This window comes from Excalfactoria chinensis, chromosome 1 (genome assembly GCF_039878825.1).
Source record: "Excalfactoria chinensis isolate bCotChi1 chromosome 1, bCotChi1.hap2, whole genome shotgun sequence".
NCBI lineage: Eukaryota > Metazoa > Chordata > Aves > Galliformes > Phasianidae > Excalfactoria > Excalfactoria chinensis.
Genome location: NC_092825.1, coordinates 64,019,572 through 64,162,747, shown reverse-complemented (window position 1 = coordinate 64,162,747; position 143,176 = coordinate 64,019,572). Strand labels below are relative to the sequence as shown.

Genomic DNA, 143,176 nt, shown 5'->3' with positions numbered 1-143,176 from the left:
CCATCCAGCTGGAGAGCCCTTGCACAGGCTGATGGCTACCGCCCAGGTTGAATTCATTTCCTCAGCACTGAACAGCAGGGAAGGGACAAAGCAACCACCAAACGGGGGGTTGCAACCAGTCAGTGAAGGGCACTAGTGCTGTGAAAAGGAGGAGTCCCTGCTGCCTGTTTGGCCAGATGGAAGGATGACTACCCTAGGACACTGCAGGGTTTTTGCCCTACCCGGGCAGCTGCAATCTCAGGGAATGCCTTGTGAGTGACGGAGGATACTGAACTCCATCATGGACTTTGGGAGAAGCCCTCATCATGCCAGGGATATGCCTGGATTATTACACGTGCACTGTTATTCTCTCTGAACTGCTCTGTGTGTGCTGGCTGAAGAACCTCTTGATCCTTTACCAAAACACATGCAAAGGTCCTCAAAGAGGCAGGTTGTATTCCAGGTGCCCACAGGAATTATGGTCCAAAGCCACACTGTGTGATCAGGAGGGAAGGAAAAGCATCCTGGGGTTCATGAAAGCTGTTCTGCTAGGAAGTACCATGTCCTGCAGGCAAACACTGTTTGTGCACTGCAGATGTGGCAGGGGAAGCTGTAAGAGTAAGAGTCACCCTGGAGTCCTGCTCTGAGGAAGGGAAGCCTTAGAGAAATCCAGTCCAGCACAAAAGGACTTTACGAGGCCTCCTCAACAGATGGCTTGAATTATTCAGGCTTAAACTAATGCAAGCTTTCCATGTCAGACACTGTGCGTTTCACTTAATGAGAACTAAAATGTTTTGGGCAGTGTCTCTTTAATGTGCTGCTGAAGTTTACATAGAGAGATATGTATTTTGGGCTGCTAAAATAATTCTGTGTAAGAGGGAAACTATGAGCAACCGAGGGAGGAAATAACACTTCTGAAAACTAAAATCTGTTTCAGAAACCGATGTATGCTTTAAAGAAGAAAACACGTTATCACCGAGGATTCCTGGCTTTCCACTGTGTGCCAATCTGAATCTAGTTTTGCAATTTCCACTCAGCCCTATCAGCTCTTGCTCTTGGTGGAATTTCTGTCTGAGTGAAAACAGGAGCAGTGGGCCTTCTGACAGCAGGGCCGTTCCTCCCCCAGGGAGTGCTGGGATGGTGGGGTATGGCAGTGGTTTTCCTGAGAACGTGACACCACAAATGTACGGCATCTATTTAGCCGCTCGGCTCACCCTGGCAATGTTTATTTCTGGCCCTGGTTTCTTCCAGACAAGCTCAAAAGCAGCCTCCTTGAAACAAAGCTGAGTACGTGCTTGCGTATGTTGCAGGACAACGTTTTCATAGCCTGAAGCCCAAATAACAGAGTGGGGTTTTTTTTGTTTGTTTTTTGCTTCGTGAGACACCAAGCTGTTCAAAGCGCACGCTCTCAAGCTAAACACTATCAGTTCAGCGGATGGAGTTAACAACAAAAATGTAGAAGGAAACAGAGCCGATGAAATAGCTTGTGATTATTATCTGAGGGCTGGGTGGAGTACCTATTGGAGAGGCAGCAGCACTCCAAGCAAGCACATCCAGATTAGAGAAGCTGATGTTACAGAACTTCTTTCCTTGTTAAATGTTTTGCTTCTCTCTGAACTCCCCTCACTGGGAGTGGCAGCTCTGTGACCTGCATGCAACAGGGAGAGATCGGTCCTGGCTTCCCATCAGGGAACATCAGGTCACGCTGAGGAGACAGAAAAAGAACTGCCTTTCTTTTTAAGGAATACACTCTGAATTATTCATGTGCTCCTGAAGTCTATTTGGTTCCTCACTACACGAGCTATGAAGCCCTTTCAATTACAAGTATTTAAGACTCACGTAGATTACCTTGCTAGCTAAGACAAATGCTGCTTTAAAGGCCACAGGTATTACTCTTGCAACTGCAGCCAAGAAACTCTGATAGACTACATGAGAGGTGAGACACACAACAACTGCCAGCATCTTAGAAACTATCTACATCTCACTGAAAAGAGATGAGGGTCCCTCAGTGCCCTGGAAACCCCCAGGCACCTCACACCAGCTCCTCAGCTGTGAACCTTTTGAAGGTCCGGGAGGACCGTGATCTGGCTCTGAAAGCAATCTGCCCAAAGCATTGCTGTTCACGTGGCACAGGAGAACGGCAGCCGGCTTTTCCTGGCTCCCCACCCCTTTTTGGTTTCTAGCCAGCCTCGGGAAGGCGTTTTGTGAAATCCTCACCAATATTCAGTGGTTGTGCTGGGGAAAAAATGACAACATAGAACATGAGCACTGACATGCAGAGGCTCCGTGGGTGATGGTGACATTGACAGAGGCAGACTTCTGAGAACGCATGGCAGACTTCAGATGCCAGGCTGCTTTCAGAGCTCTAAATAACTGCTTAGTCTGCTGCAAATCTAACTCCTTGCATACACAGCCTGTGATCTTTCACTATGTTCAGAGTCATGTGTTTGTGTCTCAGACACTCTGCCCAAAAACCTTAAAAATGGCCCAAAGCAAAGGTCCGTGTCAGCTGGCAAAATGCACAGTTGTGAGGGGATGCAATGAAATCATGTTCCTGCTGCGGTCAGATGCAGGGTGCTGCACTCCGGCTGCAGACAGATGCTCTCTGGCAGTGAGCAGCTGGGGGCAGCAAGCACCGCTCAGATGGAGCCGGAGCCACACGCCCTACCTCCAAAGGTGGCTGTCTGTGTGAGGAAGGTTCTCAGCCCTCAGAAATTCACATCTGGGCCTGTGTAATGCTCTGGCCATCAAAGCAGGACTTCCAGGGGACAAAAGCAGAGCCTTAACATGTGAGATATAGGAACTAGATATGCTTAGCCCACACACTGTGCCAAGCAATGATCACCCTTCATCTGGGTAACTCGCTCTCAGAGTTACCAACGTAGTGTGAGGAAAACTTTGGAAGCATGTACTGAAGCATCTGTACCAAGTGTCTACCAGTGCAAAGGTAGATTAAGGTTGCCTGTTTTCTCTGCAGAAAGCCTCCAAACTGAGTGACAGCCTTGAAATCACTTCAGTGTCCAAAACAATGGCACCAGAGCATTTGCACTTACACCCTCTGCAGCAGAATACTCCGACCAGTTGTTAATGGTGCTTAATACCTGTATCAGCAAATGCATTGCCAGGGGCCTTCTCTCTGGGCCTGAGGCCTGCACTTGCACAGCCCACCTCACATCCTTTAGACCAACCTTCTTTCTTTGCAGGGTGGGGCTAATACATTTCCTTGTGCTGTTAGGACCAGGCCCAGGCTGGGCTGCTATGAGGGAGAACCCAGGGTACCACAGGCCAAAGCTTCCCTTTGCTGAAGGCCCTGTGGCCTCTTCTCCCTGTCCCCTCGCCACCTCTCCCTGCCCTCTCAACCATATGGGACATGAGCTTTGGGCACAACAAGGCTCTGCTCTGGAAGCCCTGGGAACACAGCAGGTTTATAGCTTTATGCCATTAATGGAGCAGCTTGTTCCATACTGGGGCTTTTCTACATGGATCTGGCTGCAGCCTTCTGTCACTCTGCACAGAACAGCTTCACTTGGATGGCAAAAATGTGTTGAGTCATATCCAAGCTTGGTGTAACCTGCTTGTTTATAAGGACTGTATACAAAGATGGTTCTTTTCTCCTCCTTGGCTCCCACAGATACTTAGAGCACAGAGCAGCCTCTGCTCTGAACTCACAGAGTTCCTCTAGCATTGGAGGAACCTCACCTCTCCATCCTTTCTCTGCAGGATCTTCTCAGACTATCTGCAGTTCCCGGAGCTTGCAGCAATCGACAAAAGCCCAATACACTTATTTGCACTTTCACCCTGCAGCAAGCATCCAGGGCAGAGTACTAGCTGTGGCAGTCAGGTTGCAGGCAAGGCCTGCAAATGCATGTAGCTACCTGAGGCTTGACCAAAGAGAACCAAAATGCTAAAGTGCGTAGCTGTGACACCCTCCCCATCCAAACAAACCAAGACCCTTTCAGTTTCCACCTGACTGCAGAGGCAGCACCATTCATGTTTGACCTTATTTTTTTCTAAGCACTGCCTCTGAGTCCAGCCATCCTACTTCCTGCCATGAGCCAGGTACTGAGATGACATAGCAGGGCAGGGCTTCAGATATGCCAAGGCCTCCTTCATTTGCCTACATGTAGTCATCTTGTGCTATTTTAAGTGCATTAGTTTCCCGTGCACAGCCTCCAACCAGCTGCTTTACCCGTCCCAGAACATCCAAAACACTCACATGAGACTGGTGTGTCTGACACACAGCCCAGCAGGGACGAGCAAAGCGGGATGCATTGCATACACATGCCTGAAATAGCATCAGGCAGCTCCAGCTGGGCAGCCCCTCTGTCCATCAGGCTCAGACCACGCTGTGGGTGCGAGTGCATGCAGCTTGCAACAACAGCAACCGCTCAGCAACTGCATGGCATTGCACGCAGCAAGGTGCTAAGACTACTGCCCCAAAAGCAAGGAAAAGCAGATGTGCAGGAAGGGATAGAGGCACAGCAGTACTCCCTGCAAACAGTAAGTAGTCCTGGGAATAGCAAGGGAGCTTAAATAAGGGTGTTTAAATAAAGGGAGATTTAATTAGAGCTGCTCAGAAATTAACTGCAGAGACAGAGTGTATTTACATGTGCACTCAAAAATCCTCAGGCAGATCTGGGTCAGCACAGCTCCAATAGGATCAGTGGTAAGTGCAGCATACAGGAGGTACCGCATGCCCTGCATGCCAGCTCTCAGGGCTGCACTGCCTGCATTCACAGGTCCCATTTACAGAGCAAATCCCGGACCTGCTCCACCTTCAGTTTTCATTTAGCCCATCTTCTGCACATCACGAGATCCAGGAGTGTTTTAACTTTCTTTAATAAAGCCGAGATTCTCTCAAAGTCATATGATTTGGTGCCATTAGGTCTGAGGAAAACACGGAGCCTTGGAACAGACTCCCACGTATGATGACCCCGAGCCGCATTGCTAAGCTGCCATGTCCTAAAAAGACACAAATAAAGGGAGTTTTTGTTCTCCAACCAGCACGTGGGGTTGGGGTGCTGCTCCCCAGCCTGAGCACGGAGCACTGAGCACACAGCACTGAGCGCACAGCAGAGTGCTCTGCTGCAGGGCAGCTGAGGGAGGACCCGAAGGAATCAGGGCAGCGGTGGAAATTCCACGAGTTGTCAGAATTCCAGACTTTTTTGTGCCAAGAAATCTCGGCATTGTCTAATATGATTTCAGGCTGATTCAGCACAAAGCGAGCAGCTTCGGCTGGGACAGCAGCGCCAAGCGCGCTCCTCAGCCCATCGCTGAGTCCTCCGGCACGGCCTGCAGCACTCCAACACGTATCCGCGACTTGCCGCTCTCATGGCACAGCACGGAGCACGGGCAGTGCGGTGCAGAGGGCGGCAGCAACACAGCGTGCAGGCGGCACGCAGCAGCGCACCGAGGCACCGCCTGTCCGCAGCCGGGCGCTGCAACCCCACGGGGCCGCGGCAGCCCGCGCGCTTGCACAACCCTAGCCCCACCCCCACGTGACCCGCAGGCCCCGCCCCCTCATGCAAATCAGCCGGGAGGCGGCGGCCAATAGGGAGGCGAGCTCCGCTGTTGTATTTATAGACGCTATTTAAAGAGCCCCTGGGAGTCTCCGCGCGGCGCTGGGCGGCGGCGGTGGCTGGGGAGAGCGCGGGGAGGGGCGGCACGTGCGCCTGAGGTGGGGGAAGGGGGGCGCGTGACCCGGCGGATCTGCGCGCGCCCAACCGCCGCTACGGGCTGGCGCGGGCCGAGCGGAAGGAGCGGGCAGGGCAGAGCAGGGCGGCCTGGGCTGTGCCGTCCCCACGTTGGGCCTGGAGGCGCTCGGTGAAGTGCGACCCGCTCCGCCGCTCGCGATTCTCGAAGCGGTCTGAGCCGTTCTTAGTTTGAAAAGCGACGTGACCCAGAAGAGCTCGGATGGATTGCCGTTCTGCACCGCCTCTCTTCGGCCGCGGGCTTGTGGCAAACTCATCCGCTGCTCCCTTTTCGCTCTTAAAGAACGGGCGTGCCTCTTTTTCTTTTCTTAATCTTTTATTTTCTTTTCTGAGACTGCAGTGGAGATGCAGCGCGTCTCACGCTGCTCGTGTCATTTCCAGGAGGCGATGAAAGGCAGCGCTTTGTCATCGCTGCCGAGCCGGTAGGAGCGATGAGGTGCTGCTCTCAGTCATCGCTGAGGAGTGGCCACCTGAGCGCTGCCCTGTCCGAACACACAGACAGAACCGGAGCTCTGGGACTTGGTGTCTCTATCAGCAATAACTGCGTTTCCTTGTGCAGTCTGAGTCACGGTGTGAAGTCCTGTTGAAACACACAGCTCTCCCCCCTCCGCACACACATACACATACACACACCTGGAGACAAAGCTCTCTGTTTGTAGGTGTGTTTTTGTACAAATCCTCTCCCCCAGCTGAAGGCTGCCCGCAGCACCGCAGAGCACTGGCTCTGTAGGAAACTGCAAATGTCTTCTGCTGTGTTTTAAACGAAAAAGCTCCAGAATGTGCCTGGTAGCAAGGCAACCTGCAGGCTGCTGACTGGGTGGGGAGGTGAGGGATGGGGGCAGGAACTGCTCCTAATGCTTGGCGTGCTCCCACCTAAAGGTAGGCTGAAAGGCTCCCCCCTGGCTTTTATTTGGGTTTCCTCAAGCAACCAAGAAAGGGGGAAGGAAAACAAAACCAAAACACTGGGGGGGTGGAAGGGGAAACCAACACAACCACACAAAAATGCACCCCACAGCCCACCGATGTGTAGAGAACTGACTGACCTCAGGCTTCCAGGAGCCTCAAATATGCACTGCTAGTTCCTGGCCAAACATTTGCTTTGATGGTGCTGAGAGTGAGCAGATTGACTTGACCCCTGTTTTGTTTGTGCCTGACAGTTGTTTCCAGGATGAAGCGTAAGTGGAGCTGGGGAAGGGAGAGGCACTGTGAGTAAATCAGTAAAAAGCAGCGAATTTCTCATGCTTGCACTCTTAACCTTACATCTGATGCCCGTGCAATCAGTTCAGAGATTTTAGTTGTGTTTTGGTCAGGCCTTCCATGAACCTTTATGCTAAAATGCTGTAACGGGTAAAGTACATCTTATGAGAGTTTTTTGAGACACTTAGGCTGCCAATTTCCTTTCCTGTTAAGGATCTCATTGCTGCCACAGTGGGAGAGAGGATGAAACATATTTCACAGATGGAATGTTCTTCAAGCGAGCTGTTTCAGTTTGGTTGTAGCTTTTCCCCTCTGTTTACTCTAACCCTATTACTTGCACTTCTGTTGGCATCTACTGCAAAAGTGACTGCAATGTCTACATTTGGTTTTAAAGTTCTGTGTTTTAAGACACCCTGCAGTTTAAGTGAATATAGGAGAATCTGTCTCATTTTAGTGCATGACATTGCCCAGGTCAGCAATTCTGCAGCTTCTTTGTGCTCTGAATTGTACATCATAATCGATGAAAGCACAACCCAACCAGATCCGAGAAGTGTGGGGTTACCCTTGTTGTGAAGTGTCATTGGCAAATGCCATCTGCCCAGTAGTTGTAATACAAAGGATGCTCAGTCTCCACCCTGTTCCTCAGTATGCACGAAGATGTGAACAGCTTTCAGTTTTAAAATGAGCAGATATTGGGGGCCGAGTGCATGTCCAAATGTGTTGGAGCAGGAGAGCAGAGACAGATGCTCATAGCAGACCCCTGTGGCTGATGAGCAGAAGGCTTGTCCTGCAGGGCAAGGTCAGGTGGAGAGGAAGGTCTTGTGCTGACAGAAGGGAGGAAAACAAGCTCCATCTGTGACTGTGCAGTAGGCTTGTTGGAAGGCTACGACTGAAATCCAGGAACCCCATATGTGTGCTGGTGGAGACTGGTGCTTGCTGGTGAGCAGGCTGAGATTCTCTCTGTTTCTCTTTCAGACTCTCACCTGTGTTTGTTAGCCTACTCAGGACTCATTCTACTTATCAACCCTGAAGCAATTTTTGTATGTTTGTTTTGTTGGTTGGTTTATTGCCACCCCTGGGAACTGAACTGCAGGTATATTGCAGGCTGTGCATCCTGTTATCAGACTTGCAGCCCCATTGGTATCAAATCCCCCATAGCACATGTCTGATTACCGTAGCTATATACTGTGTCCACTCCAAGACTTGTGCCAGTGTGTCTCTGTAGTAGAGATGCTGAATATTAATCAAGTAATTGTAGCAATATACATATATAAAGGGAGAAATATGGTTTTACTTTCTTGCAAATGTTTCTCAAAGGTATAAGTTAGGGATTCTCTCAACGTAAAGGTGATCTGGCTTAAACTGCACTGGCAGAATTAAAGCAAAGTGGGGCCTGTGGCAGGGTTATTGTTACAGTGGTGTTTCCTATTCATAGTTATAGACCAGCATGAAATATACAGGACTCTTGGATTAGTAGCCTCGTAGCAGGGCCTGTGTGGATGTAATGGTGTTATGGCACTTCATCTTTAGTCTTAACAGTGAGTGATCCCACTCTGTCTGTGACCCACTGACCGTCTGGCTTGTCTTCCCATGAGTAAAGCCAGTTTAGTTCACTCATGCCACAGAAGACCACAAGTACTGGTGGTACTGATTGAGAAAAGTGAGCAGTTCTCTTAGGTGAATGAGCTGAATTATTTCCCATATGTTCTGATCAGCAATAGGGACAGTGCAGGGAGCCCAGCAGGGCAGCCTAAAGAGGGAGAAGTGGAAGCATTACCTGTTTGGGTGACAGCAAGCCACCAGGTAGTTGCAGGATAACGCCAGGTGGTACATCTAAGGCATTATTGTACCAGAATTGCCACACTTGCTTTCCTAGTGCAGTTATTTCAGTAGGGTTGTAGGAAGATGTCGTTTCTCATATATAGCTTTTTGGCTGCTTGTCAGTCTGAAGACTGTTGTTCTCATCAGGCTGCCAATCTGTGGAAGCACATCCTGAAACCTTGTCAGGCAGAAATCAAGCAGGATGGTTTGAATGGTAGGTCTGAGTTTGAATACTTGGTCTGGTCTCTTTAGAAGTGAAAGGAGTGCTTGCTGGAACTGCTCCATAGGCACTTGGATGAGGCTGGTGGCCAGCAGAAGGCTTCGGATGGCAACAGATTTTACCAGCACAGCCAGATTCAGGAGATGCAATGTGCTTATAGTAAAAAAATAGAAAAAAATAAAAATTAAAACTAAAAAAACAATAAAATAAGATCAGCTCTAAATCCAAAATATGTCACACTTTTGCATAAAGGAGTATTCAAGCCTTCTTTGGAGTAGTGTTCAGACTACTTTAGTGTACATTTTTCAGCCCTCAAGTTGCACTGGTCTTTCATTCCTCATACCAGCTTGAGTTGTGTCTATCAGCCTTGGCTCTGAGGGCATTTGAGCATGTGAAAAGGAGTCAGAGTTCAAGAAATGGACTTTGAGTTGTGAGTTTGGCTTGCCATCTGCTCAATGGGCTCAAGGAACTGGAGGAGTACAGATATGCAGAGTCATATCCCAAAGGAAAGGTCAACTCAGTGGAGCTGTTGTGGGAGGTGATTGTATTTTTCACTTACAATGGAAATCCAAATGCTGGGGCTTTTTTTAAGCTGAATAAAGTATACTCCAGAGGAACATTCCAATAAAGCATTTGGGCCTCCTGGAGGTAGCTCTAAATTTGACTGTCAGTACAGGCTTTTCTTCCTCCTGTTCGCCTTGTTAATTATTAATCCAGCGCATTGGGAGCTACATTCTTCTAGGTGACTCCTCCCATATTTCCAACCTGGGCAACTTGTCTTGCGTTATTAGCCTGCAGACCAAAATTGCTCCTTCATGAAGTACTGCACTCGGGAAAGAAGCGGGCAGCAAAGTGTACAGAAGGTGTGTCATCCAGGCCTTGTGACACGTTATAATACAAGAACTGTCTTGCTTATTCAGTATGCTGCATTCTTAAATGACCTTTACAGCATTCAGTAAAATGACTTCAGGTTATTGTGGACTTTGTGGTCTTTTCAGCACATGCAATTAATAAGGAGGGAAAAGTAAATTTAACATCAAAATGGGTATTTTACTGGAACTGAATCCTGTGCATAATTTAACACTTTGGGGAGGGAACATTCTCTGCTTTCTTGAAATAATTTAGAGGCAGTTTTGAAATAGAACGCATTTGTATAAGCATGTCTTGGAATTAAAGATCTTGTATTTAGTTTCCTCCTACATTACTGTCTATAGGATGTGCCATGCAGTAATCTTTAAACTGCGATATGCAAAGTGTTTCTCTTGTAAGTAGACACAAAATAGTCTTCCTGGAATGATTTACCCCCCTTCCCCTAAATAAGGGACTGCGGGATAATGATCCAGTGCAGTATAATACTGTGTCTGTATTATAGATGGGAAAACAGAGGAGAAGCTTGGCTGACCGTGTCCTCAATCTAGTGGTTCACATTTTTCAGTACTTAGCAAGGAAAGCAACTGTTACAACACATGGCTTTCTTCAAAAATGTACCTTTCTGAGTTACAGATGGCTTTTGAAAGCTGTCCTGAAGTTACCCAGTCTATCTGCAGCAGAACCAAGTGCATTGTTCAAAGGCACTCCATCTTTGTCCTTTCCTACCTTAGTGGGACAGCTGGCTTTATAGATCTATAGTGAGAGATCTCACGCTGATAAAATCAATAGTACTGGCATGACATTTGCATGAAATTGAGTATGAAATTTGCAAATGTATTCATGCCCATTAAATAAATTGTGTTGTTTACAAAAAGCTTTGTTTCTCTTAATTCCTTCTAAGACTAGCTTATTCAGGATCTCATATTGTTTATGTGACTCTTGGAAAAGCCTACACATTCTGCTGAAGGGCTGAAGGAGCTCTCAGCATGCACTGGAGCAGCAGAATCTGAATGTCACGCAGCAGACTCAGGTGATGGCATTTAGAGAGAGCTTTTTGCTGTAACTGTTGCAGTGTTTACTCAGCTAAGGATAAGTGTTATAGGTTTTTCATATGTGCTTTCAGTACCAGTAAACAAAAGTAAACGAACACCAATGTTATTGTTGAATATGTTTTTAAAGCTGGGGCTCATTTATTTTAAAGTTAAAATGAAACCCGTTGGGTAAGTTAGGGTGTCAGTTACCACACTTCAAACTACAGTAATTTACTCTCTTGCTGGTGACCTCAGCATTTACCTACATGTGTTGTCTGCCAGAGAACAGAAGTTTTGGATTTCTCCAGGATGAGGAATCCTGTAGATTGGTATAGAAATGCATTTTCAAATGCCTTGGTCAAAGCTATTTTTCCAGAGTCAAGGGACACCGTGCTTATACCTCCAGTATGAAAGAGGTTGTAGAGTTACCCTGCTGTGCTTTGGGGCTGTAGGCTTGGAGCTACGCACAGAGCTGAAAGCCAGAACCAGCAAATTCATTTCCTGGATGGGACTGAGGGTTATTTCCCATGTAAGCTTCAGAGGGCAAGTTAGAACTCAAATGGAGCAGGAAGTACACCAGGCTAAGATGTCATCAAAATATCCCTTGGACACTTGCACGGTTGCCCCAGTCTGATCTGCTCAGGGAACAAGCCCCTGAAGACGAGGTATCAGAACTTTCATTTGATCCACATCTGTGCATTTTCACTTGGCATCTTGGAGGTGCATTGCTGTTGCTGAGAGGAAGCCTGCAGCTCCAAAGCCTGAACCTGATAGCTTGCTTTGTGAAGTTACGCACTCAGGTTCCTGGTTCATCAGATACGGCTGACATCATTTTCCTATTGATCCAGTAAGCAAGAATTTTCAGTCTGCTGTTTTCAGGGTACAGAATATTCAGGACTTCAGCAAGGAATGTTCCTTTCTGGAGTACAAAAGCAATGCAGCCTCCCTTCCTAGGACCACTGGAGCAGCCTGCAAGGTCTCCCACTGATCCCCTGAAATTCATGGGGATCTGCTGTGTTTTGTTCTTGTCAGTGGTTTACAGGCTGGTTCAGCCTGGTTCCATGACTAGTGAGGAAGAGGGATCCACAGCCTGGAAAAGGGAAACAGGGAAAGGGGTTGAGAGATGGGCCCAAAAACAAAACAGTGGCAATGATCTGAGGAGAAACAAACTATTTTACTAAATAAGATATTGGGATGCAAGATAGCATGCTGTGATACAGTATAATTAGAACTGAAGCTAATAAATCAAATATAATGAGAGTGTCTGAAAGCTGAAGGGCTTACTCTAATGCTGAGGCAAAATGACCTAGGGAGTACACACACTGTTGAGGTCAAAAAGGAAGGGTGGAAAATGTTTTGTGGATGGTATTTATCTTCTCCCTTTGAGCGGAAATGGTAACAAAACAGCGAACAGTCCTCTGGGGGAGGCAGTCCTCTTGTGGGACAGGCACCCAGACCTGGAACGTTAACTCTTTAACTCCTAGTGCACTATGTGATGTTATGATGTGGAATGTGGAATACCATGACAGTTCTCCATCTTGTGCCTTTGTTCGCCCAGAGCCGTCTGTGTTTCTGCTCCATTCTTGGTACAGCTCTGAATGTATTAGTGGCCTGTGGTACCTGGAGAAACCCAAAATAGCACCACGTGCTTGGTTTTGGCTATTAAGTGATCAAAACTGGGATTTTTTATTCTGGTATCACAACTGCTACTAGTGATAGGGATTTTATTGTTCGTTTGTTTGGGTTTTCTGTCCTTTCCTCTTCTTTTCTTTTTGGGTGTAATTGCTTGATTGTAAAACAAGTTAGAATTTTATCAGGAATTAATTTGGCCAAGTGTTCTCAAAACTGCAGAGCACTACCAGTGAAAACCATAGACTAGTCTGGAGAAATGTTGTTAGTGGTCAGGGCAAAGATACTTCGCAAAGAAGATGAAAGGTGCATCCAACTACCTGCGTGGAATATCCCACTGAGAAAGAAAAGCACCTATTGCAGAGTAGAGAACTGGCTGATTTGTGTGACCAGCTACCTTGGGTACTCTTCTCTTGACTGGCTCACAGTCAAATGTGAAATTCATTTGCTGCAGATGTTCACACGTACAGCCAAGGAAGTGCCCAGGCACCTCTAGTGCTTGCAGAAGCTCACAACAAAAACAAAACAAACAAACAAAAAAGCTGTAAGGACTGATAGAGAGATTAACTGAACAATTTATATTTCCCTTTCAACCCATACCATAGCAAACAATACCTTTACTAGGTATTGTTGGAAGAAAAATGCTGGCACTTGGAAAAAAAATGCATAGACAAAAATACAGAAGTGAAACCACAAGGTTGTAAGTGAAGTCCGTTAACTGCTTCAGTAAACAGTTCGCACACACAGAAAGTTAAGGCTGACAATTTCACATGGACAGCTGTGGTTCTGTAATGTGTTATCCCACATCAAACTGTGAAGTAATGAGAAAACGATATGCTGACAATTCCTATCATTATCTCATGACTCTCTTGGGCTTTATTGCTGCGCTGTTGCAGATTTACTTTTTCATCTTGGGCAAGTGATTAGAACCTGTGATGCCTTGGTTTCCACTACTGCAAAATGAAGGCAATGCATAAAGGTGCATAGGGATGATCTGGCCTTTGAAAGAAGCTTGCAAAATCAAATTGAGAGTTGTTGAAACAGTCCACCTGTAAGATGGCACGATGCTGTTCTGTGGATTGTGTGTGAAAGACTGTAATAAAAAAATAGCTTCATTTCTTAATGTCAGGACATGAACCTGTGGTCTTGGCCAACATCCGTTTTCTCTGTAAAATGCATGACACTATATGCAAGTTGTTGCTGAAAATGTCTGCTGTCACATTGTCAGGTTAACTTACTAGCATGCAGGCTCTCACATCTGCAGTGTAAAACAGTGTACTTTTAGTGTGTCTTCTACTTGGTTCACTTTGTATCACAGGCTGAGTAGAGCTGACTTTCCCTCCCTTCTTCCCTCCTTCTTTCCCTCCCTCCTTTCCTCCTTCTTTCCCTCCCTCCTTCCCTCCTTCTCTCCCTCCCTTCTTCCCTCCCACCCTCCCTCCCATTCATCCATCCATCCATCCATCCATCCATCCATCCATCCATCCATCCATCCATCCATCCATCCATCCATCCATCCATTCCTCCCTCCCTCCCTCCCTCCCTCCCTCCCTCCCTCCCTCTGTCCATCCGTCCATCCGTCCATCATCCTTTGAATGTAGTTTTGGTGAGGGAAGGACCTGCTTCTGAATTTAGTGGATATGCCCATTCAAATGTAGGAAAAGTGCTGGAAGAGTTAAATGTTTCAATTAAATTCAAGGTTAACTGAAGAATAAACAATAAATTGGTTTTTGTTTTGGGAATTACCAAAATAACAGAATAGAAAAGCTTAGGAAGGAAAAAACTGCCTGAGGGGTTGAGTTTTTGTTTTTTTGTTTTTCTTCTATTTTCTTTTTAATTAAAAGGAAAGAAAATGTTTGATCTAAATTGAAAGGATTGTTTTTGTTTGTTTTGTTTTTCTTTCCATATCCATACAGACAGCAAATGAAAGGGCAGGCTAATCATCGTGGGGCATTATAAAGTAAAATTGTACTTATCCTTATGATAAAGGAAAACAGAGTCTCAAAATAAGAGTTAATTCAAATCAGAACCTAGGATCTGAATACTGAGTGCTTTTGAGGACTTCTGAAATCCAAACACTGATGCTCCAGGGTTAAAGAATAAAGCAGAACCGTGGCAAAAACTGAGATTATTCTTTAATGTTTGTTTTCCTATTCCTCAGTCTTTCATCTTTTGGTGTCTAACTCTTTTTCAGTAGCTGTAATGGTCATTTTTAGATGGTCTCTTCCTTCCAAAGCAATTCTACAGCAGTCACAAACTGGTGGACCTATTCTTTCTGTCAAGAGATTTCCACTGAATCTCTGTCACTTGGTGTCAACGCTATTTCACTCATCAGGGGTGACTTTTGCTGCATCACTGGCAGTGAGACTCAGCTTGGAGTGGACATGCTACGACGTGGTCTGCAACTGGATGCATTACCACCTGAGAAAATATCAACAGAAGGAGCTTTTGATTAATTGTTATTATTTATACAGTCGTTATTTCTGAGCATTTTGCTAGAACACTGAAAACATCACTGTTTTAATTTAGTTGGGCAAAATGTACAGAATTATTGAGGTTTTGAAGCATTGTAGGGATGAATCTCTTATTAAATGCTCTTATTCGTCATGTTGACTTGAGAGCCTAGTCCATATGTTTGTTTATTGCTGATCTGATCTTCAGTTTTTCATGTGTTTCAGTTTTAAATGGAAACAGTAGCAAATGAAAGGTATGGCCTATCTTTCATTGTCTTTTTAAAAGGATAGTTTAGACACGATAAGGGAGAGAACATCACAGAAAAGTTCTCTCACAGGGACTTCAATGTCCTTCTGGCACCCGGAGGCGTTATTTAACATGGTTGATTTGGAGGTGGACACTGGGAAAATGCCTTTGAAGTGTTTCTTACAGTTTTGGCCACTAAGAAATGAGTGGATATTTTTGATTCCAGGGTGGAAATGAGAAACAAAGAGAACGGTTCACCCCTCCCCAACACTGTCCCTCCCTAATCCCCCAATGTCTTTGAAGCTGTTCACATAGTAGAAATGGTTTTCTTTGGAGTCCTGTGTAGTGAGAGGGAACTAAAGCAGTCACTTGCTGCTTACCATTCTTCTGCCTTGCTGCCAACATTGGTATGTGCCAAATATGGAGCAGATGAACAGGGCAGAGATTACATGGAGAGTATTTGCCTACTCCTTGGGATATAGTCCTCCAGCTCTTCTAATGTGTGCTGAACTCTGGGCCAGTCCTGTGAAGAGACAAACATCAGAGGGCACTATGGTGGCCTAGAGTAAGGAAAGTGCCTTGATGTACAGTCTGATATGAGCCTGAAACAAAGCATGTAAATTCCTTTCATCACTTTGAACTTAATGTGAAGGTATTAAGGGTGAAACTTACGGCATTAAAATGCTTTCTGCTTTCTTAGTTACAGAGCAGACTGTTTGCAGCAAAGATTATAGACCACAGACAATTGATTTGGGAACGCTGATGTTGAATCACACTGCGTTACTCCACTGAAGTCATCATAGGATCATTAGAACTGATCACTGTATGTGTTTCCAGCACCACACAGGACACAAAGGTAATTTGCTTATCTAAAGAGAATTGTCAGGATACACTGTAGAGCTATGTAGAACCGATCCGAGGTCACACAAAAAAAATATTTTTGACAGCACACTTAATGTAATTTGGAAGAACTGATGAACTTTCCTTTTCCTGATGGTGCAAAAAGTAGCTTTTTAAAGGAAAGCTGTACTGGAAGGAAGTGGGAGATTTATTCCCACATATCTAGACGTACAATATTGTTTTCCTTCAACTATACCAGCTTTATTTTTAATTTCAGACCTGAACAATGACTTAGTACCTTCACAATTAGCAGTTATACATGGACATGATGTAAGGACTAACTTTTACTCAAAGTTCTATTTTATGTCCGATTTAGATGGGTAATTTCATGTGTAGGGTAAGACAGTAATTGAACACGTGCTTTTTGAAAAGCATGCCATGTAGCAAATTTTCTTCCTTTTCCTTTTGGAATGGAAGTCTTAGCCTCTTCACCGAGACTTCAATAGAATGTGCCGGAGTCCTTAGCAGTTAGCACCTGAAGCTGCTAATGCTTCCAAGATAGCCTGATGCAGCTGGAGTGGGTGCTCTATTCAGTGTTGACAATCCTGCCCTAGAAAGGAGCCTCTAAAGCTGTAGAACTTTGGCCATCATTGATGGTGAAGTAGCTAAGCTCTGTAGCCTTGCCCTTAGGAAAACTCTTGCCAGTTCTTTGGACGCTGGCAATGTTGAATATGTCTGTTAAGCTCATTTTAAGTTGTTGTCTATTAGGGACAAACCCAACTATGGTTCTAGATTTAAACTTCCCAGTTTTTTGTTGTTTTTTTTTTTTTTTAAACTATGGATGCCCATCCCGTGACCATGATAGGTGGGAGAGCAGAGAACAACATGGAACAATGTGTTTAAACCTAGGAGATAAAATGCTGGATTCTTTCTCCATGGAATATTTTATGATAGGAGAAATTATTCTGTTATTTGTTGCAGTATTAATTAAAGTGAAGATGATGCTGTAGGTCAGGAGGCTGATGTGGTCTTCAGATAGCCTTCAAATAGGAAACATAAGTAAAGGCAGCATCCTACTGTATGCAAGCTAGAAATTAGGAATTTCAGTGAGACAGATGAATGCACAGAACACTGCAAAGTAAAGAAAAATGAGAGAGTAATTCTCAAGGGAGACGTTATAAGGAGAAGCAATAAAGCTGTCTTCTATGCTGTCAAGAGCCGGCCTGTTTCCAGACAAGATTAGGTGGGGCTGCATGGCTTCTGGAATACCTGTAAATGTGAATACTGCTGTGTGGCCTGTTTCCTTACAAACTTGCTTCTGGGTAAGGTCTTCAGCTCCAGTGTAACAGCTGAGAACACACGCGCAAGAACTGTAGTCAGTACAAAATTTCACTGAGATCACTGGTGGCTTATAGGTGTAGGAGCTTGCTTGCCCACTTTTGATTGCAGGATCCTGGGCCTTAGTTGCCAAAAAATCTTATGAATTGCTACTCTTGGAATCTGTTATTTCTCAATCTTTCAAACATGCCAGAACTTGGCTGGCAATGTACTATTCTTGCTGGACAGGACCATATAAAATGTTAATATAAACCTCTTGGAGTGAACTGATCATTTGATTAGATTGTCTCCTAGGGAACTGATTTGGGATAATAATGATAGTGCATGGAAGTGGCTCTTGCTTCACTGGAACGAGACTGTTCTGCTGCAGATCTGCTCATAGGTGGGTTCTTTGATCAGTGTTCAAGGGTTAAGCTAATGGAAGCTATCTGGTATGCAGTGGAGGGTTGAGTAGATATTATACTGCTAACTATGCCTTTGGAGAGGGAATGATGAAATGAGGGTGGTGTGTGAATCTATATTTTTGCTCTTGTCTTTTGAGAAATCAGAGCTCTCTCCTGCAACTTTTACAGAACTGAAATTCTGGCATGTCTGAGGCAATGCATGCAGAAGAGATAAGCAAGGAGTACAGAGGCAGCAGGAGCTCAGAGCAGGCAACCTGTGTTTTGTCGGTTTTGTTTGTTTGTTTGCAGTTTGGTTACTATTTTTATGTCTGTCTAAGGTATTTACGTACATCTTCCTGTGCCTTATGTTTCCATACAATGGGAATAGTAGTATTTCCTTTATTTAATAACAGTGATCTGTAGTGCTTGGACAGTGTGCTGCTACGATTAAAAGCGTGAGCTCCTTGTGATGGAAGGTATACTCTTCAGAGTGCTTTGGGTAGGGCAAGTCATCTGGTACACATTCACCGAGTTGCAGTCAGACCTCCCTAGCCCAGGTTTTTCGAGGTCTCTGTGGTGTAGGAAGCGAGACCAGCAGGGGTTAATGTGGTGATGACCTTTGCAGCTGGACTCCAGCTGCTGGTCCCAGCTGCCAGCTGCACAAAAAAGGGAAGGGGGTGGGGAGAAATGCTGCTTGTCCAAAGGTAGGGAAAGCTTTGCACTGAATAAATTAAAAGGCTCTATGCTCATTTGCCTCCTGAGAAGCCCATTGTATTTCATTTTCCTCCCTGTTCCCTAGTGAATGAAGAGCCCTTTCTAAACGTGAAGGTATCCTGGAAAAGACAGAGACCATCTTCTGTAATGAGAGCAAACAGAGCAGACTGTAGAAGAACCAGAATGTGAGCTAGCCTTCCATACTGAAGACCCGCATATACCTGACATAGCCTTGGATCAGCTGTTTTCAGTCTAAGCTTATATGGTTTGTCTTTGTTCCGCATTAACTTTCTATTGCTTAAATGGAAGCTCTTATTTTTCTGGGGATGGCTGTAAAACAGGTCTCTAAAAACCTGTATTTTTTTTTCAGCTGTATTTCTATAGGGTGTGCAGAGAGAAGCTTAACTAATTAATGTAAAGTCTAGGAGTAATAAACTCTAAAAAAAAAATGTTCTAGAAATAATACCATTACCTATTTTTACTGTCAAACCCTACTTCCCTTCCTCTCTCTAATGTGACATTTGCTTTTACACCTCTGCGGAAAGACCTGAAAACAGGCTGTGTGTTCACTGTAATTATGAGTCAGCCTTTACCAAAGATGACTCAAATATGTGACTCTGGCACCTGCTTCATGTCTGTCTGGCTTTTGGATAGCACTGATGGTGGCACGTAAAGCAAAGGTAAACACGAGCGTGTTCCTTTCCCAGAAGCTATTTGTTCAGTGTGTTGGATGATAAAGAACAAAAGCTGTTATAAGAAAAAAAAAAAAAAAAAAAAAAGGTGTTTACAAAACTGCAGCTGCAATAATAGGACTTTGTGGGGGGTGTCGTATATTGCTTGTATTAGAGAGGGAGCAGCATTCAGGCTGGGTGCCACTGACTCTACCACTTCCTTTGGAGTGTCATTTTGTCTGTTTTAGGCAATTCTGGTTTTAGGCAATTCTGGGGAAAGGAGGAATGAGAATAATGTTAGCTAATCATATTAGTGCTGGCAAGGCATATTGTGAATGAAGAATGATACTGAAGTGTTCACTATTGCTATTATTCTCAAGGGAAAAAAAATAAAAATCTCAAGTGAGTAAAATGTTCTACATCTTACCCAGCTATGCCACTGCAGATATGTGAAGGGGGGGAGAAGTGAGGCAACATTCTACTCTTGTCAACAGAGAGGTACCAAGCTTTAAATATAGGTACTTAATGCTGGCTCTGGTTTATCCTGGTAAACCTATGGTGTACATCTACAAGAAAAAGATTTGGTAGCTCAGCTTTCCCATGTATATCATTGCTTCAAGTAACCAATTGCTGTTGTGTGCAATCTCAATCAGAGTCAGCACTGCACAAAGTAGACCTGGATATCCATCTGAAGAGTGGTTGCTGATGTACAAATTCACAGGAAAAGTAAGTTGAAGTGTAGGAAAATGCTCCTTGCTGAGTGTTCCATTTGGTGCTGGCAGGTAAAAAGGGCTTTTTACACATTCTCAAGGACATCTGTGACTCAACAAATGGCAAATCAGTATTTCAAAAAAAAGCTACAATTTCAGTTAATGAAGTTTGAAACCAGTTCTTGAATAGGAATCCATCATTAATGAAAGCAGGGTCAAGAGAGGAGAAGTACAAGACATGAATCTGAGCCAGGCTCCAACCGAAACCTAAACAAAGGTAAAGTTAAAGAGCCCGTGTGGTTATTCTGCCTGCAAATACTGTCCAAGGGCAGGAGTGTGCAGAGGGGATAGAGTCCTGATCAAGTAGGTTAAGAATGGATCTGCAGCTTATCAGCTTATGAAGGCAGGGGAGGAGGACTTAAGGATTCCGTCCTGGGACAAATGGTTTTCTTTCTGTCTTTGTCACTTCTACCTTTGTAAACCTTTACAACACATAGCAGATTTTGGATTTTGCACGTAAATGCTCTTAATTGCTTTTACCTGATTATGTTAAAGGCAACTGTAAGGTAAGGGCCTTACATCAACGTATATGCTACTGGCATGAGTGAGTCTTAAAATCAGGATCCTGGAATACTACCACTGTGCCAACAGCTCAGAAAAAACATTCCACAGCATTTCCAAGAGTTCTCCAGTGATCCCTATTGGCCTGTTTATGTCTCATTGTTCAGGAGTCTATGTACAAGTGTTTTCTGGTGGTTGGAATCAATCATAATAGTCAGAAGCCCAGAGCTGTGGAAGAAATCTTTATGGTTGTGGTAGAATTAACTAGGACATGTGTTTTTTTGCCAGTTAGCATGAATCACAGTCTATTCCTGATAAATGCAGTGATAGCTGAGCTGTAGTGCTTCACTGACAGAGAGGGAACATTATAGGTCTTCATTTTTCCTGTGTTTTTTTAGTGTGCACATTTGCTAACATAGAACACGATTCCAAGAAGCAGCATTCTTCCAGGGAGCTGGGGCACAGTCACAGAGGAAACACTGGGGAAATTCTCCCAAAGGAGAAAGTATGCTTCTGTTTACTCTAAGATATGTTTGGTTTGTTTTCTCAAGGAATAGAAGATCCCATCTTGTACCTCATATGTGTCATGCAGAATATTTTAACTGGGGAAGAACAGCACAGTGCACCAACATAGTCTAGGGTCTCATCAGATGGAAGTAGCTTTGCCAAAAAGGACCTGTGACCGGTGGGCAAGTTATCTCTCAGCCAGCAATGTGTCTTGTGTTAAGGAAGGTAAGAGCCTCCTCCATCGTTGCATTAGGAAAATTGTTCCAAGCAGATTAAAGGGGGTTATCCATCCTTTCCTGCCCAGCTCTAGAGTCCTCAGCATGAGCAAGATGTGGAAAAATGGAAGTGAGCCCTTCAAAAGGTTACTAAGATGATTAAGGGATTGGAGCATCTGTCATATAAGGAGAAGCTGAGAGCTGGGTTGAGGAGGCTCCACAGGTTTTTGTCAGTGTGTATAAATATCTGACAGAAGGGTATAAAGCAATCCACAGGGCTGCCCAGAACAACTACCATGGCCCAACCCCTGCAGCCATGCCATCTTGGAAGTGGCTCTTCCCCACCAAGCAGCCCAGCCTAACCATGGATACACATCCATCATTCAGCAACAACCAAAACGCCAGCCCAGACAATTCCTATTCTATCAGTGCAGCCCAGGCAAGCCAAAACATTGGTCACCCAGGATATAAAGCAAATGAAGACAGGCCTTTTCAAGTAGTATCTGGTGACAGGACAAGAGAAAATGGGTACAGACTTTCTACTTTAACCAGGAAAAAAGCTTTTTTTACTGTGTGGGTGATCAAACATGAGAACAGATTGCACTAGAGATAGTATCTCTATCCTTGGAGCTATTCAGCACTCAGTTGTGCATGGTCCTGAGCACCCTGAGTCTGGGTGACCCTGCTTTGAGCAGAGGGTTGGACAAGTCATGAGTCCAACCGTTTGGCTTACCTGGGCTGTACTGAGTGAAGAGGAGTTGTCTTGGGCCACATATTATATGTTTTATATAGTTAATCATATAAGTAACACTGATTTTATTTTTTTTAATATATTTTTTTATTAATGCAACAAAAAGGGGGGCAACAATAAAACATAAAGCTAGTGGGTTGGATTTGTATGGACTAGATGATTTTCAGATATGCTTTCCAGACATAACCATTCTGATTTTGTGCAGGAAATGTTGGTTCAGGACAATGAAATGAGAAGTGATTTGCTTCCTTTAATACTGTCCTGACAAATCTTGATTTAACATGCTGGAATGTGCAAGAAGTCAATGAACGAGGCTCTGAAAATTTTAGGGAGTTATTCAGACATAAAGGCATTGTTGGTGTGAGGAAAAGCCACAGTTAACTTCGTGTGTTGCTAGTTGCACGTGACCATATAGAAGCTATTGGGTCAGGTTTGTTCCTTGCTGATCAGCCATGATCCATGATTTGGGATAGACAAAAACAACTTTAGCTTTCTTGGCTGGTTGTGTGGTTGAAGAGACTGGAATCAAAGCAGGCATCATGGGAGGCTTAAGCTATTCTAAGCCAGGGGTGAGGAAAGCAGGTGCTCACTGGGAAGCCTCAGAAATGAGGTTTGGTGAGGTGAGTGGAACTGTGGGAACAGAGGCAAAGATCCAGACAGAGTAGGAGATGTTGCAACAGAGGCAAATTGGCATCCAGCAGCACAGCAGCAGCAGCTCGCCTGTTGCATCATCTGTCCATGGGGGACTGCATTACAAGGGAAGCTCCTATTGGCATGATATCTTGCATCTCTCAAAAGGCTATATGACATAATGCCACATTACCTGCATTACTCTCCCAGGGAGAAAAAGCAGCTCTGGCCATTATCAGCCCTCCAAGTCCTTAATGAGTGTTTCTTAAAGAAGCTCCTTTTGCCAAAGTTTTGCATTGGTTGAAGTACACTACCCCAGAAAATATAGAGCTTCAGGAAGCAAAAAGATGCAGGTATTGTGGAAGAACATGTTAAAATTTGTATTTATGCAAAAAAATCATCTAGTAACAGTAAGAAACAGCGTGTTGTTTAATTTTCTTCTTTTTTTTCCTTGAATAGGAGACAGAAAGGAAAGAAAAGGTTTTCTGCTTTATTTAGGAACACATCCAGGGAACAAATGCCCCTTGCTCTGTCCCTCTTCCCTGCATCTAGCTGACAAGCTATCAAAAATTCGGACATTCACTCTTAGTGACTGAAGACATCCTATGTCTCTAGGTTATGTATGATAGTCTAACTTTGAGAAGGCATCTAGTTTTACGTACCCCAGTTTACATCTAATTTATGTTTGGAGTCAGACTGGATTGAGGTTTTTCATTTCCATTCCATATCCTTCCCATCCCCACTAAGTATTGATCTTTCATTTTTTCCAGAGAGTGATTTAATCATTTCCCATAGATTACCCAGGCTCAGCCACCTTCTGCCCTTTATCCTTGATAGACTGATAACCTGAGAAGATTCAGAACATTCTTTGCCTTGCTCAGTGATGTGATGACCTCAGTCTGAAGTGTGTCCTTCCTGAATGTATAGATGTGTGAACTGAGGGCCATACTTCACGTGTACACACATCTGGGATCCAAGGACCTGGTTCTTGATAGACACTACATCCTGTGGCAGTCAGCTGCTCTGGCTGACAAAGGGTGTGGAGTGAAGCAGCCCATTTTCCTATTAGAGAGAGACTTCTGCAAATAAACAGTTGATGTCTATGCGACATGGGTGGGCTGTTGGAGTGTTTGAAAAAGCTTTCCAGAGGACTGAAGCATTTCAGAAGCAGTGGCGTGCTTTGCCCAGAAGCAGAAACGAGGGGACGGAAAGTTCTTCATGTTGTGGAGACCCCAACAGCTAATTAACAAGAACAAAGTGCTCTAGTTTGCCTTGACCACACCTTAGCCCTCTAGGCGAAGCCTCAGAAATCCAGGGGGACACAAGGCAGTTCACGGAGTTGCAGTATGCATACGTGTAAAATTGCCACTGAAGTCATCATTTTCTTTGCTAAGATCATTTTAACTGGCTGAGACAAACTTATTTTTTCCCACAAACAAATAACTTGCTCCCACCCATGGACATGCGAACAAACGTATAAGTTACACCAAGTATTTCTCCTCCTGGCTGCCAAATAAGAAAGGGAGATCGTTACTGTAACTTCTATTTTTAAATACTTGGGAGGTGCTCTAACACTGCAGCTAGAGGGACGATATAATACCTAGGCTCAGTCTCTGAAAACTCCAGAGGTACAGCAAAGGCTCACAGAAATAGCTGAGTGGTGAAAGTCTCCGCCTAAATGATGTTAGCAGAATAATACCCTCTGCTTTAAGTTGAATGCACGTATCAACCTCCTTAAGGGTAGCTACCTTGCTAACTGCTCGCAGGCTGCAAATATCCTAATGCTTTCCACAGCTTTGCTGTGAGTGAAACCCAGCCTATTAAAACACATCCCAAACCTGGCCCAGCCATCCCCCTCCTTACTCTATTTTGGGCTGTGGCTAGGTGTATAGACGAAGATGTTTCACTGGACAGAAGCTGGAAGAAAGGGCCCGTTGTTCTGAATGGGAGGTGTGCTATGTGACATACTGTGCAAAGGATGTGTGCTTGGAAGGGTTGATGTGCAGAAATCATTAGTAGGGTGTGTCAGCACAGAGGGGGGAACCCAGACCCAGGAGAAAGAGCCAGAGAAGTGAGAGCAAGGGAAGGATGAGGGTAGAAGGAGCAGGGGTGGAGGCGCAGAGACTAAGACTTTCCTTTTAGCTGCTGGTTTGGTACAGCCTTCATGTGAAATAGCACTCTCAATAGACCTTAGTGATCTGATCCAAGTATTCAATGGACTTATTGATACGAAGAGAGTTACTACAGAGCTAATTTGTAAGTGACATTTATTCAAGGATAATAAATGATTCAGTGATGACAACTGAAATTAGTGGCAGCAATTGGGTCTACAGAAGTCATTGCTGGATGTAAAATACCTGAAGATACACACAAAAAAGCAATCTCTGGAGTGCATAAAAGAGTGATAGTTGCACTTAGCTGCTGATCTGCCCACTTTAGTTAGCTAGGTCTTCAGCTCAGAGAAGCTGAGTTGACTGTAGAACCTGCTGCAAGAGGTAAATAGAGCCAACTTTTCCCTCCCCTTAGAACTTTGTGGGGCTGGGATTAATTAGTCTCATATGGATGACTCTTGCAAGAAGTACCTCAGAACTGACCCAAGCAGTGCCCTAAAAAGTTTCCTAGTCTACACAGGGAACAATCTGTATGAACCATCTTTACACCATTAACACCACAGTTGAATTGCTCTTGGTATCAAGATATTGCCAGCTTCTCCTTTAGGACAGGTACGACACAAGGAAGTTAGTGCTGAATTTGACCCACTATGTTAAAGGGACTCTGAGTAACAAAAAGGCAGTTGTGCAGGAGGAGCAAACACGAGGGTGTAAGTTAAGGTCCAGAAATGGACGTTCCTGTTTGCTCTGCCTGCTCCACACCTTTTCTGACCACTCTCTTTAGCTCTACCTGCGGCTTAGCTTCCAGTCTCCCTGGAACCACTAATTCAAATCCTGGCAGGATTACTCAGCCCCTCTGTAATTTTGAGGTTAAAGGAAACTGTAAAACCAAAGATCCTGTGGCAAAATGTTTGCCCTGGTATGCTTGACCAAAGTTGTCCTAATACTTTTTGTACGTGGCATGCTGAGTTCGCTGGTGTCCTGTCATTGGTTTTTCATTCCTCCTGATGTATTAATTTACTTAATTGCTTCACTACTTCAGTATCATTAGATTAGTCATGTGTTTTGAGGGAGATAGTGTAATATACATTTACTATCCACAACTTCTGCGTGTCCAAATTGATGCAGTTTTCTCGCCATTCCTGAATTTACACTGAATTGCATATGGGCTGAGTACCTGCTCATTGAACATAGCCATTAATTTTCACAGTGCTACTTCGAGTCCAGTGTTTAAGAATTACTAGCTGAGATGGATTCCTTACTCTTGAATATGAAATAGGGCTGTGGGCAATTTGGAAAGGATACATCTGAAATGTTTTTCATTATCTGTCAAGCTAGAAGCAGATGAGATGGAGGTTTTGTTGGTTTTCTGTAAGAGAAAACAACAACAACAACAACAAAACATGGGTGTCAAAATGTGACCCAACCCGTGCTTTCTTCAACTCTCTCTTTAACTTTCTACACTTCACAACAACCTTCTATGTTTTTCTTTTTTTCTTCTTTTAAATAAAATATTGCTAAAAAATATTCTCCTGACCTGAAATCGTTAGCTGCCAAGATTCGAGTCTTCAAGCATGCTTCTATAGCCAAGTTACAAATCCATGAAAAATAGATTTATCAGCTAAGTAGAAATTAACTCGAACATCCTTAAGCCAAAGTTCACACAGTTCCTCCATATTTCAGGATAAAATGTCTGTCATTCTCCCTTTTCCCTCCCAACTCTTGAAATGCTGTATATAAAAACCAGGTATAGAAACAAATGCTTTTTAAAAATAGGTAATAACTCATGTTGTTAAAAGATAAAGCTCTAGAACCTAAAAACAACTCAAGGCAACTTATCATTCCTTTATTTTCTCCAAAGGTCTTCCATGCTTTAAGCGAAATAATGAAAACTAAGTCATGATGATGTTGCCAAAAACAGTGGTGAGTAAGTGGGCTCCTGAGCAATTCCAGCACCAGCAGCATTTAACTTGTTGTTCAGGAGTTCAAATGATTACTTTTTTCCCCCCAAATAAAACCCATGGGACGAAGGTTTAACTCTCTAGCTCTCTGAGACTCCTGGAGGGCAAATCAACATGGTGGAGGCTTGCCAGCACATAAAGCTGTTCTTACCACACCTCCTATGCTCCATGCGCTATTCTGGCTCACGTTCAACTCTCAATTCAGAAGTCAGTGAATTTATTAATGAGTTGCTTTGTGCATAGGTACGTGGCTGTAGCAGCTCCTGGGGAGCCCCAGCACCCCTGCAGTCGCTCCTGGGTCCTGCTGCAGCAAGCCCTTTGAAATCTGTTGTGAGCCCCACAAGCAATTTTGAACTGATCCACCGTATTTCTAACAGTACAAATGAAGATGTGGAAGCTAAAGATAATTGATAGGGTAGTAGCATTAATTAATTCTTGGTGACTTATTGAATTGGAAATTTCTGTTTAACCCATGCAAATACAACTTCGGTCTCCAAGCATCCCCACTACCCATCCAAAGCCCATTACCCACCAGTGCACTCCGCTCCTTCCAAATCCCAAAGCCCTTCCTCTGGATGCACCCTAATTGTGTACTGACTCTGCCTGCTTGACTCCTCCAGCTCTGCCTGCTGAAATGCTGCTGCCTCATGAGAACTGCAGAAAACTTGGCTCGGTTTGCACTTCCTTCAAAGTGTGCCCAGATGGGAGAATAAAAGGACACATCAGAGGAAAAACTGGATCTGCGGTAGCTCTCTTCAAGAGCCCTGCTGATTGGTTGGTTGGTTGATTTTCAGAGCTGGAAAGGATGTATTTGTCTTTTCTCCTCCCCTCCTCCCATCACAATGGCTGCAGATTAAAGCTGTTTTTGAAATCAGGGAAGATCATGTTTTGTAGAGCCGGGTAAAGTTCCTGGCAGCTGGTAGCATGGAAGAGATAATAGAAAATAGGGTTGGTTGGTTTGTTTGATGAAAATATACAATATTTAATTCAGAAGTGTAGAGCTGGAATGGCAGCCTCTATATATGTAGCAAGGAATAGCTGCTCTGTGCTATTTTTTTCATGTAGATGAGTCCATGTGGCTTTAGCATAGGCTACTTTGGAAACCACAAAAAGGCCCTTTCAGTACAGAGTATGAGCATCCACATGGGCACTTAGACCACAGTAACTAAATTCACACCCTGGCAAGTGTCACAACAGATTCCCCAAACAGTAACAAGTAATTGCTGTGAGCTGGCTGCTGTTGAGAGAGACCTGAAGGACTTCCATGGTGGAGAGGTGGTTAGTGTCACTTGTAGGCTAAAAGAGCTTGAAGCGACGGAAGAGGAAATGACTCAGGGTAAGAGAGGAAAATCAACTGATGGCACTGTTTATTAAAGGAGGTGGAGGAAAAATAAGCGTAACATCATCAGGTCTGTGCAAAGTATTTCCAAGGTATGAAACTGCTATCATGAATTATGTATCAGTATACCAGGGAATCCTGTATTTAGAACATAGATAGACAATAGCTGAGATGCTGTTGTTGTTTTTTCCCTTGGCCTCCCCTCCCTTTTCCTCTCCTCCCACCCACTCTTTTTCTCCTTTGTAAACTGTGGAGGTTTAGATAAACTGAAGCATCGATCTAGCCTCATCTCCCATTAGAGTCTGCAAAAGGAAATATCTGCAAGCAAGATGTTACATAACCAGTACCAGTTAACCGTGTGCATCCTTCCTTTATAGGGACTCCTCTGTTGTGGATTCAACCTTCGAGTTATGCATTTTCAGTACAAGTAGAACATACAATTTGAAAATGGAAGCATAAACAGTCTGCCTCATTTATTCGTATCTCAATTTGTAAATGAACAACAGCAGCGCAGCCACTTACATTAGTCTGACAGTAAACAAAACCGAAGCAAAACAAAAAAGCCTTGAAATGAGCAAAAAGCAGTTCGATATGTCATTGACAGGAATCCCTTCACACAAAGAGGTTTCAAAGCCATTGATGTAGGCTATGCTCTGAGCCAGGTTTTACTCCCTTTTGTGTCTGTGTCTGAAATAGAGCACCTTTTGACAGTCTCCATACATTCACGTTGTATGAGCTTTGTAAAAAAACAACCTGCAGTGTAGAAACTGCTGCACAGGTTTGTGTTTTATTAAATAATTTAAATGAAGTAGGGGAGTTAAGCAGACGGAATGCGTTTGTTAGCTGTAGTTTTGCCTGGGTTTGGGGTTTAATGTTACTCTTGTTAGTCTGGGGAAAGCTTGGAATAGGCTAGAAAGTAGGATTTAGGTAAAAGGTACTATCATTTTACGGAGGAGCCAGCCTTCTATGTAATAGGCTAGAAGACATCAGCGTTCACAATTAAATCAAGTGTGTAACGTGGTGCCTGGCAGTTCGTATAGGCATAAACTCACCCGTTGTGGTCAGTTTCTATGTTTGGGGATGGGGCACGCTACTTTGTTGGGCTTATGCTTGAAAACTGTCCTCCCAGCATTAAACTTTGTAACACTGACTTCTTTCCTCAAGCATCTGAGCTATTTGTTTGCCACATTTTCATTGTAACAAGTTTAGCAGTGAAGAAGCCTGCTTTGAAAAAGCGCGTTTGATAAAGACAATGGCATCTGTTAAGGTTAAATGCCACGCAAAATACTTCAAAAAATGTGTAACTATTCTTGAAATGCTGCTAAAGAAAAGATGCATTCTTACCCTGCCCCCACACAGCTCAAACTCTGCTTTGCAACGTTTCTCCATTGTAGCTGATGCATTCAGCGTAGGATTTGTGTACCTTCTCCTTTCCATCGAGCAGCTTGTTTAAATGAAAATGCACGCCTGTTTTGCTCTATAAAAAGAAGTTATTTCTACCGTCTCTTTTGCTTCTGTTCAAAACAGATCTTCCCTCATTACCTGCTTCTGTCACGGTACAACTGTTAGATGTGCACACATTGGAAGAGAATGGCAGCAATTAAACAATGTAGGTATTGATTTCATTGCCAACTAAAGCCTGGATTCCTGCTTCAGTGTGCTCTTGTATGCTACTATGCACAGCTGCTGTCACTCCAAGACCTGCATCTAAGTTAAACATAAATGTAGGTGGAACATTTGTGTGTGTGTGTGTTAGTGTGAAAACATACATGCGGATGGACAGATATGCTCTGAAATCAAGGGATGTCAATGGAAAGACTCAGCACTGGCATTAGTGTGCTTTATGTTAAGATTTACCTCTGTAAAAACTGATTTTTCTTCCCTTTTGCCTTTAATGTGTCACCAAACAGGAGTAATGTTTGTCTCTATGCAGTGTCTTGCACAATACAGCTTCTGAATAGGATCTTACTAACTGATTCCTGCATATGAATGTATGTGATACAAGTCTGTACTCACCTAGCCAGCCTTTATCTTGTGTCTCCCTAAAACAAAGAAACTGCAGAACAGAATAGACTCAATTCAAGTCAGCTGAATTAGATTTCTGTAATGCACTCAAACTATTGTTTGTTCACTCCTACATACACAATCTCTATTTTTGATTGTACTATGACACTAATTCTTTCTCTGCCTTCAGTCCGTGAGTATTTTTGTAACTAAAGTGTAAAGGATGGATGGACATAAACTGGAAAGTTCAGGTGCAAATATGACAGTATCTTTTTAAGGAGTAACGTTAATTTTAAGCTTTTTTTTATATTCTGTTAAAACATTTATTTGAGCTTCACAGACAAATGAAATTTCAGGCTGATTTCACTCTCTAAGCTTGGGGAAACTTAGATATGGACTATTTCTAAGGAGTGTTTCTCTGCTGAAAAGGAAGTTTTGATGAAAATACAAGAGTGATGTAAGATGATACTGATGATAAGGAGCAGGAGCAGGACAAATATAAGACATGCAAACTAAAGAAGAAAATCAAATGACTCATGAAAGCAAGTCAGAAATTACTCTTTCATTTAGGAATCTATGTGGCAACGGGGAATTTTTATCTCAAAGAGAGCTATTGAGGAAAAAGAGCAAGCTAAGCTCATTCCCCGCTGCCTTCTGTCAGACTGACTGTAGGCTCTTGAAATCTGTTTGAAATGGTAAGAGATCTTCTAGCTTCAAGATGATACAGCAAGAATGAAATGGAAGAGTAGACAGCAAGAAGGAACATAAAATAATCTTGCATTACTTGCTTTAGCTGTAAAGAAAATGTGAGTTAAGTGAACTAACTGGGTAGAAGTGGGGATTGGTTTGTTTCTAGGATAAAAAATATAAGAGAAAAAGCAAAAGAGGGGAGAGAAATGATTTTACTGCCTTGATTATTGCCCACCCCCAAGAAATCTCTTTGTTCTATTTTTTTTTCACAGCCACAAACCCTAAATAAAGATCAGCATCCTTGCTAATTACGTATGTCAAGGTGTTCTGAGAACTGCCGGGAAGCCAGATGCATTCCATGGTGTCCTAAACACTGTGCTCCACAGTCATTCCCTCTCCATAACTGTAGGGTGAGGACAGAGGTAGCAGCCTTCAGGGTCTTATTTTGTTGTGAACTATGCTATTTGCACAATGACATTTTGCAGTCCTATATCATCTTCCGTTCCTGGGACTCGAACGGATTTATGAGCGTTACAAGCAGAGATGCTCCATAGGCATTTCAGAAGAATTCTTCAAAAGCCACTAAGTGACATTCCTTGTTTGTGAAGAACTGCTCTTGACAAAAAGCAGAGCTGTGCTTCTGTGTTTGTCTTCCTGATAGAAAATGTATCTGTCAGCTCTTATGCTGATACATTGCTATACACGCCTTTCACATCACCAGGCTTTCACTCTTCGTCTTGCCCCATCCGTGTGCCCTGGTTAAGCAGATCATTCTTCTCATGCCCCTTGCATTAGCAGCAGTGGTGGCAGGTGAGCCTTCCCTGGCAAGCATGCTGTGGAAAGAACAGAAGTACATCTCCTACAGAGACGTATTTGCCTCAGCATCTTAATCCTTTTGCATCATGAAGCTTAAGTCGATACATGACACGAAGAAAGATTTAGCATCAGTAGTAGGTGATGCTTTTACAGGCATGTGAAACCTCACAGGTGAGCTCTGAGCCTGCTGCAGATTGCCTGGCCATGCTTTGTTCTGTGCTGGGTGAGGGGGCAGGCTGGCCTCTGTCTGCACAAACAGGGAGGTCAAACCATGGGGCTCACACTGCTTGTGCTCATCAGTCGCTTATAAGATTATTGGTTATAGAGGGCTGCTAACCTGCACACAGGACCTACTGGGAAGAGATAGTGTAAATGGATTGACAGTATCACATTGGGGCTGATCTGTGAATGTGAGTAGCCACTCCCTGTCCACAAAAAATCACATGGAGAATGACACCAGAATTATCTGGCCTTTTAAAACATCATTTGGAAACTTAAACAAGGCCATAGAGAATCTCAGAATCCTGTACTGGCAGCCTACTTAGGAGCGCTCATCATGTGTGACTTCTCAGCTGTCGTGAATAAGGCTTTCAAACACATCTGCAGTACCTGCAGCAGGTGGGAGAAAGGCCATGCCAGTCATGAGTGGGGTAGTTCCAACAAAAAAAGGAAAACTGTTGAGGATTTCATTAACTCTTTAGCTACGATCTCCATTAAGCTGCGCAGTCTCTGCTCCTTAAAAATCACTGGCCATAGAATGTGTTTTCCAGTCAGGCTAAATCAAGCAGAAGCCTGCACAGTGTCATGTCAGAAACACATGTGCTACATCTACGCAGCATAGGGCAGCTCTCCCTTCTCCAGCTGACACATCAGGATGGATGCAAACTGCATGTGGTAGCATTTCTTAAGCATGCCCATAAGCTGGTCTGTCTCCTCACAAGTGGGGCCTGGGGGCAAGTGCCACATTGGTTCCCACTCCTGGGATGGCTCAGCCTTCCTTCAGAAGCAAGAAGATTGGGAGCATCTTTACCGGTAAGCACATGCTTCTATCTCCACAACTGGCAATACTGGCTGCCGCAGAGCTCAGAGCTCAGCAGGAGCTGCAATCAGAAGCCCTGGCCTCTCAGTGAAGTGAGATCTTGCCTCTGAGAAGAGCAGGGATGCCTGCCATCTGGACAGACTTAAGACAAGGCCAGAAGGGTGGTTTGGCTACAGCTCAGTCATGCTCCGTCCTCATGCCGCATATGAGTGTGAATGCAGTAAATCAAGAGCTGACAGGGTGACAAGCCCAGAGATTCACGTTTCTTCTTAACAATGATACTTTTCATCCTTTGACCTATTTGGGGATGGTCCGCTGACAAGGAACTGCTCCAGAAATGCATATCTCTCTGACTTGGGGCTACATGAATGAAGCGGGATGTCAGCTAAGCACAAGGAGTCACTTAGACGCCTTTGAAAACCGAGAATGTGAATTAACAATTCAAAAGGCAAATCTGGGATAGAGCCGGGCTTTATGGAAGGAGGGAAATGTAAGGAATTCCCACTTTAACATTAGAGAGGCTGAAGTGTATGTCTGTAAGGCTGAATTCCCTGGACTTACCCTTACAAAAACTTCAAGTTTATTTGTTTCCCTGGGAAACTGAATTGACATATTTATTGCATTTCCTCCTAAAAATACACATTTTTATAAATGACGGATCTTTCGGGTGAGTCTGAATAATATCTGACAAGAAATAAAGGTGATAGGGAAGAAAAAAATCATTTCTCACACTGAATCTGATGTTAACGAAGTTTTAACAAATAAAATACTAGCACGGTTACTTCTGATCTCACTTATAATAGGATCATTCCTGAGTAGTTTCATTGACTTCAGTATCTTCATGTTAATTTATACAACTAGGTTCTGATGTAAAACACTGTATGAACAATCTAGTGCACTAGGCTGTCTGCTTCTTGCTCATAACTGTTGGGTTCCTGACCACACTGAGATAATAAAATGCAGTTGTGATGGATATTCCTATTGCTACAGTCCCAGATGCCTTTTCAGTGGCTTTTTTTTTGTTTTTCCCCTTCTCTCTTCTATATATGTACTTAAACACTATTTTGGAAGTCACACTTTTCCAGACGCCACCTGGTTATGAGGTCTTCTTTAGGAAGTATTTCAGTGAAGCTCTTTATAGAATTACTGTTCCAAGCACCACAGCAGTTTAAAATCTCCAGTGCAAACCTGACTTCTGTAGGCAGTAAGAAAAGGGGGGAGGCTGTCTTGTCTGTTTTCCTGTTCAGCTGTAACTTTGCCTCCATTTTGTTGTCTCTGGCAGCTCGTCTTGTCCAGTTTTAAATGATTCATGTGGTAAAGTTGAGTGTTAGACAAAAGAGCACGGACTTCGTGGGATAAATAATTGGAAATATATATTTTTAACAGAAATTAGTGAGAAGAAAAATGAGTGGGGTAGAATCTGATCAATGACTCGATCGTATCCATCTTGCTTTCCTTAGGAAGCAGGTGCTTGGAGCTGGGTTCTTCTCTCGTTGCTAGTCGTGTGATTATGGAGCAGTTCCTCTCAGTAACTGCAATCACCCCACTGGAAAACTGACACTTGTGAGAGCAGAGCTGAGTGCGATGGCCACATCTCTCCAAGAAAAGCAAGCAACAGCCATAAGCTGAAGTATTTTGGCCCCTTCACCAAGCAGCAGCAAATTTTGATGCTTTGTAGGTCAGGTTTCCTCTCTGAGAGCAGGATACAGAGGTGCTGACTTGGGTATTTCCTTAGGGTAATGTGTCTATTTAAAGTACTTACAGACACTTGCTGATTACCACAAGGGTGGCTATAAACAGCATGCAGTCAATTCCCCTTTGCAGAAACACTGCTTGCCCTAAGAAACCAATGCTTTGGCATCCTTGCTTTTCAGGGTGCTCCCAAAACCCAGCGCAGCTGCTCACGTACATTCAACACCCCTTTCTTGCCTTCATCCCATCCTTTGACTGGGAGAAATCTTCCCCCATGGCTGACCCCATGGTGTGGAAAAGTGCCTGGATCATTATGCCCGGCTTTTATATCGCTGCTTCATTACACAAAGGGAATTAAGAAAGGTCTACATTCCCCAACAAATAGGAGAGCTTCAGCCCACAGAGTGTCCTTAACAATTCTGTGTGTGTTTGGTTACCGCTTGGGTTTTTAAACTTCTCTGTGAAGAAATTCATCACGCGCAAGTCATGAACTCCTTTCACCATAGCAATGCATTTTCAAACAGCAATAGTGCTCTTTATTAAAGCCCTTAAAAATAGCATTCGAATGCGAAAGGTTACACAGTGCCTTTCTACTGGGTAGTGTGTCCGTGGCTCTGACAATCTGCACTGCGGGTCAGCAATTCATTTGTGAAATCCCTAGAGAAAAGGGGCAACCTGCGTTAAAGTCTTAATGCATCAAATTCAGTGATGAATAATAAAAAAGTTAACAGTTGATCATGTACGCATATTGAGGAGGTTGTGAAGAATATGCTTTCTGCCTGTAAAGGTGTTGAGAATTGCTGTCTAAGACCAAATGAACTGGCATCGTTGTTGCAAAGCTCAAGTTTAATTTAATACCATCTGGGAGAGACTCACCAGGGTGGTAGGGGGAAGAGGCTCACTCTCAGTGGCACATAGCAAGGGACTGGGGCTGCTCCCTGGCTCTACAGCACTGCCACAGATCTGAGCTGAATCTGACCCTAGGGTGATACCCTGGCCTTGCCCTGGTGCAGGACACTGGCTTATAGCAGGGCTCTGCAATGCTGGCCCTCCTTAGGACTTCAAAGCACCAGCCAATGGAGCTCATCATTGCAGGACTGCTTTCTATCGATGCAGAACATGAACTGCTTCTAATAATTTTAACCTAGACTGCAGATTTACACCAGCTGAAAACCTGGCTCCAAGCAGACTGCGAGGGAATTTCCTTGACTTTTCTCCCCCTTCCCTTTAGAAATGAATTACTGCTGCATGTTTTCCATTTTCCTATAAGCTTTCTATCCAGTGACCCAAACACTCCAAAATAAACACGTACATTTCCTTCCTTGGTACTCTATGTCAGGATCTATTTAACTGCCTCTGCAAAAGCAAGTGATCCTGAAAATCCCACAGTCGTGGTTAAACAGAAGTTTCCTTTATTTTTAGAGCCATCTCTGAGTATACGTGCCACCCTTCAGCACGCGTTCACATTCTTGCAGCGGTTATAGGTGCGATTCCTAGGGCTGCATACTGTTGCTGGGCTCCACTAACTGGTGGTAGACGATTTTGCTACAACTCATTCCAGTTCAAGTCTGGAACAAAGGCAGCTGTTCCTGATCAATTCTGTGTGTGTGAGCTGATAAACAAACGTACAGTGGAATCTTCTGAAACGAAATGGGATGAAAACTGAATTACAGTGAAGCAAAGTAGGACCTGTTATCTCCATGATGGTGACCTTTCCTGCAAATGCAATTCTAGCATTGGAGTGTGTGTAGGTGCGAGGAAACAGTTATCTGTGCTGCTGCTACATTATCACTCGCATTATAGTAGCAAATAAAGGCCCAAACTGAGATCAAATAATTGTTTTGCAGGTTGCTGTAAAATACATGCATTAAGATAAGTGTAATTGCTTTGGCTGTAGGTGTTGTGCAAGGACAGGAGAGCAGGATGGTGAGTTAAGAGGCAAGAGCTGTGTGTGGGAAGCCGTGCTGTTGCTGCTGCTGCACTTGCTACAAGGAGACATGCAGGTATCACCCTGCTTGTATCACATCTCATCATGCTGCTGGAGGGTCTGGCCACAGGACTTGTTCCAGTCCCAGGTAGTTGACCTTCTACCAAGTGAGGGCACAAAAATTAGTATATTCAAACTTGGCTTTGGTTTACAGGATAATCTACTAAGAGCACAGGCAGGTTCTGTTTTAAGGGTCCTGTGACTAGGAAAGCAGATGATGCTTGCCACTCTCCCCACATAAAATCCCACCACTGTGATTTAGTGGTGTGGTAAATGCACTATGACCACACAGATTTCGGCACTGGTGTGCATGAACACTGAAGTCACAGGGATTCCGTGCTGCCATCATTTGGACAGCCCAACTGCAGGCCGTGTTCTAGCCCCAGAGCTGCATATGTGTGCCACTCACCTGGAACCTCTTGCTGTGTGCAGGTTTTCTGTCTTTTCCAGCAATTAGATCTCCTGGGCTGGCTCATATCCTGACACAACCACCTCCAAATGCAGCAGTTTGTAATGAAGATGGGATTCTGCTTTCATTTTCCCAGGGGACATGGGGAAATACATCCTGTCCAAGACATATGCGACCAGCTACTTCTGCTGGAATGCTTTCAACTTCTATACAAAAGATGCTTTGGGTCCTCGTGCACTGCCCTGAGCTGTAGCAACACACCCAACATAGAGGTCTAGGCACAACAGGCAAAAGAGCATCGGGGTGGAAAAAGGGATGTAGTTTTCGAAGTTCTGATCACGATTTGTTTTTATTCCTGAAGTAAAAAGTCTGCAGCAAAAAGAGTAGCTGGAAAGAAAGAAATTCATTCTTTTTTCTCTCGATGCAACATTTTAATATTTTTCCACGTGTTTCTGATTATCTCAAGGAGATGTATAGTTTGACCACACTGCAGAGAAACAAAACCCTTGGTGAGCTGGAAATCAGCTAGGTCTCAAAGATTTTAATAATGCTCAGGGATGTGTGTGAAGGCCAGTGATGCTGAAGGGAAGGTGAAGTTAACGCATGGAGCCAGGTGACAGAACTGCCATTTCCTGAGAGCAGGACTGCACTCCAGGTTCAGCTACAAGGCAGGATTAATCCAGCGTTTGGCTCCAGTGTGGCTCCTAGTCTGGCTCAGCCACATATGTAGAATCCCCTCGCTGCTGGCATAGAGCTTTAAGCAGGAGGGATTTTGCTGACACTAACTGTTCTGCTCTGGGCAAAGCACAGGATCTTCTCAGACACTCATCTTTCTCCACAGATCTCCCCAGCTGAATTAGGATTCACAACATTCATCAGGAGAGCATCACCCAGCAACCAAGCCTCACACCACACAGAAGACACAGATTGCAGCAACATACGAGTGCTCTCTTTCCTCTTCAAATGTAGTCTTTAGTCCCATGGGAGACACAGCAGGTCTGCAGAGCTGCATATCAGGGTGTCTTGCGTGCTGTGCTGCACCAACAATAGGAGCGAAGTACCTAATTGCTTGATTTAGAGAGGCAGTTTGGACACACCGCTGAGTTTTCCAAGTGCTTTTGGGTCAAATCTGAAGAAAGCCCATTAACTTCATTGGCTTTGGATGATGTCCCATATACACAAAGCTTGAAGAATGATGCTTTAAAAGAAATACCAAAGTTAAATTGGGACATTTTAACAATTCTCTTTGTATTTGAATTTAGTGGCTGTATGCTGACAGTGTAATTAGCAAGATACTACGTTAATGGATGCCAGATGACATTGGTGGGATGGCAAAACAACCAGTTCGCAGAAGAATAGCTCACAGTTGAACTGTTCCTCTCTCCCCACCCCATTTTTAGCAAAAGGAACGTAGTCAAAAAGCCGGAGACAGATGAATTAAACCAAAAGTCAAACCATTTACAGACATGTAAAATGTGGCGTATCTCAGCACATCACTTTCAAGCCAAATCTAATCTTATTGCAGAACAAAATATATCGACCATCTCTCCTTAGAGCCTACATACAGAAGAGGAGAACTTGAAGAGCACTGCACAGTGGACAAATTAGCTGTCACTGAAGCTGGAGGAGCAGAATTCAGCCTTGTCCTTCACATAGCGGAGCATTTGAAAGGTAATTTTCAGTGTAAGGATTGTGGATTTCTTGGGATCACTCAGCCAATTTGAAAAGAATTTGCAGTAACACGGAAAAATACATTCGCATACATACAATCTGAGTTCATACATGTTAAACCTCAATCTATATGTGTAAGATTACTAACTAAATTTGATCGGGCACAGAAATGGACTCCATGTGAGAACCATGGTGTGTCTAATTTTAATTCATCAATTTTAAATTGTATGCATACAGATATTTAGCTACGGATACGAAAACTTCTGCATATAAGTTCGTGGTCTTTTACTGCATACCTCTTGTAGATCCATCTTGAGTAGAATTAGCAACTGTGATTGTATTCTACAGTGAGAAATTTGTGAGGGCTGCTCTAGAGAGGGCTTCAAATCTAGTGGTGTTACTAACAACAGGGCAGCATGATGAAGTTGGCAGGATTTCCTTACAAGTCTTTATTTTCCTGGGAGGAGAAGCCAAAACGGTAAAGCTAAAGGCTGGTACACCCCGTGCAGCACAGATGTCTCCAGTGCCGCTCAGGGGTGACACATGGACACGTATCAGAGCCAAATAATGTGCCTGCATGAAACCAAATGCATGGCCAATACAAACTCACATAGCCAGGTCAGGAACATTGTCATCTACGCACCTTAGCTGCCGCTTCAGGCAGCGTCTATCCTCCAACAAGGCACCATAATGGTAGCCTAAAAGCACAAAACCACCAGAAACCCTAGCACTGTGGCCTCTGGCAAAACAAACTCAAGTGCAATTGCATGCTCATGCCTGTCTAGGACAAAAGGCTTGATGGCGACAATATGTGCCACACTGCTGGTTGCAATGGCCACGAACCCTTGGCCTAATTGTGTGTGACAAATTCTCTTTACTGGTAATATTTTTTTTCACTCACAGCAGGCAAACTTTTAAGTTGCACAGACCCACTTGTCTTCCTGTAGTCATTCTCCAGTGGCTTTGCATCTGCTTTACATAGAGTTAAACACCAGGAAAAACCACAGGAAAATTAACTCTTGTCTCAGCTTGTCCAGCAGTCCCTGTCAGAGAAAACTTACTATTTATCCTGAGTCTGGAGCTGTATTTTTACATTTCCTCTCCCCACCCCACAAGCACTGACAGTCAGGTGGTGAAAGCTCATATATTCTCGACGTGAAAATGACATAACTTCATCGTATAATGTTTGGGAATGGGTCTATCTGAGTAAGGTAAATGTGTGGCTGAAGGGACTATACCTGCATTCAGGCCTGGTATTTGATTTCATGAGGGAGCTGGGAATGGTGGTTTGCCCAGCAAGCTCTCAGAGATCCATATCCTGGGAGGATCCAGAAGACTGAAATATTTTAATGCAAATATGAGGAAGCCTTTGAATTCATAAATATGCTTTAACTTAGCAAAAGCATTTAGCTTCAGCACGCTGAAGTGTCTGGTACTTTAGACGTCTTCTCCCGTACAAAGATAATAATTCTCTGTGCACATTGCTCTGAAGAAACAATCACTAAAGTGAAGTTGGTATCTCACTGAACAACACTTCTGTAAAATCTAGGAGGCTTTGCATTGCTTGTGCCGACTTTTCAACAGCATATAACTTAATATTTGTGACCAGTTCATTTATCTCAGCTTGCTGCCAAACCACTTTGCCCGTAAGTCAGAGAAGGCATTTCTAAAACAATTTTAAATGAGAGCAAACAGCAAGTTTGCAGTGGACATTTATGAACAAATCTGTACACAGCAAAGAAATAAAGCCTCTCGTCCTGCTTTCTCCAGAATCCCAGCAATTCCCTTTGCCTTCCAACTATTCGCACAGTGATTGTTTGCACATTTCACTGAGATCATATGGAGACACGGGGATTCGAGCTGTCATCAGGACCTGAGGTTTTCACAGAGGAGGTTCTTTTCTCTTCTGATCCTAGCAGTGACTGTGTGGGCTTAAAGATGAACAGCTTCTCCCCATACGAAGCTCCACAGATGAGAGCAAAGCATCAAAGTTGTTTGTGGAACATCAGCATTATGTACAGGGCTGGGCAGGTTTTCCTGTGACACGGGCCTTTTCCCACTGCGTTAGGAAGAGCCACAACACTCACACAGTTTTCCTAGGGGGAGCAAAGTACAAAAGTGTGATCCTGCTATCCTAAGAGAGCTGATCAGGGCACTGACTTCAGTTACCGAACATCTGCATTCAGATCCTTTCTTTGCTTCTTTCACACCACAGATGGGAATGTGGGTTTCCCACATCCCAAGCTTGTGGTTTTACCACCAGGCTACTTGTTCTTTGAAAGCAGGTTTTCCTTTTGGTTTTCACATCTGCTCACGCGAGACGGTCTACTTAATAAGCAATGTGAATCACTCCGTTTTAGCACTCATCTGTGAGATGATTTTGTATGTTACACTGTCATGTACTTCCATGAGTTTTAGAAACAGCCTAGTAAGAACACTGAACACAAAACCCACCAGGTTACTTATGTCTAAGGAGAGAGGAGAAACAGGGATCATACGATGCTTACCAACTTCATTTTCTCTGCAGTCCATAACAACATTTACCCTCCTATTGCATACCTATATGCAGTATATCCTTACGCAGGCTTCCATAGGAGCACACAGGACTTCCGTCACTGGGTTCAATGACAGAAAAAGCTGATTTCCAGAACACGAGGAGAGCAGCTCGTCCGATCTTTCCTAGGCATTGCCTGCAAAGACAGCATTTTTCACACAACCGCTCAAAGATGTGTTTGCTATCCGTACAAATCTTAACTCCTTAGCACCAGGGAGCAGTGCTAAAAAGTGGGCAAGGGGGCTTCAGTGTATTTGCATGAGTTAATCACGGGAACACACTTTCTCAATTAGATGGCAGCAGTCCCAAAGGGTTAATGGCTTTGCTGCTCAGATGGGTATGGCCCAGTATCACACTGAGAACCAAAGAAGCTGGAAGTTGGGCTGCACGCAGTTGCGGAGAACAAAGCTCCAGCCTCTCAGATTAAATCTCTTGATGGCCAGATGTGTAGGCATGCTGAGTTTATTTTTGACCTTCCATTTTAAAGAGGGAAAAGCAAAACGGCTCCAATTAATCCCTGGTATAAGCCAGTCAGTATTGCTGCAGCCGGCCCCGGAGCTCCTTCATTAGGAGCAAGCTTCACCATCTGACAAAATCCCACTGCTTTGGGTGCAATGCGTGTGTTCAGAGGGGCCAGTGTTACATCTTCTCAGTTACCAGGAATCACGCTTTTGGCCCTTTAGTAAAAAAAGAGGCTTAATTATGCAACTGTCAGCTCGTTTAACAACAAGGCAAAGCAAAACACTGACGTTCGTTAACTTTTGGACTGAGCATCTCGGCGGCAAATGCCGAAGTCTCGCGTGTTATTTTGAAATTAGCCGCTGCTCAGTCGGGTTCCTGAGCTTCACGGCGGCACCGGGAGGCCCGTCTGTCGTTCCTCCGACCGGCTACAGATAAAAACGCTGACATTTTATGTTTGCTGAGGCAGCTTCCCACGCCGCCGCGGCCCAGCAGCAGCCGCGGCCCGCTGAGGGCACGGAGCATCGCCCTCACGGCGAAGGCGGGCGGAGGCAGCGCAGCCTCCCTTTCCCCAGCGACCCGCTTCTAGAGAAGAGCGCCCGGCCCGCCCGCTCCCCGCCGCCGCCGCCTTCCAACCGGGCGGCCCCTCCCTCGAGCTGCGGAGGGAAGCCCCGCCCCCCCCCCCTCCGCGCGGCCTTTCCCACCCCCGGCAGCGGGAGGCTGAGGCGGCGCGGCGAGGGGAGGGGCCGAGGAGCGCGGAGCTCATCGATCGCTGCCATCCATCGGACGGCCCGCTCGGCGCTCGGCTCCCTCGGCAGCTCCAGCCCCAGCCCTCCCCGTCCCCCGCCATTTCAGACCGGGACGGAAAGGGACGCGGAGCGGGCGCCGCGCGCGGCGGGCAGGGAGACGCCGGCGTGCTCCCGCGGCCCGCGCAGACGCCGGGCAGGTACCGGTACCCGAACCCCCGGGCCGCGCTCCCCCCCACCCCCTCCTTCCCTCGCTTCCATCCCCCACGCTGAGGCGGGGCGGGAGAAGCGACTCCCCGTGGCTGGCCGCCCCCCCCTCTCCCTCGGTGCCGCTTACCGCGGGGGGGAGCGGTCGGACGGCGGCCCCCGAGCGGCTCGCCCTTCCCCGCCGCCCTCCGTCCCCGCGGTGCGGCGGGACAGGTGGCCAACGCCCTCCGGGAGCCCGGCACCTGGTGCTGAGTCAATCCCGCGCCTCGCGCCGCTCCCCTTTTCCTCCTCTCTTCGGCCCGCATCCCAGCCGCGAGGCCGGCACGCAAACTTAGGCGGCCCGGCCGGCTCCGCTCTGGGGGAGCCGGGGCGGGGCGGGCGGCGGCCGGGCCGCGGAGGTGCCGAGCCCGTGCTAGCGCCTCGCTGAGCTGCGGGGCCGGGGCTGGGAGGGCGGCGGGGGGAGAGGTGAGAGCCGCGGCCCCGTCCCGCCGAGCCTCTGCGGTCAGAGGCTGCGCTCCCGGCCTGATGGGCGGCGGGGCGGGCTGCCGTGCCGCTGGAACTTGGGAAGGAGGCGGTGGGCAGCGAGAGCCCTTCTGAGTGTGTTCCATCCCTCACGGTGCCCGCGCTGCGCTTCTGTGCGATTCTATCCGAGGAATCTCTTCCCTTGGTAGCTTTTTGTCCTCTCTTTCCGGGAGGGAACCGCTTTCCGGTTGTAGTAAAGGAACGCGATGGTGAATGAAGCCACGCCGACGGCATCCTCGCTGGTCTGACCCCAAGCATTTCTGCCTAACGTTGCTTTCTTTGCCTTCAGGTCTGCTAAAAAATGACAGAGTATAAGCTCGTTGTCGTTGGAGCTGGTGGTGTGGGCAAGAGCGCCTTGACAATACAGCTCATTCAGAACCACTTTGTGGATGAGTATGACCCTACCATAGAGGTAAACACCTTCATCTTAGCTTGGTGTGGAGGGAGGTTAGCAGCGCTGGTGGGAGTTGTTTGCTGTTGGACGATACTGCAAAAACACTATGGAACGAGGCTATATTAAATCAAAAGTGAGGAATAGCATCACACTGGCATTAGCAAACTGCTCTACTTGAGCTGGCTGCGGAGCAACAGCTGCAGTGAAAAATGAGCAGTCCTGTGAAGTGGAAACGTGGTGTGTGTTAATTGCTGTGCTGTGTCGAACACTTTGAACGTGAGTTTGTAGGATCTTGGTAAGAAGGAAGTACTTGCCAGTTCTATTGGAAAAAGGGTGCCAAAACTCGCTGTAGCTCCGCATCAGCCTCTTAATATCAAAACGAAAAGTCGCACGTAAGGAGAGATTTTACTTCTGAAGTGCATGTGTCAGGCTTTCTCAGCTCTTATCACTAGGGTCTGTGTCACATGGTGAGGAATGTGTTCTGGGTTGTTATGCTGAACGAGGCGAAACATTTGGAACTTGATATGATATATTCTTTTTACCAAGCAGTTGTGTGTTTCTGTGCATCTAGAAAGAGATGCAAGATAGCTGTCACAGTGTAATTCTTTGCAGTACATGCCACAGTCCTTCAGAATCTGAAAATCTGTTTAAACTTAAACACTTCTGTTATTTTAAAGACTTCTAATGAGTAGGCAGGTCTGGCCTTGTAAATATAAGAAAAATACTGGTGTTGTCTGAAATCTCCTGTGGGTAGTTTTGATTTAATAACCTCAGACTGTATAAAAGTTGAAATGACTTTATAATTTACCCAAGATTTTTATGTTCCCAGCACTGGAACTCTGTAGCTTATGACTTCATTTCTATGTTTACGCAATGAGGTGCTTCCAAGCTCACTTGAAGGGATCGCAAGGGCATAAATCTGGGCTTAATGTGATGACTCAGAAATGGCTCTGGAGTCATTCTCAGGTAGACATGAGTGAAAGGAGCCGATGGCCCAAGATGGTAGGAGGCTGTCTTACTTCAGTGGAGTACAGGCCTGAGTTGGTGTTCCCCAAAGAGGGATGCATCAGTCTGTGTTTGGGATTACCTTAATGCTCCTGTGTGCCTCGTCTGTCTGATGTGTGGCTGAACCTTGCCGAAGGTTTTGTGAACATATAGGAAGAATAGGAAGGTAGCTTTTTCAATTATTAAGATTTCAAATCTGAAACCAAGAAACACAGCACACAACTTATTGAGAGGAACAGTCAGAATGGGATTTGAGTTTTTGTTGCAGAAGGGACTAACAGGGTTGCTAGTAATGCTTGTACTACTTGCTCATCATCCACGTTTCTTGGGTTAGAGGTATATTTACATATATACAGCAGGAAGTACTGTTGAGGTTCTACGTTAGAAGCTGTCTGAAAAGGACAAACCTGTATAAATAGTTTAGGAACGCGAGAACTTAAACGTCAGTATCCCTAAATCACTTGAGGGATTTTTGCTAATCAGCAAGTTGAGTATTTAGAGGAATGCAAAAGGCATTTTAACGATAATAAAACACACAGTTCTTGTAGGAAGGACACCGAATTCTAGAACGGTGGCTTTTAGTCAGTAATGGAGAGGGTAGGTTGTCTGTAAGGCTGTGGTGTAGTATAACAGTCAACCAGTATGATTTTCTGGGAGAAACCTGTAGCTGAATGGATTTTACTTGCATCAACAACTTGTTGAATGTAACAGTATTAGTCTACTTGTGCTCAGCCAAGAACTTGTTGGGAGTTACAGTTGCTATTTTTGCCTTTTAAATCCTGAGACCTTGTGGGTGGATGTTCTATCTTTCCTGCCTGGTAGATCACCTTGTGTGCTCACGGTGTTACAAAATAATCATGGTTAAGTTTATAGGGAATACATACTTCAGTTGCTGTGGGGCAGTCTGTCCTTTGGATAGGCAGATGGGTTCCAGCGAGTGGGCTTGTAGTTGGGTTTAAATTCCTTGCTTCTTGCTAGGGCACGATCCCTTCAGAAGGGTTTCTGTGTGTAGGTGTGGTTCTGGCACGGGGCTGTTCAAAGAACAGTAGCTGTAGAGGCTCACTTTCCATGCAGTAGAAGGAAATAAGGCTATGGTTGTTGTGACCAATAAATAAGTGGTTCAGTAGTGTCACAGCTATTATTTTTCACTGACTACTGTTTCTTCTACTGCCACGTGTTTGGTTGTTGCCAAAATATACCTACTCCAAAATGATGTATTTTGGAGTAGGCAGAGAAAAGAGCTGAGTGCTTGTTGCATACCGTGGATTCCACACCTACCTGGTTGTTCAGTTGTTTTAAATCTTTCACGATAACCACTGTGAAACCCATCTCTTCTCAGATTTACACTGCTGAATCAGTGCGGGAGAGGAAAAATAACCTGGTTACTTAACTACAGATGCATTCTCTAACGTTCGCATTTGTACTCTTTTTCAGTGGAATAGAACTAGTGAGTGAACAAATGACTTACCTGCTTGGGAAGCTTCACATCTCATGATCCAGTCAAAAAAAAATATGTATTTACTTTTTAATTTGTATCTGAATTTATAACACTTGATGACAGGGGAAGAATTAAAATGACTGTGTGCCTGAGTAACTCCTGTTATTAACAAATACGATTGTTGCGTTTATCACAATTTCATATCTTCCTTGAAATGGATGTCAAAACACATTTATAGCCAAGCAATTTGAAGTGGGTGTTGTTTTTTCCCCTAAGTGTGTACACTCACCCTTCGAGATCTGGCTTCATGCACAGAGCAGTTGGACAGGTGCCCTCTACTGGTCGACATTCGTTAAGTCTCTATTTGCAATATCTTCTGTGATCACTTCAAAATCATTTCTTTTTACGGTGCTGGCATATATGTGCTAACATTTAGCTCATGTTTTCAGTGTCTTGGAGAAGGAGCAGCCCTCCTTGTTGGCCATCAAGGGGTTTTTCAATTGGATTAGCAAAATCCCTTGAGTGATTTAGGAATACTGATATTTAGGTATGTTTTTCAATGACCTGTGCACCCATGGAACTTCCACCAATATACAGTAGTAGCTTCACAGTAACTATGCTATTTTAATATTTAATCATTGGTGGAATGGATTTATAAAACAGTAGTTACTCTCCTAGATGTTGGATTTCAAAAACATCACGAGAAGAGGTTTTTTTTGTTGTTAAAAGGGAGTCTGCCTGTGTTGGGTTCTGCTATTCTGTTTTGAAGCAGAGGACCGCTAAGATGAGCAGAGGGCTGGAGTACCTCTCCTGTGAAGGAAGGCTGAGGGAACTGGGATTGTTTAGCTTAGAGAAGGCTCTGGGGAGACATTGTTGTGGTCTTCCAGTACTTGAAGGGAGCACAGGAGAGGGTACAGCTATTTATGAGGGTGGACAGTGATAGTACAAGAGGGAATGGTTTTAAACTGAGATGGGGAAATTTAGGTTAGATATGATGTGGAAGTTTTTCACACAGAGGGTGGTGACGCACTGGAACAGGTTGCCCAAGGAGGTTGTGGATGCCCCATCCCTGCAGGCATTTGTGGCCAGGCTGGATGTGGCTCTGGGCAGCCTGGTCTGGTGGTTGATGACCCTGCACACAGCAGGCGGGTTGAAACTAGATGATCATTGTGGTCCTTTTCAACACAGGCCATTCTATGATGATTCTATGACAAGTATTGTAGCAGCATAGCTAACTTGGAGTTTTTCAGTTCATCCTACACTATTTATTTTTTCCTGAACCTGGTAAATTTGTACAGTATGGTAACGTCTGAATGTTAGCTGCAGTCTGTGTGGGTGGGTATTCGCTGCAGTGCTGGTTGGGGGTCTCAGCAACCTGAGCTGTTAACGTGGTGGTTCAGTTTTCTTACAGTTCCAAATGGGATTTTTTTTAGGCTTGACTTTTTGCAGGGGAAAGGGTGGGAAAAAAACAACAACTGAAAAAGCCAAATATTTATCCTTTCAGTAACCTGGTAGGAAAACACGAACTTGAGTTTTCTCTCCCACATCCTTAGTCTTTTCCACCTCAGATCCTCTCTTCTAGTTTTCTTTCAGAGTTGAGCAAAACAACCGTCTCAAGGCATTCCTTGCTCGTCTACCTGTGCTGTGCTTTGTGCTCATGCAGCTTTGCAGCTGCTGGTGTGGCATACTAAAACTAGCACTTCTTGCAGGAAGAATTGAAAAATGATTTTCTCTGATGAAAATTACTTAAAGCTTTTGTTTAGAGCTCAGCTTTGGGGAGTCGCTTTCTGTCTGAAGTGATGAATCACACATAAATTCGTGTTTTTAAAGTAGCAGTCCAATTGAAAGAAGAAAATGAAACAGGCTTTTTCTGACTGTTGCAATGCCAGAAGTTCTGTTAATACATTGCTGAACTGTCATACAGTTGATAGGGTGTGCGAGATCTCCAGTTGAGTTGGAGTGACTTGGGATAAAGATGGGCAGGCTTTTTTCCTTCTCGTTTAAGCACTGAGATGGAACGTTAACCTTGCTTTAAACTACATCGGAGCTTGTGTATTTCTCTCAGCTACTGTGTTTCTGTCCACTTACTTGAACACTGAGTTTGTACTTCTCTGACATAAATACTTCCAGAATCACACTGGAGTTGATCTTCTATCTTAAGGGTAAGAAGTCAGTATTGTTTTACCTGATGTTGTTGAATTAGCATCATCCAGGCTTGAGATAAATGAGAGCCCAGCACTTGCTTACTGATTCTATACAGCTGTCTCCTGCTTGATTTTAAGATTGGCAACAAGAAAGAACAAACTTCTGTGTTAAAAAACAAACCAAGCCACCAAACTGATAAAGTGCACGGTGCATAGTGCTTAAAATTGATGCAAAAGAAGGAAGGTCGTGCAGAATTCATCTTGAAGTTGGCTCGAATTGCAGTTTCAGCTCCTCTCACAGTAGCTTAGGTTTGTTTTTTGTAGGGTATTAAAAAGATCCTGCTTATATAACAAGAACACAAGTAATATTATGTTAATCTCTAGCTGAAGGATCTGAAAGGTTATGCCGTGATTTCCTCTTGACACCTTTTATTTGCTATGAGTATTGTTTACTGAGAATAATTTGTGGTACTTGGTGACATTTTTAAAGTTTACTGACATGGGCTTATTATGATAGATAGTGCTTATAGAAAATAGAGGTTTGGATGAAAAAAATAACACTCACGTGCTCTCGTTATTGCTATAATTATGTGCTTACAGAGGCCTAGCACCAAAAGGCGTCACTTATAGCTGCTTGGGACTCTGTACAGACTTCAGCTACTTGAATCAGTGACCTGAAAACTTTTGAGTTGATGGTGTTGAAATAATTTGTTCCAACATCTCTTGGAACCTATCAGGGCTTTTGTCTGGCTTTGTGCTTTGTGTTGCTCTGTCTCGTCTGAAAAACTTGAGCTTCAAACGTATTTACTAAGTTTTGGTAATTTAATAACAAATGTTATATGCGGCCGCTTAGGGATACAAAACAGCTTTTTCTGCCTCAAAGTCTGAAGGCTTCTTGTGCCTTCCTTCCTTTTCAGAGGCATAGATTTTTGGTGTAGTTTTCTGCTTTGAACTCTTTCTATTTTACTATTTTTCACATTGCTGTGGTGTGATGGTTTTTATTAACATCCATAGAATGAAGGTCACATTCCACTTAGTTTTCTTTTGTTGTAAATTGAGTCAGCTTATAGTTAAATCTTTTAAAATCAGGATTAGAGCTTTCTTCAATTCTCATACGAACAAAGGGAGAGGCTTCTGATCTGGATCCAATTTGTACTTTGTGTCCCTTTGTACAAAATGAGAAATAAGAGTGCTGCGTGGATGTGCACATGTGCATACGCATGCAATGCTGCTTGCTGAAGATGCAGGATGCAGATCAGAACAAGTCCTTCCAGTGGTATTTCCATTTCTGGATTAATGTCTAAGCATAAATATGGACTACCAATATTCTTATGCTGTCATTTGCCTATCTGTAAAATTGGATTATAAGTGTTTTCAGTTATGATCAACTTCCAGTAAACAACTTTCATATCTTTTGAGCTATCTGTGCTTATAAACTTTGTTTGTTTTTAACAGTGTTGTTTTTTCTCTCTCTAGGATTCCTACAGAAAGCAAGTAGTAATTGATGGGGAAACCTGTCTCTTGGATATTCTTGATACAGCAGGTCAAGAAGAATATAGCGCAATGAGGGACCAATATATGAGAACAGGAGAAGGCTTTCTGTGTGTATTTGCTATAAACAATACAAAATCTTTTGAAGATATTCACCATTATAGGTGTGTATGCTGAAAGATAAATGACTAACTCTTGTATTAGCTGCATGGGTTGCTTGCTTTTACGCTGGATAATGAATTGACCTCTCATGATACAGCACTTAAAGGGAAATTTGCAAATTAGCAATGCTGTAATTTACTTGTCCATTTGTAAGTCTGTAATTTTCGGTAATTGAAAATCTGTTGTTTCATTCTGGAGTTGAGCAGGCAACGTATTTGAAAGCTCTTCTGTTATGGATGAGCGTGACTGCCTTAGGAGGTATTATTTATATAGTAAGAAATTATCTGAAGGTAAAACTCTGCTTATCCCATAAATAAAATTGAGGGTTATAGATGGAAAACTTAACACAGTTTACATTTTACAGACAATATGTTGTTAGCCTTTCTTCTCTGGGGGAAGAGGAGGAAAATATCCATGCAAAGGTATTTAGATACCTAAGTGGGTATCTAAATGGTAACGTGTGGGCTCTGATGCCTTAATGAAAAAAAATAACAAGGATACCCATGTGAAATTTCACATCCAGGATGTGATGGCTGATTGAGTTTGTTAAAAATTGAAACTCATCCTTGCTTGATGTCAGCTACACTACAATGGAAATAGAAGCAGTCTCTTTTATTAGCAGTACCAGGACAGTTTATAACTTCATAGCTTCATATTCCATTGAATTCTGCTTGGGAGTTGTATTAGAAGACAAATCCCACAGAAGATCACTGATTCTAGCAGCGTAAGTTTAAGGTTGGTCCCAAATGCATAAGTTAAGCTATTCCAGGTTAGGTATTTACATGCTGTTGAGTTTATGTTGCTGTACAGCATAGATGTGACTTGCTATAAGTAGTAACCACAAACTCAACATTTACTTTTAAATGGAAGTTGCCCATTTTGTAACAAATTTAAGTTGCTGTTCTTCACTTAAGGTGAGATAGCATGACAGTTTGAGGTAATCAGAGTGAGGGCTGCAGCCGTCTGGATTGCATAGCTTTATTTCTCCTGTATGCTATCAGGTCAGCTCATTTGGTAGTGTAGCATTGACCTGAGTAGCTGAGCTGGTAGTTTGGAGTTCTCATGTAGAGATGACAAACTTAAAATATCTGTTGCTCTCAGTAAAACACCCTACAACTCTCTTCATTGTCTAACCAGATTGTTAGAAAGGAGTTTCCTCTGTCTGTAGAGGAGGAAGGAAATGATAAGGTGTTGACGTAAGGCAAAAAGGAGCGTGAAGTTTGCTTTTAAAGTTTAATAAAGAAATATCTGTAGACTTGCACAGGAAGGCCTTCTGTGTTTTAACTCGGCACTACGAGTTGAATGCACGAGTTCCTCCTGTGCGTTCACACACCTATGGATAACTTTGAAGACTGAAGCTGAATACTTCTAAATAACTGAGAACATTGACAATATTAGTTAAGGAGAAGACTTACAGATTATTTAAGAAAAGAAGAAATAAATGATTGTTATTTGAGGTTCTTCGAGTACATCTAAATGGTATTGTAAAAACGTTTTCTAGCTTGTCATTGAAAAGACACTGTATCAGATTTCTCTTGTCAGAGAACCAGGCCAGTGGTCTTTAGAGTTTTAAATCCCTTTATCTAAGTTCAGAGTTTATAATGCTGACCTAGCCTGAAAAACACAGTACAGGCAGAGGGCTTTTGACTGTTTTATCTTGACAAATGAACTGAGTATTGTAAGCCCAAAGTATGGGAGATCAGTAGTAAGATTTGTACCAGAGCTGACATTAACTGTTGTTCTTGGGGAAAGTTATTGCGTAGTGACATGAGAAGCTGTGGCAGTTTGGCTTCCTGAGCATTGCAGACAGAAAGACTTGCTGCAACATGCCAGCCTTTTCAGTATAAAGTAATAAACTTGGTGGTGATAGGACTTGATCAACTTATTTTTTAGTAGCTTCTAATAGTGAATGTGCATTGAATTAACATGAGGAATGACGCTGAAATGCCATAATTTCATTTGTTTTAATGTTTTATAATCTACTGTGTAAATTAGCAATATCTGTTAAATAAAATCTTTTTTTTTTTCTTTAGGGAACAAATAAAAAGAGTTAAAGACTCTGAAGATGTCCCAATGGTGCTAGTAGGAAACAAATGTGATTTGCCTTCCAGAACAGTAGATACAAAACAAGCTCAGGATTTAGCAAGAAGTTATGGAATTCCTTTTATTGAAACATCAGCAAAGACAAGACAGGTAAAGCTCACGTCTTACCAAATCAAAATGTAGAGCTCTCAGCTCAGTTTACGTCAAGTTAATCATTCTGAGCACTACCGATCGCTTGGTTACACCAATGGATATGTTTCTTCAGAGCAGAAATTCACGTGGCGTCTTTTCTTTCTGTCAGCTCTCTGACTACTGAAAATTGTTTATTAATTTGTGATTCGCTTCTGTTGCGCAAACTGAACGAATGAGACCTGGGCTGCTGGTACTCTCCACTGTCAGTTGCAGGATTCTTATTATGCTAGGCTTTATTACTGTAAAAAGTACCCCTGTCGAGAGGTGAAATGTTTGGTTTTTCTCGTCTGCAAGAGGATTATGCAGACAATGCTTTATTTATTCTAAGCTTTGCCCTCAGTAACAAAAGAAAGAATCTTTTAAGGTGTTGATTTGACATTAGTGGAACATGTTTCGTATACCTTTCTAAAGGTAAGTGATTGACTGTAAGTCTTTTTTGAAGCTGCAGATGGTTTAGAGATTAGGTATTAAGAGGAAATTCTTTACTATTCTTGGCTCAGAGGGTGGTGAGATGCTGGGTCATCAAACTGTGGATGCCCCATCCCTGGAAGTGTTCAGGGCCAGGCTGAATGGGGCTCTGGGCAGCCTGAGCTGTTGGGTGCAGTCCTGCCCATGGCAGAGAGTGGAGTTAGGTGGACTTTAAGTTCCATAAATGATTCCATGATTTCTACAGGGTGAATTGATTGCATCAAGTGATAGCCTTCTAAACTTCTAGAGCACACATTTGTTTACTGTATTCTGATGCTGTTGGTGGAAGAGGCAATGTTAGGGCTCTTTCAGTGTTTCCATAACTCTTCTCTGGGACAATGGTGGTGGTATGTCTGTACTCAAGAGAAGAGAAGCTATACGGTGTAAATGAAACTGGTTCTGTACTTAAGAAACTATCCTATAATAATAATAGCTTTGTGTTGGGGTTTGATGTTTTTCGCAGCAGAACAGGGACTTACACTCAGCAGGTTTGAGAGGTCAAATAACTTGTGTTCTCTGCCTCTTCAGAAGTATTGCACATGAACTGTGACTTGGTATATAGGTGTAGCAGAAAAAGGCAAATAAGGGCAGAGTGCTGCCATTTGAATAATGTCGTGCACCTGCTGAATAGATGGAGCTGCATCACTTGACAGGACTTCTTCATAAATTATCTTTAGGTTAAATGACTATTTTATTACTGTAAATACGCTGCACCCACCCAAGTTTCTGACAAGTTGAAACTGGACTGATTACTGAAACTTTGCTGAGGATTCAGTGGAATTCTAACTTCAGGCAATAAGGAAGAGCCTGTAAACCCTTGTCGGGTAGAGCGGGGAAAACAGAGCTACAGAACTTCAATGGCTGATGATCAATGAAGCACAAGACAGAGCGTGGCATATAAATGGTCTGAGTAATTACGGTTAGAAGGTCGTGCATTAGTGGCTGTTACTGAGATGTCAAGATAAAAAGGAAGAACTCTGAAATTGCATTTCAGGTTTGAAATCCAAATTCTGTACTAATGTCTAGATGTTACTTTGTTCAGCCTGCTATGCGGTAGTCAGGCATTGTTTAGGAAATACTCTTCTTAAGTTCTCTAATGAGAGTGGGTTGATGAAAATGATGTAATGCTCAAAGAGACCACAGTCTTCAGGTTACTCCTCCAGGCCTACCTAGTCTACCTAGTGAAAAATGTCACAGTTACAAATTGCCATTCCTGTTCAATTTTCTGGTCTTCAGTTATGCAAAGTAGTATCAGCTGTGTTTCTCTTTAACCCAGGGATGACTCTAAAGGTTCTGCTGGAGCTTTATACTTTCCAGCGGACAATGGATGACTCGTGTATGAACTGCTACAACTTGTTTCTTGGTGTTTTGTTTCTTCAATCTGACTTCACGTTTCTAGATTTCAACTGAAATATTATAAAAGGCAGCCGGCCTTTGGTTTTTCAAAGCTGATTTTTACACCCTCTGCAGTTGAGTAGTCCCCCCAAAAAGTCTTAGATTTTATGGTGGAGGTACCTAGTGGTCTCTTTTGGAAGGTAACGTTCCCAGAAGCTGAACCATTAGATACGTTTATTTCACAGTGTGGCATTAAACCTCCTAATGGCGCAGTGTTATTAAAACAGTAAAATGGAATGGGATTGAAAGAAAGACCTGACCTTTAAGTACAGCAAGCTCATATAAATATTTGTTTGTATATGTGTGTATTGTGACTTTTAAGTCACATTAACTGATATAAAATACTTGTATGCACATATATCTTCTTCCAAAGTAACTCTCTGAAGTGGGGATGTGGAGGAGTCAAACCATTTTATCAGCTGGATGTGACCCATAGAATATATTTCTAGTAGGCAGAATTCAGTCCTTGGTGTATAAATAAAGTAAGTATATATGTGTGTGTGTGTGTGTGTGTGTATGGAGAGAGAAAGAGAGAGATGTGTCTATACATCTGATCCTTTCTTTGTCTATATGAAGAACTTGTGCCATGGGCATGTGTTGCTGATGGCCTAATAACTTCGACAGTCTATTGAGGGCCCATTAAGGTTATTCAGCAGCAGGAACCTTCTTACTCTTACATTCATGCAGCTGCTGGCACTAATGCCCTGCTGGAGTGCTCCCCACTGCCCACTTATTTTGCCATTCCCTGTGTGTGCCAGCTTTGGTGGAGACCAACAAGAAGCAAAAGGGCTTCAGAGTGAGGGAGGTGAAACTGCAGAGGAGTTACCTGTCTATTCTGTTTTGATTGCCAAGATGCATCTTCTAAAAGACAGTGCAGTGTGCTCAGGCATAATCTTGTATCTCTTCCAACTAATCCTGGTTTTGTTTAAGATTTTATATAACTGGTAGATGGGGCCAGAAGTAGGAAAGGGAATCATGCTGAAATGGACGTGTTTTAAAGGTTAACGTATTTGTTTTTATTTCGTTCTGACTGGTGACAAAGATACAAACTTCACCTTACTGCATAGAAGTCATGTTGTTACCCAAACCCTTGTGTGATTTTTTTTCATACGAATTATTGAGTTGAGCAGTAAAGTATTAACTTAGTGGATCCTACCCCTTGGGGTGTGATGGTTGTGGTTAATGGGCTGTTCTTTCTTTTCTTTTTAGCTAGAGCACTGGCTAAAGAGAATATAATGTAACTTCTATAAATAGCACTGTTGCTATTTTTCATATGGAAACCAGCGTCTGCACTGGTAGTTCTATAGTGCGTGTTGCATCAGTTACCCTTTCACAGTCCTTATGCAGGAGAGTATGAACTGTCTGGGTTTATTTTTATAGCTGGTCTTACTTCTCTCTGTCTGACACAACCTTTAATTTTAAGTTCTTTCCTGTGCATGTAGCATTTAGTCCTCAGTCACGGAAGTGAGAGAGGAGGGGCAGAGTTACCCTGACAAAGGGCTAGATGTGGTGTTTGTTACTGTGCCGTTTACCTGAGTTATACAACTTTCAGTTGACTGTTTGGCTACCTTCTAAGTCAGAGGTGTGTTGAAAGCATTGCCATTGAGATCGTGGGTTCTTCACATTGTTCAAAATCTAAGCTCTGCCAAAGGATATTTTTTGCTTCCGTTTCTGTTGGTTGGTTAGTTATATTTTAGACGTGTAAACCAGGCTTATTTAAGGAAGTAATGTTGAAAACTCCTAAAAGAAATTGGTATTAAAATGACTTACAAGTCCTGGCTCTCTAAGAATGTCACCTTGCGCTACTGAAATTAGCAAATGTGTTTCTTTGTACGCATTTGTTTTCAGGATGATTTCCCTCAACAGCATTCATAAGACTGTGGCAGTAGTAGCAAATTCTTTTTCACTCTGTCTCTCTGCCTCTCTCTGCATTGCTAAAGCAAATCGCGGCTCCTGTTGGTGGCGGGGAAGCGGCAATAAACCTAGAGTTGAAGAACTGTTACCTAATTATTTGTGTGAAAGCTCCATAATCAAATTATTCATTTCCACTGCAAAAAGTAGATTTGCAAAGCATTGATTCTTGTGCTGTGGCACGTAGCAGCTGATCAATATCGAGTCTTTCCTCCTCAGGAATAAGTTTCCATGCCTTCTAGGAAAACATGAAAGTATGAGCTTTACTTGAGTTTGGATGTTTGTAAGAGCTCCTTTACATTTCTTTTCAAGACCTGGAACCCAAGACTTGTCAGCTTGTCAGGACATCACTACATGCTTACTGGACACATTTTGTGTAGCAGGTATCATTTAGTCTTTAAATTCAGATGGCTGCAGTTCAGAAGAACTCACAAATAAGCAGCAGTCTTAAATGAGACGGTTAAATGAGACCCACGGTGTGGTTCATGCAAAGCGACCCACTGACTGTAGCAGTGAATGTTCAGTCTCTTCCACTTTTATTTCCACGTAATGAGCTTGTGTTAAATTAACAACAGTGTTGATCTGACTGAAGAGGCAAGTGGTGAGATCGATTGAGGAGAGATTTGCATCTCCTTTAAAAGCTGTAGCTAAACATTACCACCAACTTACCAATGGTGCTCTACTTTTCTACTTGCTGAAATGCACCAATCCTCATTATTTTTTCTTTAAATGCTTATGGTGTCCTTATCTCTAAATGATGCGCAGTCATAGCTGTAGAGAAGTAGGGTGTGAGACCTGAGGGTGAAATGCTGCTCTGTTGGCCCTGGTATGCTTGAGCAGCTGTCTGTAGCCAGAGGAAGACATGAGCAGCAGCAGGTCACAGTCTGCATGGATGTAGTGCTTCAAGGGGCCTGACTCTGGCCTGGAGAGAAGAGCTCAGGTGTGCCTTACATGTGGATGTGAACCAAGCTTTTACACGTCATCAATAATGAACTTGTTGCCTTGTCAGCATGGAAGAATAACTTGTCTTATTACAGTATTTACATTGGAAAGTTATTCTGAGATACCTTTGAGGTGCTTCTTAGAAAGCACTTTGCCATGACTCAGAAACCCATTCTGCTAAACCTGCTAGCATAATCCTTGCTCTCTCAAAAAAAAAAAAAGCTTTAAAAACAATGTTGTCTGGAGTTTTTGTATTCTTAAGGGCATTTATTTCTTTATAATCTCCTATGTTCTTTTTTCTATATTTTAGTAGCTTGCTGCACAGATTTTTCAAAGCAAATACTTGTTTAAAGAACAGAAGATAAGCAAACTTAGTTTTCTTTGCCAGCCCAGACAGCAGCAGGCTTTGGCTGAGAAGTGAAAATAGTTGGCTAGCTGTATGCAAGTGCCCCATAGTAACCAGTCTCACAGGGCTTTTTGTCTGCAAAATACAGTCATACCCACACAAAAATGTGAAAGCATTCAGAAATTGAAGCTCCATTTTCAGCACTGGAAGGAATGAAAGAAAATTCTCCATCCATTCTGATGGACGGGATCTTTGGTTATCATCTCAGGACTCACTACGAACACAGGCTTTTTGTTGGCCATTTGGATATCTGCTGAGTTCTCTCAAGTAAAGCTCATAATCTTGGTGTTTTTTCCCCTGCCGTGGTGTTCCGATATGGCAGGATTGTCAACAAAGCGGTTTTTTAAGGAGTTGTGTTTTACAATGCAGAGAGTGGAGGATGCTTTTTATACATTGGTGCGAGAGATTCGACAGTACAGAGTGAAAAAGATCAGCAAAGAAGAAAAGACTCCAGGGTGCATGAAAATTAAAAAATGCCTTGTAATGTAACGGGGTAAGTTGTGTAATGTAATATAGGGTAAGTTTCACAACTCATTTGCCGAGTAATGCTGATCAACATTTGCTAATCAGACATTTTATGATTCACTGATTACATAAGTATAATATCATTCAGATTTCAGTATGGTAGCCCTGAATAACATACATAGCGAATGCCTATAGATTTACTTTGTTTTTCCTAGGTTAAAAGAATACCTTTACTTGCATATCACGTTCTCCATCCTTATAAACAGAGCTTTTGTTTTGTGATTTAGGAATTTGGGAGGAAAATGTTTTAACACTGCTCTATTGCAGATACTAGAGAAGCTGTAGGTTGTGTGCATCTTCAGGCTGATAAGCCAAGGGGAGAGGATCATCAAACTTATAGTCCTTCTGAGATGCAGAAGGAGGTTCCTTGATTATCCTTTTTTTGGAGCCTTAATAAAGGGGAGAAAAAGGCAATGGCGAAGTACAACTGGAAAGAGGAGCAGGTGCAGGATTCTCACAATCACTTTTTATCCACTGCACTGCAAGAAAAAGAAGGGAGGGGAGGAAAGGGAAGAACGGGCGATGTGTGAGAAGTGCTAGTCTAAATCATTTCCAGTGCTGTTGGGGTAAACCATCACAATAGCTCCCGGAGTTAATTCTTTGGCTCTTGCTGTAAGAGTGTGGTCTGTCACTCCTCTAACCGACTGTTCAAGCAGGAGGATGACGTGGACTTTCCTATTGCTTGAAAGCTCAATGGAAAGCATTTTTTTCACACCGTAGAACAGCTTGCAGAAAGTAAGAGGAATTTGACTTCGGTCTTAAGAAGGCTGTTGTAACTGATGGAAGATTTCCTTTAATAAGGAGTGGAGGAGAGAATCTTTCATAAGTTTTCACTAGATGTGCTCAGGCTTATTACATTCTTAGCTTTTTAGTCAGGAATGGCTGCTTTGAGCTGCATCATTAGATGTTTTCTAACGACAACAACAACAGAAAGATGCTTTGTGATACCACCTGTATCAAAGGCTTCCTTTTCAGGACACTGGAAACTGTAGTCATGAAGCTACCTGAGTTTTGCATCCAAATACCAATAAAATTAGTGCTAATAACCCCCATCCCCCCCATCCTTTGGTAGTTATTTTAAAAGCAGCTTTGCGAGGCTGCTTTTGATGAGAGTAATATGAATTAAAATTGCCTAAGCATCCTTAATGTAGCATTCTCAAAGCCAGCTTTTCCTTTTCTCGCTGTCTGCTAGTGTAGCCACAACATGAAGTGTCTTTTATTTCCATGCTAGGGTTTTTAAGTCCTTGCCCTACACCTTGTTAATGGATTGACCTTGTTCCCTGAGCCCCTCTTTCTAGGGCAAAGTTTATTCCTTTTTACTTATTTACAATAACTTAACTGGGCTAATTCTGCTAATGGGGAGTGATGGAAGCATGTATCTGTAAACCCCAACCTCAAATTTCTTTTGTATATTAGGACTTCAATGCTGTTTGCTTTTCCTTTCTGTGGACTTTCCTGGGAGGAGTATAAGAAGAGTATAGGATTTATTTTATTTATTTATTTATTTATTTTGGAAAAGGAATCTTTTAATATGTTAAGATGCTTTTTTCTTTATTTTTCCCCCTTTAATATCCAGGGAACATATAGGTAGGTTACTTTGAAAGGCACGCCTCTTATTTATTTCCATGGCAACTGCAACAGATACAAATAGCACAATTGCACTATTTAATCGAGCACATTTTCAGCTACAAAATACTCTGTTTCAACACAGTCGCCGCTATTAGCAATGCTTTTTCACCAGAAATGAACAAGAGCTGCGTGACTAAAAATCTGCACTAGCAAAGGTGCCTCCACTGTCACCACTGCTGAAGGACACCTCACTGTGCTCTCGCATCCACTGTTTGGGCTCTGTAAACATTCAGCAAGTGTTGAGGAATGTCAGTAGGTGCCATTTTTCAACGCGGACAAATTCAGTGACGCACCCTTTGTATGTGCTTCCACATCAGTCCCACTGCCCCCCTGCTGCCACACAGCAACAAAATGCAATGGAGTGCTGGTGGGAAGGTTCAACCTCTGCTGCCGTACCACCAACATCTGCCTGAAGTCATGGGCCAACATAGTAAAGTAGGAGGCATTACTTGCAGAGCAGCCCTCGTGCTTCCTTTCCACCTGCTTCCAACTTTCTACTTCAGAGAGAAATGAGCTTTTGTTTTGTTTTTTTTTCCCCTTCAAGGCAGATCTTTTTTGTCAGCAGTCAATATATTCAATATATTTTTTCTCTTTTTTGTTACGTGCCTTACTTAAACAGCCTCTGATAGAAGGCTGTAGTGCTTGCAGTTTCTGCTCAGTAAAGGAAACACTTCTCTTCATATTCAAATGAATTCTACGTAAATACCTTCAAGGTACTGATAGTCATTGCAGGAACTTCGCGTTTGGGAGGTGAAGCTGGATAACGTACTCTGGAATTGTTGCACTACAGCTGTAGCGCAGCAGTGATGATAGCGGCATGAGAAATCCAGCATTTAAAACATTCTGCCTTCTATTACTCTCCACTTAGTAAGACTAAATGTGTTCTGTTTCAGCCTGCTGTATGTTAGATGAGCCAAGGTGAGCGGTACCTAATAATGTACCTGAGGCTTGCTCATTGTAACATGTATTGCAGTGCTGCACAGTGTTCATCTTATTTTCTTGCCTATGGGCTATCAGATTTGTTCAGAGTGTCTTGGAATATCCAGTTCATGAAAGCTCATTAACTTACCAATTAATTAAACCTAATTTCATGATTTTTCTGTAGCACTGCGGAGGTGCGCGTGTGATCTCTTTTTTGTCAGGACTCTATGTGTATATATCAAATATATTTTAAAAGACTCTATTTGGGGCTGTAGTCCTTAGGAATCCCAATTCCTTGAGAGCGTAGGGTGATAGATTTAGGCTACTTGCCAGGTCTCTTGCATGTCTGTAACCATATAACCAGACATCCAGACTTCTGTACGGCCACTAGATATGAGGGTCGTAGTGCTCCAAAGGGGAGTTGCAGCCAGGATTGGGCTGTACCTGCAGGAACACTCTGATATTTTCCTGTTCCCTTTGCTTAGTTGCCCTTTGGAAAAAACAAATGCTAGGAGCAAGTTCTGTCCTATGTGCAGTAATCTGCTCTCAACCTCTGCCTCCCAGAGCAATGTGCTATAGCTCTGAGCGTACTCTGAGTTTTGAATCCTGAGCCTGGATTTCAGGTGCTCGTTTGATACCATCTCATGCTTTCTGAGAAGTTTGTATGCAATGACTCCAGTGTTAGAGGGAGGAAGGTCAGCTGCATGTGGTCCCTCGACAGTGAAAGAGGTAACTGGCAAGGATGACCACCCTTGATCTTGTAGTACTGATACCTTCTGTACTTGTGGAGTATCCACTGCTTGCGTTCTGATTGCATTTGTAAGGTTTAATTCACAGACTGAAAAGTGAAGCACCTCAGTTTTTCTTCAGTTCTAACCCACAAATATCCTAAATGTTTTCTATGTTAGTTTACATTTAAAATGAATTCTGACAGAAACAAAGCTAGTAAGTACTTAGTTAACAGCTCTGCAAATATAAATACAAGGACAAAAGCAAGTCATTCCCAACTATTTTGCAACATGTGCTGTGTTTGAGATTATCACCTTAGAAGGTATAATGAAAGATTTCAGCCTTAAGCCTGAAGTCACATGCTTAAAGGGCCACAGTTTTACTTAAAACGCAGGTCAAATAACTCGTATAAGAACTAGTTTGAGGAGAGGAGCTTGCTCATTTGAAGACTTGAATTGCAGTCTCTGTTAAGTGCATCTTGCTTGAAGATGCTGCTGAAAGCCAACGACTATCCTTGTAATGGATGTTGTTCTGACACAATAATGATGAGCCTGAAGTGCTGAAGGGTAGTTTTGTAACAAAATGTGAGCAGTCTTGTAAAATAATATTGTGCAAAGGTCTTTCTTACACCATTCTTATGTTGTAAGAATGAAACTCCGTTGATGTGACAAACTCTGTTGGTGAGGTGCTGGCACAGGCTGCCCAGAGAGCCTGTGGATGCCCCGTCCCTGGAGGTGTTCAAGGCCAGGTTGGATGGGGCCTTGAGCAGCCTGGTCTACTATTAAATGTGGAGGTTGGTGGCCCTGTGTGTGGCGGGGAGGATGGAGCTTCATGATCCTTTAGGTACCTTCCAACCCAAGGCCTTCTATGACTGGTCCTTAATACTGCCCTCCTGGTTGGCTGGGATAAGAACTGCAAAACATACACTATGATCTGTCACTATTCGTAGATCATTTCCCTGCATGAGCTTCAGTAAATGTTCACTCTGTGCATTAAGGTTGAGGCTATAAGTAAAATACTCTCCCTTTCTATACAGTAATGCCAGCCTTTTCTGATTCTCAAAAGACTTCACCTTTAACAGAGCCATGCATGCTTCTTATGAGGCACGCTACATCAATTTTATTTTAGCAAGTAATATTTTAAAATACAGAGCAACTTAACTGGACGTGTTTTTTATATGTTACGAGACCTTGCAAAAATGTATGACCGGTTTTAGAGGACAGGCTGTGAAGGACTTGGAACTAATATCGCTTATTTGTAAGTGTTCATATACACAGGAGCAAACGAAGAGTGCTGATTTCTACTGGCAGCTTGAGGGCACTGTCGCTGACAGGGGGTCTGCTGGCCACAGGGCTTGATTTCTCAACCTAGTTCTGTGATATGTTAACGTTATGCAGTTATTGCACGTAAATAGGTCATTACAAAGTATAGCCTGTAACATTGCACTTGATTGTGACCCACATCAGGCATACGGGTGTCTGGTCAAAAGTAATAAATGGTGTCAGTTATAATTACCCCCCCAAAAAAGTAGAGAGGCTATTCCATGTGAAGAAACATGAGCTTTTGTGTCTGTAGCATAACTGCTGGAGCTGTGGAGGTTTTAAGGGACTATACATGATACATAATAGACTAAAGACAGTGTGTTCCATGTGTCATTGCATAAGTTGAATGGAGTGATTTATCACATGTTAACTGATCATTGCAACACGATTGATTTGAATGATTTGTTTATGTAGAGTTTTAAAGAAACCTGTGGTGTGATTATTGTATTAGCGCGCCTGACAACGGACCTGAATAAGTAGATCCCTACAACCCACAGCCTGCTCTTGGGGTGTTGTAAAGGCTTCAGCGAGGAGAGGGTCATGTTGGCTCTCTGGATACAGCCTCCTGCAGAGCAGGCTGCTGATTGAAAACCCTTCACCTGGTCAGCTCAGGTGAAACGAGGCTGTATATAAGCAGGAAGCCGAGTCTGTTAAAGCGATTGTAACGTGTGCATCTGTGTGTCTTTTTAGGGTGTTGATGATGCCTTCTATACATTAGTTCGAGAAATCAGAAAACACAAAGAGAAGATGAGCAAAGATGGTAAAAAGAAGAAAAAGAAGACAAAGACAAAGTGTATAATTATGTAAATACAACGTATCCTTATTCTTAAGACGTACTGAAGTAATTTTTGTACATTACACTAAATTATTAGCATTTGTTTTTAGCATTACTTTACTTTCCGCTTCATGATCCTGTTAGCTTTACCTGAACGCTTGTTTTAAATGACAGTGGAAACTTCATTCCTCTTAAAGTGCCAGTATTCTTTGAGTGTTGGTTCTTGAACTAGCAATGCCTGTGAAGAAAAACAAAGGAGAAACAAAAACCCCACACAAAAACCCGAGAGCTGTCTTAGGACTCTTTGGTGCATGCACAGTCGCTAACTTCCTATTTTGCTTACTGATGGTGAACTTCTGTTCTGTGTGTAAACAAAAGACTGAAATGATGCTCCACATGTTCTGACATCCCCCCCCTGAATTTTTCCTATGCTTTTATTGTTTAAATCTGGTTGGGAAAACAGACCGCTTAGCGAAGAAGACTTTATTTTCAGAGTTCCTTTTCCTTTAGACTGACTGCAATATAGAGAGAGACCAGAAGCCTTTATAGTCTTCCTGTAGATTTCGCTCCTAGGCATCTAGTCTTGTAGCATTTCAGATCAACTTTATTGAATGTAAAGAGAAAACTTTCACACGAAAAACAAAAAAAAAGAATTCTCACTGCAATTTGTCTCAGTCACTCCTTAAATACTCTATTTTTTCTATTAAAAAGAAAAATTATATTAAAAAAAAAAAAAAGACACTAATGCACATCTGGCAATGGAAAAAGTCCAAGTTGCGATTAGATCGATTTCCTGCTGTTAATGCATTGCTTTAAAACTTTCACTTAACTTTGTCTGTCTGAAGACACCCCAGGTGAAATCTTAGCTCTCCTGAGCCCCCAGTGGTAAACGTTCAGGTAGCTTTGTTCAGTAGGACGGGATTTCACCCTTAGCGTCTCCGGGATCTACTAGAAAGCCTTAATAGATAAGCTGATTCAAATTCTTAGGTTACTTCATACATGGATCCACAATGAATCCTGAGGATTAGGTCAGGCTGAATCCTAAATTATACGGCAAATTAAGACCGTTTGCTTTGTGTGTTTGTTTGGGTTTTTTTTCCCCCCAAGGGTGGCCTGAAATGTTTCCACGTGCCCGTTTCATGTAAAAATAGGAGCAGAATTTTAAATTCTAGTAACCTCAAATCAGTGAATGAATGAGCTCGATGAACTTAGCTGCTTCATGCAAGCGATTTGGAAATCCACCACGCCGTGCAAGTGGTGTGGAATTTGCACTAATCTTCAGCATAGAACGCGGTTTCCAGACTCAGTGTTGTTTGTGCCATGTCTGTGAAGTGCTAGTTTTGTTGCACAGATGAACTGGTTGGTGAGTGGCATTCCAGTGTCTAGACCATCATGAAACTAGACCGAGACTTCAGTGTTGTCTTTCTCCGTGATCAAGTCTCTTGTGATTCTTCTTTTTTTTTTTCTTCTTTTTTTCCTTCTGATCAGAATTAATGCAGAATTTTTTCAGGACCTTTCATTTCTGGTACTGAAATGGTCTGGCTATTCTGGCTATTCTGCACCAAAGTAAACGACAGTGTTTCCAGTGCTGCCAGTTCCTGTTGTCTTCCTGCAGAGGTTGCAACACTAGACTGCATTAGTTGCTTCCATCCCATAAGGCGCAGTGGTACCCAGTCAGCTGCAGAACAGGATTTGGAAGCATGACTTCCCATGTACCAAAAGTAGAGCAGAAGTTGCTGAAGGAGGGTAGCACAGGACAGTGGACTGGTGGGTGGTGGAAGTTTGGAACAGGGAATAGCAGCATTGCTCTAACTTAAGCTATAACTAAACCATTACGTGGAAAACGTACACGGTATCATTTGAAATTAGCAGAGCAATTTAGACCATTTATATGATGTCGAAGGTGCGACTGCAGAAACACATCATTTGGCTTCCTACAGCAAAAATCAGCAGTGACTCTGTTAGGTGGAGAGCTGCAGAGCTGGCAGGGTTAGTGTCCTGTCTGGGTTGCTGCATGTTCTTCAATGTGCCTGAGAAATTAACAAATGACCACCTTTCCCTGCCCGTGCTGCCTGCTCTCCCAGCCCCCCAACAACCCCCATCCTATCAGCATCGGTGTAAAATATATTTCAGGTTATGAAAAAAAAACAATGAAAAATTGTAATAGGAGAGCATAGCTTAATCAGTATTCCTTATTGGCCCTTAACACATATATATGTTTTTAACGTCCTAAAACATTTTATAGCTTCCAAGGCTAAAACCATTTTGGAGGCGGTTATTTGCACATTGTAGAGGCTCTTGATTATATATGAAGAAGGTAGCAAGGCTGGACAGCATGGCCTGAGCCAACAACAGCAATCTTAAGGTGACTAAAGATTGTCACACCGCATGTAAAGTTAGGGATGGTCTAAAGTTCTCCCGTTAATTTAACTAAAACCTGTTAAGGGAAACAAATGTAGCAGAAATACCTTAATAATCCGGCTCTGCTCTATCAGTAGAGCTGTATATCTGTACTAGATACAGCTCTACTATCAAGATGTATCTAAAATAGGTTTTTTCAGTAAGCGTGATCTGTAGCTACCGGTCTAATGAGGTTATTACAGAATTGCCCTGTAACGGCCCGTATTGGCTTAAAGGAGAGAAAGAAAAGAAAGAAGAAAAAATACTCATCCTTGCCACTGTTGTGCAGTTTTGTCTTAATATTTGTAGAGATTTGGTGAAGCATGTTGGATTGCAGCTTGCACAAGTTGATCTCAGTTCTTCTGTCTTTCCCTGTTTGAAATGCTTTCCAAGGACATACCTGGATGCTATTTTTTCTGGCAGTAACTGCTAAATGAACATGTGAATCACTTCCTGCATTAATACATTACGTTGCCATATGTCAGGGAGCAACACCTTCTTACAGTAGCTTTATGTAACCCCGGTAGACAACGTTATTACTGGTTTGCTCAGAACCGAACATTATTGCAACCGGTCCCACTGCTCTAACATAGGGAAAGAAAGAAGCGATAGGATGCCTGCAGTAGGTAAATACAGACACACAATCTTCTGCGTTCTGTGAAGCAATACGATCATGACCTTCAAAGACCATCCAACCGTATGCCAATCATGTTGCCTGAAGTTTACATAAAGCTACATAGATGGTAAACCTTTCCTAACATTTCTTTCTTCCACTGTCTCGTGTTTTCATGTTGAAAATACTTCTGCTTTTTTTCCTCTTGAGTGCCAACTTCTTACTAGAATGACTTCTTAATGTAATATGTTTACCTGGAATGTATTTTAACTATTTTTGTATAGTGTAAACTGAAACATGCACATTTTGTACATCGTGCTTTCTTTGATGTGGAACATATGCAGTGTGATCCAGTTTTTCCATCATTGGTTGCGTGACCTAGGAATGTCGGTAATACCAGATAATGCATTGTAAAAAAAGAGAAAAAAAAAATCAACAAAAACAAGAAACCTCTGTTTGTTTTAATATTTTTCATGTTTCTAGGAGTATGTGCTGTGAGGTGATCTGGAATTTGTCTCTTTTTTGGTTCTTTTTTGGTTTTTGGGTTTTTTTTTTTGTTGTTTTGTTTTATTTGTTTTTTTTTTTTTTTTTGTTTTTGCTTTTTTTTTGTTTTTTTGGTCAAACTGTACTGCTCCTATTTATTGTAATGTAATAAAAAATAGTTATTGTGAACTTCCGTCCCTGTTTGCTTTTCTCTCCAGGAATCTCAGTGCCTCATCTCTGCAGTGGAGTAGGCCATGCCCCTGTACACAGCATTGGTGAGGCCTCACCTTGAGTACTGTGTTCAGCTTTGGGCGCTGCAGTACAGAATTGAGTACAGTACTGAGGTGCTGGAGCAGGTCCAGAGAAGGGCAATGAGGCTTGTGAAGGGCTTGGAGAATATGCCCTGTGAGGAGAGACTGAGGGAACTGGTTATATTTGGTCTGGAGAAAAGGAGGCTGAGGGGAGACCTTATTGCTCTCTTGCAATACCTGAAAGGTCCTTGCAGCAAGAGCAGGGTTGGTCTCTTCTCACTGGTGACAGGTGACAGGACATGGGGAAATGGCCTCAGGTTGCACCAAGGTAAGTTTAGGTTGGATATCAAGACAATCTTTACACAAAGGGTTGTTAAGCACTGGAATAGGCTCCTCGGGGAGGTGGTTGAGTCACCATCCCTGGATGTGTTTAAAAACCGTTTGGATGCGGTACTCTGGGACATGATTTAGCGGAGGGTTGTTAGAGTTGGGGCACTATGGTTAAGCTGTGGTTGGACTCGATGATCTTTGAGGTCTTTTTCAACCTGAACGATTCTACGATCCTACGAAGCTGACACGCTTATTTCTCATTGCCTGCCATAAGCGGCACCGCCACAGCAAAGCGCATGGTAACACTGAGCCCTCTGCTGGGCCATGCTGGCTTTGCACTCTGAGCAGGGCCCGGCCTCAGGTGTTGGTGTCTCGGTTGCAGGTGCATGCAGGCATCTCTTTATCCCCCTGGACTGAAGGGCCATCGCTCCCTGCCAGACACAGAGACCTGGTTTTCCCTAGTGTAACAGCAGAAGCAATTTGTACCTGTCAGCAAGCCTGGAACGGTCAGAAGAGTCATTCTGTACTCATTCCCAGCTGTGCATATTCACCTCTATCAAATGGCTTTTGTGAACTTAGAGAAAATAAAGGCATTTCCTTAGTACTGATTGTATCCTAGGGAAAAGCAAAACAAAGAAACCTGCAGAATCGTTACTGTTCCTGCACGTCGGCCCTTTGTATCTGTAACCACGTCTGGATAATCTTTTACCAGTTCTTGGGCACGGTGAGTTACATTTGGTAGGTATTTCTGCAGGGTAGGTTCCACTGCAACACATTGTAGGGGAGTTAATCCAATTGATACAGAAGGGCTTTCGCAGATCAGTGCGGTACTACAAACTGAAGCAGGTATCTCAGGTCTCTTATTAGCCTTTTTCTGGATGCCAAGAGCTTCTCTGGAACCTACACATCTCAACACTGCGGCTGTTGCCAACAGTTCTGCTGCAGTGATTACTTACCTGTGTTTCAAAGACTTTTTCTGTTCTATCTCCAGTGTTATTTAATTCTATGCGAGAAAAACCGACGCAGCAAACCAGAAGAGCACGTAGAGAGGAATAGTTAAGGTGAAAGTCTGCCTGTTGAGCCAAAGTTCACAGAGTTATCCATGGAGCAAACAGCCAGGGTCAATCTTCTGCAGGGGAGAGGATCGAGTTCTAAACTCTCGCTAAGGCAGTTACTCAGCATCACAAACCAGTAGCTGCAGGAATCCTCTTTGGGCTCTGAGCACTTGAACCGTTCCATCCCCTTCCTGACACACTGGTGTTCTTGGCATCACAGTGAGATGTCACTCTGTTGATGTATTGTACATTATGCGCAGCACCTCAAATCAGCATTGCAATGCACAGCCAAACCAATATAGAAGCAGCTACAGATATAAGGAAACACAACCACATCACCACTGCTGCCTGCAGAATTATTCTCAGTTATAGTTCAAGGAGGCCAAAAGAAGTTGAGAACAAATTGTTACCTGAGTAATACAGACCCCCAAACCTTCCCAACACCTCCTTACGGGTAAATGAAGTCCCAGTTTGTACTCTAAGTGAGGTGGAAGGATTTACCGTTCATTTCTTGTGAAGCTTCATTTCCTTTATTGACTGTTTATGGCTTTGTATGGTTACAGGGAGGGCGGCAGCAGTTACTCTTTGTCGTCGCTGTAGTAGCGCTTTTTCATAGCCCTGTATTTCCTGAGGAAGTACAAAGCCTCCAGCTCTTTGATAACAAACTCCCCCCGTGCGATCAGCTGCTTTATTTTTTCAGGATCTTTCACATCTTTGTTTTTTAGAAAAGCTGCTTTCAACCGGCTTCTAAAGTAGTCAGCTCCTTTGGGATACTCCCTTCCCAGGTACAGCAGCTTGAAGGGGAAAAGAAAGAAAGACGTTTTCCCTTTAGCAAGGCTTCAAAAACACAAGGGCTCTGTCTATGAAGGGAAGTGCTCGCGGCACTTCAGGCACTTACATTTTTATAAAGGTTCAGTACTTCCCTTCTTAAAGAACCGGCCATCGCACAGGTCACGCAGCTCTTGTGCGTGCCAATGCCTCATTACCTGCGGGATAACCAGCGTGACGTTAGCCTCTTGGGAAGCGGCACAGCACAGCCTCCCTTCACACACACCCGCTGCAGCTCCTCGACAGACTCACCTGAGCTCTGCCCCTATCTGCCCCTATCTATCCGCCCCTATCTATCTGCCGCCTCCCCCCCGTCCTGCCCCTCCTGCCACACAGGCACGGCCGCCTCGCCCTGCTTACGTTTCCGTGCTCTGCCACAGAAACGCTTGCTGCCATAAGCGCTGTTAGTAACGACAGATCAATCAAGAAGCGTTAGTCATTAAGCGCGATGCTTTTTATTGCTATAAATGGCAGACAGCCACCAGCTCGCTGCCCGTCGGTTCGGGCGGTCCCTCTGGAGGCAGCTCTCCCTCCCGGCCCCCCTCAGGCCGCCCCCGGCCCCGCCAAAAGGAGAGCAAGGCAAAAGCAAGGTCGCCTCCTCACCCTCTCCGCGCTCTGCCGTAAAGCGCGCTGCTTTACGACGCGGCCGTCACGCGACGCACCACCCTACCGCGCTATAGACAGCTCGCGGGTCGTCGCCATGGCAACGCGGCGGCGCCATGGTGAGGGCGAGTGGGAGTGGATTGGAGCTGGGGGGAGCCGCGTTAATTAGTGAACGGGTGGGGGGGCGTTGGTGGGAGGGGAGGCTTTTTTGATGGTGTCTGTGCTCTGTGCCCCGTTCTCTGACTCTGCCTTGTTTTTGTCCCCAAACTTCTAGGGTCCAAAAAAGCAAAACCAGGTAGGTGTCAGCGTGCTGTCTTACCACATCCACTTATTCTTCAGTTTCCAGGTTAAAAACTATCTTTCTGTATTCAGGAAACCCAGCATAGAATTATATGAGGGCTGCTTCGAAAGTAATGCCTCCTGTTTTATTATCTTGGCCCGTGACGTCAGGCAGATGTTCATAGTATCATAGTATTATAGTATCGTGCGAGTTGGAAGGGACCTTAGAGATCATCGAGTCCAACTCCCGGGATTCGAGCCCTCTAGTGTTGGTGGTATGGCAGCAAAAAGTTAAAGCTTCCTGCCAATATCCCATTCCATTTTGATGCTGTGTGGCAGATGGCAGCAGAGGGACAGTCTGACAGAAGGGCACCTGACAGGGAAGTGCAGATGAAGCAAAGGGATGGCACTGAATTTGTCCATGTGGAAAAAATGGCACCCACTGACACTCATCAGCACTTGGTGAATGTTCATGGAGACCAGCAGTGGATGTGAGCACAGAGGGGCAGTGTGTGGTGTGCTTCAAAAGTGGCAGCTATGATGTGAAAGATAAGCCTCATTTGGGATGGCCATACACAGCTGGCACACAAAGAGCATCTCAGTCAGCTCATCTGCACGAATTGACAGAGTATACGACCAAGGAACTGCGTACAGAGCTGAATATCTGCTTCAAGTGTGTTGGAAACAATGGTGGCAGTGTTGGAATAGTGCAAAGTTTGTGCCAGGTGGGTCCCACTGATGCTCACGCAGTAACAGAAGGAACATTGTATGCAAGTTTGTCAGGACATACTGAACTAATACAAGGCCAAAGAGTACAGTTTCCTGGATCACATCATTACTGGTGACAACACGTCGTGTCACCACCATAAGCCAGAGTCAAAATTACAGCTAATGAAGTGGTGACATGTGAATTGCCTGTCGAAGAAAAAGATCAAGATGCAGCCCTTGGCAGGTAAAGAGATATGCACTGTCTTTTGGGATAGGAACAAAGTGATCCTTCTGGATTTCCTAGAGTGTGGACAAACCATTGTCTGAGCACTACGTCAATCACTACACTGACTAAGCTGAAGGCTTGAACTTCCAGAGTCAGGCCAGAGAAGAAGACAGCCTTTCTTCTGCAATGTGATGATGCCGGGTGCCATAGCAGTTGGAAGGCTGTGGAGTACACTGCCTATCTTGGCTGGACTGTCCTAACATACCCACCATACAGTCTGGATTTGGTTCCTTCCGACTTCATATGTTCAGGCCAATGAAAGATGGATTCTCTGGGCAATGTTTTTCTAGCAGCAATGCCATCACAGCAGCTGTGAAACTGTGGGTCACCACAGCATGCACAGCATGCACAGCATGCACAGCATGCAGGCTTATGTTTTTCGCTGCTGAAAGTGCATTGCTAATGGTGGTGTCTGTGTTGAAGAAGTGTTTTGTAGCTGAGAATTTGCTCTATCAAACAATGTTGTTGTGGTCTTTGTATATGTTGTAGTTTCCCTGGAAATAAATGGGAGGCAGTGCTTTCTGAGCAACCTATGTATAACAGCTGTAAGAGCATGCATTACACCGTGAAAAAGAAAAAGGGATTTGGGTGTGAATTGAACTTCTGGAGGCTTCAGTGACTGTGTAGGAAGTCTAAAATCTTTATTCAGCGTTCACATTAGATGGGCAGAATTATAGAGGTTCAGTGCCTCCTTGGATGTATTAATATAATACTGATGATTGGTTTCTTTTAATTTATTGCAAACATTAAGAAGCCCAGTGGAAAAAAGAAAGCTGGCAAAGCTGAGAAACTGAGATTACAGAAAGAAGAGGAGGAAAGGAGGCTGAAAGAGGAAGGTACCGTGCGCTTTATTTACAAGGAATGTGATGACACAAATCGTTTCTTTTAATTAAACAGAACAAAAGTAAGCTGCCGAGCTGTAGTGCACTGATGTTAAGGCTACTTCTAAAAGTGCATTTCTCTTCTTTTGTGTGGGTCTAATTCTGTGTTATCTCTTACTGCCTCCCACATCTCACTGCTGTCCCTGTGGCAGTTAAAGCTGTGATCAGAATCACTCATCCAAAGGAGAACTGACAGCCACTGAGGCACGCCTAAAAACTCATCTATTTCACTGAATAAACATCTGTAAGATAGAGTTTCCATCAAAGGATGTAGGAAAGGAGAAGAGTAGCTGGGGGCCGAACCGCTCGGGTGGTTTCATAACAGGCAATGGAAAAAGGCAGCCTGCTGATCCCTTTCTGCACTTTCTTTGTCGTGGGCTGATTGTGGTAGTGCTGTAGTAGTGGGTTTTAATACTGTAATTCAAACGAGTTCATCTAATCTCATTTGGAAGATTCTGGGTAATATCAGATATGTTGCTTCTTATTATACGTTTCCTCATTACAGTTAATAAGAAAATAATGTGTCTGGTTCTATTGAGCAAAATGTAATTGTGCTCTTGATGTATTTCCCAAACTTCAGAGGAAGCCCGACTGCAAGCTGAACAAGAAGAAGCAGCTAGACGTGTAAAGGAGAAGATTGAACGGAAGCTCATGGAAAAGCTTGAGGCAAAAGTTAGTCCATAGGCAATAGTGACTGCAAAATGCTAGTTCCGATTCTAAACTTGTGATGAGGTCTGTAAAACATGAGCAATTTAGTGTGAGAATGAAAAGGAATTTCCTTACGTCATTGGTGCTGGGAAGCAAGGAAATTTCCTAGCATCACCATCATCCCATCATCATGGCTAACGGTCACATGACACGTGTTTGTCATACGGCTCAGCAAGTAGCGTGATGACAACAACACATTGCTAACTACTGCAACCTCACGATAGCTCCTGATAGCTCATAGCTGATGATAGCTCACTCAGACACTCCAGATCATGTTCTTTGGTAGAAAGTGCTTGTTAGAAGGGAAAAAAAAGTTTAATTCCTGTGCCTGACATACAAATATTTTATCAGGATCGAGAACGAAGGGAAGATGAACTAGCTGAACTTAATTCACTGCAAGAGAAGTTTATGTGCGCACAGAGGCAGAAAACAGAAGATAGAGCTTATGCAAAGGTAAGCTTTCAAGATCTGCCCGCTGTCATAGAGTTCAGACAGCACAGAGGCTTTAGGCTACATCTGTGTTCTTGGACCAAGGAATACTTCCATTTCTTGAATTCAGGTATGTGCAATGACTGCCTCTCAAGTTCCATCTCAAGGTAGGGATTTGCCCTGCTCGCTCTCCTTTTTGTACCTTGTTGTACGTGGAAAAGAAACGTGGCAGTGGGGAGGCTGTATGGGTGATTAGCACCCCAGAGCTTACACAAGCAGTAAGAACAATGTTAGCAGAGAAGAAGTATCTTAACACATTAATGTAAAAGTAAGCCATTTCTTTCTGGCATAGTGATGGTGGTAGTACAGGTAGCATTACACTCCTGTTTAGACACAGGTGTGAATGTGTCACTAACTACCTTTGTCTTTCAGAATCCTTCTTGTCATAACTGTGCAGGTCATTTGCACCACCTGCCCGTATCTACTTTTCTTGTGTACTCTTTCTGCAGTGGGAGCATTATATTGCTTGTGATGAAAATCCTGACCCAACGGTACTGCAGGAAATAAACACTTTCATGAGCTTATGGCGTGAAGATCAAACTGAGGACATTCAGTTTGTGATGGAGAAGGGAGAACAGGTGCTAAATGTAAGTGTTAAATGTAAGTGGTATTCTTCAGTTTAAGATCACTAAACATATCCTTAATGCTGCTCATCAATATCCTCTCCCCTCCCCCCCCCCTTTTTTTTCCCCCAAATGATTCTATGGTTCTGTGAATGCCATAAATTTCTCTCTTACACTGCAATCCAAGCAGAATGCACAGCAGTCGATCACTTCCATTCCTTCACTTCTGCTGCTATGTCTTTCCTCCGACGTACTTCTTCCTCGTTCCTCTGTGTTTCCCATCCAACACTGAAGAGTTACAGCTCCTTCATGTCCTACAAAAGTATCCTTACCCTACACTGTAAGATCAGTAGAGTATTATATGGTACTGAAATACAGGCATTTTCATTTTGCCCCCAGTGGAAGTCAAGGTGATGACACAGAGTGTTAAAAGCATGGCTATCTTCTCATGGTGCAAAACATTTCATAGAGTCATAGAATGGGTTGTGTTGGAAGTGACCTTTAAGATCATCTGCTTCACAACCCCCTGCTATAGGCAGGGACACCTCCATCTAGACTAGGTTGCTCAGAGCCCCAGCCAGCCTGGTCTTGAGTGCTTCCAGGGAGAGGGCATTCAGAACCTCACTGGGCAACCTGTTCCAGTGTCCCACTACCCTCACAGTAAAGAATTTCTTCCTAATCTCTAGTCTAAATCTACCCCTACAGTTTAAAGTCATTTCCCCTTATCCTATCACTGCATGCCCTTATAAAATGTCCATCTCCAGCTTCCCTGTAGGCCCCCTTCAGGTACTGGAAGGCCACTTTCAGGTCTCCTTGCAGCTTTCTCTTCTCTATGCTGAAGAGCTCCACTTGATCATCTTTGTTGCTCTCCTCTGGACGTGCTCCAACAGCTCCATGTCCTTCTTGTGCTGGGGACTCCCAACACAATTTGAGCACTTCTTTCCTGCTCTATACTTGGTTCTGGAGAAAAATTTTAAGCACTCAGGGCTGTGAGATACTGTAGGTCAGCAGTTCATAACTGATAGGGGGGACCTCCTGATAGGGACCAAGTGAAAGGTGAAATCTAAAGACAGTGGCAATAGTAGTTATGAACCTGCTGTTTTGCTACACCTTCAGTGAGTGGTAGCGCTGCAGTGCTTCAGGTTCAGAGAGTAAACAGGCTGGCAAATGTGGAAGGGAGGTATGAAATATAATCTAATTGTTTTTCTCAGTGTTGCAGATCGGGGAGAGCACAGGGAAGGGAAGAGTGGTATGTAAGATGCCTTTGTAGTGATAGCTCTCCTTTGCTTTGCACAATGTTTCTCTTCCCTGACAGACAAGTGGTGCTGCTTCCCCATTCAGGTGAGGTGTGCAGAGACAACAGGAGCACTGCTATTGGAAGGGGATGCAGATGGATGATGCACTGCTTCTCAGCCTCTCACTGGACAGCTGTGGCACAGCTCTGTGCAACAGCAGCACTGCAGGAATGAAGTGAATAGGGAGAGGAGAGGGTGTGGAGCTGGGTGGAGAGAAAGGGAAGCTTCAGAGGCTGTGGGAGGCTGAGGAGCAGCAGGGGCCAGGGGAGGGAGGGCAGGAAGCAGAGATGGTAAGGCTTGGCGGAAAAGAAGATGGCACCTGGGACAGCAGCCTAAAAAGACAGGAGCCACTGACTGAGTTTCACATCTAGCTGCAGTGTGTGACTTTTGGCTGTTGTCTGATTGAACCAAGACGGGCACAGGCAATGAGCCACTTGGTTTTTGGATCAATATGTTACTGTTAAAATTCAGTATTTTTCATGGTCCATCACGCACCTCAGTTTTCGGACGCCATTAAAACATGCTGCTCAGTTCTGTTTCCTGGTGTTTCATTGACCACAGAATGTTCACAGCCCACTGTGGTAAGCCTTTCTGTCTCTTTGTGATGATTGCTTCATTCCTGTGAGGGTCAGTTTTTATTTAACACCCTCTGCCCCTTCATTATATACGTTTTCACATTGTAATTCTAATGGTAATGAAAAGGTCTTCCAAGTACAGAGGCACTATGAAGTTTTCCTTAATCATCAGTGGTCAGCTTGAAATAGCAGTTCTACAGATGTTGTCATCTACTTGATCCACTGTCATTTCTTTCTGAAGGTAGTTTTAAAATGGTAATACCTCTGGTCATTTTACTGTTACCATTCATCTGCTCTGAAATGATGAGCTTTGCCACGAGGAGCCCTAAATTCACCAGCTATTCTTCTCTTTCCAAATATAGGATGTTGCCTATACTAGGTACCTGACAGCATTTTGGGTGTGTTTTTTGAAGTGTTTGAAGTGAAGCAAGTTATTCCTCTCTCTGTGCAGCACCTGTTAATGTGAATAGGTGTAATTTGTGGATGGGGAGTGAATAGGAATAAAAATTCCATAGGAGGTTTGAAATTTAGTTTTACTAGACAGTGCCTTAATAAGTGCAATGTCTTTTCATGCTGTGATAGATCAGTGTCTTTAAAACTTCACCCAATAGGAAATTTTTTAGTCTTACACACTCATTTAAAAGTTCAGATATTGGTGTGTATTGGAAGACAACAATGTTACCACGGAGTCCCAAACTTCACACTAAGGGTTATTCTGCGAATTGAAGCGTAACTGCTGTACGTCTCAGTATTATATATTTCCTAGATTTCATAGCTGAGATTATTGATGCAGAAAATATGTTTCAAAAAGAGGTCTGTAAGCTTTTCATTTAAACCAATTTTTGGCTAACAAGCTTCTTTGAAGACATGACAAACCGGTTCAACACGTGGTCTGTTTTATAAGCTAGAATTTCACAGTCTCCATGTTGAGGATGGAAGGAATTGGGCTGGAGGAATGAAGGAAGGCGGACTTGACTCGGAGTTTCCAGCATTTTGCATGGTTGCCTGTCTATGCTGGTTTAGTACAATCTCTATACATATGGTAAATGATCTTTGCAACTAAGATGTGTCCAGATGCAAAGGAAGCGAGTCTGCCTCAGTTTTTATGATGAAACACCCAGTATGGTAGGATTGGTGGCAAAACAGAGGCACTTTTCTCACGTATGATGTCTTCTAGTTAATTGAGAAGTTGCAGTTTCTTTTGCTGGACGCACTACCGAGTGAGGTAACAGAAAAAGAAACAGCTCAGTACCAGGAAACGATTCTGGAACTGGAGAACCTTCTTCATCAGAAGTACAACGAAGCAACAGAACACCTGCTTAAGGTAAGTAAGATTTACTACTTCCAGGTTGTAACTCACGCAATGCATGGAAATTTTGCTTCAAGTCTTTTGCTGTGATGGTTGTTCATGGTGTTTTGTTTTTTTTCTTATATTGTGACACCAACCACGTATAGAACAGATACCAGACTTCAAATCTTCTGAAAATCTTTAGCTTTACATTGGAAATTGCTATCATTAAGGCATTTGATATTCCATTATTACTGTGATCTTAGGGAGAAGTGGGAAGCAAGAGGCTCCTGAGCTTGGTCTGCTGTCATTTTTGCTCCTATGTGTCCCTTTATGAATTTACTCCAGTGTAGATTTAAGTCAATCCAAGTAATATAAGAAGAGAACGTGATTTCATCTGCTTTCTTCTTTGTAGTCTGCTATTCTGTATGAAGATCCTGACACCGGAAATATGCAGGCAGTCATAAAGGATAAAAATGTTACTTTCTGTATTTGGGGCAATCTGAAGAAGAAAGTAAGGTACAGCATGCTGAAATTCCTTATTACTTTGAGACTTGGCTTTGTCTAACCAAGCCAAGAACTCCAAGAACCAGTTTCTTGTAATGGTTTTCGTGTTGAATAGGATTTATTCTACCACCCTCCAGCTTCCTAAGCTGCCCCAGGCTCTCAGCCTGACTCCTGTGCTTTCACAGGTGGGTGTGTAGTGCTGCTGATCAGAACTGTCTGTATGTCTTTGGGTTTCTGGAAGATGCTGAGGCTGAAGTAACGCAGACAGCATTGATTTCACCTGTATGGGACTTTGCCCATCGAATGAGTCTGTTTGAACAGAAATGTCCTGCCGTCTGATTCTGCCATGTTGTCTTCCCTATTGGGACTGTTACTTTTTGGCAACTCCTGATCCCCTTAATGCCTTTACAGGTTTTCTGGAGGAGCATACAGACAGCTGTCAGTACAGGACAGGAGGTGCAGTGTGACACCTATTTCTTACACCGTGCCATGTGGCAATAGAGAGTATAGGTGACTTTTAGTGTAGAACATCAACAAGAACAGTCATGAGAAAATGTAAAAACGAGTGCTGCCAATCTTGCTAGGGAACTTATTCTTCTTTAACTTATGTGCAGATTCAAGAATCATGTCTTTGGGGACACCCATCTTGGATTTGATCTTCCAAAGTCATTGGCTGTGAGCAGCATTGCTGTTCGCATATTGTACACCCACTACGACCACGTATCTCCGCTTTGGCTGCAGTGTCAGAGAGTGCCAAGATTGGAAGTCTTAGAGAGCGAAGAGTTAACTCAGCATTCACAAGACAATGCAGGAGAACCAGAAGAAGAGGCAAAGGAAGCCAGAGAGCAGCCCAGTGTGACTACAGAACAAGAAATACTTCCTGAAGAGAGAAATGTAGGTAAACTAGTGCGTGAAAGGATATTCTACAGCACTGTTCCCACTGGAGACCCAGCTGCTGTGTGATTGCTTCTGAACGTGCCCTGTATCTAAGAGAACAACTTTCTTAAACTTCTAAGGGTAAAGTCAACTTGTGTTAATGCTGTGCCATGAATCTTTTGAGGGGATGGAAAAGTAAATGACCAAAGACTGTCCTAAAACTGGTAGAAGGGGAAGTTTTGACAGGACATAGCAGTTGTTGTCTGTTGGCATGCATGAGTTAGCCTCTGGTCAGCATCTTCAGAGTAGGATCGAGCAGTGATGATTGTCAGGCACTGTCGTAAGGCATTTGCTGCAGTCTGTGGTGTGTATAAAGATGAATATATTCTGCATCCCATAAATTGGCAGCTCCATAAAATAACTGCAAGAATGTAACATTAGGAAAATCAAAAGAATGCAGAATAGGATTCAGAGCTCGCTGGGGCTTGGTTATACAGTTTACCTGCTCAGTTCCTGTATGTTGATGCTTTTGCCACTAGAGGGCCATCGAAATCTGTTTCTGGCAGCTAGATGATCTTTTTGTTGTGTTGGGTTTTTTTCCAGTCTTCAATGAAGTGCGCTGGCTTTTGGCGTTGTGGGCTTTCTTGTTTATTTCCTTTTGTTATTGGGTTTTCCTCTTTTGGGATCATCTGACACCTCCAGACAAGTGACTTGACCACTGCCTGAAATCCCATTTTTCTTGCTTTTTTGTGTGACAAGCTGTATCCATTGGCAGTTTTCACCCATGTTTTTCAGTCCTACTGACAATTTCATTGCTTCTATTATTTTTTTTTTTTTTTTTTTTTTTCCTAGGTCTTACTCTCTTTCTCTCTTTTCTGTGCATCATGGCGTTCTCTCTGAAGCCTCCTTTCTCTCAGCCACTGCAGTCACTCCTCTTATCTGGCCCAGACTTCAGCTCTCCCATGTTTATGTAGGTCCCTGCCCAGCCCAGCTGGTACATGCTCTTCCTGCTCCCAGGCAGGCACATGGTGGCACCCAGGAGGTGCCTGTGCATCCACATGCACTCTGTGTGTGCTGAACTGTTATTTCCTCATTGCTGTGCTTCCAGAAGAGTCAGCTATGCAGGGATGAAATCATATCTGGATTGGAAATTTGGCTGGAAATTTAAGGTGATGTTTTGAAAATAGAAAACAGTATGAGAAAGGGAGGAAGTATCACAGGCAAGGCACAGACTGAGACAGGAAGCCGAGGTTCTGGCAGTTATCACTGCAGCTTGGGATTGAACACTGGGTTCAGTTTTCTTTGTGGCACTCTTTAGCTGTAAAGTCAGCATAAATGTAAGTTTTGAGTGCACACATCATGAATAAAAAGATTGAATGCTTGACTAAATGCTGGAGGTGAAGTTTGAAACTGAAACAATCGTTTTATGATGTTTAACTCTATTCACACCTTAAATTCTAAAATTGAGGGGTACCTTTAATCAAAATTATTTTTCCCCAGGTAGGTAGAAAGGATTTCTCCTAAAACCTTGACCCTGTAGCAAGATCAGAACAAATACTGCTGCAGGAGCAGAGCTGCACTCTTCCTCCTTGGGCCACTGTTTTACAGGAAGTGATGCTCTCTTTTAAATTGTGCACCTCTATCTAATTAAAAATCCTTTGCTTTTAACATAGAGTGCTATTTCAAATATCATAGCCGATATAAATGAGGTGACAGAAGAGAAAACTGAGAAGGAACCAGAAATCTTGGACGTACCACCAGAAGGTATTGTGTTAGTTCTTATTTGCAAGACTATGACATTGCTTAACGTCTTGTTGACAGTATGGAAGGATGGTGATACAGATCTCCACTGGAACAGAACAAAGTTTATAAGCTATGCTGCTGTCTTGCTAATGGGAGGCTTGTTGACATTCCTGTTAATGATTGCTAAAGACAGAGAGAAAACTGGACAAATAGGCAAATGGCAAATAGGCAAACCCACACGGCCACTTCTGGGAGGAGCCTGAAGGGCTCTACTAAGTTACCACAAATCCAATGACAGCAGGCAGCCAAGTGAGGAGGGGGGGAAATAGGAGTGGGCAAAATAGGAGTGGGCAGCAGTGAAAACAGCAAGAACTTTACAGGTTATTACCTGGATTTAGCTTAGTTGTACCAGCGTTAAGAAGTTAATTTTTCCAAGTTAAATTAATAGCTTTGTTAAAAAGACATTTAAACATCATTATATGTTGCATAGTAACATTCTTTCAGTTAATTGAGGAAAAACTTGAATTTATACATCTGCTATACATAGAAAAATATTATTAATTACTTTCTCTAACAATTTTGTTTTCCTGAAATACCACCTTCCTTTCACCTTCAGCACACAGCCTGTAGCTGCATGATACCTTTTTTATTTCCCTTATTTATTTCTTATCTTGCCAATACAATCTTGCCAAACTTGGACAGAATTTACTGTCTTGGACACCTGTGAAATTCTTCTGTGATTAGTGATGCAGCTGGTTTCTGTCACTGCAGCTGCATTCCTGTGTGAAGCAGTTTGAGTTGATTACAAAGTGTGAGTAGAGATTAATCCTTGGAGTGCTCAGAACTAAAACACAAGAAACACTTTTCGTGGTCCCTCTTTCTGTTTCAATCAGCTGTTAATGGATACACGGCATACCAGTAGGTGGAGCCAAAACACCACAGAAGGGGAAGCAGTTCAAGCACATGATTTCTCATGCAAATGCAAAAGAATGATAGAAGTATGAAATTTCAGTGGCTTAGTTTAAGCACCACAATAACTCACTTTACTTGGTTATTATGTAGTTCAGATTCCACAGATGCAGGAACAAACCAGTGAAGAGGAGGAGATAACTGATGAAAGCACTGATGAAAGCGCTGTTGATATGCAACAATTTGTCCCTGTGGGTGGTGTGTATCACATCGATGGGCTCCGACTTCCACCTCAGGTTCAGCAAATCAACAGCTGGAGTGTGGTGGAGGTAAGTGAGGAAACACTGCATCTCATGCAGCCTTCTTCCTTGCCATCCTCAGCTATTCCTCAGAGCTGGCACCAGGGCACGCACAAAGTTTATATACGTGTTGAGCTCTTGAACAATTAACTGAAGGTCCAAAGTTGACAAATCATGTTTTCAATTAGATTTGGCCAGCAGCTGAGGTAAACAAACGTGCATCCAGTAAGATGTGCACTTGATCCCTGCTCACCAGCACAGCTAACATAAGTGACTTAGATAGTTGTGCTAGAAAGCGCTCCTGGGAAGTACAAGAAAAGCACAAATTTCACATATGAAAAAGTGAATGTAAGGAAAGATGGGAAGAATACTTAGCAAATCTCTTTCAGACTGCACAAGATGTTTGTGATCAGTTCAGTCAATTCAGGCTATTTCACTTTCTGATCAAACATTTTGTCAAAGTTGCTGGATGGTGGCTTGGAGGCATACCCGTATCCCCCAGAAGAGCCTGAAGGTACCACGCATCCACCAATACAGATAACACTCAGAATTCCTAACAGCGTGTTCTACTGGAAGGAGCCTCTGATTGCCCGGTGGGATCCCACAGGTACCAACTTAAAATAAATTCATTTTGTTTGGCTAACAGAATTTCTACCTGAGTTTGAATATTCTAGACAACAATCTGAATATAAGAACCAGTTGAGAGCTAAAAAATAAAGATCTCCGTTTTGCTTCTGCATTGTGTATAGTCAAGGACTTCTCGAGGCTTTTGTTATTAATAGATAAAACAAACTTGCAGCATTTAATGGGGTAGCAGAACACCTCTGCAGCACAAATCAAGTCTTGCTAGGATGAAGTCATAAGTAGTCTGCTTTGAGCCAAACTAATCCCTACTATACAGCCATGTTACTTCAAAATGCCGAAGTTAAGAACAAATGTGATACTCAGTTATTAAAATCTGACTTCACAAAAGTAGGTAGAAACTATTAAGGTAGTTTGACAGCTGATGTTACTGTTGAAAATGAGGTTGCGGACAGCTGTTACTGTATCAAAAGCAATAGTTACATCAGTACATGTTCTTTTGAGTTTAAGGAGAAGCTTTAATGTCAGGATTAGTCCAATTTTGTACTTAATAAACTAATGGAAGTTTTTGCCCTAAAATATCAGAAACAAAGTAAAGAGAATTAATTCTGAATCTAAGGAGCTTTGTGTGTACATCTTTTTCTTTTTGCCTTTCTTTTGTAAAGGCCAACAGTGGAGAACGGATGGCATCAGCAACATAACACATGAAACACAGGAGGAAAACATCACTTTTGAGATAGATGCCTTTTATACAATAGCATTTCTCCAGGACAATCATCTCAATATGCCATACCAGGCATGGGAACTGCAACCCACCAGTACAGATGAAGCAATATTTGTCATTACTACAGTCTTTGCAGAGGTTCAGATACAAATTAAGGTACCATAATTTAGTTATTTAATATTAAAGGCTTGTAGGTACTTTTTAAAAATAAATACAGAACTGTCACACTTGTCCCTTATTAAGAACTATATGTGCTTCTATAAGAACTTGAATTTCAGTCCTTCTCTGTTGAAAATAAGGGATTCTCCTTGCTTCCAAGCATTAATTCAACCAAAATTACAGGCGACTTGGATTATTTCTGGTGAACTGGTCAGAAGAAAGCATCTTTTGTGTGACATTCCAGTAAAGATCTTTGATATTGATACTATTTGCTGAAGTCAAAACTGCCCCACCAGCGCTGAAAAATTGTTTCTCCCCCTTCCAAGCTGTGCCAAGAGAAAAACATTTCAGACAACCTCCATTTATGCTCCTCATTCCTTCCAAGGGTTCAAATTATGTACGATTATCCATATTCCTGTTGACATATAAATTGGTTAAAATTATGTCTGTTACTGAGAAGTCAGTGTGATTGTAAGTATGGGGCGGTAAACCAGTGTCATACCTGAAAATCTGCAGCAAAAGGGCTTTCTGCAAGATCTCAAATTAAGAACTAAAGATCAGAGTGGTACCTAATGTAGGCAGTATCCAGAATAGCCAGGAGACAATAAATAGTATTTTTCTGCTTCAGGCATCAACCTTTTTTCCCCACCAGTAAGATGCTTTCATTGGTTTATGCAACAGGGTAATCAATGTATGCTGGCTGCAGTAGTGGTGAAAGGGAAGAATGTGCTTTCCCATTTGGTAGGAAAATGGATGTGCCCAGTCACCTTAAGAAGAGTTTTGAAGAAGTGTGGTCTGAATATTTTCCCAGAAGAGTATTCATACAAATATGCCTGTGTGAACCAAAAGGTGCGTGCAAGCAAGTGGTTTTGCCTTTCTTTTCCTTCCACCTCTTCTTCATGTAGGCATTTTCTTGTAGCAAGTTGTGTAGAGTCAGCAGGCATAGCTGTGAGTGGCAGCTTAGCCAAGTGTCTGCTTAAAGAAACCTTTTTCTTACCTTTATAAAGCAGAAAATGATGCATAACTTCTATCTGTATTTTTGCATTACAGGCTCCCTTAACAGAATTTAAGGCATATCAACAAATGGCCCTGCTTGCATCCGCTTTTGCTTTTGGCAGGAGCAAGTGGAATCTGGAATCGGGTCAAGATCAAGTAGTGTTCAAGGTCTGTAGCTTTAGACCAAATTTCCAGGGACAAACCAGTATAGAAACACAACACAAAAGCACAGGTGACGAAAACTGCTTCTGTCGTCTCTGTCTCAAACAGTCTTCAAGCCCTGACCTTATCTACATACACAGGACATCAGTTCTAAGCTTTCAGGTTGGCTATCTAGGGTAAAAAACAAAAACAAAACAGACAAATAAGAGCACATCTGTGTTCAGTAGAACTGCTTCTCTCCTGCTTCACAACTCCCGCATTTGTGAGGAACAAGCCTGAGAGCTGTAGTGGTACAATTCTCAGTAACAAAGGCACTTGCTAATGAGCTAAGATGTACAGCTGATATAGATCAGCTACTGGGGCTTTAGCTGAGGCTAGGAGACACAGGTAGATGCTAATTTTTCTTAAAGTAACCTATAGGAAGGTCCTCTGAATTATCATCCAGTTATCACCTGGAAGCTGCCGCTTAACTGCATGGGTGTTCTCATCTATTCTGTACTGTAAAGAAGGGAACATGCAACTTGATTTCTTTCCTCACTGAACGGCACATGGTCAAAACTTCTCCCAGACAGAGATATACCTCAATTTCTGGCTGTAGGTATAGAACGTACCATTGAAATGCTGAGAAGCTCTCCCACCCTTGAATTAGTATTTGTATGAACATCACATGCCTTCAAGCTCACTACTTAATCTAAGCAGAACTGAAATACATGATGCCCATTACAGCTAGCTGTTCCTTATGTATGAGTCAGAACAGCAAGAAAGGCAGTGACCAATACTTGCAGTTTACAGAGGTAAATGATGGAATACGTTGGTATTGATGTTATTTTACAAGTCATTTAGGTAAGACCTGATGTTACATTAAGAGTTCAAAGAAACACTGATTTTCCATAGTAAACTCGAACACATACTAGAATTAGTCCTCTGTCAGCTTTGTCTTACAGCTGATTTCTTTCCTACACCAGGTAAGTGAGCATCTTAAAGCAGATATTATCAAAGATGAAGACTGGTCTCTTTACATGTTTAATGGTCAGAGAGCACAGAAGCTCAAGATCACTGAAGCCAGTGAAGCTTTTTCACTGGAACTAGAAGAAGATACTGAATTTCACGCCACGCTTTACCACATGCTGAAAGATTTTGCCAGCAAAGAAGCAATTGATAAAGTGAATACAGCTCACTTTCTGTTTGTTGATGTTGTCTATCAGCTGCTCCTCGCTACGAGAGTTTTAATGTACTCTTAAATACTTCATGCTTTCGTTTAAAACTTTATTATCAAAAACTTTCAATAAAGTCACATTTCAAGTCTTCAGTCTTTTTCTAGTCAAACTATTGGAACAGCTTTAATGACTAAAATGTAACCATCACATTTGTGTTAAAATAAATTACTTATTCTCTTGTGGCCGGACCATTTAGTTATTATTTGGACCATTTAGTTATTATTATTTATTATTGCAAGCCATGTTCAAAATCACTACCTGCTTTATTCTAAACCTGAACTAAGACAGCCTCCTCCCTCCCCCCCAGATATTTGAAAAGTTAACTTTTGGCAGAATGAGAACACAAAAAACCCTCAAAACACCCACAACCCAAACCATGACTTTAAATATCTCAGTGTAGCTTCTCATACTGTCAACTAGAACTCAGAACTGTAACTTCACACAGGTCCAAACCTTAGTTATACTGGGGGTGGTCCATTGTGTTGAAGTCCTGTATATGGCCACAACAGTTGCTGTAGTGAAGTCCAGGAGTCCCCCGTTCCCACAGGTGCTGCATCTGCTGGTCGCTGAAGAGACAGCCCAGTGAGGAAGCTTGTAAAAGCAGCAAGCAGTACCAGGATGGACACGGAAACCCAGAGAGTTTTGTTAGCATTGGAAAAGGAAGTCTTGAAATGGGATGCCCACGATGACACTAAATTGCACCTGCAGAATACAGTAAGTCACATGATGTTTCTGTTCATCCTTTTTCAGAACTTGGAACTCTTCTCTCAACTCTCACCCTTAAAAAACAAAAATGAAACACCAACCCAAAACACCCACAACCCAAGAAATAACACAACTCACCAAGACAGTAAACCAAGATTTGAACGAGCACATCAATTATTAACTATCACAGGTGACAGACAGGGAGTCTGTTGCACTGGGAGCTTTGTACAGTGACAGATGACATTTTGCAGATCAGTAAGTTTTTGATACAGTAGTTAGGTGACAAATTTGACCCATAAGCCCAGTTTCAGCAGCCACCTGCTCCATTCCACACTACATCTGCAGAGGACTCACAAATGCTGCCTTGCAGATTGTGAAGAACTCATCTTGCTTGTAGAAAACCCTGAATGCACTGGCCATGTTTCACTGTTTACTAGGGCTTTGGTGCCTCCCATAAAATTCCTCACCTGCTGGTCACGTCTCAGTGCTCTCATGAAATTGGGGACCTCTATCCTCTGTCCAACATTACAAATGCATATATATTTGTTCTTGCTATCTTTTCAGTTTTACATGACGGCATGTAATTGACTCGCCCTTGGCCAGAAACACTCAAATGTAGTTTTAGCTTAGGATATTCATGCAGTTTTTCCTGTAGAGAGCACACGATTCCTTTCCTGTAGGGCAGGAGTTTAAATTTAGGGGCTTTGAGAGGATTCTTCTTGCTGACAGCCCTCTTTAACCTGTGAGGCCCAGAGAAATTAGCTGCAATAATCTAGACTTGGTGGCGACAACTGCTTGTCTCTCAGCTTGTACCAAAACTGCTGCTAAGTAATGCACAAGCCTCAATACAAAGAACAAAAACATGGTGGGTTTTTTTGTGTGTGCTTTTCAGATGAGAGTAGATGTCGCATGCCTCAGTAGCTCAGAGCTCAGCTATAAATACAGGCACAGAGTAGTAAACTGAAGTAGGATTGCAGCATGAAGCTCCCATCTATCTCCATTACCTTCCCATTTAAGGTTTCTAATGGAACCCTGGTGAGATGAGCCTGACACCTGATGTTATTCATTCCTGCTTAGTTGGTTTCAGCAGTCAGTGTTGAGAACCAAACCCAAACATACAGCTTTGGTTCCTTTTCCCACAGCCAACCACTGCTTTACCTCACAACCACGTGAGGGGAAAAAAACCAAACCACTTACGCTGATTTCAGGTTCCATTTTAATGGACGCTTTCCTTTTTCAGAAGTACTTTCCTTTCTTGATAGTTGTTCTTGCATTTCAGCAGGCAATTCCAGCTGCTCATTTCTGTAAGCAAGCAACAGTTCCAAAGCTTTTCCAACAAGCATTTGACAGCTCATAACGTGGAGGGTGTTTCTTTAGAACTTACTTAGCTTCAGGATGTTCATCCTCATACTCTGTCCAGGAATAGGTGCTAATGAATCGCTGTAGGGAAGGACGCTTCTCATTTTGCCGTGCTCCTAGCCGTCCCCTGTCATATTTTAAACACATTAGTCTTAATTTCCCCACCAGAAACATACCATGAAACTACAAGTTTAGCAGCAGCCTACTCATTTGGCTGGGACTTAAGGCACAGAAGTTTCAGGATTAGTCACCTGAAATTAGGCTTTATTTTTAAATTAAATCCAAATCCGTTAACATTAGCTACCTGGTTGTCACATTTCAGTTCTAATGCAAGACAACGTGATTTTTCAATTTAGAGTTGAGAGATTTGAAAAAGAAAAGCTGCAGCATTTAGTCACAAAAGCTCATTTACCCACCAAAGCACAGAGTGAGCATGAAAGATGCAGCCTAATGTTATTATACCTCAAGATGCTCCATAAGCTGCTTTATATTTAAAAATATAAAAATATTTTGCCCTAGACAAAGAGGCTGAGCAACTTTACCAACTGCTTGATCTCCTGTTGAATTTATCACTCCATTCATCGCCACCAGTTTCTTGTAGTTGGGCCTAGAGAAGAAGTGTAAGCCACTTAGCACAGCTTCCTTTTCCCAGTGAAACTCAGCCACTTCTCAGAAGGGACATGTGCCTCAACACACAGGAACCCTTACTTACCAGCTGAACCCCAACACCTGCATTTCCAGTGCTCCTAGGCAATGCTGCAATGCTAACTCTTCGTAAGGATGGTGATGGCTATACAAATAAAAGGCATTACTGACTCTATCAAGGAACAACTGGATTACTCACCGAGTGCACAAGACACCATCTGTTTTGGTACAAACTGCATAAAAACTCAACATTGATGCTTAGTTTGAAGTGACACACAACGAGCAATTACACACAGCCCAAAATGAATATATATTTTTTAAAAAGCAGCATCTTTTCATATTAACAGCCTCTCCCCACCTAAGCATCTAAAGGGAGGCTGGGCATCCAGCTACCAGCAAAACACCAAAAGTGAATGCATTCCCTCACAGGAATTCCTCCAGTCAACAGGAGTTAAATTTGCTTTTTCATCTCTTCTCTTATAACCCCAACAGGAGAACCACACGTGAACAATATTTCATAGCCACTATGAGTACACAGTCATTCCCACTTCTGTGAACAACTCATCTACCCTAAGTGGGGCCATATGCAGCTCCCTTGGGGCTGGAGAAAAAGGAGGAATCAAGGCAAATGAGACCCCTGTGCTTGATGATACCAGCCCATATTTGAGAGGAAACCATCATGTCAAGCACACACCAGAATGCCAGCACATGACTTGGCAAAGGAAACCACACAGAAACACACTTGACACTTCACATTAAACTGTAAGGGCCATACCTTGAAGTTAAAGGAATTGGGGAGCTTTTTGTTTGTAGATTCATCTGCAAACAGATCAAACATCAGGAAGGTTTACAGGAATGCAGTGAGTTTTAGTTGCAACTAGAGGTCTGATTTTTGCAGCATCTGCCTTAGCAAGTACATCAAAATGCTCCCAGAAAGCAGAAATGAGATTTCAAGGGGGAAAAAAAAAGCAGCTCTCTATTTCTAGGTAAGTTCTGAACATGCACATATATTACACATCCTCTGCAAGCATCAATTCCTGTTGCAATCAGCATTTCCACCATTATCAAGTCAAACACCTTATTTTAGGCCAATCTCTATATTCAATTATGGCTTGTAGCCAAAATTAGAAAAGAATAACCTGTGGTTTAGAAGGCTCCCAAGAGGATTTTTAGCAGAGCACAAGACCACCCTACCTGTTTTGGAAACACACAGTTCAGAAGAAATTCACACTTCTCATGGAAAAGCTACAAGTTCATGACACCATCTGAAAACCCAACCGCTCCATCCTTTGCTCAATGGGGGAAACTCAGAGCACCTGCAGTTCAGTAGCTGAGATTCAAATTTAGAAAAGAGCTGCAAGCATCTACAAAGTCAAAACTAACTATGTAGAAATGAAACTGCTGGGAACGCTGCAGGGTGAGCAAGCTGCTAAATGTACTGCTCAGAAGCAGTAAGATCACCGTCACCATATGCACTGCGCTTGTGGAAAAGCCAGAACACTGCCACATCCTTGCAGCGTTTCTTCCCACTATCCAAGATTCCCAATAGTTCGTATACAAGTTTGTTTATAACATATCATTAGCACACTGCTTCATTTTTCCTCTAGTTTTAAAAAAGGAGATACATCAGTTATACAAACCCCTCCATCTAAGATGCTGAGCTTTAACTAGACAGGTCTGCCTGGCAAACCCCAGCAAGGGGAGGGGCCAACCAGCTGGTTTGAGTTACCTCGATCTCCAAGAGAACTGAATGACCTCTCATTCTGGAGCAGGACCTGCTTCAGCTCCTCGAGTTCTGCATGTTCTTTTGTGTACATGCGCTTCAGGTTCTCTACATGCTGAATCATTACTTCCACAGCCTTGCTGATACGGCTCTCCTGACAGAGCGAAGAAGCCAGAAGACAATGAAGTGGCTCTCTGAGGTGTTACACTGTGCTTAGATTGTAAGATTTTATTTTCTCTGTCATTGTCTATCCCATCTTGTACCACAGTGGACAGAAGTGAGAGGGTGTTGCATCACCTTTAAAGTTTCACTGCAACCCATCTCTTATTTCACACCCAAGTTACGCAAATCTCATTTCTCCAGTGATTTTTCTTATTCTAATGTGGTTTATACTTCAGTGTTCTGAGTCCTTATAGCTCACCCTCCTTGAGCTACAGTCTGAACACCCACCACATATTTGCTAGTATTGTCAAGACTTATCTTCACACTGTTCTTTCTCATTTCCACATGCTTACACGCAATATTTGAGCAGAGTTTTTAAAGTTCCCATATATATTTCACTGATGCTTCCCCCAAAGGCCTGTTACAACCCTTCACCAGAAGGCAGAGAATTCTCATTAGAGCAAGACTGTTATTGCCACATTGTATCTTTGCGCTCTCTATTGTAAGCAGCTCTAGGCTACCAGTTTCCTATTTTTAATTTTATTTTAAATCAGGGCCATGTTGCTGCTGTGTTTCTACACGATGCAGTCACTCTCTCAGTGCCTGGGATTCCCAACAGCAACACATGCAGCAGTCTAAGGAAGGAGAACCAGGACTAAACCTTACTTGTCCATTTGCTCTGCATACATGAGTTCCCACATCTAGTCCTGGAACCAGAAGGCCAGCCAACAGGTACTGCTAACCCTCAACAACTAGAAGCTTTTATGCAAAACATGTACATGGGAGGTGTTACCTGGTTAATAGCTCCCAACATCTCTGCTCTGCTGGCAACTCTGGCTGCATACTGGCTGAGAAACTGCAAGCTTTTCTGCAGCTTCTTAATAATCTCTTGTGCTTGGTTATCTTCTTCACACAAGGGAACTAAAGCCTAACAAACACATAGATAAGAAAAAACAAATGTGAGATGTTAGAGAATGATGGGCAAACCCTACTGATGACATTGAGGGGCAGTGTTCAGGCTCAGAGTTACCACACTGGCACTCAATAGCCTCACTCAGAGTATCCTGATAGTAAGCTCCAGTGGACAGAGACTTCACTTTACCTAGCATAGAATCAATTGAGTACAGGGATCTTTCTAGACACCCGCACAATAGAGAAATTCCTTACTGCCTGAGCACTCAGATGAAGGTTACCCCTCCAATGCAAAGCTTATCCTATCTTAAATTTATCAGTAACTTTGTTCATATTAGTTTATGATGTACTACAATTTCTGTAATAAAAAGAGTCATACTAAGAGACACTGATGACCATTGGTCCCGTGCACCTTACTGAGTGAGCCTCAGCTCAAACTCACCTCCAGCATCTTCAGAGCATTTGTAATCTCCTTTTTCAAGTTCTCTTCAGCCAGTTCTCGGGATCTTTCTTCAAGCCTCACCCTCTTGTCCAAAGTAAACAAGTCACACTTAAAACCTAAAGACAGCCTCAGAAATTCTGCCTATTGTGGAAACAAAATGATTTCAGAACAATTCAAGTGGTGCAGAATTTTGGTGTTTGTTTTACTTTTTAAGTAGATACGGATGCTGAAGTGACATTTTGGAATATACTCCATAATGAAATTATAGGGGAGATATAAAGATAAAGCAAACATTGCTTGCTTTTCCAAAGCCAGTCCTCCCATCCACAGTGATAGAGGAAATAATCTGCAGCCAGGACAGACGAGATCCTGGCAGCATGCAGTGTGCCATCTGTCCTTTGAAAAGTGACTAAACTGATGCACTCTGCCAAAAGGAAGTCACAGCTCTGCTATCCTTCACCTTTGCAAATGACTGTTTTGGTTGTGACAGTGTTTTGTTCAGACTCACAGATTTCCACCTTTTTGCAGCCCAGCCCTTCCATAGTTTGTGAAATACAGAAACATTGTTTATGTCACCATAACTGGGGACACACTTCAAAAGCCAATTCATAGAAGTAGAATGGGTTTGAGTTACTCAGCATCATTCTTTTATATGGGAAAAGACAGCAATCCACAATTAATGGCTCATCTACAAGGCCTTTCTGTTGTCCATGATACATAAGAATGCAGACAGACTTACCTCCACCTCCTTCTCACTTGGAGAGTCGCTGTGGGATAAGAAGAAACAATCATGTAACAGACTGCTACTCTGATTTCCCATGTGCAGGTATCACTGAAAGTCAGAACACTTACGGCTCATTTTGTTTCACTTTATCTCCTTTGAGGCCACCTGCAGTGGATGAACTCCCTGAAAAGGAAAAAAAAGCCAAAAACTTTCTCAGCCAAAATGAGGAAAATAAAACACAAATCAACAGCCCACCAAAATGGTTTGTGAGAGTCTTTGGAGCTCCAGCAAAAACCACAGCTGTAATTCCCCATGTTAAACTTTTTCCTGGGGAGAGCTTGTGTACCTCAGTAGGACAGCAACAACAAAGCACTGACAGTTGCATGGAGCCACAGAAGTTAGCTGTTAAGTGATTTCAACTCACATCTTGTGTGCACAGGAAGGGCTAATCCTAAACTTTGGATTAAGCTCTCAACCCCTAGGTTCAGGATGTTACTTACACCATTGCTTGTTTCTGTTCTACTCCAAAGGCAAAAGGGTGAGGTGACAGAGTGGGGACCGCTAAGCACAGTTTAGCAGAAGCATTTTCTAGTTAATCTGGAACATAATACCCTAAATTCTAGTTAGGGAAGAGGATGCTGTTTCATAAATCTCAGGGGGGAGGCATGAAAGTTTCAAATCCTCCAGCTCTTCTGCAGCTCTTAAATTCTTCCTCCTGTCCAGAGGAAGCTGGAGCTGGTTAGATCAGTATCAGCAGAAATCAGAGAAGCAAGTTCTTGCATGTTAACATCTTCCCTTTCTCTACTGCTAACCCAATTCTGGTGTTTAACTGCAGCATCCATCCCTCAAAACAGAAGTCTCATGCAACGACTGGCACAGCCCAGGCACTTCTCTACATCCACTCTCACAGCTCTTGGCACAGGTGACCAAGGCACACACCTGGTAAGTTAAGCAAATGAACTCAACAAAAACCTCTTACCTTTTCTGCTGGGAACTACAGCTGGCATTACCTCACTCTGTTCTTTAGTAGGTTTATTTTCCATTTCCTAAAAAATAAAATAAAAATAAAAATAAAATAAAAAATTACAAAACCACACAAGAGCAGTCAGACCAAGAAAAGAGCCACAGAAGCCCTGGAGAGGCCCATCCCCTCCCTCCTGCTTTGCATCAGCACCTCTCAGCCAAACAACATTCCCACATCACCAGGACTCTCACCAGGTCTTTCTTTATGGAATCTGCTTTGTGTTCTTCCATCATGGAGGTGGATTCCTTCTTGATAAGGTCAGGTTCTGGAAAGAAACATTCCAGAAAAGAACTGTAATAAAAACCAAAACAAGCCTCCAATGCACCAACACCCAGAATACCAGCCACTGACCAACAGGTCTCCAAAAAATTTGTAGTAACATGTGCTACACATTTATGAGTGAGACTTACTTCTGACTGGAGTTGCTCCAGGTGAAGTCACAAAAGTTACAGTAATATTCTCTTGGATTTTCTGCCTTCTCCCCCTCAGAGGTTTTATTTGTTTTTTATTTAGAGAGATAGTTTATAATGAGTTTATATTTTGACTTCTATTAGCACAGGAATATGTGAGAATAATTCCCACGCGCAAACTAAGAGGAGAAGCAGTGAGTGTTTGTAATTCTTCACTTTTATGCTATGAAACATCAGACATGGAAGGTAATTCAGCTACCATTATGGAGCATCTCAAGCAAAACCAGGTCAAGAAATGTACAGAGTTGTGGTATACCAGGAGCCCATAAGCTTCCAATACCTGACACTTGGGCTGCCCTACCTACCCCAAAAAACACAAACCAGCAGTGTGCTGGCAGAGCCAACAGAAGAGCTCTCCTTGCCAAAAGGCTGGTGGTAACAAACTGCTCAGTTCAGGAACTGATGATGCCAGTTCAGATTCTTTCAAGTGCCACAGTGTAGAAAGCATTTAAAGCAGTCAAAAATAGCCTCCAGAAAGACAGATATTAAAGGGAAAATATTTAAGATACTGAGGGAAGTCTTGGAGAGTTAAGCTGATTTCTTGTGTGCAAGTAACTTTAGCAGCTATTTATAGCTTTTAGAACATCTAGAATTTTTTTTGCTGTTTATATAGTCACGCACACCCACATACGCAGATGCACAGAAAGAAGTGGCACAAGAAAAGTTTCAGGTCTGAAGCACTCTCTCTTTTCACCCTTCACATAACCAACATCCTCATCCTCAGTGCTCCCTTTGACCCTGCTATTTTTTTTCACCACAGCCCTAAGTATCCAACCTGGCTCCTTTAGAAGATGTTGTGTAGTAGTATGAAAGAACGCAAACACTGATTCAGCAACACTCCCATCTAATGCTAGAAATGCTTTCTGTTGGGAGATGCAAAGCTGGCAAGCACGATCTGAGACTTAAAACCTATTTAGATTCTTCCTGACCTGTTTTGCATGTCTGTTTCCTCCTTACTAAAGGTACCTTCATCAACTATGAAAATGAACTGCAAAGGCAAATTAGTAGAAAGAAAATATATTAAGCAAGGAGCCTGAATTAGATTTCAGGAAGATAGCAACGAAGAAACAAAACAAAAGAAATGACAAGAAAAGAGCCTTTTAATTGGGTAGGGGTTAAAGATAGTTACAAACAACCACATGTTCTGTGTTGCTTATTCAGACCAGCCACACACACTCTGTACTTTTGTTTTGCTTTTAGTTTTTAAGTGAAAGAAGCCCTATCAGATCTGGGAAAAGTGATGATTATGGATATGTGTTACTATAGGGAAAGAGAGGACCATACATAAAGGCCTTCACCTCATCTCTCCTCCTGGCCCACCCCATCTCCTTACAGTCCAGTCATCAACTTCGAAAGGAAAATGCTATTTAACATGGTTACCGAACTTTATGAAACAATGAGAAGGTTATTTTTCCTCCCCAAATACCCCGGGGTTTAGCACCCACACGGTGTTACACCATCCAATTTCACCAAATTATTTCATGCTTACATGCAACACCATAAGGTACCCTCCTGGGCACAGCCTCACTCCTACTCAGCTTTGAGAGCACTTGCAGGTGCAAGCATTTGCAACAGCAGAAATTCAGAAGTTGAAGTTACGTTTCTTACTCAGCTTCCTCACTTTAAAGACATTCTAGAAGAAAACTGTTTCCTCACTGCTTGAACACCAGTCTGATTGCAGCAGTTACCGTACCTGACGCAGAACCAGCCGCATCCTGGTTGTTGTTTTGCTCCACTGTCACAGAAGTTGGCAAAACTTCCTCTTTCACACATGAGTACTTGGGCAGCTTTTCCTCCATCATAAGGCAGCCTAGATTATCAGGCCACAGAAGACAGAACACTTATTGTTCAGTAAACGCAGAGACTTCAGCATATCTATTTTGAGAGTTTCAGCACAAGAAGTTTACACACCTGCACTCTAGTTTAGAAGCCTACCTGTTACTGGCACAGTGCTTTCTGAAGAGGATGCAAGAACTTCTTGAGGAGAAGTTAACTGATCACTGTCAAAAGAGAGTTACTTTTCAGATGCTCATCCATATTATACAATTTTAATACTTTTAAAAGCCTCACACAAAACCTGACCTGGATGGGATCAGACCGAGTGGTACTGACGGCTCTGCACAGTCCATCTTAACAGGAAGAGAGAAGAGTTAGTATCAGGTTGTCTTGCAAGTAGAAAATTTTCTATGCCATTGAATATCTTGGGTGGAAGGGACCTCAAAGCCCAACCAACCCCAGCCCCTGCTATGGGTAAGGCTGTCCCCCACCAGCTCAGCTGTCAAGGGCCTTAAACACCTTCAGGATGGGGCACCACAGCTTCTCTGGGCAGCTATGACAGTGCCTCATTGCCCTCTGAGTAAAGAATTTCCTCCTGACATCTAACCTAAATTTCCCCTCTTTTAGTTTAAAGCCATTTCCCTTTGTCCTATCACTATCAAACCACGTAAAAAAAAGACAGCTTCCTGTTGATAAGCTTCCTTTAAATACCAGAAGGCCACAATGCGGTCTCCCTGGAGCCTTCTCTTCTCCAAGCTGAACAAGCCCAGCTCCCTCAGCCTTTCTTTGTAACAGATACACTCCAGCCTTCTGATCGTGTCATCTCAAAACCTTAATAATTACTCTAGCCGTACCTGAATTACTTCAGCAGCAGGAAACCCAATGGTACATGGCTGTGAAGTCTACAGCCACCTGTATTCATAACACACAGCTTACTGTGATATTAGGAGTGATAACTTCCAGCAGAAATTTAGTGAGATAATTTTGTTCCTGACCACAGGTTTAGCCTTTAACACATTTTTATGCGATCAAAGCATGGTATTACCATACTGCCTTGCTATCCCAATGATATGCTTAAGGGTGCATCCATTTTTCAAGGTCATAAGACGTACACAGAACTCCACTCAGCTATAGATACTCAACTCATTTAGGTAGATAAGAGCTTTACTTTTAACAACTTGACTGGACAAAAAAGAAAACACGTAGCTTTGCTCATATGCCCTTAGCCACTGCAGTGTAGTTTCAATCCCAAGACTTATTGTATCACAGCTGAGAACAAGATCTTAAGCCTTTCAATACGCAAAGAGAGACACTGAATGGAAATGTCTCTTTCCCCTCCACCAGAGCTTGACTGCCCTCGCAGAGCCTGTGCCTCAGCCTGCTGATGTTTCCTCTAATGCAAACGCAGGCTATTTTTATTCTTATTTGAATTCTCTATTAAGCTTGAGGAAGTTCAACATTGTGTTAGTCTTGTTCAGGCCAGTAGAACTACAGGAGTAGTAGGGGAGCAGGTAAGAGATGAATGGTGCACTGGAACAAAGCAAGGGGATCTTGAAGGATTCCTGAAGCACAAACATGCAGTGCCAACCCAGAAAGCAGATGGTACCTGGAGCCGACCAACAGCACCCTGCATTATCTCTCTGGGTAACCTCATTGTCAGTGGTTTCCTGTGTTGCAATTAAGGAAAACCCTTAACTCTATTTTTAAAGACCTCATACTAGCTGCTTGTATTGGGATTGCACAGGCTACGCTTAAAACAACCATGACTAAAACACTTAATACATTTTATTCTCATACAATCAAAACAAGTCTAAAAAGCCCAATTCTGATCTGGCTTCACAAGTACTCCTTTATTTATAGTATCCTCTGTTCTACAATGTGAACACTGACAAAACGCTGGTGGAGTTACTTACACATGGAAAGTCTCAGCCTGGTCAAGCACTTCTGCAACCACAGTGCAAAATAAAACAAACCTAGAGATACCTTTCCTATTAATTTGGGGTATTCAAATGCATCCATATGTCACAGGTTTCAGAACAGGTACCAGACACAGCCCCTTTACCACTTTCTAAGGGCAAGCTTTAATGTTTACACTTTTCCTCCTCTTGTTTTCCTTTTGGAAAAGGAAAATGCCACTTGTTAGTCCAGCTGGAATTACAGAAAGCTCCAGAACAACAAAGGACAGACCTTCCGAACAACTTCACAAAGCTGTCACTTCCCAGGAGGATTAAAATCATATATATTATCCCTCTAAGACAACACAAGCAGCAGTAGCATGAGGGAGGGAATTCCTCACCTTGTTTTCCAGCTGAGCAGTGTGCTGAGACCACAGGCAGTATCCATCTCCTGCTTCCTACCTTCATTGCACTTTCTGCCTCACTTTGCACCGCAGTGAGACAAGAGCAGCTGTGAAGCTGCATGCTCACTGGTGCTGCACAGCTTGTTTCCAGGTTCACAGAAACCACCTATCAACATTCACCACTGCCCATGCCCATAGAAAACCATGCCTGTGTGACAGGGCTGAGGTCTTGATTTCAGCAGTGAGAGCTGCAGCACTGAGCACAGTGCTGAGCTACAGATCACATGGCTGTCACCACGAGAAAGACAACTGACAGCTCAAATAGTAGGAGGAATAGATGCAGGATTCACTACAGCAGTGAAAACATATCTGAGCACATGACTGAAGGAAGGTTATACATACAGCAAATACATCATCTTTCAGCTGTTACAGCTGTGAGAGAAAGTCAACATTCACAACTAGAGCATCCTGTCAACACTTAAAGGTGCACAAGCATGGCGAGGTCGCTGAGACTTCCCTGGCAGAACTGAGTATTACTGTACAAGTGGCACTGGCTGAAGGCTAGAAACCATTTAGAAGTTATCACCCAGCTAAAACCACAACCTAGTGGCACATGAACATCAGTACTTTTAGGTTAGTAACAACAGTACTCCAGGTTTGAGCCCAAGCAGAAGGAAATATCCCAGACAAAACAAGATGTCTCTGCACCCTGCTGGCCGGTGCCAGCTCCATTGCCAGGCTGATAAATCTGCATCTGCCTGTTTATAAGGCACAAAGTGCATGAAGCCATTCAAAACTACATTTGGGGGGTATCAGAGACGGCACTCACCTCAGTAAGTGAAGAGTCCATCATTGAAATGGAAACAGGAAGGTCTGAATCAGTATAGCCACCAGCAGAATATATTTTCCACCTGGCAATACACATTTTATTTGCATATTGCCTGAACAACAGTGAGATACATTGCCTTAAGCACATAACAACCAAAGTCACCACTATCTGTCTAGTCAGACAGCTAGTCTCCAAGAGAAATTCATGACAAACATCAATCCCTCCTCCCCCAAACAGCAAGAACCACCACCTGTCCTTCCCAACCTCCTCCACACTGCACTACTCTAAAGAAAACCTATGGCAAAAGCTTCAAAAGCTGCTGAGCTTCCTGCTGCAAACCGCCTGCTTCTGCATCTCCAGGAACATCCTTAGCTTGCTTTTTAAATATTCACTGGCATTAGTTAGCTCGCTTAGAGTCTTAAATAGTTCAGTCTGTTTGACAAATCCAAGGAGGCAGTTTGACAGGCAAGATCTTAGAATTCCTGCACTAAATTCTGCCAAAAAAAAATTCTCCTCAAAATGGATGGGAATTTGGCTCTGAAATGCAAGTGTCATCATAAGTTAAATACTGAAATAGACACAAGAACATCTACCTTCTGCCACAGCATGAAATGCTGTTCACTGCCACCATATCTGCCTGCTGGCCATACCAGTGGTTCAGTAAAAAGTTTTAATACTCTTGAAAGGAGGAGCAAAATGTTCCCCTAAAACACCATTAGGTGACCACTGAGTGCCTAGAATTAAGAGATGCTCATCTTTTGAGCCTAGTGCATGTGCTGGGGATACAGTGTCCCCCAGGACCTGCTGTATTCCAAGCAGTCTTCCACTTCACCCCAAAGAGGTTATCCTGCCATCTTACTTGCACCCTACTGATGTCACATCTGAAATGGATGTGTGCCACAGACCGCAGTTTTCGAAGAGGCAGGTGACAGAGCTCCGTCTGTAAGGGGGATTCCAGCTGTGCACAGGAAAGTTAATTGGGCAGGAGGTTTCCAGGTTTAGAGCATCTGTAGAAAGTGAAAGAATTATGAAGAGTCAGCCACAGGCAAAGTTGTAGTCATTTACATCGATTTTCATTTCTTAAGTCTGAGATAATGAAACAGACCAATCTAATAAAGGTTTATAAGAAACTTCTCATCTCGTATGAAGAGTTGGGTTACTGGGCTTTGCATATTTTTGTACATGGAGGTATGTACAGGGTGTTACTTCCCTGTAACACCCAGGGATAGGGATTTTTCACCAGTCAGGTCATAGAAACTCCCATATGCTAAAGTATTGGTCTACTGAAATGTTGTTTCATGGTAAAGGACAGTGAGAAATAGATCTCTGAGAACTTGCAACAACATTCAACTGGTGCAAGACACAAATACCTGCCTTTTTTGTGGCAGCATCACAATAATAAAGTAAGTTGCAGCTACACTCTGTGTTGGTGCATTTTAAAAAGCACATACAATCAAGCAAGTTCATCCTTCATTTCCCCCCCAGTATGGGACAGGATCATAGAATGATCTGTGACATGCTCAAATATAACAGTCACTGTGTTCTACCAACTTACTCATGGAGGGAATACTGTCCCAAATGCACTCTGCTGTGCAGTGGAGTAAGGCTTAGGAGTTACAGGAAAGTACAAACTGCATATGAACAAAGTCATCAGAAATACTACTACTTGGTTCTTAAAAACTATGCTGTCCATTTGAACTGTTAAATCAGGATTGTCCCCATCTCTGTATCAGGATACCACTCACTGCCTCAAGTGTGTTCAGCAGGATGAATGGAAAGAACATTAGTCCCATCAATCCAAGTATTTGCCAGTAGTATACTTGTATGTGTGATTTATTCAATAGCTCCTTATGCTTATTGGGACCCTTGGTAGACTGACAGACAGCCACCTTTTCAGGCATTTATTTGAAAGCATTAAAAAACATGGTTCAACATCAGATCACAAGCAAAATAGGCTAAAGCCAACAGCAGGTTTTCCACAATCTAGCAGCATGTTTGGCTGCAGCAAGACTGCTCTATACAACTTGACTCCCTCTTACACTTCAGGAAGAGACAGAAAATTGGCAAATACCACTAGGTCTTACCTAGCAGAGGACTAAGACTCCAGTATGAAGTATCTGAGGGCAAGGTCCTGGGAAACTCAGTACACAGGGTAGATACCTCACTCCACAGTCTTTTAGGGCAGCAGAGCTGCTAATAGAAGAACAAAGTACTTATGTTCAACTATGTTAAATGTACTGGTGCCATCAGCACCACACACATGCAGAATTATTTTTGCATTATATAATACTAAGTTACAGCATTTCCCCTCCACCTACAGTTTTCCTAGAAAAAACTTATATCCTTCATGGGCAGAATAGTTCAAGTTCCAACTTCACAATTACAACAGATAATATTGGTTTTAGCTATGTTTGGGAGTAGATAACATGAAAGAAATATGGAAGGTATAAATGCAGGGTGTGAAGGACAGGAGAGGAAAGAAACCATACAAAAGCCACTCCAGTCTTTCCCCTTCTCTGCTTCCACTAAAGTCAGACCAATGAGGCAGACCAAGACAAGGAGCGCTTGCCCAGTGCCTGGTACCTGCTAAGCAGTGAGTTTCCTTCAGCAGGGGTAGCTGGACAGCTCCAGCTTAAGCCCTGCTGCACAGAAAGAAGGCACTGCCCACATACCCCATGAACACACACAATTGTATAAAATGATGAATAAAAGAAGACAAATTGAGAAATGCAGCTCCATCTTCAGCTTCTGATCCTTCCTAAAAGGCACCTTACCAAGTGTATGAACTTCATCATAGTACTGTTTAGAAACAATAGTAAACTTCAAAACACATATTTGAATATACTTTTGTATGTGTACACATGTACCTAAATGATAAACACACAAATGATTATATGTGTTTTACATACATAAGTAAATTAATTGACTCATGAGGAGAGACTTTTGGCAATGGTCAGAACCACTTACCTTCCCTTTCACTGGTTCTGCTGATGTAGGCAGCAGACTGTAAACAGATTCTTCACCTACACAGAGCTGTTGCAGTGGAGAAACAGTAGAAGGAAGAAAAAAAAGGAATTTTAATCTAACTTAATTATTTTCAGCTACTAGGAAAAAACACATAATTGTTTCCCCTTGTTGTCTTCAGACTTAAATTCTGCAGACTTCTGTGCACAAATAAAACTTCTATTTTACATACAGCTGGTCTGCAGTTTTGATTCTGCTCCTCTGATGCTCCTGTTACAGTCTAAGATACATTTTAGGATCTTATGTTTGTCTTTATAAATACCTTCCTATTCTCTGTTAAATTCAGACTGCACAGACCCTATAACTTTTTTTTTTTTTTTTTTTACTAGAGCCATTTGGGAAAGTCTTCCCACTACATCTCCCCATCCACCCCTTCCTAGAGATGGAGAAAGTATTTTTATTTAAAGCAAATTATTCTAGAGTTATATAATTTCCAACATATCTCCACAGATTAGTGCAAGGTAAAAATCATTTTATCTGCTATCCCAATCCCTGGATACTGGAAGTGTTTTGTAAGGAGACTCTCTGCAGATGAAGATACTGATCAGGGAAGGGGGGAGCTGGGGAAAATAAATAAATAAATGAAAAAACAAACAAACGATAAATCACATCATGCATCAGGGAAAGCTCCCTGAATCTACAGTTGATATTATCATGTAGAACTTTTTAAACTGAGACTAACACCACACCAGTGAGTTTGGTCCATCTTTACTGGGAGAGAACATCATGCAGATCAGCACGTAGAACTCTCTTGGGCTCCACAGCCAAAAATAATGGAATCACAAGTAATTTGGCAGCATAGCTCAGCTGTGCTGTAGATGCCCCTTCAACAAAGCACCTCTTGTGCAGGCCTACCTTTTCTCCTCCAACCAGACAAGCTTCGTACCTGATATAGCCTTTCACAGAGTCGCTCTCTAAGCAGCTCCCCTCTCAGCGCAATAACAGTGGCTATGAAGAGACATTTGTCAGTTTTAGAGTGTTCCTTACAATTTGATAAGGAGCAGTCCAGCATTAAAGTGCCTGTAAACTCAATACTGCCTGTCACAAACCTATAATATTTTGCTTTGGCGTTGTTATACTTACAATAGTTTTCACAGGAAAGAGTTTTAAAAGCGTACTTTGTTTTGAAAGTTCCATCAGGCAGACAAAATTGGGAACCTTTTAACTTGTGATTATGTCTCCTTTGTTCTTCTATGAAGGGGGGATTCTTCCCCACACTGTCAGTGTTACAGTTCCCTATGGAAATGAATGATTATTACAGACTTTTGGAAGAGAAGGATTTGTACAAAGACTTTACATAGAACCACAGAAAGTCTTGGGTTGGAATGGACCTTGAAGCCCATGGAGTTCCACACTCCTACTGTGGGCAGTGTTGCCAGACATGAGAAGGTTGCCCAGGGCCCTGTCCAAACCAGTGTTTAACACTTCCAGGAATAGGCTTTACTTCATACTTAGAAACATTCTTTGTTCAAGTTTGGTTACACCATGGCCTGCCTCTGATGGCTTTTGCTTTGATAGAAGCCTCTTGGGACATAAAAACTAAATCTAATACTGTGCAAGTAAAGAGGAGGAAGAAAGATTTCACCAGTAGTGTCACCTCAGTGCCCAAGTAAAAACTTTAGGGAGGTTGTTCAGATTTTTCACTGAATGATGGCATTAGCAATTAGCTTCAAGTCATCATCCCACATTTTAAACACAGGAGGAGCTGTGCCAGGCTGACACGGGTTGAGTAGCAAGCTTTCTCATCTATCAGGTTCTCTGATCTGTTATCTCATCATGCAGGAAGGGAAAGTGAGGAAATGGAGAAGGAGGCAAGAGTAGGAAAAAAATCCCCCTAAACAACAAACAAGCAATCCAGGCCTTTTTTTTTCCCAGAAGAGGCACTAGCCCAGCAGGCTTTCTGCAGGAGCCAATATAAAGCACTGCCCTTACCCTGACCGCAACCCTGTTTGTCCGTCCTGTTCTAAGAAATTCCAGCTTCCCTACAGAGCTACCAGTTTGCTTCTATTCACCTTTAGAAAGGCTCCTACAAACCACCTGGAGTCATTTATAGCCTAAGTCTTGGCCATTTTCAAGCCAGTAGAGTTCTGGTTTTATTTCTGTATTATTTTAGATCAGTGGCACCAGCCTCCTTCATAGTATCTGGAGCTCTCACTCCTGATTCATTCTAGATGATTTACAGAAACACTCCATTTATTTAGTGACATCTTTCACTTCTATTTCTACTGTTATGCCCTTTGGTTTCAAAGCACCACATAGCTTGAAGAAAGCAGCAAACATGAAAGCATGCACACGTGACTGAAGTTTTGGCATTGTCCACAAGTCAGCATGCACAGTCAGGGGAGTCTGAGAGATGTACCTTAAGGCTAAGGCATAGAGGACAGTGTAATTTTTCTAGAGGACAAACTGTAATTTCACACTTGCATACCTTGAGCTTATTGCCTAACACAAATCACACTGTACAGTGCACCTTAAAATGCATGCCTGAGGCCAGATATTCAGTGGGCTTAAATTAATTTTATCTGTCAGCAAAAGCTACTAGTGTATTTGGACAGGAAAAGCCACATACACTGGAATTAAACTAGCAACTTATTCACCCAACTTTGTAAAGTGGGAATGTTAGCAAGCAAGATGTAGAAATAAGTTTTCATGGCTCCATAGCAGAAGCTGCACATGTACAATGAAGTGACATGACTGCTTTCTAACAAAGATACCACACAGTTATTTGTGTACACAAAGCAAATCTAAACATCAAACAGAACATGGAGCATAAAACCCAAGTCTCCTTGGCACAGGAAGCTTAAGAGAAAGGGATGACTGCCAGGGCTACGCAGGTGTGTGAACAGCACCTTCAGTAAGGATGAGGCTTCCATAGAATTACTAAGCCTTCCTCATAGATATTGTTAGAAGTCCACAGCTCCAGACCAGCCACCACTCATGGGAAACCTACCCAACTCACTTCCACAGAGCATCTTACCACAGGTGACCTGCACATCAGTATTATTCCCCTTTTGCCATAACTTATCCAGAAAGCATTTGCCCACGTAAAACTGAATGCTGTCGCATTGCCAATAGTTACTCACTTTTCTGCTCTTCCATCTTTTCTTGAAGCAACCGGCAAGTGCTTGTTAGAGCTGCATTCACATCCTTGAGCTTTTGCTGCTCAGAAATGGCTTCCTTTAACTTGCATTTCAGGGATGTGGCTTCCTCACAGGCAGAGTGAAAGGCTTCAGCTTGGTCCTCTCTCTAAGCACAAAACAATATTTAAAGAAAAAAAAAAAGAACAGGAAAAATAAGAAAAACAGCTTGCCTAATACAAGGAGACTCTACAGTTCACATAGATGAAACTGAACTGCATCTGCTTTCTCTCAGGAAGTGATAAAGCTCCCTCTGAACTTCTGCATTTTTACAGTTGGGGTGGACTGTGTATGGAAGCTATTTTTGGCTTTTTTTTTTTTTTTAAGCCACCACAAATATGCAATGCTGCCTCTTTCATCAGCAAACTGTTGTCACCACCCCCTCACATTTTACTTCCTTCACTGGTTCCACTTTCGCAATGAGGCACTCCATTCTGTACACAGGACTTCCTTTCCCAAGAGCAGCAATGCACTGTATACAGTGTTTTGTGTCTGCCTGCATCTCTTTGGCAAAGAAGAAACTAGTCTGTTCCTTACCTGTTTGCTGGCATCCTCGAGCTGCTTTATAGCTTTTTGTAGCTCTAAACCAAGAGCTTCTGCCTGGCCAGCAGCTTCTTCTTGCATCTGTTTGACAGTTTCTATCTCACGTTGCCTGCAGGGCGCAAGAGCACAAACCACAATCCGTTACTGACATTTTAGAGCAGGCATGCCTGGGAGATGACACATACTAGTTGCTGAGACACACATTAAGAACCATATTCAGCCATTACATCTCACAGCACTCCAGGACTGAGCACTGGAGGCTTTCTGCTTGGGAAGAACAATTTAACCTAGTAGGCAGGCAGTTCCACCCACCCTCCCCCTTTCCCATAGTAGGAAGAAAATGAAGATTTTCCCTGGTTTATAACTAAGCAGTAAAAATGGCTGTGCCAGCCTCTGCCAACTGGGTGTCATAGTGAAAGCTTGTAGATTATCCAGAGACATCTCAAAAATAAAAATCTTATTTGATCAAATTGTGAAAGCTTGGTCTAAGTTCATAAAAATAATCAATATTGAGAGTCAGTCATTCTAGCAAAAACACCCTGGAGCTGTGCCTGCAGGTAACAGCTTCCTCTGGTTGATCTCCCAGCACTCCAGAAGGTATTTGACTTGACAGTGTGCAGATGCTATACCACAGAACAGGTGCTAAAGTTGATCACTTTCAAAAAGCCTCTTCTTTTACTCTGCACAAACGCTTTACTCACTTTTTTTTTTGTCTCATACAATTATTTCTTTTTCTTTTTGCAGCCACCACAAAGAAAGGTGATGCAGAAAAGCAGCTCTAGGAAAGCAGTACTTTTTTATTTAAGAAATTGTTATTTTTGTCAGCTCCTTCTTGAGTGAAGGAAGAGCAGGTGGGAGGTCTACATTAACAATGAGAATTGCATCTGAGTGAAGTGAGAGCAGTGTGACTGCTCTGCATCAGCTCAGAGATGCAAAGCCCCGCTAGTAAGCTGCTTGCATCCTGAGCCTAGGGAATGGCAAGCATGCAAAAAAAGAGTTTAGCATAGGATGGCAGAAGACTGACACTATAATTAAGTTTAGGACAAAGAACTCAGATCAATTTACCTGGAAAAAAGAAATTGGAAAAAAAAAAATCCCAACTTGGCTAGCTAATTTCCTAAATGTCTGAAAAGAGGTGGGAGGGAAGAAAGAGGTTTCAGTTTGCTGTCTCTTGCTGCCGTATTTGTAATATCAAACATACCATGCAGGAACTACAGGCTAAAAACCCTCAGTTTTAAAAGCTATATTTTCACATTTAGTGAGGTACCTCACTGTCTTATTTTCCACAAGAGTACAGCTTCAGTGATACAAAACACAGTAACAGCCATAGATGTTTATTTCACAGGTCTTGCTTCACACGCAACCAGCAGTTTTATTTAATGGTTGCACCTGCTAGATAGGCAGTGCTCTCCCCCACTTATCCCCTTTTAACTGCTCAGCTTGTGGTCTTCCCTCGCATTTTCAAAAAGGAATCCAAGATCATATGTTACTTCATACACAGACCCAAACTCCCACATGCTGTTATGTTACACTAAAACCAGATCCACTCTCCAAAAACCCATGGGGAAAATAAAACACATTCGGAATTCAGTAAACTCTAATACACTTAAAACAAATGAAATACACCTATTTTTAAACGGGTACCTGGCAGAGAGCTCTTTCCTTAGGTGAAGCTGCTCTGTTTTGGTTCGCCTCAGGTTGCTTGCCATTCGAATAAAATCTTTATCTAGAGATTCTTTGTATTTTTCCAAGAGATTGAGTTTCTGGATCCAAAGGTGTCTTTTCTCTCCTAACTCCTGCTTGAGAACCTGTGGAATTTTGAGAGTGAGTTGACACATGTCTAGAAGAAGAGTAGAGACACAGGGTAAACTAGATCCCCGAATTACATGATGCAGCATAAAGTACTGAGAAAGAAGAACCCAGTCTTTTTCCCCTGACACCGTTCATCTGGTCATACAAAAATGGAGGCCTTTAAACAATACTTAACATGGGAGCCATATTTCTAGGATGTTACATTGGTTCAAAGGAAAAAAAAAAAACACCAATTCCACAGATGTAGGCCATATTTGGACTTGATAATCTTCAAAATCTCTTCCAACCTGGGTAAATCTATGATTACTTATTTGCACATTGGAGTCTAATATTGTTCACAAGCCTCAAACAAGTGAAAAGCAGCATGTAATGTACCACCCTACAGAACTAAAAAAGCCTGAGTAGTTTCATTAGATAGGTTTACTGGAGTGACATGGGACATTGCCACAGGCATCCTGAAGATAAGTTCCTCAGCTAAATCAGGCAGCAGTTGCTGTTAGAAATACCATAGCTTGACACATAAACAGTAGATATTTATACCAAGACTGTTACTCTGTACATATGCCCTATATTCTAGCAGGAAAGGGGCAAAAAGTGTTTTTACTGTCACCAGGTGTATATGCCTAATCAATACACATACACATGTGGCTACATTTGAAATTTACTTGTTTATAACAATTTAAAATGTACCAGCAAAGCATGCGCTTCATGTATTTTACAGAAGAAGGGGGGGGGGGTAAAAAAAGTTTTTAAGCTTCAAGTGACAGTAGATGGTCCCAGTTTCCAAAGATCTCGTTGATTTTTCTACAACAGCATCCTGTAAGGCTGAAAAGAGTACTTCCCTGCCCGCCCGCCCCCCTCCCCCCCAAAACATCTTCTATTGTTCAGCTCCCTATGCCATATTTCACATAATACACATCCATTGAATTCTAGGCAAAGACAATGTGGTTGACATGAAGTCACCTCATGCTTCCAGAAACCTGAGGATGGGAGACCTATTTTTAAAGCATCCTGCTCTTTCTTGAACCTCTGCTAGCTTAGTTTCCAACTGTATAACCCTCTGTGAGCCAGAATAGGTCAACACCCACAACAAATGTTCTCAGCTCTACATGTTTAATGGGAATACAACCATGACACAGAAGGTAAATCAGCATGCATCTTTCTCCTTCAATATTTCATGGCTGAAAGTTTTTCAAGACCAAAAACTTGTAGCAGTGCAAGAAGGGTGGATGACTCTAATAATTATTTCCTCCTGCCCAGGAAGGACAGAGGAGACCAGCTATAATATTTTGCAACACTAGAGGAAAGAAAGAGGAGTATTTTTCTGCTTAAAAGCAGAAGAGACTGTTGCTAACAAAGGGAGAAGTTCTTCTTGCCATAGTTACTTTGATTGGGATGCATTAAGAAGAGTATGTCCAGCAGGTCGAGGGAGGTGATCCTTCTCCTCTCCTCTGCCCTGGTAAGGCCTCATCTGGAGTACTGTGTCCAGTTCTGGGCTCCCCAGTACAAAAAAGACAGTGACCTCTTGGAAAGAGTCCAGCAGAGGGCCACAGAGATGGTGAAGGGCCTGGAGCATCTCCTCTATGAAGAAAGGCTAAGCGAACTGGGTCTGTTTAGCCTTGAGAAAAGAAGACTGAGAGGGGATCTAATCCAGGTTTATAAATATATGAGGTGTGGGGAACATAGTGGCAAGGCCAGTCTCTTTTCAGTGGTACACGGAAACAAGAAGGGGAAATGGACATAAGCTGGAACACAGGAAGTTCCACACAAATGTGCACAAGAACTTCTTTACAGTGAAGGTGACAGAGCACTGGAACAGGCTGCCCAGGGAGGTGGTGGAGTCTCCTTCTCTGCAGATATCCAAGACCCGCCTGGACGCCTACCTGTGCTACCTGGTGTAGGGAACCTGCTTTGGCAGGGGGGTTGGACTCAATCTCTAGAGGTCCCTTCCAAACCCTACAATTCTGTGATTCTGTACCCTCAAGTCTTAAGAGAAAATGAGGGTAATAGGAAGTATACGTTTTGCCCCATCCCTGGAGGCATTCAAGGCCAGGCTGACTGAGGCCTTGGACAACCCAAGCCAGTGGATGGCAGCCCTGTCCATGGCAGGAACTGACTGAGCTTTAAGGTTCCTTCCAACCCAGACTATCCCATGATTCTATGATTTTATGATTAAGGTGTAAAGTGTATTTCTGTAGAAAGCGTTTCCAATGCACATCTAGAAAGAGCTGAACATTTTACTTCTTAAAAGAATCTGGTTAAAAAGCTTGCCTTCCTTCTTTTCCCGGTGGAGCAACTATTTGCCTTGTAGGCAAGCAGAGCAAAAGAGGAAAATGGTGTTTTAGAAACATACAAGTATAAAACAATGGACAGAAAAGCTTCATAGCTCACACTACATTGTGTTGTCCTCTGACTTCAAACCTACTTGCTTCATCTACCCTTTCCTTCAAGCACAGAGTTACCAAAGCAATGTGTCATAAAAGACATATCAGGAAAAACCCAGCACTTCAGTAAAAAGTGAGTAAAAAGCTGTTACTTCTTCCTCCCCCCCCCACATTCCTTAGAAGTTGAGTTAGAACAGAAGATACTTGTTCTTGTACAGCCATATCTGACCCATAAACAGACAGCTGTGATAACATATACATTTTGTAACAGTAAGATACTGGGATCGTACAGAAAACTTTAGGCAAGTATGACAGAAAATAGCATTAGGAAAATATTACTTACCACAAGTTTTCTCTCCCAGGCCTTCTGCACATTCACATCAGGATCTTCTACCCATTGTAAAGAAGTCTTGACAAGCTCCTCTGCTGCAGAAACTTCTTCCTGCTGAAAATAAAATTCCAACTACTAGTCTAACACTACTCATAATTACTCAATTCATAAGAAATGGAATAGTAGATGCGAAATAATATTGTTAGAGGTGGCCCCACCTCTACTACCAAATAAGTTACATTTACTTTTTGTAAAAAGGAGCAAACATGAGCTGATTAATAACACTTGAAGAGGTTGCAATTAAAAGGCTGACAACAGAGCACAACCTTACTCACATAAGCTGGTCTACTGACCAGGTTTTGCATAACAGCCTTAAACTTTTCTCCCGCATATTCAGGTCCCTGAAGTAAAAACAGTACTTCACGGTCCAGCGTTTCATCCAGGGACGTCCATTCAGTTTTGGTAACCTTAAAGACACAAAAGAGCCAGCTAGCTTATTTTGACATCCTTATTACAGACCAGCATCAGTGACATTTAGATTTCTCAGAAGTATCCTAGCATTGTATTTACTAGAAGGTCAGAGCAACTGAAACTTGAAGCCTGCAAAAGCTTTTCAAACACACTGTGTCTTAGAGGTTTCATAGAAGAAAAAAAAAAAAAAGCAAGCAAGCCAAGCTCCTGAATGATCCAACGTAAGTTCCACATCAGAAGTAGACAAGAAGTCAATATGTGCTTTCCCTTACTCAGAAAAGTTTTTACCAAGTGAAGGCAGAACTCCTCCTGGCTTTACAGGTGATTAGGTGGAGTTGCATCTCCTTCAGTATTTGAGAGGTAAACACAACAACTCACTGTAGCTGTGCAGAGCATCAAGAGGTGACAGTACACTACTTCTGAATCCTGCCAAAAATACCTCTCACTCCTGGGCCTGCATTTTCAGTCTTTCACAGGACCTTCTCCTTCCAAATGCTACCTACCTCTTGAAAAATGCAGCAAACACAAAAAGTTGCGAAGTTACAGTGAAGACTTCCAAGGACATAATTAAAAAAATAAAATAAATCCAATAACACATTTGTTATCAAGCTCTGCTGGATAACTTACATCTGAAGAGAAGACAACACTACAAGGATAGGACTCCATAGAATGCTTTTGGGAAGTGGGAATAGAATCGCTTAAAGCAAAAGCGCAACATAAAAGCAGACTGCTGGTACAGGAGTTCTCCACCAGCATACTAAAAAGCTATGAGAAGAGTAAATCAGAGATCAAACTTCCAGTGCATGTGATCAAAGTGCCGTTCACAGAAGTTAACTGCAGAGGACACAGGCAACACTACAGCTCCAACCCAACAGGTGCAGCTGCAGCACAAATATTCAACAGCTTATGCCTGACTCATCAGAATAATGTCCCTCACACTCTTCTGAGTTACTATCAAAAGACCTTAGAAAAATGGCTAGACAGGACTTCCAGATGTTAGGGATATCATTACCATTGAGAGGCAAAGGAATGCTACCTGCAAATAGATGCCCATCATTTTCTAAGGAATAAATTAAATGAAGACTTCAACCTTCTTAAATGTTTACTTTGGTGTTTAGCTTTCTTTTTCACTAGATTTCAAAAAACATCTGACCTCCTGCAAGGCAAGAGTCATTGTTTGTATCCAGTGTAGGCAGTACTTTCTTCATTAGCCTGTTATGTGTTTGATGACTCATCTCCTATCAGTCTCTTCTTCTGCCAGCTAAATAAATGACCATAGCTCTTTCAGATACACATCTGTGAGTGTTTGCTTTGCTTTTATCTGGACTTTCTCCGATATATTTAAAACAATACTCTAACCTTCACATTCTATGCTTATGTGCTAGTACTAATGGATCCTAACTCTGAGATTACCTAACAATCTGCAGAGAATGAGCTTTGTTTTTAACTTATTGATGCAAGACAAGATAAGATTCAATAAGAATCTGATTCACACCTCAGAAGACTGAGCAAGTTCCAGTTCACAGTCCAGTGAATTCATCTCTTCAGGAGTACTACCATTAACTTTGCTCATCAATGGGAAGCTCAAACCATTTCTAAAAGAAAAAGGAGAAAATGAAAACAAGAATCAGTCCTTTTTGATTTTTTCATGAACTATTTTTCCTGGGACTTGCTCTCAATACTCACGAGATCATCTCTTGCTGCATGTGCCGCATGTCCTCCAGTAGCTTACTCTTTTCTGCCCGCAAAGTCTAAAATATATTCATCAGACCTAGTTAGAGAGTTAATCGAGCATGCAGTGCAGCTCAGGATATGCACACTTCCCCCCCAAATAGACAATAAGCAAGCTTACTCCCATACCTCAATAACCGAGGAACACTCTGCAATGGTTAATTTCAGTTCTTTGATGTCCTGCTCCTTCTGCAAAGATAGTGGAGAAAAGCTTTAAAGCATACAACCTGATAAACTAGCACACTGACCTGTAGCTGTAGGTATGTATTTTGTAGTACTGTCTTTTAGTTACAAAGCATACTTAATATTACACCACAGCAGCAAGCTACAAAAGAATGCCTCACCTACTGGCCAATAGAAAACACTTGGAAGACCTTTTCCAGAAGTCCTAGAATTAAGGGCATAGAAAATTGCTTTCCAGGTACTATGTTTTAATTTATCAGTTACCTGGTTGCTGTATCAGCTGCAGTAGGTTAGAAAGAAGCATTCTACATTTAGTTGAAAATCTAAACCATATCATGTATGGGAAAAGTGTGTTTTTTTGTTGTTTTTGCTTGTTTAAAAAAACCCAACTGATCCTTAAAATCCCTTGTTGTGTTCTCCAAGAGGTTTATTCTCATTATCTTTCATGATTAAAGGCACAGAGCATGGAACTTTACAAATTGAACAATGCCTGGAGGAAGGGCTGATGGAGAACATATCAAATGTCATGACAAGACTGAGCTGGTAGAAGTAGCAGCTTTCTTAGTGTTATGCACCAGGCTTCAGTTGCATTATGTGCTGCACAGACAAATGAAACATTTCCTGGAGAAAACAGAACTTGAAGTAAGAGCTCTGTTCTCTCACCCCTTTAATGACTTCTATCTTCTCTTTCTCTTCAAAGACTTGTTTTCAGTGAGCTGAAACTATTTAATCAAACTGATGAAACTTTCTTTTTGAATAAAGAGTTATTTTTTTTTCTTTTTTGTTGTTTTGTTTTTCAATAAAAATACCTTTGAGGTAAGCCCTTGTCCCCCAATCCTTAAATCAATTATCTGCTGCTTTCAAGTTTTCCCACAAGTTTATGCAAACAAATCACCTTGACCGACAGAAACACCCACTCTAGTATTCAGCATTTAATATTACCTTCCTGACAATAGACTAAATAAACACTGAAAAGAAGAATACATAGGCCACACAAGTTTTAAATCATTCAAGTAGGGGAAAGAATGAACCATTAAGCTGCTTCTGGGAGCAGAGGTGAGGGTAGGAAGAACACCTTGCCAGCTATAAAATTATCAGCTGGACCACAATCTGATTCTGTCTTGTCATTATTTGAACTTAAACTATACTCATTTTTGTGGTGAGCTGACAGTCAAGTATTTAATCAGCTGATTCAGAACATCTTCAGTTAAATAGAAACTTCATTGGCCCAGAAAGAGCTTTATACAATTCACTATGCCAAAACCTGCAAATGGTCTTGAGTTTTTGTATTTTATTACAAAATGCAAGTACAAGAAACAGCAGAAAAGTGGTTATCTAGGCTTTCCTGAAGTGTATAAACCTCAATATGGAGGAAACATTTTTCTTTTCCATTGAGTTCTGGATCATTATTTCCATTTTGATATAAAATGGAGTTATTTAAAGCTAATTAGATGATGGAGAAAGATCATTTGCAGGTACTGTCTAGTGAAGGAAGTAGCCTTCAGAAGTCTTTGCACATTTCTTCTGAAGTTTGGAAGTTTGTTTTAAAAGATTCTGATTTATTTATCTATTTTTATAAGGAGCAGCAAATTCCAGAAGCCTTTAGTTGTGCTGACTCACTAGCAGGTTCTAAAGCAGATCTCGCCTACTTTGAAGACATTTATAGGATCAGGTTCTGTTGTGTGAGAACATCGAAAATCAAAGCACTACAGCAAAGACTACAGCCTTGCCTTTTTGCAAAGCATTTCATCTCAGTATTTTCAGTCAAGATGTCAATAAAATAAAAGCAACTAACCTGGATTAAGCTTGCCTCTTTATTCACCACAGTGCTCTCATAGACATGTAACTGCATCTGAAGAGCACAGAGAACAAAGTCATGAGCATGTACTACAACAATTCTATTCTTACCTGGTATGCTTTATCTCAGAGTTCAAATCTTGCATCCAATTAAGTGTTCTAAGGTCTCAACCCTTCTCTCCTCTTGCCTATCTGAGTCAGTAGTGTCAGCAACATCAGCTGAAGCGCAACTTCGTAAAGCATCTCCTCAAACAAGGAAAGGATTTTCTGAAAGTTTAACTTTGATGAATGAAATGTGTGGTTTGCCTATATTAGCCCCGTTTTTAGCCTCCAGACAGCAATTTCCTTTGTCAAAACAACCAAACTGGCCAAGTTCGGACCACACTGCATTTCTTTAACACGCACAGGTTCAGAATTGTCTACCTTCTAGAGAAGGAAGCTAGACTACGGTTCACTCAGGCCTAACTTCTCACATCTCCTGAAATGCTTACTTGAAGCTCTGCTGCACTTTTGGAGAGATCCAGAATCTTCTTTTGAAGTCCATCAGTGTCCATACTATTCCTAATATTCTAAACAGAATAGAGAACATTTAGGCACAGCTGAACAGATTGACAGCTTCTCTTTGAAGAAACTAGGAATAATAACACCTCCACCCCCAAGATACTGCCTACTCTAAAGCAGTAACAGCATTTATGCACATACAAAACTTTCTCCTATTTCTCATGTTTCTACACCTTTCAAAATATGCTGCAAACATGTTGGACAGTAAGAAGGTGCATCGTAATTTTTGCTCAGCTGTTTTTTTTTCTTAAGCAAGTCCTATAAGTTAAAGGTAAAAAATACAAATTTTTAGGGTAAGAAGCTCTATCTTAAGGCATGTATTTACTGTAGACAAGCTTTTAGTCAGAAAGCAAAATTGTAAGGGTGAAATTAACTTGGTGACACCAGCACTTTCAATTCAGTTCAAAGCAGTCTGAATCTCATCTACATGAGCTACGCTTGCCCTACTGGAATAGTTTCCATTTTCCAATTACCCCAAAACACTGTTTGAACTGAAAGACAAAACACCAGAAAATGTCAGCAAGCTTTTCAGGCCTACCACAAGTGTAGGAACAGAAATACACTGTTATCATCTTATAAAGACTGCTTTATCTTATTTACATATATATTCTATAATATAAAAATTAATAGCCCCCCTCTGAAGAGGAGCACAAAAAAGCCCCAAATAAATAGTCTAGAGATAGCTCCATCAGCCTCCTGTGGATCCATAACTGGACAACGACTGATCTTGAGTGGAATCCAGCCACCAGATTTCTTTAGAACAACAGCTCCATAAAGAACTCCTCCTTCAGATCTTACAGGAAGGTAACAGAGGTGAATATCAAATGAAAAGTGTTAATTGGAGGTTATTTCAATATAGAGTTACTGTATTCATGGCTGTACGAACTGAGCTTAGTTCAGTTTGTTTCTAAAGCTTTGAACTTGAAAAAGAAAGTCAAAAGCTGCTTTAATCCCATCCCCCATGTTTCCCACCTCATACCCTTGTTGCTTGCTTAGCCAGTGGAAAGTCTGCAGCATAGTACAAATTCAAGATAAGGACTATTACAGCAAGTCATTCTTGTTGAACGTAAAATATTTTGACAATCCAATTAACATATCAGGCTTCAAAGTCTCACAAAAAAAAATGTATTAGTAATGAGCTTTCAGCTAGACAAGAATATGTACTTGCAAGGTCATCGTTTATTTTACCTCTTCTTGAAGAGAAGCTATTTTGATGACAAGAGATTGATTTTCTTTTTCCTGATTAACAGAAAAAAAAAAAACAAATAAAAAGAAACAGAGCAGTCATTTTTAGTACATCAAGTTCACAATCCAAAGCCAAACTAAGCAAAAGCAGAGCACAAGCACACATGAGGCCCAGTACAAAGCTGTTGCTTCACATTCCTTTGCCTCTCAGAGAACAAGGAGTGCTGAAACTTGTGCAGCTTCTACACTAGCTAAACTCAGAGTGTAATTCTAACAGTTTAAATTCAAACAAAAGTTATACCAATAGATGATAGGAAGAAGGGATTCAAGGTCAGAGAGAGCAAGGGTAGTTATGCTCATGTTTGAATTCTGTTAAGTCTGAAAACCTTGTGTGCCACACCATACTCCTCCATCACTGCTTCCATTTCAAAGGAAGAAACATAGTAGTGTTCTGCTCAGTACCTCCAGTTTAGGGGACAACAACTAAGCAACTTTTAAGCAGAACTAGAGAACTTCTCATATTTCTTCCTCCCACTTTATCTCCTTCTCACAAGGAGACAACTGGGTATAAACAAAACCAGAAAACAGAAGAAAAAAAAAAAACACGCGCAGTGGAGCAGAATAGCTCCTCCGCATGGAAGAGCCTTTTTGCTTTCTTGTAAATACCCATCTAAATACTGGGTGTCCCATCAGCAGCACACAGCTGTGGAAAACCCATTTACAGTTATACCCATGCAGCAAGATAGACACCACTGTACAGCAAACAACATGCATGGAAGCACCACAGAAATATGTTCTCCAGCCTATGCTCTGGCATCTAGCAATACCTGCTAAAGATGCTGCAGCATCAACATCACTATGGGGTGCTTTACATATATTACAGTCACATGGGCTTCACCACTCAAACATCTAGCATGCAATTCAGATGCCTTCACATGCATGTCTCATGCTGTTGGAGAGACGCACAAGTGTGCTGCCTGGTTTCTGGCTGTCTGTTCAGAATAGACAGATGTACATTGGGCCCTTGCTATTGCTACCAGCTGAAGTGGGTAATTCCAAAGGCCCATTGAAGGTTTTGGAAAAACAGATGTGGGCACCTGAACAAAGCCTCCTGCTCTGATGGGTCTTAAAGTAATGTGCAACACCTAAACTTCTGACAGAACACCAACAACTTAAATTAGATGGAGCTTAATGATGGCAACATGATCATCATCAAAAACAGCTCTCCGTGTCAACTTCCATGGTAGACCAGTCCTCTTAAGTCTTTGGTGCAGTTGATGTTAGCTCCATACTTCACACTTCTTAATACTGTGAAACTACATTTTGAACATGTTTAAATGCCTCAGTACCTACTGACACAGGGAAAGTCACATTACTGAGTTTTTGTGGTCTGAATGGTCATGGCAGTGCTACAGATGGCACAATAAATTGTTCAACATAACCTGAGAAGTAGGAGCACCTACCAGCTGTTTATTCTGACAGACCAGCTTCTGCCCCTTCTCTTCCAAAAGGTTCAAGTTGTTTTTTGCTTCTTCTAGTTCTTCTTCCAGTGATTTGGCTTTCAGCACAGAATGCTGGATGCTGTTTGGAGGGAAATAAAACCAAGAAAACTTCAATAAGTTACACTTGGTCATTAGATAGGGCTGTCATACCAAGAACAACGTATTTCTAGAAGCTGTTGGGGACTTATTCTTTGGCACAGATACTTAACAAAAGTTATGGGCTTCACCGTTAAGTAAAGGCTCACAGATTCATTATCCACTTTATCACATCTCTTCCACTCTCACAGTAAGGGATGAGAGCCCACGCAGGCACAGCACTAAAGACAGTGTGCTTTTGTTTGCATCCACCTACAAATCCAGCTTACTGTAGTCAAATACCAGATTAACTTGAGCACAAAAATTTTCAACACTTTATCATTAACTGTTAAGGAAGCCATTTCAATCCAGTTTTCAAGGATAAGCTTTCCATCACTTTCCCCCCCCCCCCCACCTGATACCCTAACCTATATACATATTTAGTCAGTGTGGCAAGGACCTTTCTCTGGCTAGCTCTGGGCTGTACATTATCACCAAGCACACAGTCTTACATGAGGGCACACATCCCACACCAGCAGGGCTGCAGGCCTGTTGTCTTAATATCCCCCGAAGATGTTGGAAATAGCTTGGCAGTTGACATACCTACATCACATTTCAATTAATTGGCTAAGATGAGCATTATGAACTCACTGTAAAAACAGAACTATACTCATGGCATTGATAGTTCCCTTGGCTGTAGCAATACTTGCTAGTGAGATAACACTCTAGTTTTTCAGGGGCCTAGTAGAATAACTCTTACACAGTTATTTCCTCCCTGCAGCAAGCAGGATGAATAGTTCCCCCTGAAAAGGAGCACAGAAGTGGAAACCTTACAGGGCATAACTCTTCTCTTGGTAATATTAAGACTTTTTCCATAGTCACCTCTATTTTTTTAATTTATCCTCCAAGTTTATTATATTTACCCCAAAAATCTGCCTAGATGCAAGTCAGCCTGCACAAACCATGCTTAAAACAAATAAATAAATAAACAAGTAACTGATCTAATAAGAACCAGGAGGTACAGAGCAGAACAAGCAAGCAAGCAAGAGGGTTAAACCTCACAAATGCAACTTTAAGCCAAAAAAGTTGCTGGCATGAAGCACTAGTGAGGCCACAAGCACAAAGCAAGGCTGGACCACTTGGTAGAATATAGATCCACCCACGCTACATCACACAATAGAACAGATGGTGCCAAGGTCTTCCACCTTTTTATTTGTTGGCATAAATTCTCATTCTCTGCCAATAACTTGTTGTTGGTCTCATCCACAGCTTCCAGGGTAAGCTTCAGCTTGTTGTTCTCTTCCTGAAGCTTCAGGTTGTTGTACTGCAGGTCTGCGACACAGGTTATCAAGTCAGATGTCTCCCTGTTTCAGTAGCAAAACCAGAGGGGGGGGGGGAAACAAAACAAAACAACAACATTAAATCAAGGAAAGTGACTGACTCTAAGTTAGACTTTTTAAAAAAGAATCCTGAAGCTGAGTGGCAGTGATTAGAGGGACGGTGAAGAAGCATTTGCAGTCAAAATCCAACGTATCAGATCACATTTAGTTAAGTCCTAAAACCCCACAGACATTAGGAAATACTTCTTAAAGATGAAGTTGTTTTTTTTTTTTTTTTTTTTTAAACTCTCTACAATGAAAGTTTGCCTCCAGGTGAGTATCACATCTGTACACCTGCAGGACAGCACCTTCAGCCTTTACTAACCCACTCTTCAGTTCTAGCTAATACTTCTAACTCCTTGAGCTCCGGCTTCTTTCACTTCTCCAAAACCACCCTGCAACTACACTTTTGACCGAAACTTGAACAAGGATCATCTTTCTGAAGTCCTAAAAGTGAGACAAGTGTCAGAAGGTAGATCTAAAGATTTGTGACTACACAGAGTGCAAAAAGTGATCTTCAAAAATTCCAGTGTTGATTAAGTACTTTGGTATCAACCAAATCTCAGTCATAATTATTATAAAATAACCCAAACAGAACTAATGATCAGATTTTTCAGGATAATAGCTTCAACTATCAAGCACCTAAGAACTTGGATAGAAAAAAGACAACAGGAAAGAGGGAGAGAAAGATTAAAAAGGAAAAACAAAACCCATAATTTTCCCCTCTCAGAAATACTCTGACCACAGGAGGTTAACAAGGTAGACAGGCACAAAAGGACTAAGATATCAACAGGGAAAATTATTACTGTGTTTTTCACTTTGAGTAGAAGCTGCAAGGAAGAATGCAGCAGTATCAAGAGCATAAAGATTTCCACCAAAATAGTTTTCCAAAAGCATCAGCTTCAGTGGGTCTAGGAACTTCTCTTAAGTAATTTGAAGAAAAGAGTACTAAATTTTAAGACAGAACTGCTTTAACAGACTTACATGTCTCCTTTGGACACATCGCCCCCAAATGCCTCCAAGCTTCCTGATGTCACATTCATCCAAATAGGTGTCTTTTTTACTGGAAAAGATTCTTTTTTGGTTATGGAATAAAAACACAAAAAATACACTTTCCTGAATAATATCAGAATAAAATGGTCTGCACCTTCAAAGGTGTTTCTGTGTACTTTAAACTCCAGGTCTTCTATGCTTGCTATTGGTTCCTCAGTAGGACTATCATCCCTGAAATACAGAAGCATCAAGTGACACATCCAAGAGCATGAAAGAGGAACCTGTTGATCTTGCTTACCAACTTGTTTGGCTGAAAGCTTTAAGTATTACACCACCTCATGGTCATGATCCCTTTGTTCCAAAGTACAGGAAGTGCAAACCACCAAAAAACTTTCAACTCTCCCATTTTCACAAAATACTTGAAATAAATTGATAAGAAGCTCTTACCACTTCCTCTTACAGTCTTCAATCCACTCTTTCATGATGGCATGGTATGTTTCAAGGTCCACAGAGACATCTTTCTGATCTGGGTCAAGCATGTTGCACAGCTCTTCAAGACCACTGTCTTCTAGTCCTCGACTCGTTGTGTGTCTCAAATAATCAACTATCTTGGAAACTGCTACTTTTCCTGAAATAGATACATGGGATCACATACCAGATTGTGAAGACTAGTAGGCTAGTGGAAAAAAAGTTGCAAGAAGGCCTCCTACTGATCTACACTGTTGAACACAAGATTGCCCTCTAGGGCTGCCAGCAAGCAATCAATGACTATAGCTCAAATGCTTTTATTCTTCTTCCCCTAACGCACAAGTGTGAAAGTTAAGTTACTGGTTTTTGTGGACTTTAGTTTAAGAAAACAAACATGCCTTATTTGCTGTGTTACTTCATTCAGGCCACTCATCAAATTGAGCAAAACCTGTGACTGACCTCTTACTCAGCTGGACTCTTTATCTAACAATGTTAGTCACATCTGAGATGGAACTTGGAAGATTAACTTCCTGCTCTGAAGCTTCCCAAAGTTATTTCCTAACAGGGAAAACTTTAAGAAATAAATGTTCACTTCCAATATGGCTGATTGTCAGAAATGCTTGCTCCTCTACTTACTCTGCACTGCGATGCAGCAAAAATTACCTAGGGTGGAGGAGAAATGAGAGGAGAAAGGAAGTGATGCATCACATAAAAGAGACATTATATGATGTGCCACATACATACCCACCTAACTAAGGCAGCTACTCTTAACATATCACAGATTGCCATTCCTCTAGCTGTAACATGATCTTAGTTTTCAAAGTTTATTAAATGGAAACTGAAAAACAGCAACAAAGGGCACTGACAAACCTGTATGTTTAATGTCACACGCATGGAATATGGTGGTCAGTAAATCTTCTTCACAGATCAAGCTCACATCATACATGTCATCAGTTTTGGAGCCACATGACTGCTTCTGTCCTGTGAAGGATAAGTTTGCCATTACCAATCTTTATTTGCTCATAGTAATTTTCATGTGTGATACCTTCGAACTGCAGTATTCTTTCTGCAATCGCATATGCACACACATCACTGTTTCAACATGCTTTCAAAGATGACAAAGAAAACAAATAACTTTCACTGTTAAATAACAGCAGGAACTGATGGTAGCCGAGGATTTGAATTTGGAAACCCAGCTTAAGCATCTATTTCTACACACACATATTTGGAAACTCCAGCTTTTCCTTTACTTGAGGTAAATATTACATAAAATAGAACACCTTACAAAACCAGGTCTTTACTTTCTCCCCTCCAATCTTCCTGTATCTTAGTCAGGTTGAGAAAACAAGCAAAGAACTTTAAGAATAAAAAAAAAAAATCCATACATATACTTTGATCTTTTTATATTACTACAATACAAAATACTACACAGATAGCTAAAGCTTCCTCTCCTCAACAAGGAATCAAGAAGTCTGAAGTAGTATTTTTTACTCATGTTTTACATTGAGATTCACATTTCTCAGGGAAAAACGAGATTCCGCTCACCTTTCAGTAGACTTACTAGGTTAGACTTATCCTAAAACATATCGTTACCCATTTAAAGAGTAAAGAAATTAATCTATGTAAGCTTTAAGTCTGCATATTCAGAAGCTTTTGTTTCCAGAACTCTTACCTCTTTCACTCAGAGATAATCTCTTTGGCACAGGGGGATGGATCGCAGGACTTTCCAACTTTTTATCAGATGCAAACAGCAGTAAATGTGGACTGGATGTAATGTGCTTCTGTTCACGATGCACATCCTCAGATTCAATGTTTGCTAAAGCACACCGCTGGTTTTGGGCATTCTCCTCCCTGGATGTGTAGTAAGGTGGAGAACAGCTGTCCATAGAGCATGCTGGATACCATGGGCTGCTGATCCTCTCTTCCCTTCTAATGACAGAGTACGTAGCATCTGCAGCGCTGCAGTCTGAAATACGTCTGGAACAAGGTGACAGCAACTGCAAGTCTGTGGAGAAAACACTGTCACTGCCGGGACTAGAGAAGGGCGGACTGGTACTATTACGACTTCTGAAAGTTCTTTTCTTCAGTATTTCTTCTAGATTTTTTTTTACATTGCACTGTGGACTATCAAAGTTGCGAGACTGAAACTTCGGTATTTGCAAAGCAGGATTAGAGACTTGATCCATCATCTGGATTGATTTGATCTTTCTGCATATACTGTCCACTGGGTTGTGATGCCGTTTGTTAGCACCACGTTCTGAAGACATTATCAACTCCACTGTCTTGCTAAGTGTCTGAAAAGAACCAGGACAAGATGTAATAGTCAGAACAATGGGCATGCATTTTTAGTTCTACTGTAAGCTTTGGTATCAAGGGATGTGAAAATTCTTAGTCTCCATACCAGCTATGACAAAAGCCTTCAACCACAACACTTAGTTCTCCAGGGAACTAGAAGCGTTGCAGATTTGGAAGGGGTGGGAAACACAGGAAAAAAATACATTCTGAAATCTTCCTACTTATTCTTAAATACAACAACCAAGGCCAAGCTGAATGGGGTTGTGAGCACCTTGGTCTAGAGGGAGGTGTTCCTCCCTATAACAAGGGAGTTAGATTCAGATGATCTTAAAGGTCCCTTCCAACCTAATCCATTCTATGATTCTGTAGCCATGCCAAGGGGTAGGGAGAGGGTAAGGAATTAAACATATATATACATACATACATATATATATATACACACACACACACATATATACATATATATACACATACATACATATATATATATATGTATATATAAATTAAAACTCCCCCCTCCAACTTAACAGTTGCCTACCTTTTTAAAGGAAGCAGTAAGCACCTTTACTTCTCAGCCTACTCTATTACAAATTAGATGCATATACATCGAATATAGAACATTATATCAACAAAACATCAGTAAAAATCCACACAACTTTCCTAGCTATTATTTCTGTTCATATTTGTAGCATATGCTTCTTCTTGATCTTATGAGATTGAGACTTGCATTTAACAGCAACTATCCAGCTACTTACCCAAGATACCCCCTACAGCTTTAGGTATTTGTAGAGCTTAATTTCATTCAATTGCAACTTTTTACTCAGAATGAGGATCACAAAGCAAAACAAATTAACATCAGCTCCCCTAGGAAGTTAACACCCCACTTTTCCCTTAGACACCAAAAAGAAAAAAATTTAAACAATTTTTTATTATTTCTTTTATCAAATATATATATATTCCTAAAGAAGCAACACACATCATTTGCGTTTAATATAAGAGTTACTGCTTGTATAATCCTGCAAAGAGGAAAATCACATGCAAGTATTTACGAATCCAGACAGCAAATACTCAGCATTATTTAGTCTGCAGCAAGCTATGTGCATACTAACTGCTTGGTTTTACAGATGGAGATCTTCACTACTTAAGTTTTTTATTATTATTATTTTTCCCTACTGTTCAATCTTTAAGTAGCAACATTTACAATATTGACCACGTCCTTGGTCTGAACAATACCTTAAAAGAAATAACAGTAAGACACTCAGCATGCTTTTTAAAGGAGAAACAAAAAGTCAGCTTTTAACTACTGTTGCAGTTGATTTGCAGGATTTAGTCCTAAAAGCAAAAGCTAGGAAGTAAGGCAGCCTCCTATATTAGTAATATACAACATACTTTAAATGAAAAAACATTAACACATCGCAGTTAGATTTCATTACATTCTTTAAACATACAAATGCCTTCAGATACAAGTAAATGACTATAAAAGAACACCAACCTTTTAACAATAATATCTTTTTTAAGCATTACCTGCATTTCCCTCATAAAAATAAGCATAAGACTTTATACTCACAACAGCAGAATAGGAGACAGAAAAATACCTTTGCTTTCTCTCAGATAAGAATAACACAGGGTAACTAAGCCAGCTTTAGTTGCTTCTCTGACCTGACTAGGACTTAAATGAAGGAACCTTGGTAGTGAGAGGGTTCATCTGCTGGAAAATCACCTTTATGAGGTGCACCTGCTGCTGTCTGCCCCTCAGCTGTCCAGCCAATGGGGCAAGTTGCAAAGAGGTGCAAATAAAATGTCAGCTTGCAACTTTTTTGCTCTCTTATTTTCTTTCCTTTGTGCCTGCTAAGTGAGCTACCCAGACTTGTAATATATTTGGTTTTACTGTCCTAGTACTCTGACTTTTAAAAGGAAAATTATGACAGTTTATTGCTTTGTAGGATCTAAGGTACCCAGGGATGTTTCTCACATCAACAAGCAGTTTTCTTATTTTTCCTCAGTGCTGTAAGCTCTCAGGCAGCAGATCTCACCTAATTTCTCCTGTACAGAAACTGAGCAGAGGATGCAAAAGTCATATAAAAACTCATAGCTCTTGTTAGTTTTTAAAGGAATGCAGAAGGTGAAATGTATGAGTCTCTGTTGCCATCTGATCTGTCCTTGGTTCTGTGAGCAAACAAGTTTTGCAATAAAGACTGCTAGCTCGCTCCTCTTTTCTGCATTATATTCTCAATCAAGATTTGATTTTTAACACTGTAGATCCTTAGGTTTATGTTTTATAACAAGAAATAGAACAGGTTAACACAATGCATTTGAGAGAATTTTATTGCTTGTCACATAAATGCTAACCACGCACCCCACCAGGCTTCTCCATGTCCTTGGAGAAATGGCACCTTCCAGTCTACCACAGGCTACTTTGGCACACCCAGAGAAAACTGACATTGATCTCACTTTGTGATTAAATCCCAAATGTGGAAATGCACTGACATTTCTCTGTTTTGTGGAAAAATGTTAAATAAAAGAAGTAGGCACTGTCATCCAGTAGTGTAGCCAGAGATCAGGTGATGGTGCAATTGGTTCTGGTTTCACTAGCAGGTGGGTGAGTACTGTGATTAGGCACACTTCTTTTCCAGGAGTAAAGCTGATTCTAATAGAGAGGTGCTATCTCCAAGAGCTAGTCAATCCAGCTGAGGGCTTCATTTCTTTTATCTTTGAGCAATTTATTATGTGTACAGGAAGCTTTTTAACTCCTCAGGTTGAAGAGGAGACTTCCCCCATTAAAACAGCACTCACGTCTTCTTGCCAGGAACAAGATGCCTGTTCCCAAGAAGTTCCTCCAGGTGATGATGATACCCATGTAGTGTGCAGCTACCAGAGTAGGCACTGAGCAGGAACAGGGGCAAAAAGTCCTTGCCTATTGAGCTCGTAATCTATATTGAGAAAGATGGAATCAAAAACAGGGGTACAGATACAAGTGTTTCACTCATAGGATCTGATGTTTAATTAGACCCTAATGTGTACTCTCCTAATAGTCACACCAACATGTTATACAAGAGTTAAGCGTGCCACATATTCAAGAGGTGTGAGAAAATATTGAGGACCAACATTTCAGAAGTTTTACAAGTGCTATTATAGAGAGATCCTAAGTTACTAGGCTTCTCTTGAAAATACTCCGAGGTTTTCCACTCAGTCTTTAACACTTTTCTCTACATAAGTATATACATAAGTATATACTTTATATATAAATATAAGTATCCACCCCTCCTGGTATCCATGGGTAAGGAAAGAGACTGCACATTTTATGGATGGAGCTTGTATAGTTTAGGCACTATGTCAAGAATGCGGAGCAGACTGCTTCCATCTCTGACTCCTGACTACCCAGTTATCACTCAGGTTCTCAGTGTAACCTCCACTGTTCCATCCACAGCTTACAACAAAATGTTGGCATCCAGCTGCACAGTGATAGTGTTTATATTTCTTGTCCAGCTCCGTGGTGAGACTGTGTGACAAACATACTGCCCAGCCAAGAGCAGATGACTACATGCATAATGCTTACTGTAGTTGGTAGCCCTATAGGTAACTTCTTGACAAAGACAAGAATGCTTTTTGCCAAGTTTACAGCGAGCCACATAACTTCTGCTAACTTATGTTGTAAATGCATATGCTTAGGTGGTCAGATCTCTTTTCCAGCTTGCAAACTGAAGAAAACTTTTTCAACTGGACTCTTCTTCCTGGTGTTTGCCCCAGACATTTCCATCCATGGAAAAAAAAAGTTGTACTATTCTATGGGTCACTGAACTTCACAACCAGTGCTTCCTTTTGTGATGTTTGCACCTCCCAAATATTTGTTTATTTCTCTTCTACTTTGCAGACTCTGCCTCAAGTAGTTCGATCTTTTAAGATGTTATGGGTAGCACATACAAGCCATAGCAATGCTGCGGTAGATGCTGTTCACATACCAGACGACAGTAAGATGAAACTGTTTAAGAGTTAACGTACTAGGAGGAATGTACGGAAGAAATGAAGATAATAGACAAGGGTCATGGTAATGGTCCATTTGTACCTTGACACTAGAAGAATACCATACTTGCTGATGTATCCACTGGCCACCTCCACACAACAGCTACACCTTTTACTCAAAAGCAAAAAACAGATCACCAGTGTCCTTACCAGCAGTTTAAAAATAGGCAGGCACAGTGACTGCAGCCTGTATTTTTAGGGAAAGATTAGGGAAAATACATGGTCATGATAAAGGTCACTGATGTATGTTTGGCCCCAAAAGGTAAATCTCCACCATGCAACAGCTTTCACACACGTCAGCACTGACTGCCAATCCCAGAAATTGGCTTTTTATCATTTACAGTGCCAGGATAAGCAGCCTCTGCCCTTTAGATCATCTTTAAGAATAAGCATAGGTTATGTTCTTTCTAATAAGGGACCATGCTGCTACAGCGAGCTTCACTCTACTTCCCTCACTTAGAGTATTGATTACATGCCAAAGCCACTTCCTCATTTATGTGAATCAGCTGAGAAATGGCAGGATTGACAATGAGTGTTTCATGTACAGCTCATCACCCCGAAGTCCTGTAGAATTTAGTGTGTTATGATCCGTAACCCAATTACAGGCTACTTCATTTTTCAACAGCACGAGCTTATATATGCCTATGCACATCCAGGGTATGGGCCTTTTTTTCTTTTTGGCAAATGCAAGTACTCTGTGTACATGCGTTTCCTCCTGAAAGTATTGTCTTCTGTTGCAGTCTGCAAGTAAATCATGTCCCACCTGCCATCCCAGTGGTTAGATTTCTGGGAAGAGTGAGATGCCCATCTTCTCACAGTCTCATGGCAAGAAAGCTACAAAGGGAGAACAAGTGTCTTTGAAATTTTAATCACGGAGGTAGAATTGACAAATCTGGAGTTCCTTGTTCTGCACACAGATTTCTTATTTCTTTCCAGGGAAATGGTTTTGTTAAAATACCTAGGCAACTTAGAATCCTCTCTCATAGTGAAACTAAACAGATTCAAAGCTCTAAAGTCACAAAGGCACTAAGAATTTAAGGAAACAGAAAATCTATTTTCTTTAGCCTCTGCCTGATTCCCACGCTTTTTGGTTTAGGATTATGAAGGTCCTAATGTTAGATCACGAAAGAAATTTAATTGGGGATTGGATTCATTTCACTTGATGAGGTCTGTGTAAAATGCCACCTGTCTAGGCTCTGTCTGGAGCCAATGAAGAGAGACAGACATCTTCAGATGGGAATTCAGTTCTTCCCTCCTAATGTCATAAGCTCTGCAGCCAGCTGTGTTACAAGGTCCTTTTTCTGTCCACTGAGTGGTACACTATAGAATCGCTTCAGTTCCTAGTCACAAGGAAACAGTGACACTTTAGGTACCTTAGGATTCCTACCTACCCTCCAGCTCCTTCTCAACAAGGTCTTGGGTCTCTTGCAGGTCCTCTGTGGTGCTGCAGGTGTCCTGCATTGTGTTTAGACAAGGTAGCCTGTCTCTTGCTAGTGACTGAAAATAAACCTTACACTTTTAGACACCTTACTACCATTAAGAAACCCAACGTGAGAGCATTAAAGCAGTTTTGACCAATTTAAGAGGATGCTGTCAAGGTCCTGCATTTGCTCTTGAGATGATGGTCACCTAACCTTACAGTAAGCCAGTTTAGGGTCTGACCTGTCCAGCTGACCTCCCTGCTGTCTTCTGGGCAGTGACAAACAAGCTGCAGTTGCTACGAGAAGATGACAACATGGCAACAGAGCCGTGTTCACAAGAGAGAGTGGGACTCCAACACCACCAAATTCAAGAAGCTCAAGACTACAAAAAGCGGTCAAAAGAAAAGAAAGGCTAAAGTTTTCTTTCTACAATGTAGTAGTTATCTAAATTGTTTTCCATATCTCCCATTCTCTTCCTCTTCACCCTCAGTTCCTACAGGAGAAATAGAGCTGATTGCCTCCATAGCCTGTGTAAGCTTGTTTCATTTCACTGGCAGGAGAATGGGAGCTTGTTTTCAGTGCCTAATACATTCTGGTTGTTTTCCACAAAGACAGTCATTGTGAAGACACTATATTTTACACTGAGAAGTAGTGAATTTTGGGTGTTAATTTTCACAGACTCGGTTGTGTGTTGTGATTTTGTATCTTCAGTCTGTGCACAAAGAGCAGCTTCGAAGCAGCTACAGGAGGGAGTATTTGAGGAGCTGTATCTTTTTCAAGTCTTTGCTTTTTAAAGATCTCATGGATGCAATGCATTACCCTCTCCTAAGGCTAAGGGTTAACTGTCATCAAGAAAATTCTCTGATCTGTCAGAGCATGAAGAAAATAGCGAGGAAAATGTAAACTTCACATTGAAGAAGATGCAAGTAGAGTACATTCTGCTGCATAAATGTCCACCTTGGCATGGCCTTTTTAAAGGATAGAGGCACAATGGCAGTTCCCAAACACCATGAGAACTGCATGAGATCAAAACCGAAACTTCTCTTTAATTTATTGCATCCATGCCAAAGCAAGCTGCAGCTAATGTGAGTTCTGTACATGGGATGACCAGCTCTGGCTGGAATCAACACAGAACAGAGCAAAATTCCCTCAAAAGCAGGAGAGCAATTGTACCTTCAGTAGCGGTGTCCTTCAGAGCAGTCTAATACAGATACCTCATGTCAGGGAAAAGCTCCTAACAAGCCTTAACATTGCCTCTTTATATATCTTCATTCAGACTGCACACACATGAGCATGCATTTGTCACACATATGGACTGACTTGCATTTTCGCTGCTGAACAAGCTGCTTCTGTCTGTGAAGCTTCCACAGTAAACTTGTTATTGTTCAGTCTTCTAATTAGCAAATTTCCCACTTCCCATTTGTACCTTTTCCCCTTCTGATTCTCTTTCTCATTTTACAAAGGAAAACAATGAAGATAAAAACATCAGACTCAGAACCAGCAAGGCTAGGTACCAGGGTGAGCTCTTTGTCTGACCAAAACAACTACACATGACTGTGGCAAGTCCAACGATCACTTAGAAGTAGCTTATAGAAATGATTTCTCTGGCTCCTACTTCCTGCCTTTCTTCTGTTATCTGCTACACCACTTGACCTCTTCAAGCCCATGATCTGGCTTTTACTCCAACCAATCCATGAGACGGCAAAGGGTTGGTGTTTGTTTTTTTTTTAATGTTTTTTTGTTCGTTTGTTTGTTTGCTTGTGTTGTTTCTCAGCTTTGTATTTTCATTTGTGTATAAGAAAACCACATGCAAGAGATTGTTAGAGAAGCAAACAAGAGGCTGCATCCTTTGAGTGTATACTTGGAATACCCTCGAGCTAGTAACATGGGATATGCCACCCATATGCATGTTATGACTGGGAGTAACTTACTACCTTTTCCAGATATCAAAATGGATAACAACCTAATATATGTTAGATTATCCTGGGTAAATACTTATTATTCATATTAATACCTGCTTCTGGACACAGTTATTGATCATCTGGCAAGAAAGTGACGTTGTACTGTAAACGCACATAGATGATGCTGATGCATTCAGAAAGTATTCACCTGGCTAATGGAGTGCATCTCCACACGTGTCTGTCTTTCCATCATTTCCTTCACTTCCTGCAAGACTACAGGTCTCCCTCAGGAGCCATTAGGCATTCTACTTCTCCATCTACAGAGCTGACAAGAGATCCCTTTGGACTTCTTCAGCCCACCAGAGAAGGGGAGGGGACATTCACTGTGAAGATTTAAAAAGGTACCCCCAAACCTTTAGGAGGTCTTGTGACACATTATCCCAAGAAACAAAGACTGAAGATCGGCTACTTCAGTAGGTATGAAGGTGAGTGAAACTCTTGGTTATGTGGGTAACATTTATTTTGCAACTTAAGATTTTTCATGTGAGTATAATATTTCAGGAACTGCAGTTAGTAATTTTAACTTTTAAATAGCAAAGAAGGCATATACACATAGTTATATTCGGTGGGTTTGAAATCACTGCATTAAAAATAATAGCAAAATGCGATCTAAAAGATAGGATGGAATAAAACACTGTGAATCACAGAGCTAGGTGCTCTCTGACGCCCATCATTGTTATTGATGCTCTGCAAAACAAGCAGACATGCATTTTGTTCACAAAGGATTTATGCTTGGTGCTTTCATTTGCATGTGCTGCATCAGCAAACAAGTTCAAAGGATCCAGTAAGCAATCCTCTTGACATGTATGTAATCGGGATGGAAGCAAATAAGATGTTGAGTTTAAAAACTTTCTTTTCCTGAGGAAGTAGTGATGTGCTTTCCCTGTTTTTGTTTGTAACGGCGAGCCCCCTATGTTTGCTTATTGTCTGATTTCTGTCTTCAGGCTTGGTAAAATCAAGATGTACTTTATATCATACTTCCCTCCTAGTCTGTACACTATTCTCACTTCTGCAGGATCTAGTGTCCTTGCAAACAGAAGCACAAAAGGTGCTTGACTCAATGGCAGTTCTCAACTATATGGGACCTTTAAGAAGAACAGAGTAAAAAGAATAAGTATGTTTGATTTAACATTCATCCTCCCATTAGATCACAGTATTGAAGATGAGATAGCCAGAGATCATGGTGAGGTTGGGCAGCAAGACAGGGAGAGAGAAAGAAAATATCCTCACATTTAGATGTGAAGCTGAGAAGATTTACAGATCTATAAAGCTTTTCCTGTATTTTGTGGTTCTTTGCTGTGCACAGGGACTGCGTAAACTGACAGCATCTGTGATGGCACTGTTCCTTGCAGTGTCCTTCCTATCTTTGTCCTGGAGTGCTCCCCAGGTAAAGAGCTGACTTGGGCTGAATGCACAGCTTCTATCTCACAGGTCGGTGCTATTTAATACTTGTACTTGTTAGTAATGTCATACAGTGCTGACATCTCTCTTTGCTCTTTTATTGTCATAAAGGCTCAATTCCAAAGGAGAAACTGGACTCCTCAGGCTATGCTCTATCTGAAGGGTGCACGTAAGTCCTAAGCTCTTTAAATTTTGAGGAGATAACTTTCTATACCATTGGATTATTCCTGATCTGTTTGGCTTTGCACAAGCAGTAAATTCCTGACAATACTGCGGAGGTAGAAGTTCTGAAGCCTGCCAAGATGTGTTTATCGTTATTTCTTCTTGTCTTTGAAACAGTGACATTGCCAGTACTATCATAATTTTTTAAAGGAATCCAAATGAAGAAGGCAACTATTGGAAGAATAGCAAACCAGAAAGTAGTGAAGATATATGTCATTGGAAGCTCAATTGTGAAACCTACTGAAAAGGCAACTTCCTTAACTGAAATAATCTTAAAGAAGATTTAATACATATTTGATACATATCATTCCTTATCATTATTCAGGCTTTAATTAAAACATCTTCTCAAGCAATAGGATAATGCATGTACCTACTACAAGCATCTTGCATTACAGCCAGTATTCAGATTGCTAGTGACCTTTTTTAAGGAGAAACTGGTTGTCAGACTTATCAGTATAGTGGTATTCAGGCTGTGCAAATTAACTTCTGAGTTTCTGTTATTAGAACAGAGTTAAAGCAGCATTCAAAATAATGTTTTGAGTCTGAGAGGTCTTGTTCTTTGATGCAGACCCACAACATTTAACAAAAACATTTCTGTTCTTAAAAATTTGATTCCAAACTGACTCAGTTAGGAGTCAGTTTAAGAGACTGTGTTAAGAGAACAAGGTGCTTTCCAATTACAAGCACAATACATATACATATAAACTACAAAGAACAGTGAGTGTAACACCGTATGAAATAAATTCTGTTGCTGTAGAAATTATTTCTATCCATGAAAGCAAAGAATTCAGCCCCTTAACTTTTTTCCCCCAAACTGACTAATGGACTGTATTGCTTTCATACCAAGCTTCTTCTGGTTCTTTTTCAGTTTATGTAGAAAAATTCCTTTAAAAGCAATACTTCATAGGCCAGCAAAGAGGCTGAAAGTTTTTGATTGGATAGCACGGAGGAATGACTGAAGAAAACTCTTCCACACTACAGCTCCTAAAGCAGGATAATACAAGCATGGAAACTTTTGGAACAACTCTTTCGTGGAATAAAAGATGTTTTGGAGTGTTCTGGTTCAGGATGGGCTATTGTTCATTCCAAAAGTCCTCAGGGGGAATAAATGCACCCAATTTTATGCTTGTAGAATTACTGCTGCAATTTTGTGTTTTGAAAAGACTAGTTTAGTGGTCATAAGGTATCGTTTACATCAGATTTGGGAGGTTGTTTACACCCTTACCCACTGTTCTTGTAGAAGGACGTCGATTCATCTCAGATGAGAGCCAGCGAAAGGATCTGTATGGCAGAATGCAGCTTGGTAAGTATATGTGCACAGGTACATATAACATTGATCTTTGCTCAGATTAGAGGAGAAATCTGTGAGAACAGGAGAAATAATTTTGCTTTCCTGGAATCTGATTCAAGGAAGCAATTATGTAACTTGCTCTCATTATACACTTCACTCCAAAAACCATATGAAACACAAGACCATGTGCCTGGTTCTCCTCTCTTGTATACCTGTGTGACTTCACTTCCATAAGTGGTAATGTTCCACACAGATTGGGTGTCAAGAGGGATTAGCATCAGTGCCTTCGATTTTCTATTTTCATGAGAAAGAAAAATAAATCAAATCAAATTATTAATTACGCTGAACAGAAAAAAAATTGACAAAAGTAGACAACATTATTCCATGTCAGACAAAGGACGTAACTTTGTAGCAAAATAAGGAATGCATGAAAAAAAGAAAGCATTCTCTTTACTTTCTGAGGAATTTCAAAAGAACCTCCTTCAGCAAGAAATTGATATGCTCTTATGTGTTAGGCATTTATCAGCCTGGTTCGGAGCACATAATGTTGTAAAGGAGACAACAATATTTCTCCTTGGGCCTCTAGCTGTAGATCCAAAAAAAGAAAAGAGCAATATAATGAAATTTCATCAAACACAACAAACTGAGTGTCTCTGATTTGTTTTTTAATCCTAGAAACACGCAGCCAAAACACAAATCCTTTATCTCTTTCTGAAGCTTCAGCACTGTTACTTAGTTCCTTACGGAAAGCCCAAGAAGGTAAACATATGTTCCATTTTAAAATGAGCTTTTAAAGGGAGGTTATAAGTACTTTTAATGTACCATTTAGTAAATGTACTTACAGGTATGCTTTAGTAAATGTATGTAACACTTTAATCTAGAAACTTGTCTTTAAATATTATTCCAACAGAGTGAATTATATCAAGTTGTACATTTACATAGGCTAGAACAAGAATAGGAGAAGTTACAGTATGTAAACTTTTATATATTCAGCTTTTCATCTGCTTTTCAGATTGCCTATTTTGAATTAAGAGGTAGAATTAACAGAAAACACTGGGGTTTGGACAAAATATACGAGCATTTCTGAAGATAAAACAATGAAAGTGTCCTATATGTGTGCCAACAAAAAGAGAAAATTCTCTGAAATTCACAACTGATAAATTTTAGTGGTATTTTCCTACCTGCTGTTTCTGTTCCAAAAGAGAAAGTGTATGGCAATAGACCCTTGATAAAAAAGGTGACATCAGAGAGATCTATGCAAGACTAGCAGCTTGTTTGGACAGTACTTCATGGAATAACACTGAAATCATTGTAGTAGTGGACTAACAAAATAATCAAAGATAAAATTGCTGTCTTTAAAATGTCGTAGCTAATCAGTTTAATGTGGCTACATTACACTAGGGCTGTTCCTGAGGTATATCTATATTCTGGAAACTTGGAGTGATTGAACATTCCTTTATCTAAAACTTATCTTTCCCCATTGTGTCTTCTCTTGCAGTGGAAGAGGAAAACAGTGACCACCCCGGCTACCTGATGGATAATCTATCAAAGTGGTGAAATATTTGAAATTTCTTTAACATTTGTACTCCATCTACCCTGAAACCACACGATCTGTGTAAACAGTGCTTCATCTCCACTTAAGTTCCAAAAAGTTGACGTATATATTCATTGCAACATTTTGATTTCAAACTGATTAAAATTTACCAGTTCAGCCAAAGAAATTATTTGTAAAGTTCCTGTCTTGTTTAGGTAATTTTGTATGCCTCATCCAAAATTTAAAATCCACTGTACCTTCTTAGCTGAAAGGATGAATGCATTGATATTACTTCATTAATATCAATTTTTCAATAGTCATAGGATAACCTTTTACCACCTTCCACCCAGCTATGTATTAAAGCCTTTTTATTGATGATAAAGGTAGGTTCCTTTACCACTTCACTGCTGGCCCTGTAAGTCAACACAGGATCAGGGCGCCAAGTAATGACCGTGGCATACAGACACTTCTGTTGTCAGGAGGCGTGGTTCTTCTGGAGCTGGTGGGGGCTTACTAGTTACAAATCTAGTGCCAAACATGGTAACTGGTACATAGATTATTAATTGCATCATCATCGTACCCCTTCGTCAGCCTGTTTTTTACACTTTAAAACTGAAATTATACATAAATTGGGTAATTACCATTCCATGCTGATAAGGATGTATGGAACATTATTTACATAGCATTGGGGTCTCACTGGTAAGCCCTCTGTAGTTCTCATGTAATTGAAAGTCACTACATGATCCTTGCGCCCAAGCAATTACATTTTACTTGTTCAGTCTTTACTCTTGGTCATGCACTTCATCTTTTAAACACTACTTTCCACTGATCTTTTCCATGACATTGATAATGAATTTTGTTAACGCACACACGCTACAAGGTTGTTTCTCCTCAACATAAAGAAATGAAATTAATTTCTATCATGGGGCCATAGGCATTTTCAGTAGTTGTTTATAGTTTATATCACTGCATGGAGGAATATAACAGAATAAATCAAAATCTCCTTGTCTGCTTATTTTCAAACACTGATGTACCTATCAGTAGCAGTGTATGCCATGTGACAGAATGCATTCATCACGTACTGCATCTAAAGGCCACCAGAATCTTTACATTCATTTAATTACTGCTTATTTTAAACTCTACACTGAATGTCTCAAGTGCATCTAAAGTAATTATCAGTACAAGTGCTAAGACAAAAAAGTACAAACATGCCTCTTTTGACTTATGAGTATCATGAAATTAATATATACCTAAATGTCTCAAAGACACAAAAACTGTTCTAATCGCATTCTCCATAGACTGATTTTTGTATACCTTCCTATAGATCTAAGCTCACTAGTTCAAACAGTTCTTTTCAGGTACCATGAAATAAATAGAACCAAAGTTCAGCCTTGAGAGTGAGCTGTCTTTGAAACTATGTTTTATTCAATATGGCAGAAATATTTCACCATATTTAAGCTGCCTTGCTACTGACAGCTGATCCTAAGATAAAAGGCAGAACAGCAACCAGCTTAAAAGCATGAGACAGAGGTCACTTTGGCTCCTGCAGGAGCATTTCTGAGAAGGACGGGCACAGTATTCAGTTAAGTTGTATCTCAGAATCTGTGCACTTACTGTCACTGGACATGTGTCCACAATGTGATCATGCTGAAACAAACACACTGAGATTTGTGAAAGATGTCATGCTAGCATTCTGTTCCTGAGAAGGAATAGACATATGAGTACATCTAGGGGAACCTGCAACCTGGATCATATATGTTGTTTATTTTTCTCCTCAGAGACCTGTCCAGAAAGAAAAAGTGTGTGGCTGTCCTAATACAATCCCAGCAAAACCCTTCCAGGTTCCATACTGTCAGGGCTGTGTCTCCACCATTTAGAAAGATTTACAAGATTTATCTAGTGATCACATCTAGTGCTGCAGTGAAGCTGAGACTGGAATGACGATAAATAGATGTTTACCAGCTTGTTACTGCTAGAACATTTTTACGTAATGAAATGCTGGATTATTCTCAGATCACATTAAAGCAATTGTGATGAAAGGGAATTTGACATGAGATTTCTTCAGTAAAACAATGCACTGAAATTCAAGCAATAAATAACTATATATATATATATATTGGGGGGGATCATTTTTCAGTGATCCAGATCAGCTTAAGAATAAAAATCCAGTTTTAAAACTGATTTTACGTGGCCAAAGATACTGACAGGCACATGATCACTTTTACTCTATATGGTTTGTGTAGGAGGAACTGTGCCATCAGCTGTCAGTCAAGTGTTTGATAGGTCAATGTGTAATCAAAGTAGGCCATCTAAACCTCCTCCGCCCCCGAATAGCAGTGTAAGTAAATACATTCAGAGGTCAGATCTTCCTACCTGCTAAGGAACAGGCTGAATCAAGTCTGTGTCAAGATCTACATCTGAACATATTTCTTCGGCCATTTTGTTCCTGTGGAAGGTAAAAAGCATTTCAAGACTGCAAGGTAAATTAGACATCTGTTTCTCATCGACAGATTCACTTCTTCCCAAACCACTTTAAAAAGAAGCTTTGTATGTTTTACCAAATGCTGTATGAGGGAAAGATGTGACTTTGGAATACTTCTGAAATTTTATTTTATGATTGGGTGTTGTCACAGTTTTACAAGCCTTGTTATTGATATTCTGCACCATAACATCATGTGGTGCACTGGGAGTTAAAGAGCTAGTGGTGCAGTTAATGGATAGTTGCCATATCCTAATCCCTAGTTTTCAGGAGAGAAGAACTGTGTTTCCTACAAGACTTTCACTGTTCACTTTCCAATTTCCATTCCAAGAGATAAATCTCTTTCACAACTCACAAGACAGCCCCTTTTCTTTTACTGCTCGTCTCTGCAGTAAAGTGCCCTGAGGATAACTGATCTGACTATTAAAAGCAGATATAGAGAATGTGTTAAGAATCTCAGCCTTTTCCTTTTCTACAGTGGTCAATAATATGGTGTTATTTTATAATCCAATAACGTATTCCGGGAATTTTTAATTTTTTAAAAATTATTATTATTTTTAATAGTCAGAACACACTGGGCCTTTATTAAGTTTGCCCCTCTGCTCTCTGGAGCTATATGTACATCCAATAAACTAAAATTGCAGTTGAAAATACCCATCTGGTATCTGTATAAAGCATGGCACGGGCTGGACATTGAAAGGTAGTGCCCATAGGTAGCAGATATTTTGACAGAATGCGTGATATTTAAGCAGGCTTCCAGCTTCTCACTTGAATTCCTTGTGTGGTTTTTGAATGTTCATCTGATAACCATGTTCTTAACCTCCCCACAGCATCCAGGAAGCACAGACAACACATGTCACAGGGGAAGTGTCACATTTTAATTTAAAAACAAGCCCCACAATAATGTAGGGGCCGTGCGCAGCCTGTGATGCAGATGCTGGAGGACACGTCACATGCGGGTGGAGGACGGGCTCCTGTCCACAGTTAAGACAAGCTCTGCTCCTCTTATGGAACACCCTTCCCTACAAGGACAACACATCCCACCAAGCCCAGCAAGCCCTGGGCAGCTGGGACAAGGACAGTTTACCCTGCCAGGGCTGTGGACGTGCAAAATGGGCAACACCTGGCCTGCCTTTTGCTGGGGAGCCCAGCTCTGCACCCAGCACTCCAGCTGTGGTCTCCTCAGAGCTGAGCAGAGGGCAGGATAACCGCCCTTCACGTGCCGGTAGCACCCGGCCTCATGCAGCCCAGGACAGCGTTCACCAAGGCAGCCTGGGCTCCTTGCTGGTTCAGCCTGGTGTCCTGCAGGACTCCTTGGTCCTCTCCAGCTGGCAAACCCCAGCTGTTGTGTGCTCTGGGGATGTTCCCCCAGGTGCAGAAATTTGCCCTTGCCCTCCCTGAAGCCTGTGGGGTTCCTGTCTGGGCTTCAACAGTGCCAGCAGTGGCACGGCAGCAGGATAAAGGGGAGAAAGCACTGAGGATGGGGAAGCAACAACAGCTGTGCCGTTAGCAATACCAAGATATATTTTTGCAGTCTTTCTTTCTAGTTTATTTGAATGGTAGAAGTGGACACTGATGGCAAGGGTCCATTGGGGCCGGTGTGTGTCCCAGCTGCTGCCCGGCCCCAGTCTTGTCAGCTCTGCTGATCTTCTATTCCTGCCGGCGGGGTGGCCTCTTCTTTGGTGACGCTGAGGCCTGGCAGTCTCTGGCCTTCCTCTTTGGGGCTCGCCGGGGCCGCTGATGTTGGCTGCTGCCAGAGGGCCCTGCCACAGGCTGTCCTGGCTCCTCGTGGGGCACTGCCTGCTCCATGGTGACCGCCGCAGGGTTGGAATGTGGGCGGCTGGGACGCCCATTGATGTCTTCTCCTGTCCTGCCCAGCATTTGGTCCCTGTTGGAGCTGTCAGAGCTGCTGGAGGGCGCTGGGCCAGGGACAGGAGCCTCCTGCTGTGGGGCAGCTCTGGGCTCTGATGCTGGGTTGGCTTCTTCTGCCCCAGCAGCAGGGCTGATGCTGAGGCCCAGGAAGCGCAGGGCCTCCCTGCTGCACCTCTGCACTGCGAAGGCGATGAACTGCCTTACAAAGTTCCCGGTGTGGCCGTGCAGGTTGTTGTCCAGCCTCTGTATGAGGATCTCCTGCTCCAAGCCAACGAGGAGCAGGGCCGAGATGACACTGTTGGCCAGTGCATCTGCCTGGGGCTCCTCATTGCCCAGGATGCGGCGCAGCTTGCGTTGCAGCCAGGAGTGCAGGGGCCGCAGCAGGGCCGGGTGCTCCCTGAAGAGGGAAGCCCAGGTGGCAGGGGAGAGGCCACGCGCAGTATGCCTGGGCTCTGCAAGCCATGGCCGGGATGCTTGGAGGCCTGTGGGGCTCCTCGTGGCAACAGATGCCACTGCAGCCGGTCTGAGGACCAGCTCCTCGTAGTCACTGTCCGCTTGCGTGGTGTGGATGATGGACTGCACACCCTGTTTGCAAAGCGGACACTGGGGCCTGGTGCTCGTCCACCGCTGGATGCAGGTGAAGCAGAACTGGTGGCAGCACGGCATGGCGTACGCCGCGCTGTCCCAGTTCTCCAGGCACACTGGGCAGCGCGTGTCTAAGGCTGCCTCCATGCTTCCACCAGTTGCGGTGGGCCAGGGGGAGCGGGAGATGGCAACGCGCTCCCCAGCACTGGCGCTGCAGCAGCAGCAGGTGTCACGCTGGAAGAGGACAAGAGGACAAGAGACGTGAGTCACACGGCGGCCTGGGAAGGGTCCCTCAAGATGCCCCCAACCCCGGCACCAGTCCCCGTGCCGCCTACCTATGCTGCTGCAGGCGCCTCTCTGTGCTGTCCCGTCTGCCTGCTCCCAGCAGGGTCGGGGGAAAGAACAAGTGGCTCTGAGACGGACACTGAGAGCTGCGCTAGCAGCACCCAGAGCACGTGTCAGCACCAAAGCTCGCCCTGTGCACACTCCAGTCCTCGCACACTCGCTCGGTCGGAGGTCAGGCACGAACTGCTGGGCTGAGCCGCTGCACCCACCTAGAAGGATCCGTGGGCTATGGAGTCACAATCCGTTGCCTGGAGATGTCTCACAGCATGGCTTGGCCAAGCTCCTGGGCGTCACCTTCACCTGGCCACATCCCTGCCCAACCCACAGCCATGCCACAGTCCATTGCTGGCTCGTCACAATGAGCTGTCCTCACCTGCAGCATGTGCTCCAGCACAAGCGTCACCAGTTTCTGGGCTTTTCCCGGTGCTGCCGCCCACTCCGTTGCCCACATCTCGTGTGCTTGGCATTGCTGTTTCACACCAATCACCGGGGCCTTGGCCACATCTTCCCATGGGCCCCATCGGGTTGCTCTGGCCGTGGCTCGCAGCCCCAAGTGTGTACTGCAAGAAGGTTTATTCAATAAAAGTTCATGTTGCTCTCTGGTAGTTGGACTTGATGATCTCAGAGGTCTTTTCCAACCTTAATGATTTTATCATTCTATCATTCTTAGGCTGCAGGAGGAAGTCCTGCAGGCTCTCCTCACTCTCCCACTCTGCTGGCCTGCCCTCTGGGACCTGCAGATTCCTCCCGAGGGATATCAAACCCCAGTGCTCTCTCTGGGGGATTTTCTGCCCTTTACAGAGCAATCTAACCTGAGTCTGAGTGCTAGATTCCTCAGGCATGGAATGTCTGAGATGCTCAATAAGTGAAATTTCATGTTTTCACACAGAGGTTTTTAATACACTGGAACAGGTTTTCCCACGGAGCTTGTGGATGGCCCATCCCTGGAGATATTCAAGGCCAGGCTGCATGTGGCTCTGGGCAGCCTGGTCTGGTGGTTGGCAACCTTGCACATAGGAGGGGGGTTGAAACTCGATCACTGTGGTACTTTTCAACTGAGGCCGTTCCATGACTCTGTAATTCTCTGATTTTCTCATTCTCTGATTTTCCAATTCTATGATAGTTGGACTTGATCTCAGAGGTCTTTTCCAACCTTAATGACTCTATGATTCTGTCATTCTTAGGCTTCGGGAGAAAGCCCTGCAGGCTCTTCCCACACTCCAGCTCTGCTGTCCAGGCCTCTGAGACCTCCAGGTTCCTCCCAAGAGATGTCAAACCCCAGGGTAGTCTCTGGGTGATTTTCTCTCCCTTGCAGTGCAATCAAACCATAGGGCTGTTACCTTTGGCCCTCTGTTCCTACAGGGGCTTGTCACAGTTGGATCCCCGGCTGGCTTGTCCTTATCTGGAGTTATTTGCCAGTATCTAGTCGCCAGTTAGTTGGTGGTAGTGAAGGATAAAAGCCTGATGTTCTTCAGGTAGTGGATGGGAGGGCAGGGACTGGACAGTTGAGATCCACTGATATGACAGAGAGCTTCAGGGCAAGGCAGCAGAGCAGGAAAGGTGTCTGGATGCAGGGAGAAGGGAAAGGAGGCCTGGGGGATAGCAGCTAAGAGAAAGAAGGATTGAAGGCAGTATGAAGGGCCTGGAGAGGAGGACAAAGGGAGCAGGAAATAGGAGTCAGGGGGTAACAGGGCTGCTGAATAAATCAAGGAAAAGAAGGAAGCTCATGCATAGGAATTCTGTGGTGTGTCTGTGGGCAGCACTGCCCTGCGGAGGCCTCTGGCACTGTGCTGGCACCCACACTCACTGACAGGGAGAGCTGCACCTCATCAGGCAGCTCCAGGTTGGGCAGCATCTACTCAACTCACTGCAAGTTTTCCTGAGCAGATGTGAGGTTGCTGTCTTCCAGCTCTCATCTGGACTTATAATTTGGCATGGAAACTACAGGGAGGAAAAAGCACCCCAAACCACGTAGTGACAGATGGTTACAACACGTGCATTAGCGCCTCAGCACAAGGCCCTGCTGAGAGCCCACTTTCCACTGTAATTTTCCTGCACATCTGCCAAGCAGTGCATGGAAAGAGCTGCCTGAATGGAATGCACTGCCCAGGGAGGTGGTGGAGTCACCGACCATGGGGGTGTTCAAGAAACGTTTGGACGTTGTGTTGAGGGATATGATTTAGCTGGGTTGTATTGGTGTAGAAGTACCAGAAATTGAAAAGAAATATGCCCTGTTCACTGATGGATCATGTTGTATTGTGGGGAAGCATTGCAGATGAAAAGCTGCTGTGTGGAGCCCTACATGACATGTTGCAGGGGCCACTGAAGAAAAAGGAGACTCAAGCCAATTTGCAGAAGTAAAGGTTGTCCAACTGGCCTTAGATGTTGCTGAATGGGAGAGGTGGCCAATGCTTTATGTTTATAAATGCCTTACAGGAGTTGTTACAGCAGTGGGAACAAAACATTTGGCAATGAAGGAGCAAACCTATTTGGGCTGCTGTACTGTGGAAAGACATTGCTGCCTGAATAAAGATTATAAAGGCTCATCATGCAGATGCTCATGTGCCAAAGAATTGGGCTACTGAAGAACAACAAAATAACCATCAGGTAGATCGAGCTGCCAAAACAGAGGTGGCTCAAATAGACTTGGAATGGCAAAATAGGTGTGGAATATTTCCAGCTCAGTTGGCCCATGAGAGCCATCAAAGAAGAGATGCGACATATAAGTGGGCTAGAGACCAAGGGGCAGACTTAACTATGGATGCTATTGCACAGGTTATTCATGACTGTGAAACATGCACCACAATTGAACAAATCAAGAGGATGAAACCTCTCTGGGGGGAAGGACGACGGCAAAAGTATAAATATGGGGAGGTGTGGCAGGTTGATTATATCACCTTGGCATGATCTCACAATGGTAAGCGTTATGTGTCAGATAATGGGACTCATTTCAAAAATTCTCTTGTAAATACTTGAGGCAAATATCATGGCACTGGATTTATCATGCACCCTTTTCATGCACCATCTTTTGTTAAAATTAAACTATACAGTGGATTGTTAAAAACCATGTTGAAGACAGTGGGTGGTGAAACATTTAAGCACTGTGAGAATCATTTGACAGAAGCTACCCGGCTGGTCAATACTTGAGGAACTATCATTGTGATGGTCCTGCCCATTCCAGCTCCCTACATACTATAAAGTGAGATAAGGACTCTGTAGTACATGTAAAGAACATGTTGGGAAAAGCAGTTTGGGTCTTTCCAGCTTCTGGAAAGGGCAAACCTCTCTGTGGAACTGATTTTGCTCAGGGATCTGGGTCTACTTGGTGGGTAATGAAGAAAAATGGGGATGTTCAGCGTGTACCACAAAGGAATTTGATGGTGGAGGAGTATAGTCAGTAATTCTATGTATCTGTATATGTATATATATGTATGTGTATGTTTGTAATGCATGTTAATTATTGTTTGTATATATAAAGCATGATGTAGTGATATGGAATAAGGGGTGGGATGTCATGGGTTTATGATTTTTGTTATTGGTATTCCACATCATAGCATCATGTAGAACACTGGGAATTAAAGAGTTAATGGACCAGTTTCATAGATCGTCAATAGTTCTGAGTATACCTGTCTCAGAAGTGAAGAAGCACATCTCCCAGAGGACTTCTCATTGTTCTGTTTCTGTTTTCCATTTAGAGGAAAAGATAAAACTGTTCACAAGTTGCGAGACAGTCCCCTTTCCTTTCTGCTCATTTCTGAGGTGTGTGCTCTCTGGCAGTCTCACCTTCAGCATTAGACTAAGGCCTTCAGTTTTTGGACACTCTCTCACTCATTTCATTTGATTTATTACCCTCAGTTCCAATTATATTGTATTATATTGTGTTATCTTCAGTCCAATATCTTATTTAGTAAATTAACTCGCCTCTTCAGATTCTTGCTGCTGTTTTGTTTTCAGGCCCATCTCCCTGCCTTTTTCCCTTTCCCCTTCCTCCTCTCCTAGGTGTGGGTCCATAGGTTCCCCCAGTCTCATTAGTCACGTAACTGGGCCAAACTGGCCCATAAAGTGTTGTCAGGTCTCTTCCACAGAATTGAAATAGAGCACAAACCAGTGGGTGACTGGAAGAACTAAAATTACACCACCTGGAATTGCTCTGTGGCATGTAAGTTTGTCTGCATGCGAAGCTGTTAACTGAGGAAATTTTCTCATTCTCTTTAGACAAGTCACATTCAGTCCCTCCCTGAGCTAGTTTGTTAACAAACTTAATGTAAAACATGACGAAAACAATTGAAGAGACATACCAGAGGAGTCAGAAAATAAACGGTCTGCTGTTTATTGTGGGTCTAAAGGACTTCAAGAAGATGACTTCATTTGTATCTAAAATTCAAATGACCACTGCCTAAGCCTTTATATTGTTCCACAGTGTGTTTTATCACTGAGTCCAACACACTTCCACGTGCTTTAAAAAACACTTCAAACGATGTAAGTTTACAATAAGATAAACAGCATAAGGAAAGACAAAGACCATTTTCTTCTCAGCTTTTTACCCCTGACAAGATTTCTTCAGTATAACACTCATTTCTCTAAATTTTCTGAGCTCTGGCTTAAAGATTACGTTAGTTTGGGAGGAGGAAGTAAGGGACATAAGTGAAGGAAGAATTCATTTGGAACAACCATAGCAGAACTATCAGCATGAACTAAGATTAGTGTAGATGATTATGCAG

General features: G+C 42.5%; 5 protein-coding genes across 5 annotated transcripts; 3 read left to right on the top strand and 2 right to left on the bottom strand.

The window, feature by feature from the left end:
* The first annotated feature begins 42,001 nt into the window (after positions 1-42,001).
* Positions 42,002-62,625, top strand: KRAS (KRAS proto-oncogene, GTPase). Its single transcript, XM_072327218.1, has 5 exons — positions 42,002-42,153; positions 42,972-43,094; positions 49,140-49,318; positions 51,350-51,509; positions 62,490-62,625. The coding sequence occupies exons 2-5, from the start codon at positions 42,984-42,986 to the stop codon at positions 62,604-62,606; spliced, it is 567 nt and encodes a 188-aa protein (XP_072183319.1). The 5' UTR covers positions 42,002-42,153; positions 42,972-42,983; the 3' UTR covers positions 62,607-62,625.
* A 4,982-nt stretch (positions 62,626-67,607) lies between these two features.
* ETFRF1 (electron transfer flavoprotein regulatory factor 1) lies at positions 67,608-69,108 on the bottom strand. The gene is made up of 3 exons (XM_072327219.1): positions 68,895-69,108; positions 68,605-68,692; positions 67,608-68,500 (listed from the first exon to the last, which is right to left on the bottom strand). The coding sequence occupies exons 2-3, from the start codon at positions 68,647-68,649 to the stop codon at positions 68,285-68,287; spliced, it is 261 nt and encodes an 86-aa protein (XP_072183320.1). The 5' UTR covers positions 68,650-68,692; positions 68,895-69,108; the 3' UTR covers positions 67,608-68,284.
* A 78-nt stretch (positions 69,109-69,186) lies between these two features.
* On the top strand, positions 69,187-84,474 carry DNAI7 (dynein axonemal intermediate chain 7). The gene is made up of 16 exons (XM_072327212.1): positions 69,187-69,256; positions 69,412-69,432; positions 71,162-71,246; positions 71,872-71,963; positions 72,351-72,452; positions 72,938-73,075; positions 76,099-76,245; positions 76,625-76,728; positions 77,331-77,610; positions 79,266-79,356; positions 80,398-80,573; positions 81,006-81,150; positions 81,791-82,005; positions 82,690-82,857; positions 83,059-83,172; positions 84,132-84,474. Exons 1-16 carry the CDS (start codon positions 69,254-69,256, stop codon positions 84,405-84,407), a joined length of 2,157 nt encoding a protein of 718 aa, XP_072183313.1. The 5' UTR covers positions 69,187-69,253; the 3' UTR covers positions 84,408-84,474.
* On the bottom strand, positions 84,419-122,859 carry IRAG2 (inositol 1,4,5-triphosphate receptor associated 2). Its single transcript, XM_072327220.1, has 40 exons — positions 122,849-122,859; positions 120,702-121,323; positions 119,900-120,010; positions 119,009-119,189; positions 118,716-118,792; positions 118,553-118,631; positions 117,395-117,553; positions 116,076-116,193; positions 114,616-114,666; positions 113,358-113,435; positions 112,865-112,921; positions 111,016-111,075; positions 110,842-110,906; positions 110,651-110,750; positions 109,038-109,151; positions 108,697-108,798; positions 105,802-105,965; positions 104,152-104,266; positions 103,561-103,723; positions 101,364-101,425; positions 100,421-100,486; positions 99,538-99,646; positions 98,313-98,460; positions 97,454-97,535; positions 94,632-94,678; positions 94,485-94,549; positions 94,243-94,359; positions 92,271-92,344; positions 92,035-92,101; positions 91,184-91,238; positions 91,071-91,098; positions 90,332-90,472; positions 89,771-89,905; positions 88,822-88,969; positions 87,868-87,911; positions 87,160-87,237; positions 86,990-87,054; positions 86,473-86,574; positions 86,286-86,390; positions 84,419-85,085 (listed from the first exon to the last, which is right to left on the bottom strand). The coding sequence occupies exons 1-40, from the start codon at positions 122,852-122,854 to the stop codon at positions 84,842-84,844; spliced, it is 4,404 nt and encodes a 1,467-aa protein (XP_072183321.1). The 5' UTR covers positions 122,855-122,859; the 3' UTR covers positions 84,419-84,841.
* Positions 122,860-129,040: 6,181 nt separating this feature from the next.
* SPX (spexin hormone) lies at positions 129,041-134,183 on the top strand. The gene is made up of 6 exons (XM_072326650.1): positions 129,041-129,151; positions 130,033-130,113; positions 130,239-130,296; positions 131,590-131,652; positions 132,316-132,399; positions 133,139-134,183. The coding sequence occupies exons 1-6, from the start codon at positions 129,146-129,148 to the stop codon at positions 133,195-133,197; spliced, it is 351 nt and encodes a 116-aa protein (XP_072182751.1). The 5' UTR covers positions 129,041-129,145; the 3' UTR covers positions 133,198-134,183.
* Positions 134,184-143,176: the final 8,993 nt, after the last annotated feature.

What these genes read in the sequence shown, in the direction of transcription:
- KRAS (XM_072327218.1), top strand. Translation starts at nt 42,984, where the DNA reads ATGACAGAGTATAAGCTCGTTGTCGTTGGAGCTGGTGGTGTGGGCAAG. An exon ending in GAAGATATTCACCATTATAG is followed by an intron (nt 49,319 to 51,349) that starts GTGTGTATGCTG and finishes TTTTTTCTTTAG; the next exon opens with GGAACAAATAAAAAGAGTTA. An exon ending in CATCAGCAAAGACAAGACAG is followed by an intron (nt 51,510 to 62,489) that starts GTAAAGCTCACG and finishes GTGTCTTTTTAG; the next exon opens with GGTGTTGATGATGCCTTCTA.
- ETFRF1 (XM_072327219.1), bottom strand. Translation starts at nt 68,649, where the DNA reads ATGGCCGGTTCTTTAAGAAGGGAAGTACTGAACCTTTATAAAAAT. An exon ending in TACTGAACCTTTATAAAAAT is followed by an intron (nt 68,501 to 68,604) that starts GTAAGTGCCTGA and finishes TTCCCCTTCAAG; the next exon opens with CTGCTGTACCTGGGAAGGGA.
- DNAI7 (XM_072327212.1), top strand. An exon ending in ACAGCTGGAGTGTGGTGGAG is followed by an intron (nt 80,574 to 81,005) that starts GTAAGTGAGGAA and finishes ATTTTGTCAAAG; the next exon opens with TTGCTGGATGGTGGCTTGGA. An exon ending in AGGTTCAGATACAAATTAAG is followed by an intron (nt 82,006 to 82,689) that starts GTACCATAATTT and finishes TTTATGCAACAG; the next exon opens with GGTAATCAATGTATGCTGGC.
- IRAG2 (XM_072327220.1), bottom strand. An exon ending in AACTTGCTCAGTCTTCTGAG is followed by an intron (nt 109,152 to 110,650) that starts GTGTGAATCAGA and finishes TGTGTCTTTAAG; the next exon opens with GTTACCAAAACTGAATGGAC. An exon ending in GTGACATCAGTAGGGTGCAA is followed by an intron (nt 97,536 to 98,312) that starts GTAAGATGGCAG and finishes GTGTATTGCCAG; the next exon opens with GTGGAAAATATATTCTGCTG.
- SPX (XM_072326650.1), top strand. An exon ending in GCTCTATCTGAAGGGTGCAC is followed by an intron (nt 130,297 to 131,589) that starts GTAAGTCCTAAG and finishes CTGTTCTTGTAG; the next exon opens with AAGGACGTCGATTCATCTCA. An exon ending in GTATGGCAGAATGCAGCTTG is followed by an intron (nt 131,653 to 132,315) that starts GTAAGTATATGT and finishes TTTTAATCCTAG; the next exon opens with AAACACGCAGCCAAAACACA.